The sequence below is a fragment of the Hippopotamus amphibius genome, chromosome 12, assembly GCF_030028045.1.
Source record: "Hippopotamus amphibius kiboko isolate mHipAmp2 chromosome 12, mHipAmp2.hap2, whole genome shotgun sequence".
In the NCBI taxonomy this organism is placed as follows: domain Eukaryota; kingdom Metazoa; phylum Chordata; class Mammalia; order Artiodactyla; family Hippopotamidae; genus Hippopotamus; species Hippopotamus amphibius.
Window position 1 is genome coordinate 10,514,573 of NC_080197.1, and position 121,896 is coordinate 10,636,468.

At 47.7% G+C, this 121,896-nt stretch overlaps 3 protein-coding genes across 7 annotated transcripts in view; 2 read left to right on the forward strand and 1 right to left on the reverse strand.

Annotated features, from left to right (window-relative positions):
- DPM1 (dolichyl-phosphate mannosyltransferase subunit 1, catalytic) overlaps positions 1-6,031 on the forward strand; it is a 19,168-nt gene extending 13,137 nt beyond the window's left edge. Inside the window, exons 7-9 of the mRNA XM_057701594.1 lie at positions 1,223-1,291; positions 4,664-4,778; positions 5,664-6,031. Coding sequence (XP_057557577.1) covers positions 1,223-1,291; positions 4,664-4,778; positions 5,664-5,768 — 289 coding nt within the window. The 3' untranslated portion in view covers positions 5,769-6,031. The remainder of the gene's footprint in view (positions 1-1,222; positions 1,292-4,663; positions 4,779-5,663) is intronic.
- Positions 6,032-9,352: 3,321 nt separating this feature from the next.
- On the forward strand, positions 9,353-40,269 carry ADNP (activity dependent neuroprotector homeobox). 3 transcript variants are annotated; one of them, XM_057701926.1, is made up of 6 exons: positions 10,003-10,097; positions 12,138-12,311; positions 13,662-13,733; positions 32,223-32,335; positions 34,095-34,187; positions 36,091-40,269. In XM_057701926.1, exons 4-6 carry the CDS (start codon positions 32,228-32,230, stop codon positions 39,196-39,198), a joined length of 3,309 nt encoding a protein of 1,102 aa, XP_057557909.1. In that variant the 5' UTR covers positions 10,003-10,097; positions 12,138-12,311; positions 13,662-13,733; positions 32,223-32,227; the 3' UTR covers positions 39,199-40,269. The 3 variants fall into 3 exon arrangements, with proteins under 3 accessions (XP_057557908.1, XP_057557909.1, XP_057557907.1); XM_057701924.1 differs by lacking the exon at positions 13,662-13,733; XM_057701925.1 differs by lacking the exons at positions 12,138-12,311; positions 13,662-13,733 and having other exon boundaries at positions 9,353-10,097.
- Positions 40,270-49,654: 9,385 nt separating this feature from the next.
- On the reverse strand, positions 49,655-112,644 carry BCAS4 (breast carcinoma amplified sequence 4). Of its 3 annotated transcripts, none has more exons than XM_057703009.1 (5): positions 112,465-112,644; positions 95,748-95,819; positions 85,434-85,535; positions 78,882-79,016; positions 49,655-50,479 (listed from the first exon to the last, which is right to left on the reverse strand). In XM_057703009.1, the coding sequence occupies exons 1-5, from the start codon at positions 112,642-112,644 to the stop codon at positions 50,360-50,362; spliced, it is 609 nt and encodes a 202-aa protein (XP_057558992.1). In that variant the 3' UTR covers positions 49,655-50,359. The 3 variants fall into 3 exon arrangements, with proteins under 3 accessions (XP_057558992.1, XP_057558991.1, XP_057558993.1); XM_057703008.1 differs by having other exon boundaries at positions 49,655-50,482; XM_057703010.1 differs by lacking the exon at positions 78,882-79,016 and having other exon boundaries at positions 49,655-50,482.
- Between the last annotated feature and the right edge of the window lie 9,252 nt (positions 112,645-121,896).

A 121,896-nucleotide genomic window follows, 5' to 3' on the forward strand; every position in this document is an offset into this window, starting at 1 on the left:
ACATGCCGTGGTACGGTCAAAAAAAAGAAAAGAAGCATTCCTAAGGAGTGCTTTGATGATTACCCTGGCTTTGGAGAGAAGCTCTTTTCTCCAGGCTGCTTACCCTGCTGTACCCACCCCCCCCCCCCCAAAAAAAAACTTTTTCTGAATTTGAGCACTCTAAAATAATCTGAGCACACTAAAATATAGCTGCAATACCTAAATTATTTTTTCCAAGTGTATTTCACATCTTTTTGAAATGTTAATAATAGCTATTAGTCAGTAATAGCTTATAATTGATTGATACTTAATTGTGTTTGAAGCACAGACCCTAAAGTCATTGTTATGGACTGAATGTTCCCACTAAAATTCATGTGTTAAAGTTTCTTACCCCCCCGGAGTGTTGGTATCTGGAAGTGGAGTTTGGGGTAGGTAATTAGGTTTAGATGAAGTCTGAGTGTGGGGCACTCTTGGTGGGATTAGTGCCCTTTTAAACCAAGAAAGCTTGGCCTTTCTCCCCCTCCCCCACGCTCAGCCCTTCTGCCCTTCCGCCCCTCTCCATGTGAGCACATAGCAAGAAGGCACAATGTCTAGGCTACAAACAGGATCCTTACCAGGAACCTTGGTCTTGTACTTTTTAGCCTCCAGAACTGTGGAATTGAATATCAATTGTTTAAGCCACTCAGTCTATGGTATTTTGTTACAGAAGCCCAAGCAGACTATAAGACAGTCTCAGAATGGAACCTTTGGTCAATTTCCAGAGATTACCAAAAACCAAAATCCTCTCCCACCTGCACACCTTAAAAAAAAAGGCGTTTTAATGCAAACTGACCTATTACACGGTTGGAAACTGCCATCCTTGGTGATTTGAATCTGAAAAAGAAACTCCAAATCCCTGATAGATCACTTTTGCTGTCTTGACAGATGTTTGTAATTCTAAGTCATGACTGTTGGCAAATATGTGAGTCGAGTTAAAAATCTATTACCATTCTTACCTAGAGTTTGGAAGAATGATTGTTTTATAGGTCACCTCTAAATGTCACATTCAAAGAATAAAAATCCCTCTTTTCAGAAAAATGAGAACTATCAGATTTCCTTTCACTGACAAATAATTTCTCTTTGTTCCATAGAATTAACATTTTTGTGGAATAGTGTTGCATTTATGAAATTAGCATTTTTAGCACTCTGCACTTGGATGTATTTCTTTTTATAAATTTTATATAGAAAATCTTCTTCTTGACAGCCGTGGGGCCAATTTTATAACTCAGATTTTGCTGAGACCGGGAGCATCTGATTTAACAGGAAGTTTCAGGTACAGTAAAAACTTCTCTGTTTTCTACTATTTACAATTTCTTGCCTAAATTTCTCGCCTTATAATGACTTATTTTAAAGAAATACTTTTCATTTCTACCCCATTTTTGTTTTGGAACACCAAAAAAGGCAGACTGAAGTTGCTTAGAATCTGCTAATAAAGCCTAAGCATATTCTTAAGGGAAAACATTGTACTTTGTAAAGAGCATGGAAGACAGGTTAGTGTGCTTGTTAACATTAGTGTCACTGCTCAGCCCCTGCGGGGCCGAAGGTGACCACTGACTGACTGCTCGTTCAGAATGTTGCTGTCACTGATGATGTGCTTCAGAAACAGTACCTCTTGCAGTAATTTTCTGCAGTTCATAGCATTGTCCACAGAAAAGTTTAAAATATTTAATTTTTTGTGGAGCTTTTTCATTTATCTTGTTCTTCATATGTTTTTCATTTTAAAAAATTCTTGTTTAAATGGAGCAAAGCCTCCTGCTGGGTCCCTGAGGATTTTTTATTTTTGTTTGTTTGGGGCGGGGGTGGGGGGGGTTAATTTTAGACTTGCTACAGTAGATGAATTGTTTTGTATGACCATGCCAAATGACTGCCAGATTTTTTTTCTCTGAAACTATAAAGTGTTCATCTACTTTAAGGCCCAGACCCCATGCATTACTTAATACTTTATATTACTTGGTATTTGCTTCTATCCATTACTTAATGTTGATTCTCCCATCCTTCATTAGAACACACAAATTAGGAGCTGGTCATTGAAGGTAACTAGTACCTCTAGTGCAGCTACAAGTCTGTAGGATAGCAGTTCAGAGAAAATAAGACAGAGTCAAAGGTGAAGGGAGGAGCCATCACAAATCAGAGGTCAGATAATGAAAATGAAACCTCTCTAGAATTAAAATGTAAATTATTTTGAAAGCACAATATGGTGTATAAAAGATAGGGACCCATAAATAAATCCCTTCGGTTCCGCACTTCAAGGCAAATAAATAATGTGTTATAAAGATCTGTCATTTCCATGAAGCAACAATGCAAAGAATAGTGGCACGCAGAATCTCTGCAGAGGCAGTGGCCAGTGTGGACCTCACAGGCCACAGGTGTGATGATTTTGAATGAAGACCCAGGGTAGCTCCATGGGTTGTGGAGATAAGGGGTTTTGTTTTGGGGCCTAGTTACCCCAGTTACTTCATCACAGCGCCCCTTCACCTTTTGAAAGCTCTGCGTCCTATCCGTATTTGTAGGGGCAAGGACACGTGTGTGGTGAGCAAGGGGGTTCGATTTAGATTCAGTGCCTGCTGTGTGTCAAGCACTGAACAAGAGTCAGAGTCCCTGTCGTCATGGATTTACACATTCTAATGACATGAGACTTACAACCACATGAAGTATATGCAGCATCACGTGGGGATTGTGCTGTGGAGAAACGCACCTCAGGAGAGTAAATAACGGGGTGGGGGTGCTTCGATGCCTCCAGAAGCTCGTGGGGATTAGAGGAGAGAGTGAGGATGAAGGCGGGCCTGGAGCTCTGATTTCCTGGAGTAAGAACAGTGATTGGGTGTATTCTGTGCAGATGACAGAGCAGCCACACACAAAAGTGAACCTCTTGACGTAACGATTTTTTAAATAGTTAAAGCTCATCGTCTTTTCATAAGAGCAGTGACTTATTAAACATGCGTTAAAGTTCAACTTCTCATTAAAGTTCGTTAATTGTCATTAGATCCCTAGATTGAGGAGGCATGTGCCTTTTACAGAACAAGAGGAATCCCCAGAAAACTAGTTTCTGATATAAAGTCATTTGATAGCAGAGACCACTTGGATCCTAATTATCCTGTTTATTGGCTCATACAGCTTCATGTATATAATTTTAGATCATTAGCCATAGTTTTTAAAACTGGTGGAGAAAAAAAAAGATTGTAATTTTTTTTTTTAAGATATTGTGTGGAGGAGATATGAGGGTGGTAGTGAGGAGACTAAATCTTACAAAGTGACTTATGGGAATAAAGTGACTCTTAAGGGAAAGAGTTCATAGCCTAATCCTAGTTTTAAAGGTCCTGCTGAAACATTATCCCATCGTAATCATAGTCTTTCCTAATCCCAGCCCTCCCTCCCCTACTTAACATCATTTGACATAATATCTTTAGTTTCTGCTGCGAAAATCCCAAAACATGAAAAGGCGCCTGAAACACAGTAGGTTGTTCAATAAATGTTGCTGAATGAATATTACTACCATCAGAATCTCCTTGCTTCATATTTATTGCAAACTTACTCTTTTGAGTTCTTATGGAGACTGTGTGGGTAAAGGAGTGCATACACTAATCTCCCTCAGGTTCCTCTAAGGACTGCTTTCTGTCATATTGTATCCACCTAAAAACTTGAAAAGGGGAAAGTTGGGATAACTTTAGAGGAAGCCTGAGAAAAAATTTTGAGTTCTGGATATAAAACCCTCTAGCATTATGGACCCAGGTGGCCTTAAGCTGCCAAGAGAGCAAAGTTACTGCCTCTTCTAGCTTTCTCAAAAACAAAAAAAGCAAGAAAAAAAAAGAGACAGAAATTGCTGCCTTTCTACTCAGTGAGGCTCAGGGGTTTTTTGTTTTGTAACCTCAGTGACTCTGAAAACAGGAAACTCCTGAAGAACGTGATTGAGTTCACCCATAGGACTTCCCAGCTCCTGTGTTTCTTTGTAAATCTGATGAGCTTTACCTTTGGCCTGCAGTCCATCTAAAGTTAGGATGTGCATTCCCCCAGTAGAAATGTCTGTGACCTCAGTTGCTGATAGCTGATTCCCACCGGGATTGCCTCAATCCTGTGATCCATACTTCCTGTCTTAACTTAGCCTAACCACGCTCATCCGAGAGGGACTTAGTTGATCCCAGGAATTTGTTTAGATCTCAGGAAATAGAAACTTCATAGACATTTATGAGTAAATACCACTTAACTACTTCTTTCTTGCTATCTAGTTTATATTGTTGCTTCATCATCTATCAACTTTGTTATTCCAGTATTTGAAACAGTTTCTCCTCTTTGAACTTTGGAAAGTAAATTTTAAGAAAATTTTAAAAACTGCAAACAATGGGTGGTTCTGCCCCACATGATTCAATTTACATACCTTTACAATTTCTGATAGTGATAGGAAGATAATTCTTTAAAAGATACTAAGAATTCATTTTCAAAATTGTTGTGAATTATTTACCAGATAATTTTATGGCCTTTCCAGTTCAGGACAAATGTATCATAGACGTCAACTGTGAGAGTTTTTCTGTATACAAATGTCCGGTGAAAATTTAAGGTTTATAAAGACCAGTGAACTCTTTGAAAGGTCAGGATACAACTAGGCATGTGTATTTATCCAGGTGTTCATATACATTTTAATTTCTCATAGGTTATACCGAAAAGACGTTTTACAGAAATTAATAGAAAAATGTGTTTCTAAAGGCTACGTCTTCCAGATGGAGATGATTGTTCGAGCAAGACAGCTGAATTATACTCTTGGCGAGGTATGGTAAATAGTGTGTTATATTCCTCATAAAGAAAGAATGAGGTTTAGACTTTTTATAATAAAAAGGTTAGCTTTCATAAACTAGTAAATAAATGTGGAAGGCTTCCAGGTGTCCATGCAAAAGGGTGAAAATTCACATTCCTTTAAAATTAATATATTTGACTTAACCAAGATTTAAAGCATAACAAAGGCAGCATTCCCTTTTAAATAAATGAAAGTTACTGGTATCATCTTCATCCTTGCCCTTTGTTCTGACCACTCAGCATTGTGGGATGAGCCTGTCTGTCACTTCTCACTTTGTCTCGGCTATCAGCCACCCTACCTAAAAATGCGTGGTGAATCCCTTTTGCCTATTGCCTGTGAGTAAATGGGGGTTTGTAATATTTACAGCCAGCTAGGAAGCTCTTAGGGAAGACTCTCCTCCTTTAACACTAATACTCTTACTCAGAGCAAGAAAAATAGCTAACTAGAATGCTACTATCTTGTGGAAGTTACAAGATTTTTAACTTAGTGCCAAAACAGTGACAGCTAAATTTGATGGACTACTGAAAAAAATTAGGTGAAAGGCCATTTTACTTCTGGAGTATAATTTTTCTGTGAAGTATGAATAAATCAACTTAATATTCAGGATCAATGCTTTTCAAAACAGTTATACATTTGGCTCATATGACCTGTTTTTAGATAATAAAATGCATGTTTAATTTTGAAGACTTGGAGGTGCACACAGTTACTGTAAGAATCCCATAATTATAACTTACCTTGAAGGACTTGCTATCAGAGGACTAATCTTGTTTTGTTTGTATTGTATGAGTAATTGTATGCCTGCTATGCTTCCTTTCTAATAATTTTTGAAGACTCACATAACATATATTTCTTTAACTAGGTTCCAATATCATTTGTGGATCGCGTTTATGGTGAATCCAAGTTGGGAGGAAATGAAATAGTCTCTTTCTTGAAAGGATTATTGACTCTTTTTGCTACTACATAAAAGAAAGTTACTCATTTATACTTAATCATGTTCATTTCAATTTAAATATAAAAAAAGCCTGGTTGCTGATTTTTATAAAATGTACTCTTAGAGCATAAATCATAAGGTAAGGTCAATTTCATGCAAATCTTTTTTCCAGAGAAACTCCATTTTATATGTCAAATTAAACTAGAAAAATGAGCACTGTTCACAATTTTCATTTACATTTTGCTGTACTAAAGTAAAACCTATAAATAAATGTATATGTAATTTTTGCATAAAAATATTGCTGCTTTCATTAGAGTATGCGAATGCAGGATTTCTTACATGGGGAAGACTTTGAAATATTTATAAAAACTGGATTCATAGCTCTGGATTCATACCTAATACATGTCAGAAGTAAGAGTGCTAATTATATTCATGAAATATATATATGGCTGTTTCTGTATGAACCGAAAAAGAAATACACACCTCTGCCCTTTCTTTAAAAGTGTATCCCAATTTTTTAAACCAGATAATACATTTAGAGTTTGGTTTTTTGTAGCTGTTGACTTGATAAAGCTTTTCACCTGTCAAAGCAAGTCTGTTTAAAATATATATTGTGATTTGGAAACAACTTAACAGCAAGTTGATTGCATAGCTGTTTTTTTTCTCTTCTGGGCAGTAACTTCTTTCAGTAAGGAAAAATATTGATGACATTAAGGCATAAATTTAGCTGCTGTAGTTTGGTGGTGGTGGTGGTGGTTTTTTTTTGCAGTACTGTGCATCTTGTGGGATCCTAGTTCCCTGACTAGGGGGTCGAACCTGGGCCCCCAGCAGTGAAAGCACTGAGTCCTAACCACTGGACTGCCAGGGAATTCCCAGCTGTAGTAATTTTTAAACAACTATGCTTTTTTCCTCAAAATATGTTTTCATGTTATTTCAGGACCCTTAAAGCATACATCTTTAGTAATATGACTAAACCACTTATAGCTCTTCTGTTGAGATGACTGTTCTGCCGGTTAAAATGTTGTTCAGTGAAGCCAGCACAATATTCTATTTCTCCACCTTAAGTAGGTATTGCAAAAAAAGATTAACTTCCAGCTATAGCAAAGCTTTTAGATCAGGGTCCCCACTGGTCTGAGGCCTGTTAGGAATGGGGCTGCACAGCAGGTGAGCAAAGCTTCATCTTCCACTGCCACCCCCCATCGCTCCAATTACCACCCGAACCATCCATCCCCACCCCCAGCCCAGTCCATGGAAAGATTGTCTTCCACGAAACTGGTCCCTAGTGCCAAAAATGTTGGGGACTGCTGTTTTAGATCATGCAATATCTTTTAAATTTTTGAGTAAGACATAATTTGAGCAGGTAAGCTTAACATCAAGTTGACTTTGCAAGTAAAAGGAAGAGGCGTCTCTAAATCATTTAATAAGCATATTTAGTGAAGAGTATTCCTACTATTACATTTTTCCTGGCTTAATTTGGCTGCTAAAGAAATTTAAAGTCTGATTTTTCCATTTGTATTTCTAACAGTTCCTGCCAGAAATGTACACCAGAGTATAAAACCTTTGGTGTCGTTTTGAACATTACTTATTCTCATAGTTGAATCCATAGGACACATTCCAATACGGGCCTCTACTGTTGTTTCCCTTTTATGCAGAGCTGAACAGGTGGCCCACCATGGACCCACCCCCTTCCTTGGGGAAGTGACTTCTCTCATCAGTAATAACTAGAAAATTTATCACCACTGATGTAAAATAATTTTTTTTTGAGTATTTAGATTCTTTTTCATCTAAAGTCAAAGTTAAATTTTTACTGTCAACTATGTGGAGCAGAGATTAAATAACCACCTCAGAGAACCCACTACAAAGTACTGCCTTCTCAGACCTCACTAGAGTAGGTACCTTTTGCCTTTTCTAGTCTTTTGATTCTCATTCCCACAATCATTACAACACTATCACTATTGGAATTCACAGCAAAGTATTTGAGCAGTGAAAACTTTCACCATTTGGAAGTTATTTAGAAAAGAATCTGGACTATTTAGATGCATTTTTGTAGTAAATCTGGTGACTTAAACACTAAAATCTTTTTAAACACTTACATGTGAATCCAGCATCCCTTTTTACTTTGCAAATGGGGCCAAGGATGAAATCCAGATGTTCTCCCTTTGTATTGGTATTATCTCTGTATGAAATCTAAGTATATCTAAGGAAAACTAAACTTAAAATTATTTTGCTTATTTCATATTAGTTCTTGCCTGTCTCCTGCAATATGTAATTAGATTCTTCATCTTTGTTTCTCTAAATTGAATGTCTTGGGTCCCCTCCTCCTTTTTTACAACTTTTTCTAGCTAATATTTTTCTTTGAAATACTGATTTGGCTTTTTAAAGATATATTTTATCACAGTTTCAGAAATTAATGGAATACTCTGCTGGATGAAGCAGCTTGTTAAACCAGCTAACTGAAGCCTTAGACATTGAGCTATATGTAACCACAACTTGTACTGTTTTCAGTTAAGTCAGATTCTTCTGGGATTTACGTATGATTTGAAACTATTTTAACTTGAAATTTAGAGAAACAACAAAAGATAAGTATGATGTACAGGAGCACATCCTAACAGGTTTGGTTAATCCTTCACAATTGACATTTATTACTTTTAAGTGTGTTTAGCCAATGGTAGACACTCATATGTGCTCGACTATAAAAGGTGGGTTCAAGAATGTTGAGAAGGTAATGTGTCGGTTGGGGTTGACCTACATTTACAAAGGTCAGCGTTGTGTCCTATGCTGTCCAAATTGTGGCAGCACTAAAAGTAACTGTCTCTGGGACTATAGCCTGTATGGTTTTTAAGGATCTTCTGGAGGCCCCCTGGCAACATCATTTCTCATCCCTGGGCTTCACTAGTCCAGTCGCCTCAAAACGCTAGGTATCCCACTTGTTTTCTTCAGGCCAAAGAGAAGAGTCCATCACCGATTTCGAAGAATGTCCAGTCCCAGAGCAACAGCCAGCCTTCTGTAAAACGCAGGCCTGTCCACTGAATAGCCCACCCCACCCGCAAGGGGTCAAGCATTCATGGGCTTGGGTCTCATCTCAAGTAGGTGTGTGAAGCACGAGGCCCTCACACCTCATTTAAGCGCAGGAGGTGTCGGGCATGACTGGCCAGGTGTCCCTGCCCTTCCTGCTGCTGCCCAGCCCCTGAGAGCGCGGGCTTCCCAGCACGTGGAGCCGCGGGGCTGCCCGCACGCCCCCTCCCTCCAGATGTAGTCCTGGCCCAGCTGGGCCCGCGCAGGGATCCCCAGCACGGCCACCTGACTGAGTGCAGGGTGTGCTGCGGCCCGCTGCTTGTGCCTCCGCCGCCGGCGCTGTGGCCAGAGGAAGGCGCCCGCCGTGCACACGGGCCATGGAAGCGCACTGCGGCCATTATCCGCGGCGCCTCCTAGTGGGTCAATGGCAAATCCTCTTGCTTCTCGCGAGAGCTCCCCCTCATTGGGGATTATATAATTTCCCTCAGGCAGGGATGGGGGTGCTGGTGACATCCTCGCTCAGAGAAAGTTAGGTGCAATCACAAGTGGGAGTAAGAGTCGTCTGTGGGGGACATGGCGGGGAAGGGGTACTGTCCCCCACTGCCCCCCCCCCCAGTTAGCTGGACAATGAGTCCTCTTATGCTAATGAGATACTTGCGTCACTTCCGCTCTTTCTCGGCCGCCATTTTGGCTAGGGCAGTTTCGGGGACTCGCTGTGAGGCGCTTGTATTGTCTGCCGAGGGGAGACGCGGGATCAGCCCCCTCCCCCGCCCGTTGCTGCCGCCGCCTCCGCCGGCCCGGTCTCCCCTCCGCCGCCCGCCGGGATCCATGAACTGAACTCCCGCCCACCCCCCCCGGCCGCCGCCATCTTGTGCCCCCTCCCCCTCCCGCGGGTAGCGCTAAGGGGGATTTTGGCGTCTCCTCAGACACAGCTCCCTCTCTCGGTCCCCGCTGCTGAGGAGCGAGAGGAGCGCGGCCGCCGCCGCCCGCCTGCCCGCGCCGGTGAAGCCGCCTCTCCCACACCCTCCGTCTCCTCCCTCCGCCCCTCCTTTGTCTGCACCGCTCGACGACGCTGCCGCCGCCGCCCGCGCGGGGACTGGAGGGAGCCGCTCGCGCCGCCGCCGCCGCCCGCCGCTCTGCTGCGCCCGCCGCGCCCCCCGGCAGCAGCCGCGGTCGCGGCGCGAGCCGGAGCCCGCCGAGGCCGCCGAGCCGGAGCGCGACGAGGCCCCGGGCGCGCCCTCGCCGCCGCCAGCGCCGTGCCGCCGCCATCCGCCCGCCGCCGCCGCCGCCGCCGCCGCCCGGCCCCCGAGCACGCCGGCCCCGCGCGCGCCTCGAGGCCGAGTCAAGGTAAGCCCGGCGGCCGCCGCGCGCGGACGCACGGCCGGCCCTGCCCCCGACCCTCGGCCCGCGCGGCTCCCGCCGGCCCACCCCACGGGCGCATTGTTGTCGAGGCCGCCAGCCCTCCGGCCGCACACGCTCCTTTGCGTACTCCGGTGCTGACGGAGCGCCCGCCTCGGCGCGGACCGCTATCCCGGCTCCGCTCCGGGGTCCGGGCGCCTCTTCCTGCAGCCCGACCCCCCTTCCCCGCCCTGTGAGCCCGCGGAGGCCAGCGGCCGCCCCGGCTGCCGGAGCTTTTGCCGCTAGTGGCATCTCCCTCCACCCCGCCCCCAGCAAGATCGAGCTTCTCCCATCCCTGCAACTAATCCCTTCCTCCCGCCCCCCGCCCCAAACAAGCCCCCCACGCACACCCCCAATCCCTGGGAAGAACCTTCTGCCAGGTCTACCCACCTTTAGCTGGGAAGGGGGGGAAGATTGGGGGGCGGGGAGCATGCATGGCACGGAGTGAAAGTCTTTGCCTCCCCTGTGCAATCCTTCCTCCCCAACAAGCCAGCTCCCCTCCTATCCTGACCACGGATTCCTCCACCACCCCCTTTTCTGAATCGCAGCTGCCTGGTCAGCATGACCTCTTGCGAGCATTCTGAGCCCCAACTTTGCAGTAAGATGGTAAAAAATGGAAATCCAGAAAGCTGCGAAAGATTTTTTTTTTTTTTTTTTAGTGCAATGAATGGGGAGTAGTTCTTTGAGCACCCTTTTATTCACCTCTTCTTTCCTTTGGGCTGCCTGCCTGCCTTCCCCTCCCCCCAAACCTGGATGCCTGTCTGCTGGAAAAGGCGCGATTGCTTCTCTTCCTCTTCTGCCCAAGACCAGGCGCTAAGGTCTAATATTCTTTACAGCCACACACATACCCACACTAAGTCTTCTTGATATTCTTGCATTCCTCAATTCCTCTGGACAGTTCTTGCCATAACCCCATTTCTCAGACAAAGGCTTAGGAGGGGAAAAGAACCGAACTGTTTCCTGTGTTTGCTGTTTTAATGCTGTCCATCCCCACACACTCAATCCCTTTCCCTGATGCTTCTTGTGCTAGTGTCTTGAACCTTCAAAATAAAAACAAACAAAAATCTCCTGGGTAGCTTGATACAGTTTCTTTATAAATCTGCATTGTTGCTTCTGGTTTATGGCCATGAAGAAAATACCAGCCCCCACCCAAAATGCACCGCAGCCAAGTCGGCTAAAGGCTATGAATGTTGAAGTCAGTAGGGGGCGCATTCCCTGCACTGGGTAAGGCTGCAGAGGGGGGAAGGGCCCCAGAGCTAGAACAGGATGTGCTTCACAGCGCCTTCTACAGACCATGGGAAAATGGACCCAGCAAGACACACTCGCACACTCTTAGTTGGTGAGCTGACAGCAACATGGTGAAGGATCAAGTGAGTCAAGAGCAGTGATTTTATTTCTTTTAAAGAGTCCACCTTGCATTTTAGAAGTTCTCTCTTTTTACTTTTTCAAAACTGTTGACCCTTAGACAATCCACATTTCTTCTTGACGAATCATCTTGGCACATCCTTGGTACACAGATTTCCCCTTCTCTGGAATTCTTACACCTTAAGCTTTGAATGTGTCACCATATCTTTCCAAGGTCAGATGGTGAAGGGAAAAGTTTAAAACCTGAGAGGAACAGGTTTGGAGTTATTGCTGATTACATTCCTTCTTCATGGCCCCAACCTTTTCAACTCTCTGAGAGTTAAAAATCCTTGAGGGATGTGAGATTCTAGTGGGGTAGTAATTTTCATAAGCATGTGGATGGGTGTCATGGTTTGCAAAGCCTTGTTGGTAGACATCAAGCCCATGGTTGAGTTGTTCATTGTCAAACTCAACAGAGTTGATTGTAAAATTTTCTTTCTTTCCACCTTTGGACTTGCGGTTGCCATTCATTATCTCAGTAGCCAACTGCCTTTGCAAAAGTGTTGACACCAGTCTTCTGTGAGCACCCACCTTCTTAGGGTGTGTTGATTTCTATAGATTTTACTCCTCTTGTTATTTCCATAGGTGTGAGATGCACAATGCGAAACCTAGGCCCCAGCTTTTGCACCATGATGCGCAGGGTTGTACTTTTTGTACTGAACTGATAGGTGGCCTAGTGGTTATGCCCTGTACTACCATTTTGAGGATCTGGACTCCGTTCCTGCCTTGCTCTTTGGACCACATTGTCAATTCACACCGGTGGGTATATTCATTTTGGAGGGTGGGAACTGCCGCAACAGGGAAGCCAGAGACTTTTTCCTCCTTGGTCACCACCAAAGCCAACACTTCCAAAATTTCAGCCTAGCCACATTCCTCAAGGAACCGGTTAGAGCTGGTTGGTTAGAGCTGGTTGCAGATTTGGGTTCTGAACAGAGAAATAACTTGTGACTTAAGAGAAAACTTTAAAGTTGCTAATATTGTTTTAATCATTTGCATTCTGCACTCTTGTGTATAAAGTATAAGTATTCAATTACTGTTATTTTGATGACCCAGTCTCAAGAGTTGCTAAGCTTTTAGAAATTTTAAAGATTCTCTGATCAGAACAGGCCTTTCCATGAACATGTACTTGCTACCAAAGATTGAGACAGTGGTTGTTGATACTCAAGGGTACTTTTAAGACTTTGTTGCAAGTATTTTATAAGGATACACCAAGATAAATTTATGGGAAAATAATGGGTGTATTCTTTGATACATAGTTAACCAGTTGGTGCTTAAGGGAGAATTTGCATTGGACATTTGCTACCAAGTAACATTTTGGTGAGTGAAAAGGAGGCAGTTTGGTTCAGGTATTCCATTAGAGACTTGACTAATAGTTTTTACGATTTGCTTAGTAATTAGAAGAATCAGATATATAATCTAAATGGTAATGTTTGTAATTTTTAAATACTATTTAGTATTTATTACGTAGATATAATTTTGACCTGAATTTGTGTTTGATATAGAGTTATATGACTTTTTAAATGAGTATTTGAATACAGTTTCTTTAAGGGTATGTTGGAAGTGAAGTTTGTGAAAGTGATTTTGTTTGATTAAGCAAATTATACATAAGATATTATGTTAACTGATGTCCTTAGCGATAATAGCCATTTTCCCCCTACAGGAAAACTGCTGTGGGCTCTTAAAAAGCATATATTCTGCAATTTCAAAGGTTTCCTGATTTTGGCCCCCCCCCCCCCCCCCCCCCAAAAAGTGAAATAATTGGGCTTGAAAACTAGAATTTAGGTAAGCTGTGAGGGTTCGTTAAAAAGCCTCAATTAACTAGAGGGTGGGGAATGGGTATCCTATTTAATTGAACTTTAAGTAGAAATCCCTTCTTTGTCTTGGCCCTTGTTGAAAACTTCCTAACACTGCCTTATTAGAGGCTGCTGTACTTTGAACTAACTGAATCTTTGCTTTTTGGCTCTTATAGTCTCTGTATAGGAAATAGAGGAGATTGGGCTTTGAATCTCTAAAGACCCTTGGTCCTGCTTATTCTGAAAGTCTTTGATTTTTAAACATATCCATTGTGAATTTGTTTTGCTTAAATTTCTCTTTTTTTCCTTAAACCAGAGTGCAGGAAAAGTTCTAATACTATTTATATTAAAAATAAAACGTCACCATGTTGAACAGACTAAGTGTCAAGTAAGTTCTTGATTATTGTTATTTTGATGACCCAATCTCAAGAGTTGCTAAGCTTCTAAAAACCTTGAACATTCTCTGATCAGAACAAACCTTTCCATGAACATATACTTTATCCCAAATAATCAGTAGGTTTTTATCAAGTAAAAATGGCTTTTTTTATTAGTAACATACATGCATATACTTATTTATATTTGATTGCTAAAAGAATAATTGTTTTAGGTACATTATATATTGAAGTATAACTACTTGTAAATTTTGGAAAATATTAAGAATAACTTTTAGTGTTATAAAATTTTAAATATTTAACAATCTGGTGGTTAATATATTTAAGATGATGTGCACATTCTGTGACTGCACATTTTATTGTTAAAATTACAGCTTAATAAGGAAGATAGAGCTATTCTGTTATAAAGGAGCAAGTAGGGATCCCTACTTGGGTAGAGAAAAAATAAAAGAAAAACTTAAGAATTGAAGTAGCATTTTTTTTTTCTGAGAACCATGCATAGGTAACAAATTGCCTAATTTGTAGTAGACCTTGGCAGATTGATTTTATTAATGGATGGGTGGATATATACATAAAATACAGTTCATTTTTTTAGTGTTGAAATGACATATTAAATACAAATAAAAAGTCCAAATATTGGACATAATGTTTGGAAACAGTGCATTTAAGTGCAGGGAAAAAAATCAGAATTAAATGTTGGGTTTTGGTTTTTTGTTTTTTTTAATCATGTGAAAGTACAAAAGTGTTTTTGAAATTGTTATAAAATTAGAAGCTAATTTGTAGTTTACATCAAGGTGTCCAATACTGTTATGTAATAAGCTACTTGTTCAACCTAGACTTTCAAAGAACTTTCACTTTTAAAGATTGTCATAAAGTCTGTTATGTCTTCCAGAAGGTAAAATATTTTCCACAAGAGTGTAACTTTCATTTACTTGCCCAAGAGGCATAAACATTAAGAAAAATGTTGCTCGCCTATGAAAATAATTTAATTAGATTCACAGAGCTTGACGTGTTGTTATTAGCATCACGTAAACTTACAAAGTTTTTCCTTCCCTAGTTTTGTAAGAACTTGTGGTATTAAGTCTGGAGCAAATGCCATATTTTGCTGATGTGCATCACTGTTAGTTATACATTTTGTGTTGTTAGTTTGGAAACTTGGCATTTGAAACTGGTGTGAACCAAAGCCCCACGCTAATTAACTGAATTGATATTTTGAATGTAGAGGCTGTTTCTTGTTTACATGTTGGCACTTTCCACCTTGATCATTGAAACACTTTATAAGAGCAGCCACCCATGTTTTGCTCAGCATGAGTGGCCGCAGTTCCATGTGGCTGCATTTTTTTTTATTCTTTTCCTGATCCTGTTCATTAGAAAGTGGGAGGAAGGATGATTACACTCCCTCAGTCTCTTACTGTCTTAGTACCCTTTATACCTTTTTTTGGTCATGACCTACCTTTGATGTTATGCCAGTTTAGGGGTCAGCTTAAATGAGAATCCATACTCTGTTTCACTGAGAAGAGAAGGCTCTCTACATATTATCAGGCCTCTCAAATTGGGATATGTGTATCAACTTGATTTTATGGGGATATGTGTGTGTATATATATAGGAAGTCACAGATAAAATGTGAGCCAACTATGTAAAGTGAGTTTTGATTTGGGGTGCATATTTTGTTCTCATAAGTGTAAAATGCAAAATCCTTTTTACTAATTCAGTTCTTGATTCTCTCATCTCCATGTATGTGTTCCTGTCCTTTGCCTTTAGGACTTTGAGATGCACTCAGAAACCTCTTTGGTTTTATTGATTCCTAGCTTAGTTCCAAGACATCAGCGAGAGAAATCCTGATATCTCAAAGATTTTAGCAGTGTTCCAAAAATAAAGGTTTGGAAATTAAGAGAAGAGCATAAAAAACTTTGAATAGAACTACCAGGGGAAGACTGCCCTGAACATATGCCGCAGTTTAAGATTGAATTATAGTTCAAAAGCATGCACATAATGTAAGAGACTCCTGCATTGACCATCCCTTAGAATTAAAAATAAGTCCCTCCACATTCTAATTCTGTCTCCAGTAAGGGTATAGATTTGTAATTGAGTCACTTAGCTTTGGGTTGTTTGTATTTATGTCACTTTTCATGTGACTTGGTTGATGTCTTGAAGAAGGATGATCTGTAAGTGTAAAGACCCCCTTGCCGGCCTTTGTGGTATTATAAAATAATAATATTGGTGTCGTTTTCTAAGCACTTTATAAACCATTCTCAGTCCTCTCAGGACTGATTTCACAAGTAGGGAAATCAAGGCAGTACTACATGCAGTGATGAAGTGAACCATGGAATATGTCTGGGCTGGTTCCCAGGTCTATTTGGAACACAGGCTTTTATAGCGCCCCTGTGAGCTCTTTGGCTAATGAAGGCCCAAATGAGTGCTTCATAACTTCATAGTGATGTTTTGTGCTTGGATGTCAGCTAACAGCCAGGGATCCCAGGCGGGCTCTGCAGTTAAAGCAGCTAGCTACACTAGCTTCTTTACTGGTGGGAATTGTGCTGGTGGTAGTTGAAGTAGCAGCTGTGTAAGGTTTGAAGTTACCTGTATAAGGATCTTAAAAGAAAGTGTGTTTATGCTCCATTGCTTTTCCTAGTGTTTTGGTTTAGGGCAGTCTTGTTCCTTCTCTCCTCTGAGCAGTTATTTTTGCTTAGACAGATAATTGCTGGCTTTTGCCCTTCTGCCTTTTCTTTTTCTGAACTGTCTATGCTCCATTTAAGAGCTTGTGAAAACCTGTACTTCTCTTGAAAATCTGTAAGGCTTTCCTTTTCTGGTGGGAGCTGGCAACATTTGAGGACCTGTAGGAGTGGTCTCTTGAAACCTGATAAATCTGAAGAAACTTCTATCTAGTGGAAATGTGGAATTTATTAAAAGTTAAAATTGGTATTGTACATTTAAGTCAACAATTAGAATTCTTGCCCTTGTGAAAGGGATGAACTGAGACTGGGTGTGTCCTAATGCAGGGAGTGCTTAGAATCCTGGTTTGAGATCAGAAAAATATAAATAAAACTTCTGCAGAAAGTATGAGAATTGAGCCATCAAGTGGCAAAATCTGCTCTAAGAATAATGCTTTTGCTTAAGCCTTGACTAGGAGATAGCTTAGAAAAATGTGAGAAGGTGATTCAAATAAATTACATATTTTGTTATTCAAGAATAGTGAGAAAAATATATTTCCCATTACTATGGGAAGATTATTTTGAGTAGTTTCGATACAGCATGGAAAACTTATTAAGGGGTTGAAAATAACCTACTTTTTATTTTAGGCCATTTAGATGTGAAGACCAGTAGCATGTTTCTGGAATGATCATATGGAATATCTCGATGTCCTCTTAGGCTTGCTTGTTAATTAATTGATTTCCCTTTTTCACGCTTCTCTTAAGCCAGGCTGTTTGCCTGTATTGACACCAAGCAGCTCAAACCTGTGGCGTTTTATTCTTACGTAGGCAGAGTGGTTTTGGCATCACCCTCCACAGTATGTCTTGCTGGGATGCCTATTTAAAATGGAGTAAATTGGGATAATGCTTCCCATCTCATATTCTCCCTGAAGCTAGATTGGGATGTTAGAGACGTTCTCAATCATTTTTTCTTTTTTAAGCAGTGAGGCATCTTTTCCCCTTGCAAGTAAAATTTTATGTAAACTCTAGTATATAAAATTGGTAAAGGGTCAGCTTTCGTGTTGTCACTCAGACGTCATCTTCCCCTCCATCTGTATGTATCCCTTATAGTCTTTCAGCACACTCTGAGAAGTATACCCTGAAGACCATTGGTTCCATTGGTGTTCTAGAAATTCTGGTGGTCACAGTCAGGGTTCTTGCCTGAAATCTAAATACACAGAAGTAACGGGATAAGCAGCAACCATAATAACAGTTTCTAGTTGTGGGCACTAGTTTTTCAGTCTGAAAGCCTTCTTAAAAGAGGAGTAACCCCAAATTTTATATAAATATATATATATTTAATAAGCAAACTCTAGATCACACCTTTATATTTCCAAGTTACCTAGGTATATTTTGGGTACTTGCAAGTGTTCTGTTGCATAACCACTGTAAGAGCCACAGAGCTTGTAAAGGTAATATACTAACTCTAACATGAATGGCTCACACAAATGTAAAGTATTATATAAAAACACTATTATGTGTAAGTATAAATGCACATTATAATGTGTACAGGAGTAGATGTATGGCAACCACATCTGATTCTCAGGAATAATGATAGTCTGTGCTTTTTAAAAGATTATATCCTGGTATGAATTCATAATTTTCACAGTGATTCTTCCAGTATCTGGTCTGGTTTAAGGTAATGATAATAACTGATTTAAGTGTTAATTGGCATCATCTTATCTAATCCTTCTGACATTTGAACAGTGGAATGGTGTTATAGTGGTTATACCTTAGGAAACAGACCTCCAGAGGTTAAGTAACATTTTTAGAATCACAGCAAGTGTCAGAGCAAGGATTTAAACACAGATCTGTCCAGCTCTGTAGCTGCATTCTTTATCACTGCATTGTACCATCTTTCTTTTCTAGCAGGGGAAAGCTTTACTGTACTACGTCACTCTACTTATTACAGAAATTTAAAATTATGAGGGAAAAAATTTTTACATGTGGCTGATAGGTAAGGTAAATTTTTGTCCATGAAACCAGTGTAGTTTTACTGAAAAACACAAATTTTGATGTTGGCTATAGGCTTTATACTTGAACTTTTTTCCCCCATCCTTTTGCTGTCACTTCAGTATCTTGTTATCCCTAAAGCTCTGGCTGTTTTGCAGACCTTTCAGATTGAGTAGGTAGGTTTAGAATGGGTGTAAGCTCCCTCAGGTGATTCTGACAGTAGGTAGGTCTGGTATCCACTCTTCTACTTCATCTACTTCCTCCAGACCTTTTTTAAATGGGACCTGCCAAACACAACCAGTTTAATTCTCTCAAAGAGAATTGTATCCCTTCTCTACTTCGGTACCTGCAGCATCTGCTCAGTGCCTACCAGACATGGCAGCAGGCTCTAGCTTCATACTCAAGGCCTCCATCCTATCCCCACTACTTTTCCCACCTTGTCATTCATTACTGCTCACAAGCTTGACATAGCAGCCATTCTGACACTCGACATTACTTCCTAAAACTCCTTGCTTTTCCACTTCTGGAACTGTGCCAGCAATTTTTATTTTATTTTTTTTGCATTGAGTGCAGATTCTCCACCTAACATAGTGGCCTCAGGTCAACAGCTACTCCTACCCTCTCCTGACCACCCCTGCTGAGAATGAACTGTCTCTGTTGCAAAGCCTCAGAGCATTTAGTTTGTGACACATCTGACACATTGCCTCTTTTCCTATATATATTTATGGGATGTAATCTCTATAAGCCCTTTGTAGGCAGGGACTGTTCATTCATTCTGCACTTACTGAGTGTCTGCTATGTGCCAGCCACTGATGAACATGTTAGAGATACAGTAGGGGGAAAAGCAGCCAGGGTCCTTTTAATGGACATTTTTTGCCTTGAATAGTGAGATGGCATCTTTGTCCTCCCATATATTTTAAGGGTTCTATTTAGCTTATCAGTTGAGATCAGGAAAATTAATCTCTGCTGAAAAGTGATTCATAGTAATTCTAATTTAAAGACATAAATATCTCTTTACCAGTTGTATGAATTATACTTTCAGGTGTGTTTCTATATTTTACTAAATCTCCTGAGATCACCTGTGACAAGCGTTTAAAATAAATTAAAACTTAAGTCACAGTGTGATTGTAATTTTGGAGATTGATAATGTGGTGAGCCAGGCTGTTTATTTCCCATTAGATTCTTGGTTTGGTATTAATGAGCCAACTGTCATGAAAAAAACTTGCTTAAAAATGCTAAAATTAAATTTTTCATCTCTCTGTTACCTTTGAAAAGGCTTTCTGTTTTATTTTTCGTAGGACCTCTCCTCTTTTACAGTTCTATCCTGCAACTGTTTGAAAGAAACTTAAGGTGATTTGAAAATTTAATACATGGAAATTCTGTGAAAATCATTTCTGTACTACTGCTTCATGGTCTACAATCATTTCAGTTTTGCAAAATGAAAAAATAATTGAACTTCTCATTAAAGTAACCCTAGCTGGATTAAACTGTTAAGGCCTTTGAGTGAACTTGGGCCTTTGACATTGACAGAAGTGATATATTCCTCTGTTCCTGGCCTCTTGGAGCAGATTTGCCAGGGAAGTGAAATGTCTACTAAGATTTTCTTTAAGTACTTAACAGTTTGGGGGCCACTGATATATTACCATAGAGTCACTCGTTTAATATTGTCCAGAATGGCTTGGAAATTTGTAAAGGCCAAAGTTCTCCTGTTGCATCCTGGACTTGCTGTAGAGGATCTGTCCTGTTCAAAGGAATCTTAAACAGTCTTAACAGATGCTTAATATTCATAGTTTTGGCTAAGAGTCCCATCAGTGATAAATGTCTCTGATTTTGAACCCAGACTGCCCTGCTGATAAAATTACAAGCAGTCTTATCTGGTTGCATATTCACTACTCTTGTTTTACATTTTTCTAGTAGCCACTTTTTTTTTTTTACTTTATTTTTAATTGTGGTAAAATATACATAACAAAATTTATTGTATTAATCAACCACTTCTAAGTATACAGTTCTGTGACATTAAATGCACTTAACGTTGTTGTGCAGCAGTTACCACTATCCATCTCCAGAACTTTTTTCATCTTGCAAAATGGAAACTCTATCCCCATTAAACAGTAAATCCCCATTCTCTCCTCCCCACCAGCCCTTGGCAACCACTCTTCTACTTTCTATCTCCATGAATTTCATTACTCTTAGTATCTCATATGCGTGGAATCATGTAATATTTGTCTTTTTGTGATTGGCTTATTTTGCTTAGCATAATATCTTTGAGGTTTATCCATGTTTCCAGTAGCTACTTTTTTAAAAAATAAAAAGTGAAATTAATTTTAATAATTTTTAATCCAATATATCGAAAGTATTGTCATTACAACATATAGTCTATTTTTGGAAGGGTATTTATGAGATATTTTGCATTTTTTTCATACTAAGTCTTGGAAATCCCAAATATATTTTATGCTTAAAAGCATATCTCAAATGGGCAAAGATCTATAAATGGCCCAAAAGTTCATGAAAAGATAGGTGCTCAACATCACTAATTATTAGGGAAATGCAAACTAAAACTACAATGAAAATATATCTCACACCCGTTAAGATGGTTACTGTCAAAAACAAAAAAAAAAGAAAAAAACAGGTGTTGGTAAGGATGTGAAGAAATTGGAACACTGCACTGTTGGGAGCATAAATGGTAGAACCAGAGAATTACCATGTGACCCAGCAACAGTGTCTCGAAGAGATACTTGTACACCCATGTTCATAGAAGTATTGTTCAGTTCACAGTAGCTGAAAGGTGGAATAAGTGTCCGTCAACAGGTCAATGGATAAATGTGATGTATGCATACCATGGAATATTATTCAGCCTTAAAAGGAAGGAAAATTTGACACAATGCTACAACTGGATAAACCCTGAAGGCATTATGCTAAGTAAAATAGTCACAAAAGAACAGATTCTCTGATTCCACATTTGTGAAGTACTTAGAGTAGTCAAAATCATAGAGGCAAAACAGAAGGGTGGTTGCCAGGTGCAGATGGGAGGGGAGAAATGGGGAGTTACTGTTTGGTGGAGATAGAGTTTCAGCGTTGTAAGGTGAAAAGAGTTGTGGAGGTGGATAGTCGTGACGGTAGCAAAATAAAGGTTCAAAGCACCTGCGTTCGGTTCAGACTAGCCACAGTTTAAGGGCCTAATAGCCGTTGTGGCTAGTATCTGCTGTATTGGAAAGCATAGTTCTTAAAAATTAATTTATAAAATTTTCAAACAACATTGACTTTCTTGCTGCGTGAGTAAATGCTGAGATACATCGATTCCTTTTTTTGTTGAAGGAAAAGTGTGTGTGCATAAAATCTGGAAGGGTGCGCACACCCCGGAATCTGCCGTTGCGTCTTGTCTCTGGGTAGAATTGTTGATGTTCTTCGTCCTGTCTGCACTTTTGTGATCCTGTACTAGGCCTAGTTGCCTTTTTTTTTTTTAACAGCTTAAGATATCTTTCATATACCATACAGTTCACCCATTTAAAATGTATAATTCCGTGTTTTCTAGTATATTCAGAGTTGTGCAGCTGTCACAATTAATTTGAGTGTTTTCGTCACTCCACAAAGAAACCAGTGCCCATTAGCAGTCACCTTCTATTCCCCCACCATCTCCTCCAGCCCTAGGCAACCCTAACGTCTGTCTGAGATTTGCCTGTTCTACATATTTCATGTAAATGGAATCATACAATAAGTGGCCTTTTGTGACTTTTTTCACTAGGCATAATATTTTCAGGGTTCATCATATTGGAGCATATATCAATATTTCACTCCTTTTTTAATGGCTGAGGCATATCCCATTTTATTGATGTACCACATTTTACTTAACCATTTATCAGTTGATGGAGATTTGGGTTGATTTTCCTTCTTGAATATTATGAATACTGCTGAGAACGCTGAGAACATATGTGTACAGGTTTTTGTGTGGGCATATGTTTTCATTTCTCAATTGCTTTTGTAACAAGAATGAATGGAATTTGGCAGGGGAAAGGAGACTAAGAGGTAGTTGAGAGCAGACTAGTCTCTGACTTACCTCTGCCCTTTAGGAAAAGAAAAAGATCACCAAAGCCTCTGCTTTTTCCAAGCAGTTTTCAGAAGAGCATGCTTTGAGTATTGATAATGGATAACTGGTCCATTATCAATAGGAGAGACACAGGATACATCTGGTTTTTGAAAAGCTGTTTTATTTAAGGATTCCAAAATTGTGGTTTTCATTTTGCAAGATATTACAGGGACGTCCAGTGGTTAAGACTCTGCACTGGCACTGCAGGGGCATGGGTTCAAATCCCTGCTCAGGAAACTAAGATCCCACATGCCATGAGGTGCAGCCAACATTTTTTTTAATATTTTAAATTAAAAAAAATATATTACCATTACAGTTTGGACAGAAATCTGTCAGATGTGACCATCAAGTGACTCTTGGCATCCACACTGATGTTAAAGGTGCTTCAGGGCAAGTGGTCTCAGAGCTGAGTTCATGTTTCACTTCTTTGGATGTGATGGGACCATCTGGCCTGAGATACATGTATGTGTATTCTTAATCTCCATGTCTCCACTTGAGCTGGTGTGGCTCAGTTATTTATGGTTATTTCAGTCTTGGGTATTAAAGTTGTGGCACTTCCAGAGGTGTGTATATAACATGCTGTTGTTTACTTTTAATTAATGTCAGAGATCAGAGCTTCATCTGCATGGGTAATGGGAAGAACACTGCATTCTAGATCTGGAGATCACCTTGAGACCCAGCTCTGTCATTGACGCACTCATCACCTTTAAGCCAGTTGCTTCACCTCAGTTGCTAATCTGTAAAATGAGAAGAGTTTAGATTAGGCAAAACCCCAGGTTCTCTTCAGTGATTCAAAGTGCTGCTTTTTTATAACTCATTTTGATTGGAATATGAATTGCAATCTCTTGTCTTTCCTAAGGCCTGTACTTTGTTCTTTTTCTTTTTGGAATCAGAATGTTCGTGTCCCTTCAATTGAGAAGATACTTAAAGATTGTTGTTACTTCTCTTCTAACCAGACATGGATTCAGAATAGAATATCTTTTTCTTATCAGCTAAACCAGCTAATACTGAAAAAGGCAGCACATAGGCAAAACAAAAACAAAAAAATTGATTGTAGTCATATGTGTAAAGTGGCTGCCACCAACACAAATATACCTTTTAGGAGCATTAATTTTAAAAATATCCGGAATTAGAGAAGTGTTGTCCCACTTGACCTGATTATGTCACATCTGGAGTAACAGTTTTTTCAGGGCACCAGAGATTGACCAGTTGGAGATTGGCTTCCGCGATAACAGAAGGAATGGTGAAAAGAACTGAGCGTGGTTAACTTGGAGAAGGGGAAGCCTTGAGAGGGAAGGAGGAAGTTGTCTTAAAAACTTGAAAGGCTGTTAGATGGCTAAGTAATTAGACGTCTGTAGCTGGACTGAGAGTTGTGGGCAGATTTCAGAGCACTGTCAGGAATAAGCTTGTAAACAGAGCTGTCCAGTGTGGGACAAGCTGCCTGGTGGGGTTTGTGCTTCCCTCACACAAAATAATCGGGCGAAGAGTCCCTTAGAGCAGGGTTGTTTGTGGAAGGGATTCACACATTGTTTATAGAAAGTGGCCAAAAGTATTCTTATGATAAAACATGTTTGTACAGGATGCTGTATTTAGGTAAACACACTCATTTTGCCTTGCGTAAATACAGTCTACCTACCAAAGATATAGTTATGAAAACTTAATTATAAGGAATTTAATAATTGATTTGGCTTAAAACTTGAAGAAAATCTTTTTTTCCTGAAAGTTTTGTGTTTGACATTTTACTCAATTAATTGGGTTTCTTTATTAGCATACTGAAAATAGTAAAAAATTAGTGCAATTAATAGTTAAGAACAGAAGAAAAATTAGTTCTGTTTCCTGCCTGCTTCTTGTCTTTATTGACAGTGTTCTAATATGATTATCCTAAGCAACATAATTGATGTTCATTATTTAAATTTAGCTTTTGGTGCAAGTGTGTCTTCATTAGCAAAGTAGTTTCTCTTTCTTATCCTCCTGGGCTTTCCAAATACTCCCTTTTTTAGCCTCAACACTACTGAACATTTTCTGGTGAGATGGAAGAGAGGGAAGTCTTTTCTTACCTCTGTCATGCTGCAAAGTTTTATCTGCTAGTCCAGAAGAGCATTCTGCCCCTGGATAGTCAGCCAATTACTTGTTTTTGTGGTATTTGGGATTGAGGAAGAGGGGAAAAGGAGACTGAGTTGCCTTTATGTGAAGAGCCTGTGGCATCTGGAAGGTCTTTTACCCAGGCTTATAGGAAATTGAAAGATAAGCTGCTTCTGTTCAGGACTGTGTTTTAGAAAAAGATTGAGTAGGGTGATTGCTTCCAGACTGAATGCAGGCTCTAGGCTCTCGATGTGCTCACTCATTGGAGGGTTGTTCTAGAAAGGCTTTACAAGGTTCATTTTTTTCAAATACAGATATTACATAAACCTTTTTACATCTGGTTTAATTTAAATGTAGGGCTAGTGACATCCTAAAAAGCAAATAAGGTGTCTGTGTTCACCTGTTTGGATCCCACAATAGTCAGTTGGTTATAAAAAGAAAGTGTTTTACAATGACCACACTTTCACTCACTGAGTGATATTGACAGGTATTAAATATGTCACTGAGGGGGTGGCAGGAGGAAAAAAGTACAGAAACATGGGAATGATGTTTTCTTTCTGCCTAAATAGTTTTTAACTTAATGGGTCCAACATGTTTCCACAGAGACATCACAAATTTTTTTTTTTAAAGCCATCATGGGTAGCAGTGAAGTAACTGATGCTTTGATTCTCTTTGTGAGAATCTTCTTAAAATGCCTACACCTCTTAGAAAATAGCATAACTTAATATTTTTAGTTATATCAGTAGTTTAAAGAAATTTCAAATATCTGACTCTTAAACCCCAGTGTGGGTTATACAAATACTTGGACCAGCATTAAGTGGAATGTAGTTTTAAGTATTTAGGATCTGAATTTCTCTCTCTCTTTCTTTCTAATATTTATTTATTTATGAGTCTTCGTTGCTGTGCCCTGGCTTTCTGTAGTTGTGGTGAGCAGGGGTTACTCTTCATTGCGGTGCTCAGGCTTCTCATTGCAATGGCTTCTCTTGTTGCAGAGCACAGGCTCTAGGCATGCAGGCTCAGTAGTTGTGCACGGGCTTAGTTGCTCCTCAGCATGTAGGATCTTCCCAGACCTGTGTCCCCTGCATTGGCAGGCGGATTCTTAAGCACTGCACCACCAGGGAAGCCCCTAGGATCTGAGTTTCTTACGTATTAATTTGGGTTGATGATGTACCAAAAAAGAAATTGTTGATATTGTAGTGTTTTGAATGTCTTCCTAATTTTTTATTAACTTAGAAAATATCACTGCCTTTTTTCTTCACTAGTAATGACATCATTTCCAGCCTTTGATTCTCCCCCACCCCCTACCAAAAAGGCATTTTCAGAGTGGCTGTATTTTTCGTTACAGTTTTAATATAGAAATGTTTAAAAAAACAACAGTATAAACTATGTTCTAATCCTTAGGCTTACTGTGGGCTTCCTATAACCATATTCTGATCAGACTGTAATTTTATTTAGGGGAGATTTTCAGTAAACTGTTGGAATTCTGCTATAGCCATCAAACTTCATGCTTTGGTTGACTCTCCACTTGGTCCAAAATTCTACATTTCAGTAGTCTGCCAGCTTGGCATAAATTTGCATTGTGAGCTTAGTTGAGACAAGTAACTATTTCAAGGAGCTACTTGGAAATAGAGAACTTTTCCTTCTTCCTCTTTCCATCAACCTGAGCCCCTCCCTCCAGTTTTTATCTTTTTTATATTTCAACTAAGATTTCTTTAAAAACAAGAATTTCACACCTTTAAGGTCAGGTGGAGTGGTGGAACCACTGGTTTAGTCTAAGTAACTTGTGCTTTGGTTTTACCAGGAAAAAAAGTACCTATCCTGGTCTGGCTTTCAGTACAATGTTAGAAACTTTTTTCTATGAAAATTCTAGATTTGCATTCACAATATAACTGATGCAGTAGTTGTCATTCTGGTATATGTTCAAATTTCAGTTCCCAAATACTAGAAAGTAGCAGAGTTAATGCTTGCAGGTGATGGAAACTAGGACAGACACACTATCATATTTACTTCTGTATTTTCTGGCATGGTAAATTAGCACCATATTTTGTTTTGTTTTGTTTTGTTTTTTTGCCTCACTGAGCGGCATGTATGTGGGATCTTAGTTCCCCGACCAGGGATTGAACCCCCGATGCCCCCCTGCATTGGAAGCACAGAGTGTTAACCACTGGACTGCCAGGGAAGTCCCAGCACCATGTGTTCTTATTAGAAACTTGAAACATATAAGAATGCACTTAAAACTATGAAGAATTTGTATACTGGAAAATGCCATGCTAGAGCCATACTTGCAGTCATTTAAAATACAGTCTGTAGAAGTTTGATTTGGAGACTTTTTTCACCTGGCTTGATTATCTGTGCCTAGTCAGAGGTTTAAGATTGTTTTGTTTTAATTAATTTTTTTGCTGCACTGAGTCTTCCTTGCTTCACATGGGCTTTCTCCAGCTGCGGCCAGCAGGGGCTACCCTTCGTTTCAGTGCCTGGGCTTCTCCTGTTGCGGAGCACAGGCTTTAGGCGCACGGGCTTCAATAGTTGTGGCACTCAGGCTCAGTAGTTGTGGCGCACGGCCTTCATTGCTCTGCAGTATGTGGGCTCTTCCCAGACCAGGGCTTGAACCCGTGTCCCCTGCATTGGCAGGCAGATTCTTAACCACTGCGTCACCAGGGGAGTCCAAGATTGGGTTTTATGGGGGGGGGGGGGGATTGTTGTTGTTTTTACTTTCTTATGGTACAGTTACAAATGCTTTTCTTCTACCCCTAAAAACAGGGACTAAATGATGCCATCCTTGATATGGTGACTTTGCAGAGGGACTGCGACACACAGACAAGCTCCTTTGACTATTGCTATATTAGGTCCTGCAAATCTTGCCTTCAGCCTGCTAAACTAGCACTGTCATCTATTGGGTTCCCCTCCATCTTCCTGACCCAGATGAGCCTGAGTACAGCACCTGACTAGATTCAAGCCTTTTGGCAGAGCTTTTGTTTCGTAAATGATTATGATTATGCTTCTCAGTTAATGACCTCTTTGCCTAAATAAAGTTCACAGTCATTGACATATCAATCATCCTTGTACAGTCCTCTATAGTTTCAGCCTATAGATATTTCCTCATGAGATTGGTTCTCGCTGCCTTTATTTTCCCTCTTTGTACATGGTATAAAGGAGTATTTTTTTGCTTTTTATATTTGGTGAGAAAAGAGGTACATGTATTTGATCAGTCTTATGTATAGGTATAATTTATATGATTTTAAGTCATCATGGCTACAAATCTCAGATTTTCATTTCGGCCATCTGATGCTTGCTTTCTGAGTGGGAATTTGGCCAGGATTATGAGTAAAACTTTAATATTTTGGCCCTGATCAGTAGCTGTGGGTATAATTTTGCAGAGATTGATAAGGAATGTGGCTGAATTATTAAACAGTGAATTTAAATACTTCTCAATAATTGACGATTTAAGTCTAGTTCATCAGGTAGCATATGCTTAACCAAAAGTTACTTAACTTCAGTTAGTAAAACACTTGCAAATGTTAACTCCACTGTTAATGGGTTTGAGCTTTCCCCCAGATCTTTTAGAATTTACAGTGTTTCATTCTTTCCATACAGTGTTTTTGTTTTTGATTAAGGAAACTAGGGCCCAATGCCTCCTTCAGTATATCTTCCTGACAAATTTCCTATTCTTCCTACTAGTTCCAATTCACAATTATTTTGCATAAAATTCCCCATCTTCCCTCTTTCTTATTCACTGCCTCTTCTGTGTCTCAGTGGGTCTACCAAAACTTTTGGTTGCAAGTAACATGAGCCAAAACTTAAGAAAAAATGATCGTGTATTCTTGTTTATAAAAAGTTTGGGGAAAGGATGGTTCAAGGGGGCTATCTTTCAGGCACAGCTGGATTGAGGACCTTAAGCAGTATCAAGAGAAGTATTTCCCTTTCTGTGCTTTTCTCATTCTCACTCTCAGCCCTGTTTGGGGTACATGTCCAAGTCTGTACTAATCATTGTCTACAAGAGATAGAACACTAATTGGTTAACTTGTGTCATACACACTCTGCTCTAATGGAGGAAGGGCCTCTTAACTGACAGCACATCCACTGCGGCAGGAGTGGTTCCAAAGGGAAGTTGGGCAGGGAGAAGCAAGCATCTTCTTGACTCCAGTGACCCAGTGCCTGCTGTATACCCTAGAAGCGATGGACTGTTGAAGGGGAAGAACTGTGTCCTGGTCAGCTTTCTATTTCTAGCACATTAATGGGCAGAGTGCTCCAAAAATGATTGATGAACAGATGAACAATGGTTTTGTTTGTTCAGTTGGATATTTTTCCCTTTTTTGTGCCATGAGCTGAGAAGTTTATGATTTGGCTGAAGGGAGCTCTCCTTGGTATTGGGAAAATGGTGCTGACCTGGTGAAAGTGGCCATTCTGATAGCCAAGGAGGCTCAAGAGAAAGGTTTAGCCACTGGGGACAAATCTGGAAAGAAAGCCCATCCCTCTGCATTCCTTTCAATGCCTGTCTCTAGACAATTTTTGACGTTATTGTAAGGCATCTTCCTCCCTCAGTAATGATTATGTTTGTTTTCAGCTCTTTATATTGAAAAGTGAGGAACACTCCTTAATCTCAGGCAATCAACTTCCTATTTACTCTGTCCTTACCCTTCAATTAAGAACAGAGTAAATACGAAGGTGTGGGCCCCTGGTCCAGATTTCAAACTCAGCGACTTCGAAGGGGCAAGGAAGAGGCCAGTGTCTTGTAATCATTTTTTAAACAAGTATCAAATAGATAACATCAGTGAACACTGAAGGCAGCTGTTGGTTTGAAGTTGTTTCTTAACAGCAAGTGGTGGGCTGAAAGAAGAACAACATAGGGCCCTTGAGTTCTTTTTCTTATCACTCATAATGATTCTAACATTAACTGATAAGAGTTTGTTGGAGACTTTCAAGGAATCTTTGGCTTGTTAACAGGCATAGAAAAGCTCAGGTATACATAGGAAATGGGGAATGGGAGTAGGAGGGGGCCTTCTTTGTTTAGTATATTCCTATACTCTATACCAGCTTTATATACTGAGAAAAGTGCTTTACTTAATAAGCAAAAAAATCAGAATAATCTTTAAATGCTTTTGCGGATGCTAACACATGTGAATGTGTTATTCTAGCTCCAGATGGACAAAATCTTGGAAATGGCCTCCGTGGAGGGTATCTCCATCCGGGGAAAGGGGCAGGTGATGGAATTCCCAAGATCATTAGAAATGTCAGAAATCTGCTTATGAAGACAGTTAAGACAATTATAATCTTAACTCAGAATATTCTGTATCTTTCAATGCACTGCACACACCTGGGAGATCTTAGTTCCCCAACCAGGGATTAAACCCTCACCCCCTGCAGTGGAAGCACAATTCTTAACTATTGACTGGACTGCCGGGAAAGTCCCGCTGTAACTTGGGTTCCTCTTATCTAATTATAGAACAAATAACCATTTTTTGTAGCATTTTCCAATAAGCAGTGTCAGTATTTATAAACCTGTTTAATTCAACTCAAGTAAACTCAAGATTTATTCTATGGCTGAAATATCCTTTTATAAATAAGTTTTTTTAACTAAGCTCCCTTATGAGCATATTCTTTCTTTTTCAGAACTGTGGGTAAATAAATTGGGTACAATGAAGCAGTGAGGTGCTTCACTTGGAGGTCTTAAAACAGCTTTGTTAGCTGTGGGTGGGCACTTAGAACACCTGGTATTTTCCACAGGAAACTGGGTTTTCCTTTATCCTGAGCTGCAGTTTGACTCCCTAGGATGTTTTGTATGTAGAATGGTGGCGACATTTCCAAATCTTTGTGTGTTTGTTTTCTTGAGATGTTGAGCTGCTCATCCAGGAGGCAGGGAAAACCAGAAAGGGCTGCCTTTGAGGCACGTCTCTGCTCTGAAGTGAAACAGGATTAACAGGAGAAGTTCCAAAAGAACTGGATTTTGGCCCAGGGAGAGTTTGTGAAATGAATGGAGAAACAAGATGTCTCTTCTCAGAATTGGGTGTTTATGGACATTCATGTTGATGCCTGGTCTCTTCAGAATTAGCCTATAATTCTTCCTATGTTTCTGAAACATTTTTCTTACATTTCTGAAACATTTTCCTATCAGGTCGTTCTCTCTAAATGACCTAGTTTGTGGGAACCTAGTTTTTTTCTTTTTAATCAATTTATTAAGCAACTGATTTTTTTTTTTAGCCATCAAAAAGATGGTCCAGAACAATTTAGCAATAAAATTTCCACAAGGAATAATGGATTTGGCCTTGAATGCACATAATTTGTATCAGAACTGACTTCTAAATCTGTTAACTAAATAGTATGCAGATTGTTAGATGGCAGGAAGTGCAGAGGGCACCATAGCCATGCTTCTTTCATAACTAGGAGTTCCATCCTGGGGATGTGTCTTTCAGTGAACTGCAATCCTCTTTTGGCCTCAAGTATACTAAGTTCTGGTAACATATCCAGATTTAGAATTTCTAGAAGTTGCTGGGGGGTTTAGGTAGGCTTCATTTTTGGGGGTTTTTTTGTTTGTTTTTTTCCCCTCCATTTTTCATAGTTAGTATTGATTTTTGGATTAGAATAATAAGTGAGGTAATATGATATCTTATTACATTTGGATTAGTTGACTTTATGATTGTGGTTTACAGATGGTAGTGGTATCATAGAGTGACAGCCTTTATTAATTAGAAAACCAGATTTGCATGTATTGAATACTAAATTTTAAATCCTGATGCATTGGCTTTTGTTTCTGCCTGTTTCTGATTTTTAGAACTACTTTATGTCCTGCAAAATTTATTTGGGTTATTAAGCCAATGATAAGTTTTTACACTATTTTGTAGGAAACATTTATGGTCACATTGGAAGCCATACAAATTCTCAGCTGCCCAAGTTTTATTAATTTTATTTTCTTAACCTCTGTTTTTAAGGAACTTGGGAAAGTGGATCTAAATTTCTACTTTAATGTATTGGGTCATTTAAATAATTTTTCAATTCCCTCATACACACATAAGCTTTTCATTTTTCAAAAGGATCCCCTAAAATCTATCACAGTTATTTGCTCTGACGCTGAGTGTCCAGCTTTCCCCATCTCAGCATTCATTCCATGGTATGAGTTGAGTGCCTTCGTCCACGTGTATTGATGGCTGGGGGGCAGGTTACACAGCCATTCTTGTCTTTAGTTTGGGTAGTGTGCAGAAACCTAAGGATACCATAGCAACATGCAGGATAGTTCCCAGACAACAAAAACTTATTTTCCCTGGCACTCAATTATATGGTAATGATGCTGAAATGGTGAACATTTTTCTGTTTTCAGAGGTTCAGCATCACAAGAAGAAAAGCACTCACACTTGATTTTAAAGTAATTGGTTGGTATATAGACCTAATTCTCAACTTTGTATAAGTCCATTACCAAACTAGTTTTTTAAAAGTCTAATCAGAATTGTGCCACACTAGATTCATGTTATCTATAACATAAAATGTCCTGATAAAAATAGAAAAGATCAGAGAGTACTTATTTTGCCTGCCTGCTTTAAGTATTCAGAACATACTGGATAAGGATATCTGCTTACCTTTTTTGTCAGACTGGGTCAGGGTTTGTGATCCTACCATCAGTGGAATTAGTAATTATTACAAGTTGTACATGTTTTGACTTGACTTAAATTTTTTTTTCCAATAGAAACTATGTTCCAACTTCCTGTCAACAATCTTGGCAGTTTAAGAAAAGCCCGGAAAACTGTGAAAAAAATACTTAGTGACATTGGGTTGGAATACTGTAAAGAACACATAGAAGTAAGTAGCATGTCATTTTTCAATTTTACATGACTCAGCTTCTGATCCATTATTTTGTGTCAGTGGCCAGGATCGTTAATTCTTAAGTGTGATTCTGAATTTTAACTGCAGCATTAGCTTTGCCAGAGCTTTCTCAATTAGCCTAACTTGTTCCCTTCTCCCTGAAATGGGCTTTTTCATCTTTGCATCCTGAAGCAAAAGCAGTTACCACTGAGAAAGTAGCACATCAGTCATTTTTTACTAGGTGCTTTAAAATGGTCTCTAAATTCAGATACTTAAAACAATCCCTGGGGGATGTAGGAATTCTTATCTCCCATTTACAGATGAAGAACCAGTAAAGAAGTAGGTCCACCTCACAACTGAGCATGTGGCAGGGTCTGTCTGTTGGACTCCATAGCCTGTTCTCATTCTGATGTGCCTGAGTGTTCTGGCTGACCTTCTGACTGTCGAGGCATGGTGGTTTGGGTGCTTGTTGTCTCTTTCCTTGGGATTTGAGCATTTGTTGGCCCTTTTGACCCATCGTAGGTTATTATCTTCCCCGGTAACAGTTTGGACTTTGCAAGCTGTTTTTCTAGCCTTTTTATTCTACGAGCTTTATTAACAGCCCTGTGGGATAGCCAGTGCAGTGGTCTCCTCTTCTAGATCTCATTACTCCAGGTCTTTGTGGTTAGTTGATCAGCAACCTCTGATTGGAAAGAAATGTTAAAGCTTTTTTCCCCACTAGCCTTTTAAGTTCCAGCTGGCCAGGGACCATAACTACCTTGTCCATCTCTGTATCCTCAGCACCTAGCACAGTGCTGGGCACATAACAGGCTCTCAGCAAATGTTTGGATGGAATTGAAAGTAAAAAAGCAATTTCCTTCATGCAGCAGGTTTTCTTTTCCTGGTTCCTTCTAATCCTACTCTAGAGGTATATCATGAAGACTGAAGCTTCTCAGAAGTGGGTTTCTCTAGTTGTGTTGTCCCTGGTGTGGAAGTTCACTCCAGTCCCTCAAGTTCAGGTAGATCTGCCTGATGGAACAGTCCATTTACTTCCCATGCAGTGGGGTGATCTTCACAGTAATAAAAAATGCAAATGTTAAAGGTACCTTTTCTGTCCTGCATTTGATTTGTTCCTGCCATTACCATACCTACGACATACTCTGGAATATATGTGTACTTGATTTTCCACACTAAACTGTGAACCTTTTAGGAATAAGAGGAGTTTTACCATAAAACTTTTTGTGTTCCTATCTCAGAGTGGGGGGAATCAAATTTTTACACAAGAGTGTAAATTTAACATAATACTACTTGCTTTCTTTGAATAGCTTTCCTCTTTTGGGGGTTTAGAAATCCTGAGTTTTCGTTCCAGTCCACCCCAATCCCCCATAAAAGATTTTTCTTGCACAGAACGAGCATATCACATCTGTAGTACTATAAGTGAACGTTGCTCTTGCCCTCCATTATTCTAATATTACGACTGAGAATTACAGTACTTATACGAAGGGTGCTTTGATATTAATATGTGGCTGAATTTTTTACTTAGAACTTCCAGTGGTTTCTTTGGACCAGTAGGAGGATGTTTAGTTGATATAAAATATTCAAAGTAACATCCACATGGCCTTTTGTATTTCCTAAGAACCTTATCGCTCCTAGTTTAGTTCTTGGTGGTGTAGACTTTCCTGTGCATCTCCCCAACCCTAGTTAGAGATCGGATTTGTATGTAAAGTTGAGCTAGACTTGATACTATGTTTTTGAAACTTCTTTCACTGTTTTCTAGGACTTTAAACAGTTTGAGCCTAATGACTTTTATTTGAAAAACACTACATGGGAGGATGTAGGACTATGGGACCCTTCACTTACAAAAAATCAGGTAAGTGGCACAGGAGACTTCTCCAAAAGGCAGCATCCTCCCTCTTCAGTTCTAGATCTTTCATAGTGTTGCATTGTTTGTAGGCAACAGCCTAATGTGGGAAGTGTTAAAATTGATTGTTTCCTATTTTCCTAAAAGGTAGGGAAAACTAGGAAGAACCTTTGGTGTTTTTTGTCACCATATTGAAACTTCAAGTGTAAGAAGAATAGGAAAGTTTGTTACTTAACAGTTGTGAAGCCCACTGCATACCAGCATTCCCCTTTCCTCCCCTAACCCCCATCAAAAATATTTTGTTTCTTCTAATTCTAAAATGTTCCCTCCAGCATTCTGTTCATTTAGAGTATTCATCATTTTTGTGTATTACAATCCTTGTTTTTTCTAGAGAGGGGAAGACAGGACTCTTTCTTCCATTCAAGTTTTCTTACACATCTGTGTTGTCACCCACCCTCTATGGGTAGCCTAAGCCAGCATGTGGGGGGTGGGATAGGTGGCTCTGTAGGATGGCAGAGTGGTGCAGCTTAATTTTTACAAATTAGAATTTAAAGCAGTATTAGGTAAACAAAGGTGCCAGCAATGCCAGCAAGTATCAACAGGCGACGATAATAACAGAAATAGAAGGAGTTACAGGCCATGCTTTTTTCCACAGGGAGAAGTGATTGTCAATTCAAACCGTACCATTATTTATTTCAGTAGTGATTGTAATTCTGGATTATTGATCTGTTCATCGATTGGAACATACTTGGCAGGGAGTCAGTACTTTTAAAATCCACCTCAGAAATTTGATAATATAGTCATCTGGTTCTTTCTTAGTAATACCCCAGGAAAAGGATATTAACCATCAGTCTTAAAATAGGAAAGCTTTCCAATGGAACACATCACTTAGTTAATTCAGTTTTACAAATGCTAAAGAAGGGTTGAGCTTTAAGGAAAAGCAGAGTATTTCATTTTGGTCCAAACCAGTATCTGAAACAAGGTAGGTTTCTAGGGGAAAAAAGATCACCTCTCAGCAAACTTGTTTCACCTATCTTCAAAGGACCAACTACACAGATGTTAATGAGCATAGTTCTGTAAGTTGCTCTTTGATACCAGTATATTCTCTAATGCTTTACTCTGTTGGCTTTTTAATTCCTCGCATTCTTCACAGTCTGTAGGAAACTTGTATTTAATTTCTTAATTTGCATCAAAGCAGCTGTCACTTCAGTACTTCTTTTGAAGCTGCTCTTGCTTGAGAAGAAGGAATAGCATGACTTGTAGAAGAAAGCCAGCTTTTCAAATCAGTAGTGTTTTGATCTCAGTGAAACCTGAATATACACTCTGCTTCAATCAGAGGGGAAAGATGTTTGAGATTTTTGAAGATGTGCCCTTTTTTCTATGAAAATTTTTCCGTAATGGGGAGGATCAACCATGTGTCTGTACATCATACTGCCTAATTGCACTAGAACATTATGGGCCCTGAGTTTTACTATATAGTGAATCTGAAGCCTTCAGCAACTTACCAATTCACAGAGTAATTGTAATGATTCCACCTAGCTTATCCTTGTCCTTTCTAACTATAAAATGTTTATCTTGAAGCCATTTGTCTTTGGTTTCTCTAAAACCAATGAGCAAATGTGACTCTGGTCTTTTCTAAAAACACTGAGGAAGAACTTTGGAGTTTTTATTTACACTGCAATACCAAAACAAGTGTTTAGTTTAAAACAGCTTTCTCATTTGAGTTAATATTTTATACATTTACTTTGCCTTTTGCAAAAGGAAAAAATTATACTCAAATCAATGTGTTACACAGTTTCAGTTTTAAAAATAGCATTGTATCTCTTAAAGACTGTCTGGGGGAAAAAGATCTAAAACCTATTACTGCTTATCTGAAGTGACATTCTGATTCCAGTTTTTGTCTTTTCTTTAGGACTATCGGACAAAACCTTTCTGCTGCAGCGCTTGCCCATTTTCATCAAAATTTTTCTCTGCCTACAAAAGTCATTTCCGGAATGTCCATAGTGAAGACTTTGAAAATAGGATTCTCCTTAATTGCCCCTACTGTACCTTCAATGCAGACAAAAAGACTTTGGAAACACACATTAAAATATTTCATGCTCCAAACGCCAGCGCTCCAAGTAGCAGCCTCAGCACTTTCAAAGATAAAAGCAAAAGTGATGGCCTTAAACCTAAGCAGGCTGACAGTGTAGAGCAAGCTGTTTATTACTGTAAGAAGTGCACTTACCGAGATCCTCTTTATGAAATAGTTAGGAAGCACATTTACAGGGAACATTTTCAGCATGTGGCAGCACCTTACATAGCAAAGGCAGGAGAAAAATCACTCAATGGTGCAGTCCCCTTAGGCGCAAATGCCCGGGAAGAAAGTAGTATTCACTGCAAGCGATGCCTTTTCATGCCAAAGTCCTATGAAGCTTTGGTACAACATGTCATTGAAGACCACGAACGCATAGGCTATCAGGTCACTGCCATGATTGGACACACAAATGTGGTGGTTCCCCGATCCAAACCCTTGATGCTAATTGCTCCCAAACCTCAAGAGAAGAAGGGTATGGGCCTCCAATCAAGAATTGGTTCCCTCGCTTCTGGAAACGTCCGGTCTTTGCCATCACAGCAGATGGTGAATCGACTCTCAATACCAAAGCCTAACTTAAATTCTACAGGGGTCAACATGATGTCCAATGTTCACCTACAGCAGAACAACTATGGAGTCAAATCTGTAGGCCAGGGCTATGGCGTTGGTCAGTCAATGAGACTGGGTCTAGGTGGCAATGCACCAGTTTCCATCCCTCAGCAGTCTCAGTCTGTGAAGCAGTTACTTCCAAGTGGAAATGGAAGATCTTACGGACTTGGGTCAGAACAGAGGACCCAGGCACCGGCAAGATACTCGCTGCAGTCTCCAAATGCTTCGTCTCTCTCAACGGGCCAGTTAAAGTCTCCTTCCCTCTCCCAGTCACAGGCATCCAGAGTATTAGGTCAGTCCAGTTCCAAACCTACTGCAGCTGCCACTGGCCCTCCCCCACCCAATACTTCCTCAACTCAGAAGTGGAAAATATGTACGATCTGTAATGAGCTTTTTCCTGAAAATGTCTATAGTGTGCACTTCGAAAAAGAACATAAAGCTGAGAAAGTCCCAGCAGTAGCCAACTACATTATGAAAATACACAATTTTACTAGCAAATGCCTCTACTGTAATCGCTATTTGCCCACAGACACTCTGCTCAACCATATGTTAATTCATGGTCTGTCTTGTCCATATTGCCGTTCAACGTTCAATGATGTGGAAAAGATGGCGGCACACATGCGGATGGTTCACATTGACGAAGAGATGGGACCTAAAACAGATTCTACTCTGAGTTTTGATTTGACATTGCAGCAGGGTAGTCACACTAACATCCATCTCCTTGTAACCACGTACAACCTGAGGGATGCCCCTGCTGAATCTGTTGCTTACCATGCCCAAAATAACCCTCCAGTCCCTCCAAAGCCACAGCCAAAAGTTCAGGAGAAGGCAGATATCCCTGTTAAAAGTTCACCTCAAGCTGCAGTGCCCTATAAAAAAGATGTTGGAAAAACCCTTTGCCCTCTTTGTTTTTCAATCCTGAAAGGACCCATATCTGATGCACTTGCACATCACTTACGAGAGAGGCACCAAGTTATTCAGACGGTTCACCCAGTGGAGAAAAAGCTCACCTACAAATGCATCCACTGCCTTGGTGTGTATACCAGCAACATGACCGCCTCGACCATCACTCTGCATCTGGTTCACTGCAGGGGTGTTGGAAAGACCCAGAACGGCCAAGATAAGACAAATGCACCCTCTCGGCTTAACCAGTCACCAGGCCTGGCACCTGTGAAGCGCACTTACGAGCAAATGGAATTTCCCTTGCTGAAAAAGCGAAAGTTAGATGATGATAGCGATTCGCCCAGCTTCTTTGAAGAGAAGCCTGAGGAGCCTGTTGTATTAGCTTTAGACCCCAAGGGTCATGAAGATGATTCCTATGAGGCCAGGAAAAGCTTCCTAACAAAATATTTCAACAAACAACCCTATCCCACCAGGAGAGAAATTGAAAAGCTGGCGGCCAGTTTATGGTTGTGGAAGAGTGACATTGCTTCCCATTTTAGTAACAAGAGGAAGAAGTGTGTCCGAGACTGTGAAAAGTACAAGCCTGGTGTGTTACTGGGCTTCAACATGAAAGAATTAAACAAAGTTAAGCATGAGATGGATTTTGATGCCGAGTGGCTGTTTGAAAATCATGATGAGAAGGATTCTAGAGTCAACGCTAGTAAAACTGCCGACAAAAAGCTCAACCTTGGGAAGGAAGATGACAGTTCCTCAGACAGTTTTGAAAATTTAGAAGACGAATCCAATGGAAGTGATAGCCCTTTTGACCCTGTTTTTGAAGTTGAGCCTAAAATCCCTAATGATAACCCAGAGGAACACATACAGAAGGTAATTTCTGAGGATGCTTTAGAATCTGAGAAGCTAGACCAAAAAGAGGAGGATGGTTCAAAATATGAAACTATTCATTTGACTGAGGAACCAACCAAACTAATGCATGATGCCTCTGATAGTGAGGTGGAACAGGATGATGTTGTTGAGTGGAAAGATGGTGCTTCTCCGTCTGAGAGCGGCCCTGGTTCCCAACAGGTGTCAGACTTTGAGGACAACACATGTGAGATGAAAACAGGAACCTGGTCCGATGAGTCTTCCCAGAGTGAAGATGCAAGGAGCAGTAAGCCAGCTGCCCAAAAAAAGGCTACCATGCAAGGTGAGAGAGAGCAGTTGAAATGGAAGAATAGTTCCTATGGAAAAGTTGAAGGGTTTTGGTCCAAGGACCAGTCACAGTGGAAGAATGCAACTGAAAATGATGAGCGCTTATCCAACCCACAGATTGAGTGGCAGAATAGCACAATTGACAGTGAGGATGGGGAGCAATTTGACAACATGACTGATGGCGTAGCTGAGCCGATGCATGGCAGCTTGACCGGAGTTAAACTGAGCAGCCAGCAGGCTTAAGGGCCAGGTTCTCTGGCACTGGCGACAAATGCTGCAGCCTGGAACTCTGTTCTCCTTTCAGTATGACTGCAAAGCTATATTCTAACTGGTACTGCCTTTTGAGTGCTGGGTCATCAGGCTGTGGGGACATGTGGCCACTCCGATCCCAGTGGTTATTTCTAAGTCTATAACACACGATTGGCTGATCTTGCTTTAGAACGTGCTGTGACAGACACGGTAACTAAATGTGAAAAACCAATAAGCTGGTGGCTCATGAACGCACACGAGAAAAAGCAGAGGTTTATTTTATCTGCCTTCTCAACATTTTTCCCTCTGTGAAATGTGTGGTTGGATGTCCTTGAGAAGCATTCTCCTGATTCAGATGGTAGTGTAGGGCCAACATACAAGCTACCAGTCCAATGTGTATAGTAGACTTTGGGGAAATCAATTTTTTTTTCATGTATTCATTCTGAATAGTTGAAATGTATATTTGTACAGTCTTTTAGACCTATTCAAGTGATGCTTATGATATTGTTATTGTGTACCCATCATAGATTTGTTTCTTTTTTTTAGTGTTGCCCTTGCTGTGTTAATAAGCGCTGTATCTAGTTGACCTAGCAAAATCCTGAAACTACGCTAGTGTGGACCTCGGGACAGACTTAGTTTTTGCACATAACCTTGTACAATCTCGCAACAGAGGCCAGCCACATAAGATATATATCTGGACTCTCTTGTATTATAGAATTTTTCTTGTTCTGAATATCCTTGACATTACAGCTGACAAAAAACTGGTATTTCAGATGTTTTCTGAAATCTTTTAAGCTAAAATCACATGCAAGAATTGACTTTGCAGCTACTAATTTTGACACCTTTTAGATCTGTATGAAAGTGTGTTGTGTTGAAGCAGCAAATCAATGAGTGCTGCCTTTTGGATATTTAGTTTTATCTTTAGTTCAACACCACCCTGGTGTATTCATTTATACCATCTAATATATGACACACTGTTGTAGTATGTATAATTTTGTGATCTTTATTTCCCTTTGTATTCATTTTAAGCATCTAAATAAATTGCTGTATTGTGCTTAATGTAAATATTTGCTTTATTACACGTTATAGTCCTGTGTGTCCGTCACGTGTTATGCTGGTTGATGCCATGGCTCTTTCTTCAGAGATGGAGGCACAGCCACTGAGGAGACGTGGAAGACCAAGGTTTGCCATTGGCGTAAAGAATGCTTTCTCTCAAGGCACCTGTTGCAAATTCTTTGGTTTGGTTTGGTTCTTGTCTTTTTCCTTTTTAACTGCTAAAATAAACATCCTTGAGTTTTTTCAGTTCCCGTTTGGTTAAGGAGCAGAGCCTGCTTATATATGTAAATGTCTCTATGATAAAAGGATGTAAACATAAGATAGCATCAGTTTGCAAGCAGAATCTTAATGCCCTGGTGTTCTTTTGTCTAAATGAAGTAAATGTTAGTTTTCACTTTATAATGGGAACAATTGTACTAAACAGGCAACTACTCCCTGCTTTTGTTATAACTCTCGACCATCTTGCTATTAAGAAAAAGGCTTTGGAGATCACACATTTGGAGGGCTGTTGGGATGCAAGGAGCTGGTATGGTGTGTTGACTATGCATAGGTCCCCAAGAGCAACCCCGTACTACAGAACAGAAAGTTACAAGGAGGCAGAATTAGGCCAGTGTTTTTGGCAGTTATAATGGGGTGGATGCTGCAGTCCATGCAGAGGCTGGTAAGTCACCTCTCAGGGACACGGGCCTGAAGAGCTTTCATGTGGCTGGTTTCCATGATTGCTAAGACCCTTCCCAGAAGGCTCATCTTGTAAATGCTTTTGTTCCCCAGGAATAAGTGTTTGACCAACCTTCCCCTAGAATGTAAAGTTGTGCCTCTCAAAAACAATACAGGAGAAAGCACAAGAATGGACTAGAACCTTTAGGGTGTTTGGGGTTGGCATGGAGCTATTTTATATTTTAAACCCGTTACACAGATTATAAATTCTGTGGATAGCAGCTAACATTTAGGACAGGATGTCCGCAAATTAAGATGCTACAGATTACCAGATCAGAAAAACCGGCATTGAGAAGGTCTTTCTCTTGAGGATAGTAATGCCAGTTGCATTCAAGCCACCTCACATTTGTTTTGAAATTGCTCTGCCTAATTAACAGGTAGGAAGAATTTAGCCTGGGCTTGAGTCCTACTTGGAGTACTAGTGAGACTTGTGCAAAATAGTGGGGCAGGGTGGGGGTGGGGGCATTCCAGGTTGGACGTTTGAACAAAGATCAGTATACTTCCTTGCTAAGGTGGTGTGAGTGGGCCTTGTTGGCATACAGAAAAGAGTTTAGCCACCTAAGAACTGGAAATGAAGATTTCCAAGTAGAAATGTTGCAGAAACCCTGAAAGTATCTCAATAAAAGCCATTTTAAAAAAGAATGTTGTTGCTACTGTTTGCTTTTGGAATAATCTGGAAATAAAAACTGGCGCTCTGCCATCTAATTAGATAAGGTGTGTAACTGTAGACTGAATAATCCTGTAGATTCTCTTTTGGGTGAGGAAAAACAAAATTGCTGAGAACTTTCTGCCCTTCAAATTTCCTGTGGCCATGAGTTCCAGACTCAGACTGAGTAGCACTATGGTTTCTCTCCCTTTTCAGCACATTGAAGTATTTTCTTGTCCCATCTTTGGTTCCCTGTCATTGAGCAGTACAGCATCTTCAGCAAATGGCCCTTTTGTCCCCTCTTAAATTCCAAGTAGAAAGGATCTGCCCCCTTTCTCCCCTGTGGCTGTTTGTTTAGTCCAAATGCCTACCCACTTGTAAAGACACACGCTACTTCAGAAGGGGACAAAATAAGTGCCAGATTTGAAAATGATCTATCAAAGACCTGGGGAATGCCTCACCTGAAACACCTCTAGAAGCCATTCAACTTGCTTTTGCCAAGTGAGTGCTGCTATATGGAGAGGTGGTTCCCTACTTTGTGGACTACCAGCACCTAAACCTTGAGGTGGGGCTCCCAGACCATCTAGGTGATTCTATGCCACTTGAGCACCACTTAGCTTGAGTGATGGAAAAATGTACTGTTTTTACCAACGAGATTAGGTAGAGCATACTGAATCTGGATTCCACAGAGCAGCAGGTCAGCCTTCTTCCCCTCCCTTAGGCAATGATCTTTTCAACCCATTGTGAGCCTTACTTCTAACCCACCCTGTAGCTCACTGGCCTGGCACCAGTTGCAGGCATGTTTCACCAAAGTGTAGAAACATTTCAGACTCCTAAACCCCTAGAGCAGAGGCTCCTCTCATCATTCTGAAATGCATTCCAACATACCAGTTATTAATTGGCCACCATGACGTGGTCTAGAAAAAGATTCAACCGAGATACACAGGCAAGTTAGAAAATAAAAAGGTGTTTTCTACCAACTACTACTAGAAGGTTGGCTCAAAAATGGATGCAAACTTGCCTCAAAGGAGGATCACCATTTGGTAATTATTTGCATCCTGCTACTTCCCATCAATTTACTCCACTTTAAATAATTAACATTCACTATAACTTGAATCCTAGTGGAATTAGAACTTAGTGGAGTTGTGTTTAAAAATTTGCATACAAGGCAAAAACTGCGTATGTCCTGAAAATCTCAAGTCATGATTTCAAAGTGCTCCAGCTAAGAGGACACAGGAGGGAAGGCCCCTAGTCATTTCCAAGACATGCTCTGCGCTACATAAATGAGTTGTTATGGTGTGGGTTTTTTTCAGTGTAAGTACAATGCTTGTGCTTCTGTGATGCAAACCAACCCCCACCCCCACACCAGCAGTACGCCTTAGAAAAGTGTAAGTCCATTTAAACCTAAACTGGTTTTTGCAATAAAAATCTTGCTGTACATTTATTAATGTCTTATTACCAAGTGAAGCAAAAATGGATATATCCTAATAAGCAAATTGTTCACCTTCTGGAGACTGATAAAGCTAGAGGCTAGAAATGAAAGGGCTTTTCCAATGCACTTGAAGTTAAGTGCCCTACTGGCTGCCATCTAGACTGGAGCAGAATATGACAGCTGTGTACCTGATGCAGCCATCTGGGAATCTAAAAATTAAAAGTAAAGACCCTGCCTTGTGAACCGCTGGCGGGAAAATCGCTGCGCGACTCGCCGGTGGCCGCATCTGCTGGCACAGCTCTTCCGGGCTTCCCCAGGCAGAGGACTCAGAGAGAGGCTTCAACACAGAGTCCTCCAAGGAGGGGAACTCCAGACCAGGGGGGAGATTGATTACACCTTTCCTAGGAGTTCGACACTTCATAAAAATGTCTGGAGCTCACAAAACATCCTGAGTACATATTTACTCAACAATTACTTACCAAACATCACGGAAGCATTCCTGGGACTAGTAGGGCACTAGATCCTCAAAACAGTCGTGACCCAATTTCCTAACACCTCCCCCCACCCCACCCCGAAAAAGAAGTCCTGTAAAGGGAGTATTAGTACTAGGTTTCAGGTTTCAAGACATGAAGTTTCAGAAAAGCCAACTTGTCCCAAGATTCCAGGGGGCAGAGGGGAGATGCTGACTTGGACCCAGGGTATCTGAGTCCATAACCCTAGAATACCCAGCCACACCATCCAGCCTTGATCTTTGCTGAAGACTACCCTCTTAAGAAAGGCTTTCCCTGCTATGAATGCAAAGACATGTGAGCCCCGGTTTCTAAACCAACACATCATACTTTCCCTGGCATAGCGTTTCCCAAACTACACTCGTTCACACTGCCATCTTCGTCATTTTTGCCACATCTGCCTAACAGCTGCTTTATATACTTAGTATATTTCAACTCCCCTTCTTAAAAGGGAAAACTGTATCTCTACAAAAAGGACAACGGCATAATTTGCCATTAATGAAGGTGTCCCTAAAAATACATACAAAACGTTAGACTAAAAATGTGCCACCTGTCTCTGCTTGCTGAGGACTGTGAGCCTGAGACTTGCTCTGTTTTTAAAAAAGAAAATCAGAGGGGTCCAGGGCACACTAGCACCAAGATGAGACTTTTTCTTCGGCCCAGACGAGACTGGAAGGAGTTAATGTTTCTCCATGGGCTCGTGTTACCTGATGTATGCCTGGTGGCACCAAACCATCTGTGAGGAGATGGCTCTGGTTCAGAGTGCTTCCCAGGGAAGTCTCTGCCCATCAGTGATTACCCAACTCTTCTTACCTGTCTTTAGACTGCTTTTTATGAAATAGGACTCTCATTGGCAGTAACGGGAACCCCAACTCGGATTGGGCTTAATAAAGGGAACACACAGGTAACAGCTGTGGCTGAGGAGGGCAGGCTGCTTAGTGATGTCAGCAGGGTGTCAGGTCCTCCGTGCTTCCATCCTGCCACCCACACGGTCACCTTCCTCCTAAGCAGGCACCATGGTGTTTATATTGCTTCCCATTCACCTGCCCTGAGAGAGGGTTTCCCCTCCCTCACTACTGAGCGAGAGTCCTGAACTTGGAGCCAATTGGACCATTCTGGAACCAGTTTCTGCAACTTGTAGGCTTAGACCAGAGCTACCTCGGTGAGTCACTGTGAGCTAGGATTACCTGATGGGCTTAGATTAGGCAGTACCCATCTCAGGAGCTGGGGTGGACTCAATTCAACCCAAACCAGAAACCAACTCAAACCCAATTCTACCCACTGCATTCAGGAGGGTGTGAGACAGATATTGAGGCCTCCACATTCTTCAAAGGAAACCTCTTGAAAAATCTCTTAACTGCTATTCTTCAAAAGCATGCATTCCCAGACCCATCCGCATCTTGAAATCACTTGGGGATTTTTAACACCTGTAGAGACGCTGAGGCCCCTCCCCCAGAGAGTCTGACGCAATTGGGCTGGGCTGCGGCCCAGCTGACTCCAATGAGCAGGTAAACCTGAGAACCCCTTCTAAAGACACAAGTGCACTAGGCTACAGCATGAGCCGTCCCCTGATTCATGTATTTCCTACAAGTGGTCTCCTGTTCAAGACCATATATTCTATTTCTCTCCATTCGACAAACACACTCATGCCGGACAGCCTAACAAACCCCACCTCTACACCCAGAGATGCAACTTGTGTGTAGAAAGCAATATTACGTGTGAAAGCTAATGCCCTGATGTCTCCGCTTGTCCCCAGGAGCAATGAGGAGACAGCGGGCCTACATGGGTCCCCCGTACTCCTGGCGGGGTCACCGCAGCAACCACTCCCAGCCCCATCACCGACAGAAGAAAAGCACAAACCTCGCTGTCCGGGGCACTCCTCCAGGCCTCCTCCCTCTCCTGCCCCTCGGGCGTGGCTTCCCCAGAAGAGCCTTGCTGATGAAATGCTGAATGTTACCTTTATAAGGGAGCTGCTCCCTGGAAGACCCAATGAGAAAGTCCTTCCGGTTGAGGGGTCGACCTCCAGCAGTCAGGCTTGGCTGGCCTGGTTCTTTGAGGGAATCATGTGATTATCCTGACCAAGTACACCTGCCCACTGCAGTCTCTGTACCCCCCTCCTCAAACTCAGCATCCCGGGCAACCAGCAAAGCGCACTGGGCAGAAGTCCCAGTAAAGAAGGCAGAAGCAAGCCTCAGGCCACTGCCCCTCCTCAGCTTCTTGCAAGCCTAAAATGCATCCCCATGGTGCTTTGATAAGAATTTTGATGCTTTTAAATCTACAGCTAGCACACTGGCCTCACAGAGGGAATTCTGTGACAGCTGCTCGGAGTCAGAATTGCTTTGAATTCTTTCAAACCCAAAGATGGTTGTGCTTTTGACCATAAGGCAAACCAGGATTTTACTTTAAGATGGGAAGGAAATGACTTGATGCCTCCAGGTGCCTAGGTCAACAGGTCATCTCAAGACAATTGGTAATCCTGGAAACAGACCCCCCTTTGGGGGTGTCTGCCTAGCTTCTAACCTCTTCTCTGAGAACTCCCCTTTCCACCCCAAGAAGGAGAGCTTTTATCATGAATGAGGTTGGATTTTGTCAAGTGCTTTTTTCTTCCTCTATTGGGTTTTTTTACTTTTATTAATCCAAGTGTGTTGCATTGATTGATTTCAAGGTGTTAAACCAACCTTGCATTCCTAGGAGAGAGCCCGCTTGGTCATGGTGTGTAAGCCTTTTTACATGCTTCTGGATTCAGTCTGCTAATATTTTGTTGAGGACTTCTGCAAATGCAAATACCTGTGGGGCCAGGCATGTAAAGACATCAGTGAGATAATTTAGATACAAGAGAAACCTGGAGAGCACGGCCCTTCTAAAGGGACTCAGCTTTAGCTCACTGTCTTGCAAGAATATGAACCCAGTATTGCCATATTTTAGTTTTTGAAGAGAAGCTGGAAATCCAGTTCTTAATGTGAACTGTCCTGATTTTTAATTGCTGGCAACTGATCTTACTTGAATTTTTTGAATAGGGAAACACCAAAATATCAAAAGGTATAAAATAAAATGAAAAGTCCACTTCTCACCCCAAACAGAAATTCACCATTCTCAAATATCTGTTTATCCTCACAGAGAACTTTAATGCTTTTCTTTCTTACACAGATGGTAGCATATCATGTACCTTTTCCTCCACTTTGGCTTTGATGATACCTCCATACCACATCATAAAGAACTCCTAATCCATTTTTACATCTTCATAGGATTCCATCCATCCATGCATGTATGTACTGTAACTGAACCAATCTCTAATTGATGGATGCAGGTTTCTTCCAATCTTTTACTAGTTCAATGCACAGTGAATAAAATTTTGCATTTATCATTTCCCTTGTGTGCGTATTTTGGGAGGCTAAATCCCTAGGGGTGGAATTGGGCCCTAGGAGTCGAAGTGTATACACATTTCTAATTTTGCTAGGTACTGCCCATGGACCACCATGAGAATCGTGTCCCAACACCAATGTATGAGAATGCATGTTTCTTCAAAATTTTACCAAGTGTCATCAAAAACATTTTATTTTTGCTAGCATGATAAGTGAAAACTGAGTAATTTCAGTATTCTTTCATACTTACAGATTGAGGTTGAATATCTTTTCATATCTTTAAAACACCTTTTTGAATTTTCTGTGAAATACCTATTCATATCTTTTCTCACTTTTCTGCAGGTTTTTCCTCTTATTTGTAGGAGATGTTTATATGTTAGGGAGATAATCCCTTTGTAATACAAGCTGCAAATATATTTTCCCAGTTTATCATTTGTCTTTTTGGTCACTTGTCTTTTGAATTTGTTTAGGATTTTGTTGTTTTGTTTGGGGATTTTTTCTTTTTTGGTTGAATTTTTCTGTTTGTTTTTGCCATGCAGAGGATTTAAAACTTTTAAATATAATCAATTTTTTCTATCTTTTATGGCGTCTGGATTTTTTATGATTGTCCAATGTTCCTGCCTCCTTATTCTATAAATTCATTTTACACATTTAACTCCTCCTTAATCCATTTGGAATTTTGGAACCGTTCCTGGTGTACAGAGTGAGGTATGGAACTCAATTTTTTCCAGATGGTTACCCAGTTGTCTCAACATGAAAACAATTTTAAAACAGTTCAGGGCAAACCACACAGTTCTGCCAACCTGTGGGCCACCGTCTTGAAAGCTCTTGCTTTGAACAGACATGAAGTTCACATCCACGGAAAAAGTGGGAATGATCGACCAAAGGGCCTCGCTCTTACGAAGACTTGCAATAGCCTATGTACGGGCGCCCCTGTCCAAAAACAGCCACCAATGAAAGAAAAAGAAAAAGATCACCCTTTCCTAGGCTGCAAACTGACCCTTGCCATGGGCTTAGGGTTTGACCCTCTCCAGCCAGCATCAAGGCTTTCGTTGACTTGCTAGGACACACATCCAACACTTGCTCTAAAGGGGACACCCATCAGGTCACCTGGCACCAGGACAGATCACCAGCAGCTCAGAGGACTGAGGTCAGGAATTCCTGGCAGACTCTGTGTGCTGGCTTTCCCTCCCCCTAAGTGCCTCCAAGTGTCCCTAAAAGTTCATTGTTTGGCACTGCAACTCCAGGAAACTTGGAAAGGCCAATTCTAGCTCATTAGTCACCTTTTCCCCATAGATGTTGTCATGCAACCTCACCCCTCCTTGCTGCCTTGGGGGGGGGTGTCCCCAAAAGAGTCCCAGGACAGCAAAACCAGAGAGTGCGAGTTGGACTCTGGCAGCTCTCACTCTCCTGTGACTCTCTCTTAATCTGAAACGTAAGGCAGTTCCTAATCCCCTCACTGCTGAGGCTCTTGGATGCCATGAGCCAACTGAGAAACACAGGACAGTCTGCCCTTCCCCCATCCAGCCTGGTCCCCATCACCAGATCCTGACACAAGTCATCTCATTTCCTTCTCATTACACCCCAACAGGCAGGTGCCATTATTCTCTGTATCTTACTGTGGAGGAGGCTGGGCTCAGAGAGGGTAAGCAACTAGCCCATGGTCACACAGCTGAGATGTGCAGGAGATGGTGGTGCCACCCAGGCAGGCTGACCTCAGAGCCTGTAAGCTCTTAGCCACGGTCCTGTAGGGCTCTCTTTTAGGACACTTCAGTTACTGTGGTTTAATCACGTGACATTCCTATTCACCTCTCCAGGGCCCTTGGTTCAGCCTCTGGAAGAAGAAAGAAGCCTGGGCATCTCTAGCTATCAACATACACCCAGTTTTCCAAAAATTGATGTCCTCACCACATGTCTGAAAAAGGAACTTTCCATCAAATCTCCGCGCTCCCTGAGCAGACTGGGGCACGGGGAGGATCTAAGCTTCCTTCATTAAAAACAGTCCCAATCAGTACAACACAGTGATGACAGTGAACGGTCAGCAGCCCCAGGGACGCCGCCCACAGGCTCAGTGTGGGCTGGGGGCAGGCACGAAGTCTAGTGCACACACGCCACTCCGCCTCCAGTTCCAAGGTACAGAAGCTGGCGACACCGGCACCGTCTGCGCTGTGAGATGTCAGGGTGGTGTCAGCTCAGGTGGGGTGGGCACTGGCTGCAAAGGAACACGAGGGGGCTTCTGGGTGCTGGCGATGCTTGTGTCTAGATTAGAGGGAGGGTTAAGCAGATGTGTTCAGCCTGTGAAAATTCAGTGACCCCGTACACTTAGGTGCGCCTTTCCGTCTGCAAATTATACTTCGATAATTTAAAATAACATCTTGACATGCTTAAAAAATATGTTTACAACAATTATCTCCACAGAAAAACGCTGGCTGTACTTGAAACAAAGGGTTCACGTCTATCCTCTAGTTCAAAAAATTGTCCTAAAATTGGCAAGACTAGACTTTTTTCTTTGCTTTGCTACCACTATCTCGCCTGATTCATGATGTCAGATTTCCTTGAAATTCGAATGCTGGTCTGCAGTACAGGGGGGCGTGTGCGCGCGCGCGCGCGTGTGTGTGTGTGTGTGTGTGTGTGTGTGTGTGTGCGCGCGCGCGCGCGCGTGTGTGTGTGTGTGTGTGTGTGTGTGTGTGTGTGTTTTCATTCGTTCTTTCTTGGCTCTGGGAGGGATTCCAGAAAATAGAAATATCCATCACCAAAGTGAGGAATCCGGTGTTTCAGGACAATAGCAGGAAATTCATCTGCATGAGAAGAAACAAAAGCAAACACACCTTGGAAGACCCCAGGAAACCCTACTGATCTCTGAGTTCTGCTGGGATGCGAAGGCCAGCGCTGCACCCTCCCTCAGGTCGGGGGCTTTATAATAAGCAGATTCTGAGGATGAGGCTTGACCAGGTGGCAGGAGCACCATCAAGGATACATTTCCACCCAGGTGACCTCTTGACACCTTTATTGAGACGGTTCACAGGGCCAGTGGGCACTGGGGTTCAGACAGACCAGCCAACACAGATGGACCTGGAGCCAAACACCCTGGTGGCACCGCGCGAGCCCCCCACGATTCCTGTGCAAAGCCCTTCAGAGGGAAAGGGAAATCCGAGACCCCACAGCCCATCACCCAGGGTGACCACCTTGTCCATAATACCAGGCAGGCCAAACACTGGTGGAGAAGGCCTTCTCCAGCTTATCGCTGAAGCACTGCCCACCTGTGGGTTCCAAATGCTTCTCCAAACCCCATGGGCCCAAGTGAAGCAAGGAGGAAAATTCAGAAAAGGAATCCACGACAATAAAAAACAAACAAAAACAAACAACAAAAAAACCAATCTGCTCTGCACACAGATGTCACTTCCTGACGTCCCTGACGGCAGGACCGCAGGGCTCACAGACGCCGTTGGCCGCTGGGGGCTCGGGGCGTTGCCTCCCCGGCGTCCACAGGAAAATAGTCCTCAGTTCTGTACAATGCGGGCAGCTCAAACGTCGGGGCCGCCGGAGTCCACAACTTCTGGAACGACAGAAACCCAGGCACCCCATCAGCCACGTGAAGCCACCTGCTCTGAGACCCAAGAACTCCAGTTGCAGGAGTTCATCCTGCAGGGAGAGTGGTCCAAGTGACCAAAGATTCCATGATTCTTTGGTGACACTGCCCGTGACCGCCAAAGTCAGCCCATCTGACACCTGACGGGGCATCCTCCACAGCGTTAGAGAGAACCCGGCTCTGAGGGAAGATGACTGAGAAAGCCAGGTGTACCTCATGCCACCGAGTGCCAGGAAGGGGCACGAACACCTGCAGCGGCTCCAGCCCAGACAGGGCCGCTGGGAGAGCTGGGGTCGGGCTGATGCTTCTTTGAATGTGCCCACCTGTGCTGCCTGAAGCCTGGGCCATCTGCATGTGTTGCATAATTTTTTAATTGAACCATTTTAGGAAGTGCTTACTTATTTCTGGTGTGCATTTTCGTTGCAGGGAGGTTGGAGAAGGGAGATTTTGCATCAAGCAACCCTCCCCAAGTTCTAGTAACCCTGTAGGTGACACAGGCATCTTGAGGTCAAGCCAGTTTTACAGAGGACCGCCTCAAACAGTGCTTCTCAAACATGGCTGCACGGGGAACCACCCCCGGGGGGAGTGGTTATGGAATGCTTATGCCAAGGCCCCGCCCCCAAGTCTGTGTGGTCTGGGTGAGGCCTGGCATCAGGGTATTTATTTCAAAGCTCTCAGGTGAGTCTCACGTAGAGCCAGGGCCGATTCCAACGACTGTGACCTGCTCGGAGGAGGGAGGTCTGCAAGGCTCCCGGATGGACCACAGGAAGATGGGTGGGAATGTGGGGCTCCACAGGGAGGAGGCTTCTCCACCTGGGGTCCTTCTCACCACCCTTCCTGCCCTCCCCGCTGTAACCCCCTCTACAGTTTGATCTACAGGCCACCGCTGCCCCCTCGGCCCAGACCTAGCTCTGCCCCAGCCTTCTGCTGCGGCACAGGTGCCAGCGCACGGGTGTGGGGCTCTAGCTCGTGGTTAATAACAGCTCGCCCAAAGCCCAGCCTGTCCACCAGCCCTGCACTGGGCTGGGTGCGTACTTACCTACCCCCATCCTTGTTCCCCACAGCAACATTGTGACCACCCTCCCCACTGTGGGTCGGGGGGCAGGGGAAGCCCAAGCTCCAGGAGGTGCCTGACCCATCTCCCACATCTCCAAGCGTCTGTCCCCTCGACCACTACCTTACTGAGTGCCCGTACTCAGCCAGGTCCTGTTCTGCACCCTGAAGTCACAGCTGCGAACAAGACACAGCCCCAGAAGCCCCAGGGCTTGCTGTCTATCTGGAGACAAAAGAACCAATGGAAAAACACCACCAACGCGTGATGAGGGCTATGGGCGGAGGCACCAAGGCCCCCAGAAGATGCCCATCTCATCCCGGACGGGTCAGGAGGTATCCAGAGACTAAGTGCCTACGACCCCAACCACCTGACTGGAGGGGCTGTGTGGAGGGGCAGCGGGAGGGGCAGTGGTCCAGGCTGCGGAAGCCCTGTGCACAGTCCTGGGTGGTGTACTGGGCCGCAAGCACCGAAGCAGCTCAATCTGGAGTCGGGCCGAGTCCGTGTGTGGACAGGGATGAAGCTGTAACCAGGACCAGATGATGTGGACTCCTGGAGGTTGTGCAAGAACTTTATCCTAAGAGACCAGGGAGAGGGAGAGAGGGAGAGGAAGAGAGTGTGTGTGTGTGTGCATAAAATAAGTATTTAAGAAAGAGCAGAGACTAGACTGTAGGTGAAAGAGGGGAGCAGAGTGGAAGCTGATGCAGGTAGGCGTCCCTTAAAGGTGAGAGCGGCTGGATTTGGGGTGAGAATGAACTTGCCCTGCCCCGCCCCCAAGCCCTCTCTCTGCTGCAGGATTTCAGATAAAGTAGAACGCAATCGGGTGTGCAGGAACCGCGTACCTCCCTGAGTCACCACCCCCATCTGGAAAGCAGGATGAGCGAGTCACCTTGGCCAAGGGTCTGCCACACAAAAGGGCACAGGGAACATTTAACCCGTCAAGCCCGGGGCAGCACTCCTGGCTCAGCCCACTTAGGGGACACTTGGGACTCACCTGCCCCCCAGCACCTTCCCAGGGCTGCCACCCACCTCTGCAGACTGGATTCGAGTCCTCTGATAGCACCGCGACCAAAACACAACTGGGAAATGGCCCCAAGATGCATCTCACAGCCTGAGGGATGCGGTTTACGGATAAGCCATCATTTTAGAATATCTCACCCCGTTCCTCCTGAGAACTGGCCGCGGTAGTATCTAGAAAATGCAACATTCAAGTAATGACAGTTCAAAGACGAGCTCCCTTGTCCTGACACATGACTTGGGAGCCAAAGTGCACTTGGTGATCCTGAAAAGACAGGTTCCTTCCTCTCCTGATCTCAGGACCCAGGCAAGGCCTCATGGGCCCCATGGGTGAGTGGCCAGGTGGGGCCAGAGCCAGTGTTCCTCTCCTGGAGATCCTGGGCCTCTTGACTCCCTGTTCTTTTTGAAATGGTGCTACCAACAGGGATGGGGCTTCTGCCTCCTCCCTCAAGAAGACAGGCTTCCAAAAAAAAAGGAGAAAAACAATATAAAGGAACCAAGGAGGAGTAATCCTGAGAGACTCCTAGCAGCTTTAGATATCTTTAGTTCCAGCAAGATCTAACGCAAGAAGTGGTGGCATCTTCGCTGGTGATGGAGGGGAAACGTCCTCCCTGCATTTAGAAAGCAAGGAGAAGGGGGACTTGCAGAGGTGAGCCTTCCGTCGTCGCCCAGCCAGGCAGCACCGTGGATGATTAGAGAGTGGCTGTGTGTGCTCACAAAAGGAAGGCGCTCACCAGGACCCCAGGGGCTCAGGAGAACCAACCATTCCAAACAAGCTTGCTTCCCTTTTCAAAGGGGCCCCCAACCTGGAAGATAGCGAGAAAGGCCACGGAGGCTGGTGCAGCTCCACGTTGGCCCTGGACCAAGCCCCTGACAACATCTTGGAGCAGGTGGAAAATTTGTGGGAAAGTGACTCACAGCTCGTTGGAGATCTGGGCCTGCAGTCAGCCAGGAAGGGGTGGCCTGGGCTGAGCAAGGGGGCTCCGAATGTGGCCGCATCAGCCCCAAATGCTGCTCTCGGAAAGCGCGTGGGCATGTGAGAGGCATAGGATGCTATTTCAGCCTGTCCAGCCTCTACTTCCCATTCTGGTATCAGCATCTTTTTTTTTTTTATTGGCTGATTTGGGTCTTCGTTGCTGCACGTGGGCTTTCTCTGGTTGCGGGGCTACTCTTCATTGTGGTGTTCAGGCTTCTCGTTGCAGTGGCTTCTCTTGTTGCAGAGCACAGATTCTAGGTGTGCAGCCTTCAGTAGCTGCAAGCATGCGGGCTCACTCATTGTGGCACGTGGGCCCTAGGGTACACGGGCTTCAGTAGTTGTAGTGTGCAGGCTCTAGAGCGCAGGCTCAGTAGTTGTGGCGCATGGGCTTGGTTGCTCTGCTGCGGCATGTGAGATCCTCCCGGACCAGGGATCAAACCTGTGTCCCCTGCATCGGCAGGCAGACTCTTAACCACTGCACCACCAGGGAAGTCCTGTATCAGCATTTTGATTGTCTTGCGGGATCACTGGTGCCAGCTCCCCATTGGTGCTGCTCTCTCCACCCCCACAGCTGAAGGAGGAGTGACAGGAGGCCTGACCCACCTGGGCCATGATTGGTCCAGAGGTGAGCAGGTGACCCAAGCCCATCCAATGAGAAAGTCTTGGGACTCTGGCTATTGGGACAGGGATGCTTCCTGCCCCCATCGCCCCTTCCCAGGTTCCTGTGAGGATGGGCCGTGAGACTGACAGTCACTTCTGCCACCACACTGGGAGGCCTGCCAGAATATGAAGCCAACACAGGGAAGCAGAGTTGGGAGAAGAAGTGACAGAGTCCTGACAATATGTGAGCACCTGAATTCAATTTTGCCCGAGGTTCGTGTTACCTTGGGACTTTTCCTGTTCATGGGATTCTCTTCTTTGCTTAAGCCAGTTGACCTGCACTGTTGTCACTTGCAACCAAGCATCCTGCCTAAAGCAAATAATAAATCCACAGTCCTGCAGGCGAGCGCCTGGAAACCACGGCGGAATTAGCAGGTGAGGGCTGGTGTGTGAGGCTGAAAACAGCCCCAGGTGCTGTCAGGGTGAGCAGGACCACACCCCGGAGGCCAGGCCCCAGCCACAGGCACCCCAGGATGCCAAGGAAACCCAGCCCTTCCACGTCCATTTTCTCTTGGATTCTGAGGACTACCTGCACCAGGAGGGGTGGTCCCCGTCTCAGAGGAGACAGGACCCAGGAAACCATGGAGCTGGGGTCCACTCAGGCCTCCCTAGCTCCATGTCCAGCCTCTGCCCATCACCCCACTGGGCTCCTGCCTTGAACCCAAATCCTGGAGAATCTCAGAGGGGACTTCAGAGAGCTCCCCCTCCCACCCCTCGCCTGCAGCTGGTACTAAGATTCTTCTCCAGGGGCGGCCAGGTAAGCAAGGAGGACTGTCCAGCTCCCTGGCACTTGCTCCCCCACCCCCGCCTGCAGCCAGGAAGGTTCCACCAGCCCGGGACGGGATAGCAGGCACGGAAACCTGACACCACAGGTCCAGGGCTCTGCCACCCTCCCTCCCAGTCCCCCACCCCCCACCAGCCGGAGCTCCCAGCTGGAGGAGGGCCTCTGGAGCTGGGGCGCTGGGCCTGGCCTGCTCTCCCGGGTCTGCACAGCCTCCCACGTCTTCTTCACTTCTACCCCGGACCCCCGAGCTCCCAAACCTGCAGCCCACACACCAGACGGGTGTGTGTGCTTGGTGGGCTGCATGACTTTTAAGAGCTGGAATTAATTGCAAACGTAAAAAATCAGGAGATTTTGCAGGAAAACCAGACCGCCAGCTAGCTTCTTGTGGAAAATCAGGTGATCTGGAAGCTCCCGGTGGTTGGGCTGAGGAGCTGCAGGTGATCCCCTGTGCACCCCAGGCCCCACGTGGCCTCGTCACCTTTCTGGAACCCGCTGCTTCCAGCGGGCAGGTGCCTTGGGGTCGGCCCCCCTGGGCAGTCTGCAGCTCCTTTCCTGACAAAGCTCCCAAGAGGCCACTGCAGCACGTGGCAAGGGGAAGCCTCGGGCCAGCCTAGGTTCAGGGCCTCTCCTCTGAAGCCCCCCAGTCAGATCACTGTCTGCTGAAGCCACGCCCACCCCCCTTGGGGCCTGTGCCATCCGCCCACTCCTGTTCCCAGAAATCCCCCACGGTCCCTGGTGTGTCCTGGCCCACCTCGTATCTCCCTCTGGGAAGTGCCAGCTGCATACTCCTAATCGTGGACTGCTTTCTGTTCAGGCCGGGGTCAGTACACTTGTTCTGCAAAAGGCCAGACAGTAAATATTTGCAAGCCCCATGGTCTCTGTCACAGCTACTCAGTTCTGCCCTCCCAGCACCAAAGCAGCCATAGACAACGTGTAAAGAAACGGCATGGCTGCGCGCCAATAAAACTTTACTTACAAAGATGAGGGCAGGCCAGATTTGTTTTTTCAGTTTGCCCCTGAATTAAACCTGTCTTCCTAAATAGAACAGGAATAACAAACCCATCCCTGTTATCTCACATGCAAGCAGGCACTAAATGATAGGTCACCAGACAGGCTGCAGGATTCAGGCCCAGGCCCACCTTGCTGACTGTCCCCAGGCTGGAGTGTTATTTGATCAGCTGCTCTTGGGTCATCACTGCAATGCCAGCCTGTATGGCTCACTAAGCCTCCTCCACCTCAAAAGAAAGGCCACACCACCGTCCCACGCGTGGGCCGGGTTCTGAGGTTCTGAAGTGTGGGTCAACCTCTGAGAGGCTGAGGCGTCAGGCTGACCACAGGTGGAAGCTCAGGTAGCCAGAGACTCACCCTCATCCCCCAGGTTACCAGGCATGTCTAGTCCCAGGGAACTTGGGAGAGGCCCATCCTACCGGGAAAACAACAGTACCACCTTCTGTGGCCCAGGTTACACACATTATCTCTAACCCTCACAGCACTCCTTCAAGGTAGAGATTTCTCATCCTCTTAAGCCTCACTCTCCTTTCTGTAAAATAAGGATAATACCATTGACTTCACTGAGTCTGGCCTGAAGCACAGCAGTGATGTTGGAGGTGCTGCAGCCACCTTGGGACCATGAGGACAAAAGCCACAGGCTAAGGATGACAGCGCAGTAGCCAGGAGAATCAACTAGCCACTTAGGACTTCTTGTCATATGAGGGAAAACACAAACCTTATTTGGTTAAACCACTTTAGCCAGGTTTCTGTTATGCAGCCGAACACAGCCTGATGGACACATGCTGTTACTCTCATTACCACTCCAGTTAACAGTGAGTTGCCCAAGGTCATGGAGGTAGAAAATGGGTAGAGCCAGGACTCCAAAAGGTAAAATGAAATTTCAAATAATTGACCTAGGCATTGCCCCCTCCATGAACACCATTCTTGAGTGGGAGGCTGAGCATGGTGACTTGGTTTTATAGAGTAAGGAAAGGGAGGGAAAGTAGCTGCCCGGTGGAGACACCTGGTAAACACTGCCTCGGCCAGATGGTCAAGGTCAACATCATCAGTGCTATGTCATGCTGACAGCATGTCCCCTGGATCTGATGTGATGAGAGGGGCATTTCACCTCTGTGGTCTTCCTCTCCCAAACCCATAACCCCAATTTAACCATGAGAAAAACATCAGATCAGCTCTAATTGAGGGATAGTGTACAAAATACCTAACCAATAATCCTCAAAACTGTGAAGGTCATCAAAAACAAGAAGAGTCTCAGAAGCTGTCATAAACCAGAGGTGGTTAAGGAGACGTGACTGAATATAATACGGAACCAAAAAGGACATTATGGAAAACCCGGCAAAATGTGAATAAACTGTGGAGGGGACTTAATAGCGGTGTATCAAGGTGGGTCCTTTAGCTGTGACAATGTACCACAGTAAAACAAGATGCTAACAATATGGGAAACTGGATGAGGGGTATATGGGAACTCTCTGTATTTGCACAGCAACTTGTCTCTAATTCTAAAATAAAACACTGTATTGGGTGGGGGGGGGGGGGCCGGGAAGCAGGCAGAGAAGAAACATTTCTGTCCATCAGCACAGAGCAAGCCCCCAGCCTCTCTCACTCCAACCACAGTGACCAGGTAGTGAGCACTTTCTGAGAGCCCAGCCCATGGTGGGCCCTGCAGGCTCACGGCCCATGCATGCCCACAGGCACTGAGAGAGGCAGGTGTCCCTACTTCCATTTTCCAGAAGGGGAAACGGAGGCTTAGAGAGACACTTGCCCAAGATCACCCAACTGGGAGCTGGCAGAGCTGAATTTGAACCAGGACACAGGTGGCCCTCGGGCTGAGTGGGGCTGGAGGCTGAGCTCTCGCCCAAGACCTGGGATGTCCCTCTAGCATCTGCTTTCCAACCTCGGGATCCTCAGGAGTGCCCCTCTTAGCCTATTCAGAGATGGCAAATGGGCGGCCTTTGGCCCGTGCGTGACTGGGTGGGCTTAGGCAAATTTAAAAATGAGTTACCTGCCAACATGGAAGAACCAGGATGGTTCAAATCAACATCACATTCCTGTTTCTCTCGAACACTGTACCGGCCGCACTGGGCCCGTACTCCTGTGGGGCGTGCTGAGCTGGTCCCTCCAGGCAGGGCACGTGCTGTCCGGTTCGCCACTGTCCCCGCCTGGCCTGACTCACTTGTCTGCAGGACCTGCCGAGCCCCGTGGGCATCTGAGCTGGCAGTGGCTGCAGGCTCACGTCCCTGTGGGGCCGCCGAGGAGCTGGAAGGGCCTCCTGGGCCGACTGCTGAGACCAGCGGCTGCTGTTCTTTACCCCTGGTCCCCTCCAGGGCGCGCCGGGCCCGTTTTGTGGAGGAGAAAGCCTGCTTGGAGGGGACAGCGTAGGTCACATGCCCAGGGTCACACAGCTGCTCAGGTCAAGGCGGGGCATCAAGTGGGCTCTTCTGAGCCCCTGACACCAGCCCCCACCCCCGCCAGGCCGCACACCCTTCACCCCTGGTCCCCGCCTCCCTCCTCAGTTCCCCTTCCCGGCTTTCTGTGCCTCAGGCCACGCCTGCCTGTCCTGCCTGCAATGTCTGTGTCTGCTCCAGGGCCCCCAGACTTCCAGAACGCTCTGACCGCTGTGAGCAGAGCCCCTCCCATTTCTCTTAAGCAGCTCCTGTGTGTCCAATCCTGCCCGTTGGGTTGGGCTGGCCGGCCTCACGGTGGCTGCACGGGAGCAGCTCCCCCCTCGCCACTCCGAGCCCTGCTGCCTGGCCCAGCCCCCAGCCCCGCCTCTGCCAGCCCCGTAACCACAGCCTCGGGTGGCGGCGGGAGGCTGCTGCGGCCCTGGCGACAGGAACAGCGCTGGGGGCTCCCAGACGGGGCAGCCCCTGCCCAGGAGGACCGAGCAGCAGGGACAAGCTGGTGCAATCTTGCTAGAGGCAATGCTGACCCTGGCAGCAGCTCTAGACAGCTTCCAGATGCCCGAGGGTTTGTTTTTAGCTGGAGGAAAAGCGTTAACACTGAAACTAGCAGAGGAGGAGCCCCCAGAAGCTCTGCCAAGATACTGGCTACTAAACCCACACTCATATGGGGTCTGGGAGGAAAGATGGGATGCCAGGCAGGTGGAGTCACGGCATGGCCCCCTCCAGAACTAGGTCTCTCTGGGGGCCCCCGCTCCTGACCCAGAGTCTGATCTCTCCAACCTTGGCCCCTCTGCCCACCGGGCCCTCTGCCATCCGGGCACCAGCTCTGGGAGGAGGGAGGTGTCTGACCTGGGCTTTGCTTCTCACCACATGGCCACTGAGTGTAACTGTCTAATTACCATGCACTTATATATATATATATTTTTAATTGAGCATCTGCTACATTCCAGAGACTCAGACCTGCAGATCACAAAGGCTCATTACAGACGAGGAAACTGAGGCTTTTGGGAATTCCCTGGTGGCCCAGGTTAGGACTCAGTGCTTTCACTGCTGAGAGCACGGGTTCAATTCCTGGTCAGTGAATGAAGAGTCCCGCAAGCCACGCGTGGCCAAAACAAACAAATGAACAAACAAACAAACACCTGAGGCTTTCAGGGGTCAAGTGACTCACTGTGGGCCCACTCACTAACCGGAACCGCTATCAACCCAGGTTGCCCAAACCAGAAACCTGGCGGCTGACTCCCCCCACCCCACATCCAGTCCATCCTCAATCCGCTCTGCTAATTCCTCCCCAATCCCTCTCCCCATCACCACTGCCACCCCGTCTCCCAGCCTCTGCTCTTGCCCTCAACTCATTCTCCACATGGCAGCCTGAGAGTCTGTCTTAAAAAACAAGTCTGATCCTCCAGTTAGTCCCTCACTGTAGTTAGAATAACTCCAGCTCCTCAACATGGTCTTCAGGCCCTGCCACTGTGGTCCCCGACAAGCAGTCCTCCGGTGTGTCCTGCTTGGCTTCCACTGGGCTGAATTTACTAGTACTATCGTCTGTTGGGTTGCTGGTCTGCTCATGTTTTTGAGTGGAATGCCATTTCTCTTAAAAAAAAAAAAGGATCTCAAGCTTCCCTTAAAAAAACCCCAAAGCTCTGACCACTGGGCAGTGATGGGCAACTGGCCCCCCCTTTCCAGGAGATGAGTGCTCTCAACTGCGTGGTCCCCAGGCCACGTCGCTCATTTCTGCCAGCTGCCTGCCCCCTTGGAACTGGGGGTTTTTGACCCCAGATCCACATGACCCTGCCTGACTCTCTAAACTCAGTCTGTCGCCTCCCATCACTCACAACCCTCCAGCCTGGGGCCTTCTTTCTGCTCCCAGACCTTACCAGGGTCTGCCTGACGGGGGACCTTTGTACCTGCTGCCCCTCCTCGAGGCCTTTCCACAAGGTCATCTTCTGCTGGTTCCTTCCTCCCTTTGGACCCTCCTAAGGGACCCCCAGTTTCATCTGTGTCACCTTCTCTCCTTCAAGGCAGCACTGTGGAGCATACCCCATTTACCTCTTTCCTTGGTTACCACCCATCTCTCCACCAGGCCGAGCTCCATCAGGATAGGGACCAAGCCAGTCTTATAGGGCCACAGCCGCAGTGCCAGCTAAAGCCTGGTGCACAGGAGACACTCGGGCAACGAGAAATGAATGAATCTGCTCCCCACCCCAGGTGGAGCAGGAAGGGCCCGGGGGCCGGCCTTTCACCAAGTCAGGGCCCTGTAGCCTGAGACCAACAATGACAATCACGTCTCCAGACAAGGACGCCTGGTCAGACCCATTCTGGAGTCTCTGGGTGGCTCAAGGCTGGCGACCCTACCCTGACCAGGTCTGTGACCCACTTTGGATATGCGAGGTCATGTTAAAAATAAAGCACACAGGGACTTCCTAGGTGGCGCAGTGGTTAAGAATCCTCCTGCAATGCAGGGGACACAGGTTCAGTCTCTGCCCTAGGAAGATGCCACAAGCCACGGAACAACTAAGCCCGTGAGCCACAACTATCGAGCCCATGTGCTCCAACTACTGAAGCCTGTGCGCCTAGAGCCTATGCTCCACAACAAGAGAAGCCACCACAATGAGGAGCCCGTGCACCACAATGAAGAATAGCCCCTGCTCGCCACAACTAGAGAAAGCCCGTGTGCAGCGAGGAAGACCCAATGCAGCCAATAAATAAATAAATAAATGTATTTAAAAAAAAAAGCACACATAGGGACTTCCCTGGTGGCCCAGTGGGTAAGATTCTGCATTCCCAATGCAGGGGGCCCGGGTTCGATCCCTGGTCAGAGAGCTAAGATCCCACATGCCATGTGGCATGGGCAAAGTACATAAATAAAAATAAATAAATAAATAAAGTACACAGTGAAAACAACGCACTGCCCTGGAGGGGAGCCAGGAAGAGAAAACAGATGAGAAAGAAAAATCTGGTAAAATCCAGAGTCTGGGGTTCAGTGAATAGCATGGACCAATGTGGGGGTCTTGGTTTTGACAGCTCTCCGAGGCGATGTGAGATGACAGGAAATGGGGAGACAGAGTAAGGGGTGCACGGAAGCTCTCCATAGTACTGTCTTTACAAGTTTTCTGCAAATCTAAAATTATTCGAAATAAAAAGGTCACTTAAAAATAAATAAATAAAGCGCACCCCCGGCAGCATCTGAGGCGCTGAAGGGAACAACAAAGACAACGAGCTATGAAATAACAATAATACTAATGTCACTAACACTGATAATAATAGTAATCACGGCAGCTAAACCTTACATTATCTCAATCACTGCTCATGACAACCCTGCGCAGAGAGGATAGGGCTGTGAATCCCATTTTACAGGTGTGGAGACTAAGACTAAGCGCAAGATCCACTCAAAGCATGACACCTGCAAGTGATGGGCAGGGTTGGCCTCACAGCTTGGTCTGATGATGCTCTGCTGTCATCGTCTTGAAATCCTTAGTAAGTTTTTGTTTGTTTGTTTTAATACATTTATTTATTTATTGGCTGTGTTGAGTCTTCGTTGGCTGCACCCGGGCTTTCTCTAGTTGCGGCCAGCGGGGGCTACTCTTCTTTGCAGTGCGTGGGCTTCTCATTGCCATGGCTTCTCTTGTGGCGGAGCACAGGCTCTGGGCGCGTGGGCTTCAGTAGTTGTGGCACGTGGGCTCATTAGTTGTGACTCACAGACTCTAAAGCACAGGCTCAATAGTTGTGGTGCCTGGGCTTCGTTGCTCTGCGGCATATGGGATCTTCCTGGAGCAGGGCTCAAACCCGTGCTCCCTGCATCGGCAGGCGAGTTCTTAACCACTGCATCACCAGGGAAGCTCCCTTAGTAAATTTTGACAAAGGGGCCCCGGATTTTCATTTTGCACTGCATCTACCAATTCTATAGCCAGTCATGGTGACAGAGAAGGATTCCAAACTGGGAACTGTGTTCTCCATCCTCAGAAAGGTCACTCACGGTCAGTTCTGTGCACAGCGCGCAGCCAGTGCTCCTGGCTAAGAAAACATCACGGGGCAAAGGGAGGCCGCAGGAGCAATGGTAGAGTCTGGGGCGGACACCAGGGGGTGGATTTGACTGGAGCTGGGACTGTCCTACTCTTGGCACAGAGCAGGGAAAGGAAGATCCTTTTCCAGGCTAGGGCATCAAACTGCTGCCCACACCCAGCGGCAGGCTCAGCCGAGTGGCCCCCCTCTCGAACGGAGATCCTCCGCGTCCGCGTCCGCGCGCCCACACCGACAGCTAGCCAGGGCCCAGCAGCGGGCGGCTGTGACGCCAGAGCCGCACACCCCTCACTCTGACGCTGACTGTCAATACAAGCCTTGGGGATTCGTTGGCTGACCTTGAAGGTGGTTGACTCCACAAAAGAATGCTGGAAATAGTACCAATTAGCTCTGGGGAGCAGAAAGCAAACACAGACACAATCGACCATTCTGTCGGGATCCCTCCCGTGGGCAGCGGTTCTCCGTTAAATAAACAAGCCACCAGGGCAAAAGCAGAGGCGTCCACCAGGACCAGCAGGTGTTAAGAAGTCACCCACGGGCCCACCTCACTCCTGCTCAGAAAGACTCTTCACCCAGAACCACAGGAACCTGCTTTCGAAGCAAAGCCAGACTGTCACCTGGGCCCCTTCTCCCCGACTCCAGGCACCTGGGTGGCCTCATGAGCCTCTTCCCAATCCACTCCTTTCTCAGAAACCAGTGCCCTCAGAGCTCCAGTCTGGTCTCAGTCCCAGCCCGTCCTTTGCCACCGGGTGGCCTGTGAGCCTCGGAAGACCACCGTCACTGCACTGATCCCATCCTCAAGGCCCCAGAGGCCCGGGCACTGATCTCACGAAGCCCCTTCAGAGGAACTCACCTCATGTGCTGTCCTGGTCAGATGAGGATATTTTATGCATTGGGCCCCCTGAGCATGAAAAGGGATGGTTTCCAAAGTCTGGGAAATAACATTTGAGAGCGAGAGGAAGGAAAAGTGGGAGAGACAGAGAGAGCTTGGTGGAAACAGAGGTGAAGATCATTAGAGCCAGGAGAGGGAGACACAGACAAGGGTAGGTGGAGACACAAACAAACAAACAAAGGAGAGAAAAATATAAAAGAGAGAAGCAAAGCAAGAGAGAGAGAGAGATGTGGAAACTAGATAAGGGAGGATTCAGAAAGAGAGAAAATAGATGGGAAGGAGGAGGAAAAAGATGGAGGAAAGAGGGGAAAATGAGGAGATAAGAGAGAAACGGAGAGGGAAGCACTGAGCAGCCCTGACAGAAGAGTGAGGCGGCCAGAGGAGGCGGTGGCAGGGGTGGGGAAGGAGCATGGGCTGGGGACCGGGAGGCAGGGAGCATCCTGTGATGGGAGCTGCGGTATCGGTCCATGGTCTCAGGGCCTCTCCAGTCCTAAACCTGATCCGTGTGCCTGGCAGGGACACAAAAAGCTCCCCACCCTCACCCCACCTTAAACCCCATCCCTTTGTCGAAGAAATAATAACATTCTGAAAGGAAAAAGGCCGTCTCAGAAGACAGGTCAGTCTCTGTTGCATGATCTCCATCTGGCCTGAGGGGCAACACGTTGCTCGTCTCTCATCTTACTCGGGACTCCTGGAGACCTCTGGTCTATACCCTCCTCCCCAGGGTGGAGCTCTTGGCCTCATCGGGGTCCCCGCCTTCCCTGGCTGCAAAGCAAGAAAAGAGGAAGAGAGATCCTGAGCGGCTCCCAACCCCCTACACCCAGCCTCCAGCCCTGCATCAGCCCGATGGCGTCCCCCCCCCCACCCCCCCGCCACTCCCTGCAGGGACCTCTTCCTTTTCGTCCATGGCTACATCCCCTCTGCCTAGAACAGTACCCGGTACACAGTAGATGCTTAATCAATAAGTGCCTCCCTGGGTGACCCCATTCAGCCTCAGGGCTTAGACCTTGGGCTCCATGCTGGACACCTCCAGCCCTGAACCCCACCCTCCCATCCTGGCTCCACCTGCAGATGCCTCCAGATGGACTCGATTCACACGGCAACGTGGATGAATCTCTAGGGAATTACGCTGAGTGAGAAAAGCCGATCCCAAAAGGTTGCTCACTGTATGATTCCATTTATAGAACATGTTTGAAATAGCAAAATTTTAGAAATGGAGGACAGGTTTGTGGCTGCCAGGCGTTGGAGGGAGGGGGCACTGGGGGAGGAAAGGTGAAGGTGGTCATAAAAGGACATGAGAATCCCTGCAGAGTTGGGACTGTTTAGAGCCTTGACTGTGGTGGAGGAGACAGGAACTGAAATAAAATAAAACTGTACAGAACGGATACTATTGCACAGAACTTAAAATGCACACAAGTGAGTCCAGGTAAAACGGGAGATCCCAGTACCAGCAACGCGCTGTATCAAGGTCGATATCCGGGTTGTGATGTGGTACCACAGGTTTGCAAAATGTTACCACCGGGGAAAACTGGGCAAAGAGTACAAGGGCACTCTCTCCGGATTACTTCTTATAACTGCATGTGAATCTATAATTGTCTCAAAAAGAATTTCAAGTAAACACACACACAGGACTTCCCTGGTGGCGCAGTGATTAAGAATCTGCCTGCCAGTGCAGGGGACACGGGTTTGATCCCTGGTCCAGGAAGATCCCACATGCCGCGGAGCAACTAAGCCTGTGCACCACAACTACTGAGCCTGTGCTCTAGAGCCCTCGAGCCACAACTACTGAGCCCACGTGCTGTAACTACTGAAGCCCGCGCGCCTAGAGCCCATGCTCCGCAACAAGGGAAGCCACTGCAATGAGAAGCCCGAGCACCGCAACAAAGAGTAGCCTCCACTCGCCCCAAATAGAGAAAGCCCACGTGCAGCAACGAAGATGCAACACAGCTATAAATAAATAGATAAATAACAACACACACACACATTTCTCCAGCCCCACCCTTGCCCCAAGTCCAGGCCACCAACATTTCCCTCTGGACCATCCCAGCAGCTCCAACCTCCCAACCTCCCTCCTTGCACTCCCAGCATCTTCCTCTACATCTCGAAATCCTCCAGGGCCAGGTCCTTGTGCAGGCCCCACGACCTGCTCCATCCATTCCCTCCAGCTCCAACATGCTGCCCGCCAGGCCTCACCACTCCCCTTCCTGCCCAAGACACCTGTACACTCTCCTCCCCACCTCCTCCAGGGAGCCAGCCACCTCATCGTGCTCCATGTCACCTTCTCAGTTCCCTGACCACCTCCTGCCCCCAGACCCACCTCTCCCTGCCCTCCCTCACCTTCCTCTCCCCCCTGGGGCACTTCATATGTTATACTAGACTCTGGGCTGCTGGAGGGCGGGAACGTTCTCTGTCCTCCCTGGGTTCCGAGGATCTGAAACAGCACCTGGCCCCTATAGGTGGCGGGGGATAAGTATTTGTTGAATGAATGAATGAATGAAAAGAGGGGTGGTGGGTGGAGAGTTGGCATCAAAGGAGTTAAGGCTGGCCCAGGGGCTGGGGAAGGAAGGGGTAAAGGGCTAGGGTTGTGCACGTGGCAGTTGCTGGAGTAGCCAAGAAGGGCTTAAGGGGAACGCAGGGGGAGGAAGAGGCCAGTGTGCGCACAGTACAGAGGGCGATGGGCGGTGCTATCCTCCAAGCACAAGAGCTCTAGGTCTCCAGGAGCAAAAGCCCAGGGTACCAAGGGAGAGCAGCCAGGGCACACGCTCCAGGCCGGGCCATGCTTCCCACCCCACCCCCACCCCGTGTGCTCTCAAGAGAATCAGAAACAGGCGCTGGGGTAGAGGCTGAGCTCACTTTCTCGGGCCTCCTGGGGGCCCAGGGGCCAAGCTGTGGAGGCTTCCCACTGTCTGCCCACTCCCTCTGAAGTGGCCCAAGCTGCTTGTAGGAATGAGGGTGGGAGTAGAGGCAGGGGTCACAGAGGACCTCAGATTTGCACTCTTCACATCCCCTCCAAAGCCCTACGTGGAGCCGCCAATGCTGAGAGCAGGGTCCCTTTCTCCAGCACAATAAATGATGTCCCATTTCCAAATTCCTCAGATGGCAGTGGTCTCTCTGTCTGGCTGTGTGACCTTGACCAAGTTACTGAACGTCTCTGTACCTCATTTTTCTCATCTGGAAACAGGGCTAATAATAGTTTCTACCTCATAGGGTGTTTTGCCCAAATAACCCTAAAGTGCTTAGAAAACAGTAAGTGCTCAGTGAATGCTGACTAATTTCATTATTATTACGGCCCCCTGAATTCTTTTAAACAATATCATTAGCTTGTGAAGAGCCCACGTGTGCAATTTTATAACACTGTGTTTTTAGTAGTAAATGCATTCAGTTTCAAATCATGAACGTTTAAACTAAGTCACAGTTGTGGAAGCCAGTTCCGGTACTGCTTCGATTTTTAATTCCCAAGGACCTTCAAAAATCATCCAGAACAGCCCTCAGTCCCTACGAGGCGTAGCTCAGCATCAGTCAGGCGGCCAGGCTCACAGTAGATGCTCAATAGCACCTGCTGGCCAGATGGTGACAGATTACAGGGGCCACACCGGGCACAAATACGCTGGCAACCCGCCCTGACAGCAACCCCCTCGCCTGTGGCCTCCCATTTCTCTCCCAGCAATGAGTGCTGTCACCTGAGCCCCACCTGCCCACACCCCTCCCCCACACACAGTCCTGGGGGCACGGCCTGTGGCCTCTGGAGCCAGGTCCAGGCCAGCAAAGAGCTGCTGGACACGAGAGGGGAGCAGGCAGCACTGGGGCCACAGTGCTGAGCTCCCCAGCCCAGGTCACCACGGGCACCTCCCAAGCGGTGCTCAGTGATGTGCATCCCAGACACAGGCACCTCGCTGCTCTGGCTTCTCACTCCTTGTAAAAGCCAGGATTCGCCCCACTCCAACTGGATTTCCCAGGTTAATTATTAGGACTCTCCAAGTAATGGGAACTTTGGCCTTGACATTACATCTGGCAATGTGACAAGGTGTGATGGTATCAGTCGGAACAGGCACCTGGATGAATTTACTGCTTAATGAGACAGGGTTTATTTTCCCGGCAGAAAGCTGACCATGAATGGAGCCAAGTTCAAGAACGTCCCAGGCTCCTTAGGTAATAAAAGGATCAGACTTTCTCCAGATGCCCCAACCCCAGCTACAGGCATCACACAGGTTTCTGCACTAAGGAGGGACCCACCTCCCTCCGTTCATCCTGTCACCTGGAGCCTGCCATCGCTGACAGGAGCTGCTGGTCCTCTGCCCGGCCCTGCCTTGCTCAGGAATGCCGTGCGACCTGGTGCCAAGCGAGTAGGTCTTGGTGCCAGCATCAGGCCACCATGTCCACTCCCACAGTCCTTTCCTGGCCTCTCTTCTCTCCCTTTTATTTTTTATTTATTTATTTATTTTTGGCCATGCCATGCGGCACGCAAGATCCAGTTCCCCATGCAGGGATCAAACCTACGCCCTCTGCAGTGGACGTGCACAGTCTTAACCACTGGACTGCTGGGTAAGTCCCACTCTTCTCCCCTTTTCTGTCGTGCACAGGAGTCAGAAGTATGCAGCCCCCCTCATAATTATGTGCTGTAACGCCTGCCTCTGAGTTGACTTTCTGGGGCGACCATGGGCTTGGGCAGGGACCCGTCCCATCACTTCTGCATCCTTCAGTGCCCAGCTCACAGACATTACTACTAACGGCTCCCACACCCCGAGTCTACTGCACACGAAGCATATCCTTGAGGGCACCCTCCAAACTGTGGGCCTGCTTATGTCCAACGAGGACACCAGGGTTCCGAGAGGGGCAGTGAGTGTCCCCGGGGCCACCAGCCCGCGGACACAGTCCAGACTCCGACCTGGCCTGCCCTTCCACTCCCCACAGGGAGGTGGCCCCCTCGGGCCCACAGCCTTTCTCTTTCCATCTGAGGAGGGCGGGGGTCCCAGTGAGAGCCCTGAGGGGAGCTGGAGAGACGCAGGGCTGGGGAGGGGCTGGGGGCAGGGGCACAGTGAGGGCTTGTGATTGTGACACAAGGAGAGACACAGGCAGAGAGACACGGAGACGGAAGCCCAGAGGCACAGGGAGAGGGGCGGAGACTGGCAGGGGAACGCGTCAAAGACGGGACCAGAGGAGACGCAGGGCGACGGGGCTGAGATCTCCATGGGGCAGGAACCACAGGCTGGGACCCTCCACAGGGTGTCAAACCCGTGGCAGGAAGCAGAAGAGGTGGGGCTTGGAGGGGACCCTGGGGTGCCTGTCCCCTCAAGACCCAGCAGCACCTGGGATGTCCTTGGGCTGGGCCCCTGCTGAGGAAACCCGCCCCTAAGCCTCCGCCTCGGGCAGAGTGGCCATGGTCCTGGTGGGAGCAGCGGGGGAGGCTGCCCCAGGGGGCACAGTGGCTCAGGGAGAGTGAACGGTCTAAATGCAACCCCCACTGGCGGGATCTGCGGTGACTCTGCACAGCACGCGGGGGTGGGATTATCAGCCCCTCCAAAGGGCACCTTCTACCAAACAAACTGCAGCGGCCATAGGCATCGCGCGCCAGCCGTGTGCGCACCGGGTTCCAGGGGCAGTGCCGAGGGATGCTGGGGATGTGGTTGAGCCAGACAGCTGGGGGGCATCTCAGCCGCCCTTCTTCCCTCCTCCCGCTGACTCTGGGCAAGCGATTCCGCCTCTCCCTGCCTCAGTTGCTCTTCTGCAAAATGGGGCCAGTGATGGCAGCCGAAGCAGAATAATGAGTGCCAAGGTCAGCCCCAGGCCCTCAGCGCGGCGACTGCTGGGTAGACATCCCCCGTATACCTGCTCCTCTTCCTGTGATCCACAAGCCTCAGCACCCGCACCAGGGCCCGCGGCAGGGCAGGTGCATGACAGAAGCTGGCCCAAGAGAGAGGGAATCATGCACGCCCAAACCCTCAGCCTGATCCGCTGGGAGACCCGCCTCCAGGCCACGGAGCTAGCAAGCAACACCGCCGAGGTACAAACCCAGGGCTGTTCAGCTTCAGGATCCATGCTTTCATGTATTTTTTAATGTTTTATTCTGGAAATTTCCCACAGTTATAGGACCTGAGCAAAAGCCAAGAGGGGGTTCTGATGGTCCCGTGTGCTGTTGCCTAGTTTTGACAATGGTCGTTCATCGGGGCCAGTGATGGCTAACCTGGGGCCACCTGGCCCCCAGGGGACGTTTGGTGATTTCTGGACATCTTTTTGGTTGCTGCAACCAGGAGGATGGTGCTACCGGCATCTAGTGGACAGACACCAGGGATGCTGCCAAAGATCCTAGAATGCACAGGACAGACCTCAGCCCAGAGAATGGTTGGCCCCAAATGTCAACCGTGCTGAGGTTGTGACACGGCTTTGAGGCCATGCTCTCAACCAAGGCCTCTCCAAGTGCTGCAGGAGTTTGGTCTACACACTGTGAGAAAGGGGAGGGGCCTACACCATGATATGGGGACCTAGGAGGGCAGAATCTTTCTAAGAAGGGTGACCTTGAGGGTGATGCTCTGGTTAGAAAAGTGAGGATTGGGAGCTGCATTTGTCGACACTTCAGTTAAGACCGAGGAAATTTCAAATCCTCAGAAAATGCAGATGCCTGATGGAGGGTATTTGGAGAGGAGAGAGCCCCACCAGCCGCCTCTGCTGGCACGGCCTCCGGGGAGCACCCCTTTGACGAAGAGAGCCCGTGGCCAGCCCTGTGCCCTTGCAGCCCACACATCTGCCTGCTCAGCACAGCGGGCAGTTCTCCAGGCCAATCCCCGCTGCTGGGATATCAGCCCCCTCTCTCCCTCCTTCGGGAAAGAGGCATTGAACCCACCATACACTGTGGTAGACACCAGTTTACCGCAGATCGCTGCCAAGACAGGCCCCCTAAGGAGATCTCTTTGAGCCTCTCAGATAAGTATTCAAAATCGATTGATTTCACATAAAAACCTGCATTCCCAACCTCACTTCTTTAAGAAAGGGCAAGGTCAGGCCACTCTGAGCCTTGTTCCCGGCTGGAGGTGAGGGCACCTGCCTATTCGTTGGCCACAGTCCCCACCCAGCCCCCTGGCCTCACTCAGGGCCCTTCCTGATCCCAGGGGTCAAAGTTCGACCCCTGGGACATGAAGAATATGGGGCTCTGAAATCAAATGGGGCCAATGCCTGGCTCAGTTAAAATGTTCTAACTTCTCTGAGCCTCAGCTTCTTCATCTGTAAAGTGGGAATGGTAACCGTGCCTATATAACAGGTGGGCGTGAAGATGAACCAAACTAGGGCAGGTAAAGTGCTGGCTTGTGTCAACCCAAGGAAGAGCCCAGAAAACTGGCTGCTGGCACCAACATCGTCATAAGTACTATTAGTGAGTCAAAGATAAGACAGTCCTTACCCTTGAGAAACTCTTAGTCTTGGGGAACAAGTGAAAACACAGATTACTCCCTAAGGTGCTGGGCCAACAGGGGAATGAACAGGGGATTGGGGGGCTCAGAGGAATGTTGCCTGGGGGAACTCAGGTGGCTTTCCAGAGGTGGTAACATTCAACTTAGCCTTGAATGATGAATAAATATTCCCAGGCAGGGAGCAGGAAGGGTATTCTAGGCAGGGGACCAGCATGTGCAAAGGCCATAGACAGTGTCCACCAGATCCGGGGATGGCAGGACGGGACTTGAGGATGCTCACAGGGGGTGCCCCTGACAGTGGCGGTGCTTGGAGATGTTGCATTGTGTCCCGCCAACCACGGAGAAGTTGGGATGCTCCCACACAGGCCTCAACAGTGCCCCCCAAAAGAAAAACTCCTCCTTGTGGAAAGGAACTTCCTCCCCGCTCAAAATCTTAACAAAAATGCAACACTTAAAAAAATCTGATTCCCAAACCAGCCTGCCAGGGGCCCTCTGTCCCTCCCCTGCACGCAGGCCACCAAATACCTGGAGTCAAACAAATCTGTTAACGTGTGAGTGCTCAGTAACCCCCTGAGAGCCAGGCTGGTGGGGGATTGGCAGGGGGGCTGGGGACCCAGCACCACTCGGCCTCCATCGTGGCGCTAATATTTGCCATCTGCTCATGTTGCATTTTTACCGCAAGGGATGACGGGGGCAGAAGGAGAAGGAGAGGCCGCTACGGGGCCGGGGAGAAGGCGCCACGGAATCTCCTCTGCCTCCTTTGTGTTGCCTCTTGCTGGGCCTCCACCACCGAGATAAAGCCCCAGCCAGGCTGTGCCTCCTTCCTGGAGACACCCCTCCAGGGGGACTGGGGAGAGGGAGAGGGAGAGGGAGGGGGAGGCGGCCCAGCCAGGCAAAGCCCCCCTCCCTGCCTGGGCTGGGCTTGGCGGGGAGCGGAGGGGAGGGGAGGGGAGAGGAGGGAGCTGCGGGGAGGCGGGCACGCAGGGTGGAGGGGACGAGGCGCCGAGCCTGGCACTGACGACTCCTACAGGCCGAGCCTGGGGAGGGCAGCTCCGCCCACAGCCTCCGTTACCTCCAGGAAAGCCCAGGAGGTGGCCCCGAGCCGCTGGGGAGAGAGGCCGGCATGGACATTCATCCCAGGTCTCCACTGCCTGGAGACCACCTCCAGAGAAATCCGGGGGGGCAGGCAGCTTCCAGGGGCCCTGGATGCCTTCAGAGTATCCACTGATTAATATTTATTGAACACCTACTACGTGCTCAACCTGGGTAGGAAACTCAGATGCCCACAGGCAGGTAATGACAATGGGTGACCTGGGCCAGCTGGTGGCTCAGCAGGGGTGCTGCTCAGGATCCCAGACCTCTGCTTTTTCAAAAGAAGCTAGAGGTGTACATTCTTCTGTGAAATTTGCTTTTCTTAAATGCTGGCAACTAATTCATATTAAACATAGACATATACCCAGCTGGCCAAAGAACATATGCTGCTGTGGCAGACTGGGCCCAAGGATCTCGAGTTTGCAACCTCTGTCATCAAGGCTGTGGTTCCTGCACTCAGGAAGATCACAGAGGGAAGGGAGAGACACTGAACAAGATCAAACCTGGATCAAATCCTGGCTCTCTTGCCCATGCTGTGTGACCCTGGGCAAGTGAACAACCCTCTCTGAGCCTCAGGTCCCTTTCTTAAATGATATCATTTACCTCTAGGGTTGTTACGGGACATCGAGACAAGGCACAGAACATCCTTCATGAAGGTACTGAATACAGCTACCGTAGTTGGAACAATGTAGGTGCACAATAAAACCACTGGCCATTAGAACTACAATCTGTCATACATAGTGAAGTAAGTCAGAAAGAGAAAGACAAATATTGTATGCTAATTCACATATACGGAATCTAAAAATGGTACTGATGAACTCAGTGACAAGAATAAGGATGCAGATACAGAGAATGGACTGGAGAACTCGAGGTATGGGAGGGGGCGGGGGGTGAAGGGGAAACTGAGACGAAGCGAGAGAGTAGCACAGACATATATATACTACCAACTGTAAAATAGTCAGTGGGAAGTTGTTGTATAACAAAGGGAGTCCAACTCGAGGATGGAAGATGCCTTAGAGGACTGGGGCAGGGAGGGTGGGGGGGACTCGAGGGGGGGCGTCAAGGAAGGGAGGGAATATGGGGATATGTGTATAAAAACAGTTGATTGAACCTGGTGTAACCCCAAAAAAAATAAAAAATAAAAAAACAAAACAAAACAAAACAAAAAAAACAGATGATTGAACCTGGTGTACCCCCCCCAAAAAAAAAAAAAAAAAAAAAAAAAAACCACTGGCCATTCGTCCCGCTGCTCCAGAATGCTGAGCACTCCTGCTGGGCCTGGTGCAAAGCAAAGGAAGACGCCACGCGCTTTCCACTCTTCCCTGGTCCCAAATGCCTCTGCAGGGGTGGGGCCTGTGGGATACAGGCCATCAGCCTAAGATCCAGAGCTGGGGAGTGTGCTGGGTGTGACTCGGGCACAACAGATTTTTTCCCCCAAATGTTTAACATTTAGAAAAATTAGTTGGTGACTTTTAGACATTAGAAGATTCATATAAAACTCCACATGCCCAGCTTTCTCCCCAGAATAGAAAAATCTAGCCATCCTTGACCCCATTTCTGCAAGGCTGCTTCTGGAAATCTCTACCCCTATAGATAAGCCAGGGGCTCTACAATTTGCCACAGTCCCCACCACGCCCTGCTGTGTCACACCTGGCAGACGCACTCATTTATGTTACCAGATCGCCCTGTGGGCATGCGTGGGGGGAAACAGGTGGCCTGGCAGGCCCAAGTCCAGGCCAGGCCACAGTCCACCCCGGCGGCCGGCTCTGTGCAGTGTCAGGACTTGGCCCCAAGTGGTTCTGCTATTAGCCAAAGAGCCTTCCTTGGAAAGCACCATACTGCTATCCATCGGAAAATTAATCAAAATGACACCTCGTGAACAAGATGTTTTGGCTCAGCAGAAAACAAACAGTGGTTTACAACAAATTAGCGAGGCTGTTCTGTGCCTCTGGGCGCAGGCGCCGCGTGGAGGGCCTGGCGTGGTCAGAACACCCAGCCTCTCAGCCGCAACCAGGCCTGGACCAGGGGACACGGTGACACCTGACACAGTCTCCATGCCCCTCCACGGCCTGCGGCCCAAACGGCTCCAGCTCCCTCTCACTTTCGCTTCCACATACGCCTGAAACCATCTCCAGATGTGAGGGCCCTCTGTCTGCAGGCACGGGGCTGCCTCCTCAGGCAGGGCCTCTGGGACCCAGACATGCACCAGGAGACCTGGGCGCCCCACCCAGAGCCCCTTTTCCCTCTTTCAATCGGACAAAGGCCCAGAGACCCGGGAAGGCAAGGATTTGGGTGAACTCAAGGCACAGCATGAGATGTGTCCAGGCTCAGGAAACGCACTCCTAACAGCTGAACTCGGAGGCTTGGAGGGCACCCACACACCCTGCTCGGCTCTCATGGTCAAGTCTAAACAAGACATCCCTGACCCCGAATGCCAGCCTTAGCTCAGGGTACAGAATGAGCCCTGGAAATTCCCCAAGCAAAGCAAATTTAGCAAGTCCCTCCCCTGCTACAGACCCTCCCATAGCTCCCCAGTGCCCTTAGAATAGTGTTCAGTCCTTCTGTGTGGCCTGAGACCCCTGCCCACCCAATCTGGCCTTGACCTCGGCTGCTCCCACACTCTCCCGGCTCAGTCCCCACGCTGGGCTCCTGCTGTTCCTCAGGCACCAAGCTCAGTCCCACACCAGGCCTCCGCGCCTGCACCCCCGCTGCTGGAAACACCCTTTCTCTTGACCTCAGGCTGTTCTCACTCACTATCTGGGTCTCAGTTAACGCGGCCCCTCCCTGGAGGCCATCCTGGCTCCCTCAGAGCAAGCCAGGGCCCACTTTAGAGATGACTAGCTACTTAATTTTCTTAGGATTTGGTCATTGCCTCTCTTCTCCCACTGGATACATGCTTCCTAAAGTAAGAGATCACAGCTCTCTCCCAAGGCAATAAGGGGTAGAGTTAAGAATGTGGGTTCATATCCTGATGCCCAGCTGTGTGGCCTTGGCTAAGTTACTAAACCTCTCTGTGCCTCAGTTCCCTCACCTGTAAAATAGGGATTAAGAAAAGCACCTCCCTTGTGGGGTACTGAGGGTTGAGAATAGCGCCTGGCACTGCAGAGCTGGCTCTGTCACCACCACCACAATACCTGCTCACCACTAAGGGATTAGGCAGTCTGTCTTGAAACGTTATTTAAAGGCAAAGCTGGCTTTTCAGACCCACCAATGCTCAGAACCCTCCGTCTGAGAGTTCTGGAGTCTTTTTCTTCTTTTTCTTCCCACTGCTGTCGTGGAGGAGGCCCTTTTCATCTCGCATCAAATCGAAACCAGTTTTCTAGCAAGCAAAGTCTTTCTTGATCAAGCCCATGTCAGCTGACAGTTAAGCTTTCTGAGGCCTGCAGAGGCTAAGAGACTAACCCACAGTCACACAGCTAAAAAAAATGCCACAGCGAAAGAGAGGTACAATTCTGAGTTAAAATCTTGGAACATTGTAAGAATCAACGTAAAAGTACAATTGAAAACTTTTATGCAGTGCAGCATGGAAATGTGGAGCTTCATACCATGAAAATACGTATGTTAGCATTAAAATTGAAGCATGGAAGCGTGTACATTTTTATGTCTGGGCGGAGAGGGCCCAGGGCACCAGGCCAGCCCTCACCCCAGTTTGGGCACTGACTGCACGCTTCTCCGGTAGCTCAAGTCAGAGGCCAAAGGCCTGGCCTTCAGAGGCAGCTCGTGACAAGGAGGTACACTCAGGCTGGCATCCCGGGCTGGCCCAGGCCTCGGCCAGCGCCAAGTCACACGGGCAGAGGTGGGTCTGGGCCTCTGGTGCTGGGTGGAGTTGGGGACGGGGGGCTGCTTCCTGGCCCCACTTCTGGTATGTTGGGAGACCCTGGCCCAGGTGCCCCGCGCCCTCCCTGGGCCTCCCCACTACAGGTGCAAAGTGAGGAAGAGGAGAGAGGGAGGAAGGAGGCCAGGAGGGCAGGTGGGTCTGGCAGAGTTAGAAAAAACACAGACGCGTTCTCTCCACTGCTCCCCCCTCCCACGCCCCCCCAGCCCAGGAACTCCTGTTCCAGCTGATGGAAGAGCAGGAAGGATGAAAAACACACCCCCAAAGGCCCCTGCCCAGGTCCAGGGGTGAGGGCCTCCTCCTTGGGTCCCATGAGAGAGTCCTCACAGATCCCCCGGCTCTGGGAGGGCCTGGGGGCAGTAATGAGTGGCCTGTTTACTTTGGGGGGATGGGCTTCCACAGGAATGGGGACAGGACCCCTCGGCCCAAGAGCCCCTGCCCCAGGCCAGCTCCCGGAGACACAGGAGGGTGGGTGGGGGCAAGAAGATGGAATCCCGGCTTGTGCAGGGGGCTTCTCACTGCCGGGGGTGCCTGGTGTGGACTCTGAGAGTGAGGGCAGAGGTCAGTGACACGTCCACCTTGGGAGGACACTGAAGGGAACTGACTGGAGACAGTGCAGAATCCTGGCTGGGTGGCTTCCTCCAGATGGAAGAAAAGGAGACCCACCTGGGTGTGCTTCGAGGACCCCACCCTCCAAGACTGCAGCTCTGGTGGTCAGAACCAGGCCCAGAAAGACCCAGCAGGGCCAAGCAGTGCAGAGTGCCAGCTCCAGGCCCAGGCCTCACAGGTGCAAATACCAGCTCCACCATGTTCTGGGGGGGGCAAGCAATTCGACCCTTTGGTGCCTCAGTTTCCCCATCTGTAAAATAGGGATGATGACTAGACCTACCTCACAGGGTGGGATGTGAGGTGCCTGCTGGGTCAGGGCCCCCATACAAGCCGTGACAACCATTATTCTAGAAGGGTCCCTCCAGTTTGCACCCCTGAAACCCTCGGGTCTGCACACGCGTGTGCACACACTTGCCTGCTCCACACAAAGCCCTCCCGGGGCCAAGATCAACACGCCGGGTTGCTGAATGACTCACCACCCCTGGCTGGGAGGCGTTTCCTGGAACAAGTCACCACAGGTAAGGCTGAGGGGCCCCGAGTCTGGTAGAGAGGAGAGGGTGCAGGTCCCGGCGTGCCTGGCCACACCCCGATGGGATCCTGCAACAGGAGTGGGCAGGGGACCCCATTTCACAGCCCCACGGACCTGAGTCCAACCCCAGCACTGACCTTGGATGCACGACTCTCCCCCTCCAAGCCTTGGCCTCTGCCGCTAAATGAGGACACTAGAGCCAACCACAAAGGGACAATTGTGCAGGTTATAGAAAAAGACTGTAAAGTGCAGAGACCAAGGACCCAGCAGGCCCCACTGTTAGGATACCTGCTGCAGACAAGGTCCTCTGTCCTTCCTCCCCCACAGTGCTTCTAAGCCATCAGCGGGCAGAGCACTGTGTGATTGGGGGCTCCTGGTCACCCTGGAATAGTCATCATAACTCAAGGAACCAAGGAGGCAGCTCCTGACTTCACTGGAAGGCAGGAGAGACTGCATTTGGCTGGAGAGGGGGCAATCCCAGAGGGCTTCTCAGAGGAGGTGGCATTAACTTGGGTCTAAAGGATCAATAGGAGTTCTGAGATCACGAGATCTGTGAGGCCACTGTCTAGCTGCTACTGGCCTTGGGCAAGTCCCTCACCTGGAGGCAGGCACGTAAGCAACATATGCCTCAGGTGTAAGACAAGATGGAGCAGTGGGGTCCTGGCAGGGACTGAAGAGTGATGCCTAGGCAGGCACCCTGAGTCAAACAGAATGAGTTCACACGGGGCCAGAGTGGCAAGACTGCAACTACTTTCGCTTCCTCATCTGTCAAATGGGGGTAACGTTCATCCCCAGCGCACCCAATGGCTGGGAAACGTAAATGAATCAACGCACAAGAAATGCCCCAGCAGTGCCTGGAACGGTGTAAACGCTCAATATATGAGCCTTGGTGACAACACTAAGTGGGAATAGGGAAGGCAGGGGACAGGCAGGAGGGACAGAGAGAACAGAAGAGCAGAGGGGGGCCCACAGGCAGGGCCCAAGGAAGAGTGAGAGACCCCGCTGCGGGGCAGGACAGAGCAGCTGGCTGAGCAAGACTCCTTTCCTGGGAAGGGCAAGACCCCGGAGACAGGCCAACCAGGGCTCCAGTCTGGCCATCACTGGAGGCGATGTGGCTTTGGACAAGTCCCTTCACCACCCTGAGCCTCGATCTTCTCGTCTGTAAAATGGGGTGATGATAAAAGTACCTTCTTCCAAAGACTGGCGTGAGAACTAGATGCCACATGCAACAGCACATAAAGCGCTGAGAGCAGACCTGGCATAAAATTATCAAATCCAGCGTAGGGCGGGAATTCTCAACCTCAGCACTACTGACACCTAGGGCTAGATAATTCTCGGGTGTGGGGGGCTGTCCTGTACACTCTCGGGTGTTTAAAAGCATCCCTGATTTCTATCCATTTGCCTCCAGTTGTGACAATCGCAGCATCTCTGGACACTGCCCAATGTTCCCTGGACTAGGGGATCAGTAACCTGGAAAGACAGAGGTGTTTTAAACACAGAAGTCTCTGCAAGGCAGGATCAGTCTGGCCTCAGTTTTTCCATCAGTAAAAGGGACACAATGATCCTTTCTTATAGGGAGGATCCCAGGGAAGCAGCCATATGGGAGGGAGAGGCCTTCGCAAGTCGCAGGCTGGCTGTTCCCTCCCACCATCCCCTCCTTTCTGGTCTGCTCAGGGCTGACTGGTGCCTCGGGAAGGGGGACTCTGCCTGAATTCTAGAAGTCACCCTGAGCACGTCCTTAGGTGTAGAAGGATGTGACAGGAGGGCTGGGTCTGTTTCTATTTACCATGGTAACCCCGATGGACCCCAGTGCTTGGCAAACAGCAGGCACTTACTAAATGGTGGATGAGGAGGTGGGCAGTCACTGCACCAAAGGGCGTGGCCCAGGGTAAGCAGGGGTGCACAAGGGAGGGCCTGTGACTCCCCAGCCACCTGGCCAGCCCCCGCCTTCCCCTCCCCCCCACCCCGGCCAGCCAGACACCCGTTTCCTGTCTGCAGAAGCCAGACGTGCCCTTTGAACTCCTGTTTCCTGAGCCCCTCTCCCCGCTCCAGGGTCTGGGAGGGGGTAGGGAGGTGGGGGATACTCACGTTCCCGAAGGTGGGGAGCCCCGAAGACCCCAGCCACTTCCGCAGGGTCTGAGAGAGAGCCCCGTGGTCCCGCTCCGCCTGAAGCACGTGGGCTTCCAGGAAGGAGACGTGGTGCCCAACCATCTTGACAAAGGCCTGGCGGGAGAGGGGAGAGCGGTGATACCACATCTGCTCAGACCAGGCCATGTTCCTGGCCGCCTCCCTCTCACCCGGCCCCATGGCTCCCAGAGAGTTCAGGCAGCGCCTGCCCAGCTGGGGGCACCTTCTGAAACCCTGACAGTAACAGTGATACCTCTCCTTGTGGCGGGGGGTGGGGGGAGGCCTGGCCTGGCCGAGCCCTCACTCGTGTCCTCTCACCTTCACCCTCTAGTGAGCCTCTATTTAGACTCTCTTTTACAGAGGAGGGAAACCGATGCTCAGAGAGGTTGGACCACCTCCCCAAAGTCACACAGCCAGGAAGTGGCATGCAGGGGACTCAGGCTGCACAGCCTTATGAAAAATGGATTTTTTCAGTCATCGCTCACTTTCATATTTGATGGGTATCAGGGGAGTCAAGCTCAGATGGTGCCAAGGGGCAGGCAGGTGACAAGTGGGTGAGGTAGGCTGAGCGGGGACTGGATGAACTGGAGGCCCAGGTCCCGGCCCCCACGGGTCCCTCAGCTCTGGGTCTCTAGTGCAGGACCTCCAATTTCAAAAGAGAAGAGAGAATGCTGGGGTCAGACTCTCTGGACTAGAACCCAGGTTCTACCACTTACTAGCTGTGTGCCTTTCGGTGAGTTACTTCATTTCTACCATCCTCAATTTTCTTATCTATAAAATGGGAATAACAACAATATCAACCTTGCTCAGCAGTTAGGTGTTTAGGGCATATCAAGAGCTCAATTAATGTCAGATAACATCATTTAAAAATAAAAAAAGAGGACATTCAGATTTTACAAAACGTGTCTAGTCTTTAACGTTAGCAATAAGTCCACAATTTTAACAGGTACAGTGCAGGCCCGGTGACACTCGTTTGTGACTTCTGGTGTGCCTGTGTGTTGTGTGCATGTGTGTCTGCATGTGTACCTGTGTTTGCATGTTCTGCGCATGTGTCTGTGTGTGGTATGTGTACGTGTGCATGTGTCTGCCTGTGTGTGTGCACTGCATGTACACCTGGGAAAGCCGCCAAAGGTGGCGACTCCAGCGCCATCTCAGACAAGCCCCTTCTGCGGGTCTCTCTTGTCCTAATAGTAAAACACAAGAGATTTTCTTGCATTGGATCAGAGGCCGGAGACCCTCTCAGTGCTGGGCCCCATGAGAAAGCCTCCCTTCACTGGATGGAAAGCCCCGCTCCTCCCATCCAGCAAGGCCCACCACCACCCAGCCCTGCCCTCTCTCCATGTCCCACACACAAGCCGCACAGGCCGCCCTTTGGTTCTTTGAAAATTCCAGGCCTCACTTTCCACAGGGCCTTTGCACCAGCTCTCTCCATGCCAGCGGCACCTCTCTGTTCTCGAAGGAGGAAGCCTGCTTGGCTCTCAGGCCCTGGATCCGCTGTCTGCTCACCCCCCACCCACCCACACACACAGAGGCCTTCCCCGACCACCGAATCTAACACGCCCCACCTCACTGCAGAGCCACCCCGTTTCCCATCTTCTCAGCCCCCCTCTCCCTCTGAACCTCCTGTCGGCTTGTTCACGGTCCACCTCCCTCTAGAATGTGAGTTCTGGAAGAGCAGGTGCTGAGTCAGTGTTGTTCACAAGGCCAAGACCAGGGCCTGGTCCGCGGGAAGGGGCTCGGCTGGATGGTGGAGGCACGCACGGCTGCAGGCATGAGCGAATGAATGAAAGCACACACGAGTGCGTGCACGTGTGAGCGGATGCACGCAGACACACATGAGTCCATGCACACACAGGACTGAACACATGTGCGCAGGGATGAATGAAAGCATCCTTAGCAAAGAGACACTGGATGAACCCAATATGGTGGCACTGTTGTGCCGCCGCCATCCTGTGCTTCTGGCAGGGGCAGAGCTGAACAGCTCTGAATAAGCCACATCGCGCGCGTGCGTGTGTGTGTGTGTGTGTGTGTGTGTGTGTGTACGCGCGCGCATGTGTGTGTGTTGGGGGGCGGCTGGAAGACAAGGAGCCACGGGCCTGGCAGCTTCCCCTAGTCTTGCTGGGCCCACACATCTGGTTGTACGACACAGAAGAAAGTCCTGCAGTCCCTCCTCCAGCGGATTCCAATTTTACGCTCCCTGCGTTAATACCGATGTGGTGGGAGCGTGAGGGACGCTGAGGAATGCGTGCTAGGGAGCTGGGAACCGCCTCCAAGATGCCTGCCAGGGAGGGTAGCCTGGCCAGGCCTCAGCCAGGGAGAGGCCAAAACCTGGCCGGGAAAGCTGATCCGGGGAAACAGGGAAGACATGGACACGCATCCACACAGAGAGGGGAGGAGAGGGGACAGAAGGGGGGCGACCGCTAATCGGGACGCCCTTGGGACTACAGGTGACTTATATATACTCTTCTCTACAGTGAAAATGAACCACTTTTATTAACAGAAGCAAGGGAAGGAAGGAGGCGGAAGGCAGGGAGGGAGGGAAGGAAGGAAGGAGAGTAGGAAAGGAGGGATGAGAGAGAAAGGAAAGTCACATTGTTTTAAAATATATTTGTGAGCCCTGATGTATCTGAATCCTTGTGGCAAAGGCCCCCAGCTTCAGAGCAGGGCCTGGTCCAAAAAGGGTGCCAACACCCAGCACTGAGGAAGGGTCATGAGCACAGACTTTTGCAATCCCAGCTCTACCACTTCCTAGCTGTGTGACCTTGGGCAAATGACTTCACCTCTCTGTGCCTCAGCCACTGTCTCTATGAAATAGGACGAATAATGGGACCTTCTTCCTGGGGCTGCTATGAGAGGTAAGCAAGTTCTTTCAACTAAAGCACTTAGAGTCCCTGGCTCATAGCAGGTGCTCAGTAAATGTTAGTTTTTTCTGGCCTGAGAGGTCATCCCCATGGTTCCCAAGCCTCCCCACAGTGGGTCACACTCATCTTGGGTTCCCTGGAACCCCCACTCAGCTGGGCCAAGTGATGAGCAGGCTTCGTGGATTCGGGCTCTCAGCCTGTGGGAAACGGCCACCACCACAGTGATAGCTTGTCCTCAGCGAGCACCTACAAGATGCCAGGTGCTGGCATAACACCCTCACAACGACATATTTGCAATTTGCAGAGGACGAAACTGATGCTGAGAGGGTGAGTGAGTTACCCAAGGGGCAGATCTGAGGCCCAGGCTGTCCGGCTCTGGAATCCATTGGCCTCAGAACAACATTAGGTTCTGTTTGGGTCCTAAGTTTTATTGTTCTCATGTCACACACAGCTTAGTGGGATATACGTCTTCTCCCATTTGCCTTGAAATCCATGACCCTCTTGGACTAATTTAGTTTTTCCTCTTTTTAACTGAGATCCAGTTGCAGAGAAATATCCTTCTACTCAAAGGAAAGCAGCAGCCCGGCAGGTTGACAAGAGGCAAATGCTATTTAGCCTCGATGCTGGGGAGACTCTAGGGCAGAGTGGGGACTGTGGCAGCCGAGAGAGTCACACCCCACTGAAGGAGATAGTCGCTTCTCAGCTCCAGCTGTTCCCAGAAAGTAAGGGAGGTGGCTTGGGGTTGGTCTTCTAATCACTGACTGCCCAGTACAGTCCTGGATCCTGTTGGCATCTAAGTTTACAATCTCCATCAAAAGCTTACAATAACTGCTGGTGGGAGAGTAGGATGGTGTCAACACTTTGGAAAATAGTTTGGCAGTTGCTAAGAAGAGTTACCACATGACCCAGCAATTCCAGTCCTAGGTGTTTACCCAAGAGAAATGAAAATGTACATCCACACAAAACCCGGACATGAATGTCCCCAGAAGCATTATTCACAATAGCCCCTACGTGGAATCACCCCAAGGACGGATACACAGAATGTGGTACAGCCATCCCTCCAATGGAACACTACTCATCCACGAAAAGGAATGAAATTCTGACACATGCTACAACCTGAAAGAACCTTGAAAGCATTATGCAAAGTAAAAGAAGCCACACACTGCAGGCCACATATGACATGAAGGGTCCAGATGAGGCAAATCCATAGACTCGGGGTAGACTAGTGGTTGCCAGGGGCTGGGCTGGGGCACGACGGCTAACCACTGAACTCTCCTGCTTCTTCAGTGGTTTCCTGTTCCTCAGGGAAAAGGCCAAAATGCTGACCTTGGAGGGGACGGCCTAGGCAACGGGCTTCCTGCTGCCCGACTTCCCCAGCCCTGCTTGGGTCATGACGCCCCTCATCCCTGTAATCTGGCCGTCCCAGGATCATGCCGGCATCCCCATCTCCTTCCTGCTCCAGAGCCCAGATCCCACCCACCTCTGAGCCTCTGCCCGAGCTGTGCCCCGTCCACCCCCCCCCCACCCAGCACAGCCCCTGCCACTCACCCTCCAGGGGCCAGAAGGTTCCACTCTTCGGCCGCTACTTCCCTCCAGAGCACTCACCTCCCTCCCAGTCACCCTTGGTGAATGTGGTCAGCAGAATCATGGGCCCCAAAATGTCCCCTCCTCATTGCCAGAACCTGTGACGATATCACCTTCCGTGGCCGAAGGGACTCGGCAGGTGTGAATAGGGATGCTGAGCCTGGGAGACTGGATTATCCAGGAAACCGCGGGGGTCCTTATAAGATGGAAGCGAGGGTGCCCCGGGGGACAGAGTCTGGAAGATGCTACACTGTGGGCTCTGAATGTGGAGGAAGGTGCCATGAGCTGAGTGATGCGGGCGGCCCCCAGAGGCTGGAAAAGGCAAGAACGTGAGTTCTCCCCCCAGAGCCTCCAGAGGAACCAGCCCTGCTGACTCCTGCTGACACATTTTAGATTTCTGACCTCAAGAGCTGTAAGATGCTAAGTTCACGTTGTTTTAAGCCAGTATGTTTTCCTTTTTTTTTTCTTTTTTGGCTGTGTTGGGTCTTCGTTGTTGCACTGGGCTTTCTCTAGTTGTGGCGAGTGGGGGCTATTCTTTGTTGTGGTGCATGGGCTTCTCAGTGCAGTGGCTTCTCTTGTTGCGGAGCACAGGCTCTAGGCGTGCGGGCTTCAGTAATTACAGCATTCAGGCTCAGTAGTTGTGGCATGTGGGCCCTAGAGTGCATGGACTTCAGTAGTTGCGGTGCGTGGGCTCAGGGCACGCAGGCTTCAGTAGTTGTGGCACACAGGCTTAGTTGCTCCATGGCATGTGGGATCTTCTAGGACCAGGGATTGAACCCATGTCCTCTGCATTGGCAGGTGGATTCTAACCATTGCACCTCCAGGGAAGTCCAGCCTTTATGTTTGTGATAACTTGTTAGAGCAACCCCAGGAAATGCTACAGTCATGCCTTGCTGCTGCTTCTCCTGGCTGGAACACGGCCTTGGACTCTGTCTTTCTCACTATGAAAGCCCCCAGTGGTGCATAGTAGGCCCTCAATAAATGCTAGTGGGCTGAATGCTAAGGAGAATATTGGGCTTGAGAGTTGGAGTCAAGTAAGGCAAGAACCAGGGCTACAAATCTTCACATTTTCTTTCCTCTTTCAAATATGTGGAATAAAATGCAAATGAATCAGCTATTCCAAGGGCAAAGTTTTAATTATATTCCTGCCTCATTCTCTGCTGACAAGAATGTTAATTCTCTGCTAACTCCAGGGCCCACTGCCGGGCTCCTTTCCTCCACAGCTCAGAGTGGTGCACATCCCCTCGGTCCAGGCGACAGCTATTAAATCGCAGGTTCCTCCAGCCTCTCCTGGTCCTTCACTGTGCAAGGAGCCAGGAGCCCAAGCCAAGGGCCCCAGTTTGAGTAAGAGCTTAGGCTCCAGAGGATGTGAACTGAAGTCCCAGCTTTACAGAATTAGCTGTGTGACCCCAGGGAAGTGGCTTACCCTCTCAGATCTCGTGGTCCTCCTCTGGGAAATGGGATGGTGAGGGTACCGACGCTGCAGTGCAGCCAAGAGGAACAGAGATACCATGCACCTTAGCCTGGTGCCCACACAGGTAAAAGGCAGGTGAAATAAGGCAGCAGTGAGGCAATAGGGCATGGTGGGGATTGTGGTGAAATGCAGAGCACATGCGTCATTTGAGGGGCAGCTGCCACCAGCGCTACCAGAATACAGCCTAGGGGATGGAAATGTTCTATTTCTCAGTTTGGGTCACCTTCACATGGGAGTGTAAAAATTCACTGAACTGTACACTTACTATGCATGCACTTTATGTATTTATACCTTAAAAAATAAACAGAATAAAGAAAGGTGGGTCTAGGGTTATGAAAGCTTCTGAATTTCCAAAAGCAGCAGAAAATTCAGATTTTCATATAAAGCACCCTGAATTTTAAATGAGATCCTTTATATACATTCATATTTGTCATGTTTTAAAATACTGTGTTGGCCCCTTTTTGGCCACCACCCCCCTGCACTGGGTCTAAGGTCTGACACTATCAAGGCCAGATCAGTATTTTGGAAGAGAGGATGAAAGAGCCAGAACAAGTCCGTGATGCTCACAAAGAAAGCTCATTATCCTGGACTCACCTCCAGCTGGTCCACTTTGGTGTAGATGCCACGCATTTCCATCACCTTGGCCTTAAGGAGGGGGATGTTTTCCTCCAAGATCTGTGAAGTGTCGCTCCTGATCTGCAGGGAACAAGATAGCTCATCAGGCCCTCTGCCCTGGCTCCATGTGCGCCCACCTGCCCTGGGGCCGGCCAGGCTCTGCAGGGATCTCACCAATGTCTGAGACACCAAGTGTCATCCTGCCCCAGGGACAGGCCCAGGAACAATCCAGAGTTCCAGGTGGGGACCAACCTCAATGCCTCTTGGGACCCAGACTCAACCAGTATCACTTACCGAACTGCAAATTAATTATCCCCACCCCCCAAACTCCCAACACCACCAGCTCCAAACTAAATATCTTTATTTTTAAAACCAATGAGCTGGTTTTCCAAAACCAAATGTAAAGAATCAAAATCTCTTCTCTAAACTGAAGTCAAGGTAAGTCGAGTTTCTGTAACACTGGAACTAAGAATATCAATGAGAAGAGTTAATAATAACCATTAACATCAATGATGTTAATGAAAACCACAAATCTCATTGTCACGGTGCTTCCTACACGCAGCCACTGCGCTAAGCATTTCCTGCGCATTACGCACCTGGTTAATTTTAAGTTTCTTCTGCTTGGAAGGACCCCAAAAGCGACTGTGAACTTTGTGAAGCTACATCTTTCCCTTGATCACTGAGATCGGACACTTAAGCCCCCATTTTCCTTCAGAGACAAAAGGACCAAGCCTAACCCTTAAGAGTGTGTGTGTGTGTGTGTGTGTGTGTGTGTGTGTGTGTGTGTGTGTGTGTGTGTGACAGAGAGACAGAGATTCTATTTCCACATTACCATGTCCTGACACACAGAGAGGCAGCATCCAGATCCCCTGGAGGAAGCCTGTCTAATGCTGATTTCCAGGCCTCTCCGAGGCTGGTCTAGCTTGTGTGGGGTCAGCTGGCAATCTGTTTTCAGCCAAGCTCCAAGGCTATGTTGGAGTGGGCATCCGGGCACAGTCAGAGAAACACAAGTGGGCACAATAGGACTCAGACTGGAGTTTGAATTTAGCTCTACCCAGCATGAGCTGTGTGGCCTTGGGCAAGTCACTGCACCTCTCTGAGCCCACCTTTGCTTGTCTGGACAGGGAAGCAGTCACGATGGTCCTTGCTTCCTTGGAATGTGGTGAGGACAGAACATTCAGCACAGTGTTTGGCATGGCGTGTGCAGGCAGCTTCTGATACGGTCCTCAATGAGCCCCACCTCCTGGAGTTCAAGCCCTTGTGTGATCCCCTCTCCGAGACTGTTGCCTGGACCTAGAGATTGGCTTCTAATGAAGAGGAGTCAGTCAACGTGAGATGTGGCCCTCCTGAGACTAGAAGACTGTCATACTGTCTTGTTGGTGGTCTCTCCTGCTGCCTGGTTCATGCATGCTCCCCGCAGCCCCTCTACTTTCTCACTTGCCCTCTCCCACCAGCTGTGATGAAGCAAGTTGCTGTAATGGAGAAGCCCACCTCCAGCCAACAGCCAGTGAGGAACTGAGACACTCAGTCCAATGACCATGAGGAACTGGATCCTGCTCAGAACCACCGAATTTGCCTGGACATGGTTCTGCCCCTGTAGAGCCCTGAAATGACAACCGTCCTGGCCAACACCTCAATAGCAGCCTGTGAGAGACCCTGAGTCACAGGGCCCAGCTAGGCTGCACCAGCGTCCTGACCCACAGATACTAGCACATAATAAACATCATTGCTTACATCGCTAAGTATGGGGGTAATTTGTTATGCAGCAATAGCTAACTAATACAAGGTGACAACTCAGTATAAAATTTTAATTTTAAAAATGTTTTTGAAAACTGTACCCATTTCCCCTCTTCTTTCTGCCTAAGAATATGAGACTTGTGGTTCTCCTGCCATTCGGCTCCCATCACTTTTCAGGATGACACCTCCCCCCTTGCCCTGGGTTTCCCAGAAGCCACTCCATCGCTTGCATGTCTAAAACCAACCTCTTCTCTCCTGGCTCCTCTCCTCTGGTCAAGGCAGTGCCATCTCCCTGGGCACCTGGCTCCAAGCCCACTGTCCTGAGATACACTCCTTCCCCATGCCCTGACCCCATGGGGCAGAAGAGCAGCTCTGAGAGGGTGGCATCTGGCATCAGGCTGCCTGGCCTCAGTCTCTGCCCTGACCTCTCTGTGCCTCAGTTTCCTCATCTGTAAAATGGGGATCAGACTAGTGCTTCTCTCAGAAGAATGCTTTGGGGATTAAACAACATCACCCATGTCTGCACGTGGCCCACATATGCGGCTCATTTGGCCCCCAAAGTGTTTTCGTTTTTAAATTTGACTTAGTTTCCAACTTTAAAATTCAAGTAGGGCTCTGAGGAGAAATGGCTGATTCTAGGGTTGGGGCAGGGAAAATATAAAAGCCTGAAGCATCTTGTAGTGTCAGAAAGTAAGAAGATGTTAAAAATAAATAAATAAATAAATGAATAAATAAATAAATAAAGGATGGGGCACATCAAAGGAACACAAGAGTCAACCTGAAAGAGCCAAGTGGCCCAAAGTGGGACAATTTGAACAAAATAATGTAACATAGGAATATAACCCCAAGTGTAAAATAAATACACACGAGTGTGATAGGAACAGGAATTGAATGGGCTGTGGAAATGGGGAAATGGTGATGTTACCGTGGAGCCAGGCCACCAGCCCAGTGACGGCGTGTGGGTGTCACGTGCCCCTGATGTGATGTGCTGTGCTGTGATGAGAAGGAACCTCGGCTCTGGGATTCTCTCCAGAAACTCACAACTTTGTCTAATCACAAGAAAAACATCAGACAAACCCAAATTGAGGGACCTTCTACAAAATACCAAATACCCCTCACAACTGCCAGTCAGGAAAAGTCAGGAAAGAAAGGAATTGTCACAGACTGGAGTGGCCTCAGGACACCCAACAACCTAAGGTATGTGGTGTCTTTGATGGGATCCTGGAACAGAAAGAGGATGTCAACAGGAAGCCGGGGAATCAGATGCAAGTGTGGAACTTAGTGAGTAGCCATGGACCTCTGTTGATTCCTTGGTTTTGACAAAGGTACGGAGGTGAGGTTAACAGTGGGGGTAACTGGATGAGGGGTGTCTGGGAACTCTCTGCACCTCTGCAATTTTTCTGTAAATCTAAAACTATTCCAAGATAAAATACATAGATACGGCTTTAAAATATTCAAGTGACTAAGTGTGGATTTATAACTTCTCTCGAAAGTCAGTAGCTCTAGAGCCCGCAAGCCACAAGTGTTGAGCCCACGTGCCACAACTACTGAAGCCCGCCCGCCTAGAGCCCGTGCTCCGTAACAAGAGAAGCCACCACAATGAGAAGCCTGTGCACCGCAACTAAGAGTAGCCCCTGCTGGCCGCAACTAGAGAGAGCCTGCATGCAGCAACAAAGACCCAACACAGCCAATAAATAAATAAATGAATAAATATATATTTTTTAAATGGAAAAAAAAAATTCAGCAGCTTAGGCAACACTGGGCCTACCTCTCCCCAGGCCCCGCAGGCTGGGCTAAGCAGCAGCTGCTTCCTCCCGCTGGGATGTGAGCACCCAGTCTTCACAGTCACCACCCGTCCGTAGCGCCCCACTCCGGCCCCCTCACTCCCGTCCTTATGCCGCCTGGCTCCTACAGCACCTGCCTTTGTTAGCTGGGGTAAGGAAAAGTGCTCAACATCCTCCCTTGTTTCCCCACAGGCCAAATTTCTAGAGAGAAGCCCATCCCTCAACAAGGCTACACTCGGGAGAAATTGCGGTGATGAAATGAAGAACAGAAATTCATGGCAAAGCCAGAGCACTGGGGATCAAATGCAGATCTTCTCTTTCTGTTAACTTTTTTTTTTGGCTGTGTTTGGGCCTTCGTTGCGGCAGGTGGGCCTTCTCTAGTTGTGGCGAGCAGGGGCTACTCTTTGTTGTGGTGTGCCAGCTTCTCATTGCGATGGCTTCTCTTGTTGCAGAGCACAGGCTCTAGGTAGGCAGGCTTCAGTAGTTGTGGCTCACAGTCTCAGTAGTTGTGGCGCATGGGCTTAGTTGCTCCATGGCATGTGGGATCTTCCCGGACGAGGGATCAAACCTATGTCCCCTGCATTGGCAGGCAGATTCTCAACCACTGCGCCACTAGGGAAGTCCCTCTTTCTGTTAATTTCTAAAGAGGGGAGGGACTTCCCTGGTGGCACAGTGATTGGGAGTCCGCCTGTCAATGCAGGGGACATGGGTTTGAGCCCTGGTCCAGGAAGATCCCACATGCCGTGGAGCAACTAAGCCTGTGCACCACAACTACTGAGCCTGCGCTCTAGAGCCCGTGAGCCACAACTATTGAATCCATGTGGTGCAACTACTGAAGGCTGGGGGCCTAGAGTCTATGCTCTGCAGCAAGAGAAGCCACGGCAATGAGAAGCCCGCGCACCACATGGAAGAGTAGCCCCCACTCTCCACCACTAGAGAAAGCCCATGTGCAGCAACGAAGACCCAACTCAGCCAATAAATAAATAAATAAATTTATTTAAAAAAAATAAAGAGGAGAGAACAAGTGAGGATCAGGAGGGACTGGTCTTAGCAACCCACAGGGGTGAGGGGAGCGTGGCAGAGAGGAGATTCACGGAACACTCCCCGCCTTCCTCCAGATCCGCAGGCACTCGAGGTCAGTGGGTCTGTGGACCCAGTGGGAAGGTCCCTCTCTGCAGAGGCTTCTCCACTGGTTGAGACTGAGGGCAGAGGGAACTCTCTACTCCTGCCCAGAAGGCAGCCTGCAGGTCATCGGGGGCGTGGGGGGGGGGGTGGCGGGGGGGAGAAGGTAGTCCCTGGGGTCTGAATCACCCCCAGACCTTCCTCTTGGCTCCCTTAAGAGCTGGGAACCGAAGGTAAAAATCAGGGTATTTAATGAGAGCCGGGTGAGGAGAGGCAGGATACCAACACCTGGGAGCGTTCGTCACGGGCTGGGAACAGACCCTGTGGTACAGGGACTGTTTTCTCTTCAGCCTTGTTTTATAGGTGATGAAACTGAGAAAAACGAAATGAGCTGGGCAAGGTCACAAAGCTACAAAGTGGGAGATGGAGGATTCTAGTCCAGGTGGGTCTGAGGCCACCTGCTAATACCAGAGGTCTGCAGACGTGTTCTGTCAGGCCCACGCAGAGCCAGCCTCATCAAGCCTAAAACCCCAAAAGTATTACAACCAAGCTAGGTGCCAAGATCTAAAATTAAGGATATTTCCCTTAGAAACCCAGATTTCTGGCTTCTTGTGAAAAGTCAGAAGACCTGGCCACACTGGGCCTATGTTCCATGTGGCAACAATCGGTTGGAGCTGGGTGACAACAGCCCCCTTTGGTTAACCGTAGTCCCCACCACTCCCAAGAGTCTCCCCAGCATGGCGTATGTGGCCACCCCGTGCACTGTTCAGCTTACAGGGGAGTGGAAGGAAAGGGACACATTTCTTTTCTCACACCCAACCCACTTCACATCATCACATCACAGGCATGTGAGCCTGTGCTTGTGCCCACTGCTCAGAAGAAGAAAGATATCAGGGAAGAATCAGTGCTTTTTGAGCCTCTGCGGGGATGAACCTCCTGCCCAGAGACCCTTCCCCAGCCAGTCCTCCCCGCTCCCCGGAGCTGGTCTCCGGAGCCCAGAAGTCTGGGCAGTGGATGCAGGGGGGTTATCACAGAGCACACACGGCCGTCCAGGGTGATGCAAAGCCCAGAAGAAGAGCCAAATGCACTTGACCTAAGAACACACACCAATGCCAAATGCAACTGCTGGGCCGAGGCCAACAGGAAATTTTCTCCATTTATGTGAGTGATGGGAGAGTCCGCTCCCTGCCAGAAGGTGGGCCCGAGGCCACTGGAGTTTCCGAGGGCCCAGACAAGCTGCCCAAACCCCCGAGGGCACTGAGCTGGAAGGCCTCACAAGTCCAGTTTCGGTGGATAAACTTATCGATGTTGTGACCCTCTGGTGCTTGGATATTGATATTGACGACCTCAGCAGCTGCTATTTATGGGTCACTTAATACATAGCAGGTACCGTGCTAAGCGATTCTTTTTAACTGAGTGTAAATGACACACAGTAAAGAGCCCAGGCCTTAGCGGACAGCTCAATGAACTGGTATGTGTGTTCACATCTGTGGAACCACCACCCAGACCAAAGCACGGAACACCCCTTACCCCATAAGGCTCCCTCTGGCCTCCTCCCAGTCATGACCCCCCTCCCAGAGCTAACCTCAAGCTGACTTCCATCACATGGACTGGTTCTGCCCATGCTTGAACTTCATACATGGAGCTCCACACAGGAAGTACGCGTGTGTCTGGCCTCTTTCCCTCTACAGCACGTTTGTGAGAATCACCCGTGTTGCTGTGCATGGCAGGTCATTCTTTTCCACTGCTGTGCCTTCCAGCATATGAATAAGCAACAATTTACCTACCCCTTTCTACCACTGATGGACACTGGGGTTGTTTTCAGTTCGGGGCACGATGAACAAAGCTGCTGTGAACATTTGTGTGAGTGTCTCTGTGGATGCTTGTTTTCATTTCTCTTGGGCAATTATCTAGGATTAGAATTGCTGGGGTTCAGGGTAAGTATATGTTTGACTTTGCAAGAAACTGCCATGTTTTCCACTTGGCTGTCCCTTTGTGTATTTCCACCAGCCAATGAAGGAGAGTTTCAGTTGCTCCACATCCTCATCCACACTTGCTAATGTCTGTCATTTTCACTTTGGCCATTCTAGTGGACGTAAAGGGCACTCATCCCTGCCTCATTTATTCCTCGTGATAACTCTTTGGAGATGGGTACCATTTGCAGTGGATGAAAGATGGTCACAAAATCTGTGCATTCCTTCCAGGAAGAAGTGGAGTCTATGTCCTTTCCCCTTCGATCTTAGTGGGCTATGTGGCTGCTTTGACCAATAAGATACCACAGAAGTGACACTGTGTCAATTGGCATAATGCCTCCAGAGACTTCTACTTCCCATCTGTTGGAACACTTGCTCTGGGAGGCCAGACTGCCATGCTATGAGGAAGCCCAAGCTGGCCACGAGGAGAGGCTGCATGGAGGAGAGTGATGCCAACTGGTCCCCAGCCCTCCAGCCCTCCCAGCCCAGACATCAGACAAGTGAGGGAAGCAGCCACCCTGGACGTCCCCATCCCAGTAAGTGCCACGTGGCTTGGATGAGCCACACCCTCTGGGCCCTGTTCTGGCCCACATAATAAATTGGTGATTGTTTCACACCACTAAGTTTTGGGGTAGTTTGATGCTGCAATAGATAATCAGAATCATTATCTCCATTTTACAGAGGAGAAAATAAAGGTACAGAGAGGTGACATGTTATGCCCATGGCCCCACACTGGGAAGAGTCAGAGCTTGACGTGATGGCAAGAGGCATTATATCTAAGATCAGAACAGGTCACAAATGCTGGTCATGTAGAATGATCTGGAACAGACTGGCAAAGGACTTAGTACATCACACTGGAAGCTGGACTCTCATTTCCAATAGCCTGATTTTATCAGAAATAAAGCATTTCTCTCTGGACCGTGCACCAGGAAGCCCAGCCTCCTGGGACCTCTAACTTCATCAGTGTTTCCAAAGACCAAAGCAGGGCCCCAGGAACAGTGGTCCATGGTGTGATATCACTTCCTCCCAAAGGTTCCCATTCATCCCTAGCTTGGATCTCAAGCCAGGGCCAACAGCTGTCCAGCTCTCGGTGCTATAGAGCCCACAACACCTGGGTACAGACATACTAGATAAGCTGGGCAACAGCTGCTGGGACCAAGAGGATTTCTATAATCTAGATGACATCAGCACAGAGCCTCACTGTAGGAACTGCAAACTCAACGCCTCCATGGGCCACAAAAGCATCATACAAGGCACATTCTATTATCAACATAGACATGGTCATTCGCACATAAACACACTGAAACAGTCTTCACTTTCAAGGAATTGCACTCTCTTCCATTTCTTAAAACACCGGACTCTCTCGATCTGGTTGATATTTGCCTGCTTTTAGTAGGGCCTGAAGTACAGAGAAATGTTCTCTACCATAAAACAAATCTGGACAGCACAGCATGGGTGCACCTGGCAGGTGGCCGAGGGGTCGGGGAGGCTCCCGTGGGGAGCAGCAGGGACACACGTGCTCTCCACAGGGGGCGGCCACCGTGCAGCTGCAGCTGATGCTGGCCGGGTGAGGACAAGCACCCAAGGGGCGGAGGGCAGGGGGTGGGTGGCAGGGGGGTTGCAGGTTGGCAACAGATCGATGCTTTTCCAAGAGAAACTGGAAATCCAGATTTTTTTGCATGACATTCTATAAATGTTAGCAGCTCATTCCCTTTTTTTTTTTCACCAGAAACATCATCCAACATGTCTGCAGGCAGGATAGGGCCCATGGGTCACCTTGCGACTTCAGTATTAAAATTTTTGCACAGATGCATCTCAAGGCATTGAGTTGGGCAAGGACCTTCTTGATGCTGCATGCAACCTTGAGCCTCCTGGCAGCACAAACGCAGACTTTCCACCATGGGAAGCCTTGAGGTTTTTAAGGCAAGGAAAGCCTGGGCCCCTCTCTGTCTGTCCAGGCTGACTTCTGCCCAAAGCTCTCATTGTGGGTAGATGGTGGGTATCCCTTCACGGGAGGAGGAGGGGCTGAGATTTGAGAACAAAAAAGTCCCAGGACCGCCCATCCCCACCATCTTCCCAATCCGCCCCCTGTGTGGGCCAGCACTCTCCCACTGTGCCCAGCATGTCACCCCCACAGCCCAGCCCCTCTGCCTGGATGCCGCCCACTCCACGCCCTCCAACTCCTGCAACTGAATTCTTCCTGTCCCTCTTTCAACCCCTAAATTAATCACCACCTGTTCTGCAAAGGCTTCCCGATTTCCCAGGCAGAATTTAACAACTCTACACTTTTTTTTTTTTTTTGAAAGCAAACTGAGTCTTGGGATTATGTGCCCAGTTCCTTCTAGAACCTCTTTCCCTTTTCAAGACCTCTACAGCCTCCCTTTGCACCTGGAACACACCTCCCGGCCAGCGCTTTGACCCTGGAGGACAGCGGCTGGTACACGGAATGGTCTCCCCAGCAGTCGGGGGGGTCGGGGGACAGGGGGATAGAGACAGATCTGTCTCTCTTTGCATCCTCAGGCTCACCAAGGGACTGGTCACAGAAGGTGCCCAAAGTTTGTTGACGAAGAAAGGACTATTCAGGCTGTTCAAAGTCAGTCTCATTACCCAGCTCCCACCTGGACCCACATCTGAACTAAAAAAATTGGCTCTCAAGAGAAAAACACACATAGGTCCTTGTGGGAACGTTTGCGTCTTGTCCACTGCAGTGTCCCAGGAGCTGGCACAGGGAGGCATTCAGATGCCTGTTGAATTATGGGGATAAAGTCATACCCATCATGGTGGATTGCTCTGAGGTGAAATGGGAAGATACGTGAAGAACGCTCTGTACGGTGTCCGGCACAAAGAAGATGCTCCACAGACGTCACTCCCTGGGGCTCTCACAAGCGTCCCTCCTGACACCTGGTACACATCTCCCTGGCTGGGCCCAGTGGGGCTTCCTGTGCTCCAGGGAGAGGCAGGCCTGGTCCCAATATGGAGCTCTACCCTTTGGGCCTCCAGGCAGAAGCCATAAACCCTAGCTGCCGGTGTGCCTTTAATAAGCTTGGCAACTTCCAGAACATTCTATCAGTGCTCCTCAGGGCCCCACACCTGTCTGGCAACGATCCTGGAGACACAAGGAGGTGTGGAGACCTTGTCTTCCAGACCTAGGGAACCATCCTCCATGTTCCAACCCACCCAGCCAGGAGGATCCGCTCCCGCAAAGCAGGGCAGCAGCAACTGGGGAGCGAGCGAAGGACTCAGGAGGGCCCCTGATGCCCAAGCCCGCCACGGGCCAGGGCCCGGCCAGGAGGCTCCTCCTAGGCCTCCCAGGCCCGAAGCCACTTCCTGGCTGCCTCCACGTTTGCCTGGCGAACTGCGCAGAGCGAGGAAAGTTAAATATAGTCTTAACCATCCCCGCCGCACGGCTCCCCGCATCGGGGCCGAGAGCGCCACCTGGTGGCACAGCCCCGCCTCCTCGGAGGAATAAAGGCATCTCCGGGGAAGGGCGTTATCAAGATGGCCGACTCAGGGAGCCTGGGGTGGAGAGAGGCAGAGGGCGTGAGCTTCCCCCACGGCCAGCCACTGCCCCCGCCTCCTGCTCGCGAAGCCACCACCAAGATGCTCCCCAGGGAAGCCCAGGAGGGCCCTGAAGCCTGGCCTGGGCCTCCACCCACGCCTCCCAGGCAGGCACTCACCATGTCGGCCAGGCTGCAAAACTCTTCCAGCCTGAGGAGCAAGCCCTCGATGGTCTCCTCCACCTCCTTTGCCTGAAAAGAGACAATATCCCGGAGATTAGCAAGTGGTTTCCAGGGAGACAACCGCCCTTCATTTTCTTTTCTTTCTTTCTTTTTTTTTTTAAAGCAAACTAAATCTTAGGATTATCTGCCCAGTTCCCTCCAGACCTACTTTCCCTTTTCAAAACCTCTCTAGCCTCATTTGAAGTCGAGGTGTGCTGGTGGTAATCTTGATGCCGTGGACACCTTTGTTTAACCTCTCTGGTTAAAGCCACCGTGGACCATCCACTCTATGAAGTTCTCAAAAGAGGCAAGATAAATAAATACTAACAGGAGATAACAAAGTGACCCTTATCACCTCTATTGTTCACATGAGGAAACTGAGGCTCAGAGAGGTCAAGGAACCTGCTCAGGGTCACACAGCTAACAAGCATTGGGGCCCTGTTCTCACCTAAGTTTGAGTCCTGGCCTCAAAGCCTGCTCTTATCAATGCTGAGAAATGCCTCTTGAGAAACACCACGGAGAGAAAAAGTGAACTGCAGGAGAGGCAGAATATAAAACTATCCTTGTGCCAACACCAAGAAATGCACATGCTTCAAGAGAAAGGCCTGGGATGATATTACCAAATGCTAATAATTAGGGGATTTACTTATACTGAAAAAGTATTTGTTGTTTACCTGAAATTCATATTTGACTGGGGTTCCTGTAGTTTATCTGGAAACCCTATTGATAGTGCTTACTTAGCCGTGGGGAGTAGGGACTGGTGAATGTGCTCTGATGCGGGAGCCCTGAATGTCTTATGTCATCTGAAGGGTCCAAACCTCAAACGTTATCAAGTCCCAGGCAGTAAGGTAAATGAATGCAAAGCAGGCCACTGGTGCTTGGGGTGATCTGAAAAGCACTTGCCCAGTTTTAGAGCAGTCAGCCACTAGCAGCCACCAGGAAACACAAGGCCAGGGTTGCCAGAACCTTCCATTTTCAAGAGAAGCCAGAAATTCTAACTTTATGGGAAATGTCCCAATTTTTAAATAGTGGCACAAATTAAAAAAAAAAAATTTTTTTTTTTAATGCTCTATGGGCCAAACAAAACAGAACGTGAAGAGTCTGCCTCCTTTAATCACTTGTGTAAAAATTAGTTTGAACCCTTTTTCCCCTCAAGCATGTACCTTTTTCATGACTTAAAAATACCTGTATCTTTTTTTTTTCTAATTACCAGGCATCTAGGAAGAAAGTTTGGCTGGAACATGAACCACTCTCTCTGGCTTACCAGGCCAAATCATTCTCCTCCAGGGAGGTGTCCCCAGGCATTTCTGGGCAGGCCTGGCACCTGCCCCCCTCACCTGAAGGCTGCCCTCACCGCCCACTTGTCCCCGGAGAAATGTTTATACAGTGCAGGAGCCTGCCGCCTGCAGCCTGGGCCGTCGCTACCACAACCAAATAAACGGCTGCACAAAAAAACATCTTTCCGGCTAGAGTATAAATAGTACAGAGCTGCAATTTTAAACTCTGGAACCTTCATCTCACAGCTGGGACTATTTCTGTGCCTGACTGGGGGAGGCTTGACAGGGGAAGGGGACCACAGTGGAGGGAGGACTGGAAACACACAGGAAGTCCCCCTCCCACCTCCCAAAAAGTAAAAGCGTGGTTAAAAACAAAACAAAACAAAATGTCCTTAATGCACTAAGGGAGAAAGAAGGAGCCACAGGCCACTGAGATGGGAGGGAGGAGGTTGGTGGTTCCTTCTGATCCACAGGAAAGCAAGAGAGATGGGAGAGGGCACAGATGCCCTGTGCTCTGTGATGGAGCACAGGGTAGACAATCTACACCCCAGTCCCAACACCTCTGGGGAGACAAAACCGGCTAGAGGGGCACAAAGGACCATGCCCCAGCTGGCTGGGCAGCCTCCTTCCCGAGATACATGTGCAGCTCTTGGCTCGTCGGAAGAGCCTCTTGACCTCTCCTAACACGTTCAGAAAGGAAGTTAGTCCTGAGTTCGAACCCCGTCTTCTCTTTTGCCAGCTGTGTGACCTTAACCCAGTGGCTTAACTTGGGCATCTGGGTTGGCTCACCTGCAACAGGAAGTGCCACACCCATTTGGCAGGGTCGTTAGGTTAACCTCACACAATAGATGTGGCTCAGTCCCTCAACAGGGCGCAGGCACACAGCAGGCACACGTAGACGGGTGCTTCGTGGCGTGCTGTCACTACATGACAAAGGCTAAGCGCTGCGTATGGGTTATCTCATTTGATTCTCACAAGAACTCTCTACTGTAGGTGCCATAATTTCCCCCTTTCTATGGACTGAGAAACAGAGGACCAGAGAGCTTTGGTCACTTGCTCAAGGTCACACAGCTAATAAATACTGAAGCCAAAATTTCACCTCTCTGACTTCAGAAGTTTGTAACCACCAAGGTGCTCTCTGGGGAGGGGAGAAGTGTGCCCACTTTTCTGCTGCCTGGCAACTACGGTCACCCCACCACCTCTTCCCTGTACCTAGGGTGGTGGCCCAAAGCAGCAAGGAGGGAAGAAAGCACCTGCCGACTGCCTGGTCAGTTAAGGGAAGGACAAGTCCCAAGACATTCCCAACCATCAGGAAGGATCAGCCACCCCACTGGGCCCACAAATCATTCACAGGACAATTTTCTCTCAAGATAATTCCCAAAGTGGCCTCAGAAATACGAGTCCTGCAGGCTGCAGCCCACACGCCTTTTTAACCAGTGCATAAGCAAAATGAGTGCCCTCACCACACTGCAGCTCCGTGGGCAGAAACTGTCCCACTCCGAGGGGAGGGAAGCAAATGGCTTGCTTTACGTGACATTCGGGGCATGGCCGGTGGGCATGGCAGGTGGGCATTTTTCAACACACGTGAATCATGGCATTCACAGCCTTCTTCCACATCCCCTGCTTTCTCCCACAGTGCCAATCCAGGCTTCCCAGCTGGGCGTGTCAAAAACCAAAAAGGGGCTGGTCCTGTCCACCAGCAACTGGCACAAGAAAACACAAAATGATCCTCCACCATCCGTGGTCTTCTCCAACTCAACCAATGGAAACTCCATCATCCAGGTGCTCAGGCCAAACACCTGGGAGCATCGTTGACTCATTTTCCCACCCCCCAGCCCCCCACCCCATCCAACCTCTATGAAAACCCTCTCGGTTCTGCCTTCAAAATATATCCAACCACTTCTCTCCACCACTCCGGTGCAAGGCACTGCCCTCCCTCGCTGGGACCATTGCAGTAGCCTGTTACTCACGGGTCCCCTGCTTCCTCTTTTGCTCCCCTTCAATCTACTCCTCAGAGATTCTGTTAAAACCAAAGCCCTCCTCAGCTCAAAATCTTCCACTGTACCTTGTCACAGCCACTAGGATGGCTATGATCACAAAAATGGCAAGCGACCAATATTGTTGAGGATTTAGAGTAACTGGAACCGTCATCCACTGCTGGTGGGAATGTGAAATGGTGCAGCTGCTTTGGAAACCAGCCTCAAAAGGTCAAACATAGAGTTACCCTATGACCCAGCAGTGTATCCAAAAGAACTGAAAACAGAGGCTCTTACCAAAAACACTCGTACATTATTCATAATAACCAACAAGTGGAAATAATTCAATGTCCATCAACTGATGAATGGACAAATGAAATGTGGCGTGTACCTGTGATGGAATATTATATGACCATAAAAAAGAATGAAGTCCTAATAATACATGCTACACCATGGATAATCCTTGAAAACATATGCTAAGTGAAAGAAGTCACATATTACATGATTCCTTTTATGTGAAATGTCCAGAAGAGGCAAATCCACAGAGACAGAAAGTGTATTAGCAGTTGTCTCCCCCATGGAATGGGGGGAGGGGAGTAGGGAATAACTACTGATGGTTATGCGATTTCTTTTTTGGGTGATGGAAATGTTCTGGAATTAGGTTGTGGTGATGTCTGCACAACATAGTGAATATACTAAAAACCACTGAACTGTATACTTTAAAATGGTAAATTGTATATTATATGAATTATATCTTAATTTAAAAAAACGTCCTTCCCCATCTTCCACCTCAATCAGTAAACGCCGACTGGAGGCCTCTCCAGCCCTACACCATCGCACCCTCCACCACCTCTCTGACCTCATCACCTCCTGCTCACGCCCCACCAACCACACCAACCATGTCCTCACCCCGGGGCCTTTGCACCTACGGTTCCCTTCACTGGTAAAGCCCATCTCATACTTCCTTCCAGCCTTTGCTCATATGATTCTCCTTAGTGAGGCCTTCCCTGACCCTGTAGCTTCCCTACCACGCCCCATTCTGCCCCAATTTATTTCTCTCTTTAGCCTTTACCACCATCTAACTTACTATATATTTTACTTGTTTCCTGTCATCTCCCGCCAACAGAATGAAAGCTCCTGATGAACAGGGGTTTTCATTTCTTTTATTCACTTTTGTGTTCCCAGGGTCTAGAATAATGCCTGGCACGCAGTAGGTACCTGTGCTTCCTAAGATGGCCTTCCAACTCTCTCCCATCCCACATGTCCTTTTGCAGTATGACCTTGCCACTCTGCCCACGAAGAGACACAGGACCATTTCTTTCCACCCCTGAGTCTAGCCTGTGACTTGCTTTGACCAATAAACTGTGGTGGAAGCAACGCTCTGTGACTTCCAGGTCTAGAGACCTTGCAGCTTTGTATTCACCCTCTTGGAAGACAACAGCAGGCAATTATGGGGGAGATGCCACAGGGCAAAAGAGATCCGGGAGGACGAGAGGAGAGGCCGTGCAGGAGAACCGAGGGGCCGCAACTGCCAGCACCAACTGCGCAACACATGAGTGAGGCCACATTGGACTTTCGGTGGCTGCCAGCCCTCAGCTGAACACAGCCCCGTGAGGCAGCCCCACCAACACCCCAGGAGCAGAACTGCTCAGAGGAGCCCCACCAACCTGCAAAATCATGCACTATAAAATGGGGATCGTAGGACCTCCCTGGTTGCCTAGTGGTTAGGAATCCACCTGCCACAGGTCTGATCCCTGGTCGGTGAAGATCCCACATGCCACAGAGCAACTAAGCCCGTGTGCCACAACTACTGAGGCCACACTCTAGAGCCCTCAAGCCACAACTAGTGAGCCTGCGTGCTGCAGCTACTGAAGCCCACACGCCTAGAGCCTGGGCTCCGCAACAAGAGAAGCCACCGCACTGAGAAGCCCGTGCACTGCAACTACGAGTAGCCCCCGCTTGCCACAGCTAGAGAAAAAGCCCGCGCACAGCAACGACGACCCAACACAGCCAAAAATAAAAAATAAAATAAAATAAAAATTAAAAAAAAAATGTCCCCACCCAAAGGGACCTTGTGCATGATGTGGGGTGGGGAAACTAGACAATGAACATAATAAATGTGTAACAACATAGAGTTTTAAAAAAAACGGGGGTCATTTTTAACCGCTAAGGTTGGGGGTGGTTTGTTACCTGGCAATTGGTAACCAATACAGTGCTCAATGAATATTTTTTGCAAGAAAGGAAGGGGGGAGGGAGGAAGGAGAAAAGAAAAAGGCCAAGGGAAGGAGAAAGAAAAATGTTCTCTTAGAAGAGCTACAGCCTGAATATAGCAGCCAGGGTGGCGCCTTAATCCCACTTTTGCATTCATGCTGTGTGGTCTTAACTATACCTCTGACCGTCTCTGTGCCTTGGTTTCTCCATTTCAAAGCTGGGGCGGGGGCCAGGGATTCTCAGACTCTCTCTGTTTTGAGATGGAAGCTGAGGAGGGCCAAGTAAGTTCTTTCTCTAGGTTACTCCTGGCGAGATGCTCCACACACATAGGAGATGCGGTCCTGTTTGAGACCACACTATCTGAGACCTGCTGGAGACCGACTAGGGTCTCCAAACTCAAAAAGACACAGAAGCCAAGCAGGAAATGAATACAAGAGAAATGGGCCACACTTAAGAATGTTTTCTTCACATTGCTTATTTCAGTTACCCACTTTTGACAGAGATATTTTACTTTTCTCTGAGAAACACAGAAGCCCAGCAGGATAATAAATGGCAGCTTGGGACTTCCTTGGTGGTGCAGCGGTTAGGAATCTGCCTGCCAATGCAGGGGACACAGGTTCGATCCCTGGTCCAGGAAGATCCCACATGCCGCGGAGCAACTAAGCCCATGCGCCACAACTACTAAGCCTGCGCTCTAGAGCCCACGCTCCGTAGCAAGAGACGCCATCGCAGTGAGAAGCCCCCGCTCGCCACAACTAGGGAAAGCCCATGCGCAGCAATGAAGACCCAACACAGCCAATCAATCAATAAATAAATTTATAATACATAAATAAATAAATAAATAAATGGCAGCCAACCCCCAGGCAGGGAGACAAGAGAGAGGAGTGGGGACTGTGGTAAACGGGAGGCCCCTTGCCCCATCTAAAGAGGACACCTGCCGCGTGGTTGCAGCAGGTCATTCCAGGTGGGAATGCACCCAACTGGTTTTATTCAAGACAAATGGTCTTGATCCAGATAGTTATGCAAACTCTCCCAATTTGAAAATGTTCAAAACTAACCTAAAAAATTAATAAAATATTATAACGGCCAAACAAATCTGACTGAAGGCTGAATGTGGCCTTAACACCTCCGGCCTATCGGTGTCTTTAAAACACAAACATGTATGAAATGTCCAGAACAGGCAAACCTTTAGAGACAGAAAGTAGATAAGGGGTGGAGTGAGAGCTAAGGGGGACAGGGTTTCTTTTGCAGGTGATGAAAGTGTTCTAAAACTGACTGTGGTTGGTGGCCGTGCAACTCTGTGAGGGAACCAAAAGCCATGAAATTGTACACTTTAAACAGATGGATCGTATGTTATGTGAATTATATCACAATAACGCTGTTTACAGATATACACACACATTCTCTCTCTCTCTCTCTCTCTCTCTCTCTCTCTCTCTCATCCTTCTAGAAACCACAAGGTCCATGCAGCCCAGGCACAAGGCCACCGAAGACCTGTACTATTTATTTATTTATTTATTTATTTATTTATTTATTTATTTAATTGGCTGTGTTGGGTCTTCGTTGCTGCACATGGGCTTTCTCTAGTTGCGGCGAGCGGGGGCTACTCTTCGTTGTGGTGTGCAGGCTCCTCATTGCTGTGGCCTCTCTTGTTGCAGAGCACAGGCTCTAGGCGTGTGGGCTTCAGTAGTTGCGGCACATGGGCTCAGTAGTTGTGGCTCACGGGCTCTAGAGCACAGGCTCAACAGTTATGACACACGGGCTTTGTTGCTCTGTGGCATGTGGGATCTTCCTGGGGCAGGGATCAAACCCATGTACCCTGCATTGGCAGGCAGCTTCTTACCCACTGCGCCACCTAGGAAGTCCAAGACCTGTACTTTTTGTTGCAACATTTTTAAAGAAGCCAAACATTTGGATTTTTATGTGAAAACTCCCACTTTTTGAAAGTTGGCATCTACTTAGCATTTTAAAAATCAGATCACCGTGCCAGCCAGAGGACACCCACATGCAGCCAGATCAAGTTCAGGGTTGGGGGTGGCTCTTGCTTGATACCTGGTGCTGCAGCCTGACCCTGCCCCTGCTTCCTCCAGCCAGGCTGGACCAGGGTCCATCAGTACAAGATGGGGCAGGGGGTGTGTGTGTGGGGGGGGTGTGTGTGGAAATGAAGCAGGCCTAAGGACTGTGAGGCCTGCCCACACCCAGGGCATGTAATTAGGAAAGTCACCTCTTCTCCAAAAGTGCTCCTGGCGGCCGGTTCAGACAGTGAAAGTCAAGGTCTCCTGGATATCGGTGTTTGTCCTTCCACCAGCCTGGCGGGAGGCAGCAGAGGCAGCCTCACCTCTGTGCACAGGATGAAAGGGCTGGACTGAAGGCAGAAAGACCCCAGGGGCTGGGGCAAGCCAAGAATGAAAGGCTGGAAAGAGCAAATGAAGGGATTCTCCAAACAGCCTTGGGCTGGAATTGCAAACGGAGAAGGACCTGGCCTTTAGAGGATAACCCAGGAGACACAGGAACTCCTTCCTCCCAGGCCCCCGAAGCAGTGCAAATAAGAGTTCCCAACCCCCAGAGGGACCCCTGACCTTGAGATCTGAATGTCTAGAAGGGCTGACTACTCTATTTTAAGAAGGTTAATTTGGCGGCAGCAACCAAAAATTTAAATGCATGTATCCTTGGGCCCAGTAATTCCCCCACTAGGTATTTATCCTCCAGACATATTTGCACAAACACAGAATGATGTACGTACAGAGATACTCATTGCAAGAGACTTCGTGAGAGCAAAAGAATCCACGTAACCTAAATGTCCATCAATAGAGGAATGGTTACCTAAATTATAATTCAGACAGACAATGAGATTCTGTTTAGCATCTAAAAATAACTTGGGGGGAGGTGGGGGGGTGGCGGCAGGGGACACAGGCATGGCCCGCAGCGGCCTCCGCAGAGCAGCAGGAGCTGAGGACCTGGGCAGGATGGGGCCTGACTCAGCACTCTGTGGCCACCAGGACCTTTGGACTTTGTAACACGTGCGTGCATTTTTTATTTCTAAAATAAAACGTATTTTAAAAGCAAAACCAACTCCAGTTCACTTAAAAGAACCCGCAGGCCAAATTTCTACCACACTTGCACCAAGGAATAAAGTCAGATCCCAAGCGAGCTTAAGAGAACCTGGGGCTCATGGGGACCGCACATGCAGCAACTATGTTTTGCAAACCAAAAAATGGAGTCTGTGGTTGGCCTCACGCACACAGAGACTGAAAGTTAACACTGGACTTTCAGGCCTGCACGAGGTCGTGCGAGTGAAAGAAAATTTGTGATCTTCTGCACAAGCGAACGGCTGAAATCACCCTCTTACAAACACTGTATAGAATTATCAGCGTGTGTCACGCCCACCCTCCCACCTGTTCTGAGAGCCCTGAAGGCAGCCGGGCCTCTCCTGCACTCTTGCTTCCCAGCGCCTGGCCTGGGGTCCACAGCTGCTACCTGCTCCATAAACACCTACAGAATGAGTACATGAATAATCGCAGCTAATGTGCCAGATCGCTTACTATGGGCCAGGCCCTGAGCCAGGTGTTGCCCATGGATCATCTCATCCAATCCTGCAGCTGGAGAAGAAAAGGCAGAGAGAAGCACAAGCGCAGGGCTGAGATCTGAGCCCAGGCTGTACACCTCCAGAGCTGGTCCTGCCACACTCAGCCTGGCCAGGAGCAGGGGATTGGGGGAGGGGCACACATCTGTAAAGGAGGTTTCTTCAGTTGTTACACGAGGAGTCCAGGAGCCAGTGCTGCAGACACAGCAGCTGGTAGGACTGACAGGTTTTCTGCCTTCCCAGGGCAGCTGGGAGCCGGCATTCCCAGGCAAGGGGCAGGGCCCACTCGCACTGACAGGAGCTGTGAGCCCCTCACCAAGCTGGGCATGAGAATCTCTGGAGGGGTGCTTACAAGCCCAGAGCCCCAGGCTTGGGGTGCCTCCCGGGTGCCCCCAACAGTCAGCAGCCACAGTGACTGTCCAACAGACTACTCAGTCTTGGTCACTCCTCCAGGCTTACAACCCTGCTGGAGCGCTTTCAGCATCCCAATGCCCGGATGGCACCCATAGCAATGAAACCAGAGAGTCTGGGGGTGGGAGCCAGGCATCAGTGTTTTTTGTTGCTGTTGAAGATTCCAGATGACACTGATGTTCGGCGAAGGTTGGGGACCATGCCCTACAGCAGTGCTCTCACCTTGGCTAGGCTCTACTCATCCCACCCCATCAATCTTTGTTTTTTTAAAAATTTATTTATTGCCTGTGTTGAGTGTTTGTTGCTGCGTGCAGGTTTTCTCTAGTTGTGGCGAGCAGGGGCCACTCTTCGTTGCAGTGTGCAGGCTTCTCATTGCAGTGGCTTCTCTTGTTACAGAGCATGGGCTCTAGGCACACGGGCTTCAGCAGTTGTGGCTCGTGGGCTCTAGAGCACAGGCTCAGTAGTTGTGGCACACAGGCTTAGTTGCTCTGCGGCATGTGGGATCTTCCCAGACCAGGGCTCGAATTCGTGTCCCCTGCATTGGCAGGTGGATTCTTAACCACTGCGCCACCAGAGAAGTCCCCATTAATCTTAAAGAGATTGATTTAACTCAATCTCCTACTTACAGATGCATGAAATAGGTGTTTTCTGCCTTTAAAGTGTTTATTTACGCTGCACACACCTCTGTGCATCTTGCTTTTTCTCCCCTGGCTCTGGAAAGGCGCATTCAGAGCTGACTCACATTGCAGCCGCAAGCCATCTACTGTGCAGAAGCATTGCTATGTGACCAGCCCGGGCTAGTGAGCACCAGGGTCACTTCCCATCTTTGGGAACCTGTTTCAAAGCTTCTCGGTTGGTTCTGAGAGTCAGCCAGCTTGGGAACTTTTAGCCAAGGTTCCTAGGTGACCCCCCCACCCTTCCAGAAGCCCAGATGTCCTTTGATAAGAGATTGTTCAGAACCAGGGATGAGTCCTTCCACAGCTGCATAGTTCTCTGCAGGGAGAAACATAGGAACTTTCTTCTGAGAAACGCTGCCCCTCTCTGGGCACCCACCTTGACCTTGGCTCTCATGCCCCCAAGGGTTCTGATTCAGGGAGCCTGGCCAGCTCTGTCCACGTCCATATGGACATATGCATCCGCGGTCCCCTTGTTGCCACACCAGCCCTTCCAACACGTTCCAGCACTGCAGCCCAAAGTCTACAAATCTGATCCTGTCTTTCCCCTGCTCACAGCTTCTATCCATGACACCCTAAAATCGAATCCAGACTCCTCCCCTTGACCCCAGGCCCGGGTCTGGCCCTGTCTCTTCTCCCCTTGATCACTGAGGTCCACCTGCTCAGGAACCTCTTGGGGACTCATCTTTCCCTGCCTCCAGCTGCACACGTGATGCCATATCTTTGCCTGGTAGTTCCTTCCAATCCTCCCTGTGTGTCTCTATCACAGCCCATCGGGTGTCTCCCTTGTGACACTTGTCACCATTAGTTCCTGTTGGGTCACTCCTAGATGGCTCATCTCCCTGACTGCAATGCCAGTCCTTGAGGGCAGGCACTGCAGGTGCCTCTCCCCAGTGCCCGGCACACAGCAGGTCTGCCATCAAGTTCCGAGGAATAAATTCATACAGAACTACATCTTGAGACACAGTAGACTGTGCCCCGGAACCCACCTATAGACTTAAAATCTGAACATCACAAGAATAACACACGTGCCGGGGTTCCCATAGACACTTGGTGTTTGCATGTTGGACACAAGAAAATTTTCTTTGCCTCCACAATGAAACAGTCTCTTCTACATTTTTTCTTGAAACTCAAGGGCATTTTTGGCTAATTTATGTTTTCCTATTTCAGTCCAGACACATGGTTTGGAGATACAGTTCCCTTTCCTCTTATAACTACAGAAAATTCAAAGGTTCACGCACAAGGGTACATGGTAACTGATACCAACTTCAGTATGAGGGAGATAATAAGGAGGAGTGGGGACTGTGGTAAACAGGGGACCACAACTAGGAAACAGGGACTTAGGATTACCAGACTGTCCATTATTTTAAATAAACAGAAACTCAGATTTTTTTCATGAAAATTCTCCACTTAAAAACCCCTATGTGGGGCTTCCTAGGTAGTGCAGTGGTTCAGAATCCGCCTGCCAATGCAGGGGACACAGTTTCGAGCCCTGGTCCAGGAAGATCCCACAGGCCACGGAGCAACTAAGCCCATGCACTACAACTACTAAGCCTGTGCTCTAGAGCCCGTGTGCCACAACTACTGAGCCCACATGCTGCAACTACTGAAGCCCGTGCGCCTAGAGCCTGTGTGACTAGAGCCCATGGTCCACAAAAAGAGAAACCACTGCAATGAGAAGCTCGCGCACCACAACAAAGAGTAGCCCCTGCTCGCCACAACTAGAGAAAGCCTGCGCGCAGCAATGAAGATCCAACACAGCCAAAAAGTAAATAAATAAAAATAAAAAATAAAGTAAAATAAAAACCCCTATGTGAATTGAACCCCTCACATCAGGATTCAATGGATTCAGCCTCTGGGCCACTTGGCAACCCCTGACCTAATCCAGGTGTGGTTAACAGGTGCTTTCCCCCATCACCCTCTGCCCACTCAAGCAAAGTCTGGAGGTGTGAGAAAGTGCTGGTTCCCTTTATTTCCTTCTATGTTGGCCATTAACCCCACCTGTGGGCCAAACCGGTCCTGCGTTCCAGCCCAGGGACCGCATGCAATTCTCAGAGTCTGGTCAGGAATTCACCCTCGGGTGGGTATCAGGACTCAGCCATTTGAGAGGGCCCTGAGCTCCCCTCCTTCCTAAATCATCCAAGAGGCGAACATCTCTCTCTCTCCCCCTGCCATCTTGAAGCAGCTTCCGGAGACCCCGCCTGAAACCTCCCCCAAAAGAGGAAGTTCAAACGAGAAAAAGAGAGAAAGTAAAACACAAAAAGCTGGTTGGACAGAAAATCCCAAAGGCACTAGAAATAGTAAAACGCTCAACCTGCCAACTCTTCTCAGCATGCTGCCCTTCACTGGCTCCTGGATCTGGGGAGACAGTGCAAAGTCCCAGCACGGTTTCTGGCCCCCTCACTAGCGCCACCTCCCACTGCTCCCCCTTCTACCTGCTGCTCTTCCATCCTGATGACCACCCTGCTTCATCCCACCCCAGGTCCTTTGCAAGTTCTGGTTCCTCTGCTTGGGATGGTTTCCTCCTTCCTCTCAGCCTAGCCAGCTCCTATTTATGCTTCAGAGCTCAGCCTAAAATGATGTTGCCTCAGGAAAGCCCTCCCTGAACACTCCCGAAGTGGGGTCCCTCTGCTACTCATCCTCCTGGATCTCTGGTACTTCCTCTTCCCTGCACGTTCCTCAGGGGTTACCACTCAGGTCTCAGCTTTCTTGGAGAGGCCTTCCTTCCCCACCCCATGTCTGCCAGACACACAGACACCCTCTAGCACATCACCTATGCCATGGCATTATTCACAACTTAGAGGTTTTGTGTGTTACGTGTTGATTGTCTGACAGTAGGACAATGAGAGCAGGGGCCCTTGTGTGTTTCACTCCCGCACATAGCAGGGGTTCGAGGTGTGAGGCCCACCTCCCTAGGAACCCCAGGACATCCCTAGGACTGGAGCCGGCCCACCTCCCTAGGAACCCCAGGACACCCCTAGGACTGGAGCCGGCCCACCTCCCTAGGAACCCCAGGACACCCCTAGGACTGGAGCCGGCCCACCTCCCTAGGAACCCCAGGACACCTCCCTAGGAACCCCAGGACACCCCTAGGACTGGAGCCGGCCCACCTCCCTAGGAACCCCAGGACACCCCTAGGACTGGAGCCGGCCCACCTCCCTAGGAACCCCAGGACACCCCTAGGACTGGAGCCGGCCCACCTCCCTAGGAACCCCAGGACACCTCCCTAGGAACCCCAGGACACCCCTAGGACTGGAGCCGGCTGGTCTGAGACTCCTACTGCTCCATTTAAAAGCCCAAAGTGGCCCTGGGACAGGGGCTGGTGCAGGAGGCACCGGCTGCCCACTCGTGTTGCCAAACCAGACTTCCCCTTTCCAGCTCCTTTGCCCATCTGCAAATAACCCCAGCGCAGCGAACTGCTAATGAATTAAGCTTTAAGTAGAGGCTGCAAGTGACTCTGCTCTGGCAGTTTTTGCTTCTTTTGGTAAATAAACTTCAGCAAGAGCTCCAAGTGGCTTTATTGCTGCATGGAGCTACAGGGAGTTCGGCTCTTCATTACGGTCCTTACAAATGAGCGTGAGCCAGCCTGCGCCTGAGTTAAAGAGAGCCCCGAGTGAGCAAATGAAGTTAATACATGCGGCTTCTCCTGAAGGCTGTCCCTAATCGAGACAAAATGAGGCAGAGGTTGAGCCGCTGGGCACAATGACATCTTGCTGCTGAGAGCAAGGGGGAGAAAGAACACGAAAGACACTCAGGTTACTCAAATCCTTAAGCAGGTACCCAACCTAAATGCCCATCCCTGGGGGCATGGTTCAGACATTACAGGATATTTATAGGCTGTCGCTTATTCGGCAAGGGCCTCCGTTTTCACAGTTATGAAGTCGACATAACAACATCCTAGCCACTGGGTCACTGCCAGGATGTGAAGACGTAATCCATGAACAGAATGCAGCAGGCTGCTGGCACACAGTATGTGCTCAGAAAATAGGAGGAATTATTATGTAATGGTGGGACATAAGAAAGCCAAGGAACGATGAAGACCTACACTCTCCAATACGGAAGCCGCTAGACTCTTATGACGATTAAGTGCTTAAAATGTGGCTGGTCCACACTGAGATGTGCTGTAAGTTCAATATTCCAAGCCTGATTTTGAAAACTTAGTTCAAAGAAAAGAATGTAAAACTCTCATTAAACTTTTTACATTGATGACATGTTGAAAGGATATTTGGGATACACTTATTTTAAATACATTGAAACTTGTACACCTTAATCTTATAGCGTTGTATGTCAATTAGACCTCAATAAAAATGGAAAAAATTAAATATACTGAAAATAATTCCCTCTGTTTCTTTTTCCTCTTTTATATAGCTCCTAGAACATTTTAAATTACATGGATGGGGACTTTCCTGGTGGTGCAGTGGTTAAGAGTCCGCTTGCCAATGCAAGGGACATGGGTTTGAGCCCTGGCCTGGGAAAATCTCACATGCTGGGGAGCAACTAAGCCCAGGTGCCACAAGCACTGAGCCCACACGATGCAACTACTGAAGCCCGCGAGCTTAGAGCCCGTGCTCTGCATGAAGAGAAGCCACCACAAAGAGAAGCCTGCGCACTGCAATCCTCACTGCAACTAGGGAAAGCCTGTGCGCAGCAACAAAGACTCAAAGCAGCCAATAAATAAATGTATTAAATAAATAAATTACATGGATGGTGAGGCTTCCTTAGTGGTGCAGTGTTTAAGAATCCACCTGCCAATGCAGGGGACACGGGTTCGAGCCCTGGTCCAGGAAAATCCCACATGCCGGGGAGCAACTAAGCCCATGTGCCACAGCTACTGAAGCCCATGTTCCACAGTTACTGAAGCCCACGTGCCCTAGAGCCCGTGCTCTGCAACAAGAGAAGCCAAGGCAATGAGAAGCCGGCACCCCACAGTGAAGAGCAGCCCCCACTAGCCACAATTAGAGAAAAGCCCACGCGCAGCAACAGGCCTAAACACAGCCAAAAGTAAAAAAATAAAATAAAAATTAAAAACTTAAAAAAAGAAACTAAGAGTTAAATCTATTAAAAAAATAAAATAAAATAACATGGACAGGGGACTTTCCTGGTGGTCCAGTGGTTAAGACTCTGAGCTTCCAATGCAGGGGGCACAGGTTCGATCCCTGGTTGGGGAATTAAGACCCGGCATGCCACACAGTGCAGCCAAAAATAAATAAATAAGTAAAATTGCATGGATGGCTCACATCTTTGGCTCAAATTATAAATTATATTTTGATTGGCCAGATCCTATAGATACATTCTGACACAGAGATATGGCCATACTATGTTTTAACTTGAGATATAATTCATATACCATAAAATTTACTCTTTTAAAGTGTATGATTCTGTGGTTTTCAGCGGAGTCACAGTTTTGCAACCATCAACACTAATACCAGAACACTTTCATCACCCTGAAAAGATGCCTCACACCTTACTATTAAGTCACTCTCCATTTGTCCATGCTATTTTGAATAAAGAAAAGCAAGTTACAGAATATTATTCTAATATCAAGAGAGGTTTTTTGGTAAAAACTAATTACGTATAATTATTAGTATATATGCATACCTACATTTGTAAATGGATTTTTAATATGTTTAAAATAATGCACACCAAACTCTGAAAGATCTCTGGGAACTAGAATTGAAGTGAGAGAGAAAAAGGAGAGGGTGGTTACCCTTTGTTGTTGTTGTTGTTGTTTTTACATTAAAAAAATAATTTTATCAAAACCAAATTTCAATCACAGTTACGTATGATCTTCCGTTATTACCCTTTGTCTTAAATACTTCTGTACTGCTTCTGAGATTTAAGAGGATGAGTTGACTTTCTGGCCCTAAATAACTCCTGGTGAACTTGGGTAAATAACTTTTTCATGCAACTGTCAACAGACTGGCTTCAGCTGGAAGATAAAGAGTCTAGTTTGAGATTTACTTTTTATTCTGTGCCTTTAACATAGAAAGTACAGCCAGAGATGAGGTATCTTCCCTCCTAGCAACAGAAGCGGACCGAGGCCGGGTGCATCCTCTCACAGACGCAGGCTGCCCGCCTGCTCCCGGCATCTGCCATCAGCTCTGAGCAGAGCAGGCCGGCCGAGCGCCCGGGCAAGGGCAGGACCTGGGGTTAGCCTCCCCCGGGGCCCTGGCTGGCAAAAGGCGGCAGCTCCGAGCGCGCCTCAGTCTGGCGTCTCGGAGGATGCTGGGGGTCTCAGGTGGGGATGGGAAGCGAGTCTGGGCCCCCGAGAGCCGTGTCGGCTGGAGCAGGGAGCGGGCGCGACCTAACGCGCATCTCTGGGCGACGCTAAGCAGCCACCACTCCGCAAAGAAGGGGCCCCTCGGACCCTCAGTGCGGGTCCGGAGCCCCAGCGTCAAGTACGAGAGGATGCTGCGGGGAAGCCGAGGGTCCGGGTCCAGTGCGTTGGGGGACCCCATCCGTCCACTCCTCCACTGGGGCGCGCGGGCCCTGATCCCCCCAACCCCGAGACCCGCCTCCCCCACTTCCAACCCCGTCCCCTACCTCGGCCCCGGGCTCGGGGGTGAGGAAGAGCGCGAGCTCCCGCGCCCCGGTGCGCACGGGCTCCGGCCGATCGGCGTCCACGAGCAGCATCAGGAGCGCTGCAGGGTCCAGCTGGCGCAGGCTGCCCGGGAACCCGACGCCGCGTCCCGGCCTCGGAGCCCCGCCCCCGACTCGCTGCATGCCCCGCGGACCGCCTGGCGGAGGCGGGGCAGGTGCGCACCCAGTGACCGCGGCCCACGCCTCTCGGAGCGCCCGGCCGAGTGGGCAGCGCCACCCAGTGGAGCGCGGTGCTCACTGCGCCCGGCCCCCGCACCACCTGGTAAACCAGAGAGTCTCAAACTCACTTTCAGATTGCGATCACCTGGGACTCCTAAAGGAGTCCAGGCCACACACAATCTCTGAGGTTGGAACCTGGGCATCAGTATTTTTTGATGCTCGCCAGGTGATTCTAACATACAGCCGAGTTTGAGAACCATGGACCACCCTTTTTCATTGGAATCCGGTGCAGCAGCGGTTCCTAGCTCCTTACAGCACTTTAGAATGCCCCGTGGAGTTTCTAAAAGCCCTGAAGCGAGGCCTCACCCCAGGTGGATTCAGCCAAAATCTCTGGGGGTGGGGCTTGGGCATCAGCAGTTTGTAAAGCTCCCCAGGGTGGTTCCAGCGTGCATTCAGGATGGAGAACAGCTATTTTAGAGGATGCTTTCATTTAAAGGCCACCCCCTCCCCCCTCTCCCCCGCCCACAAGGCCTCTCCTAGGGCAGCATCTTGATTGCGCCAGGCGGACAGTCCTAAAAATTAGGGAAGTGGGAAGTCGGGTGTAGCGATTCTCTTCTTCCCAGGGGCAGCTTTTAAAGTAAGCTCCCAGGGAATTCTTAAGCACACTAAATTTGACACCCTCCCCCCCCCCACACACACACCCCTACACCGCTAGGAGGCTAGTCTAGACCTCTTAGAGGCTGAACAGGGGGCGTCCAAAGCAATGCTAATGCGAAGAGCTCTAAAAATGGTAGAGGTATAGAGAGGTCTAGCGGTCTAATTTTTCCTATGATTTCTTTTAAAATGTTAAATTCGTTTTAAAACATCGGGCACGGCTTAGGGCTGCAAATAAATATACAGGACTCCCCTGACCCCGGTCCTGTTAAATCTGAATTTATATTTTATCTGACAACCTTAGGTAGGGGGCGTGAGCATACGCTTCCCCTGCCTTTTGGGTAATCCATCACTGCACACTGCCGCAGCTGCTCATTTCTCGACATCGCCGTCCAAAAACTTTCAAGCCTTCAGGCCAGAGTAATTTTCTGGAAATTTCTTGGCAAAGATTTGGGCCTCAGGTGCTAAGGAAAAGGATTTAATAGGAACTCACTGAATCCGCACTTGGCCATCCTGATGCGTCTGATGCTCAGGGCCCTTCCGCATCACACAAGCACCCAGAAACCCAGCTCTGACCTTCACTCCTGTCGGCTGGCTGGGGCCCTCCCTCGGAAAAGCCCAGAACCGGCCTCAGATGACCCAAACAGTCCAGGGCACAGCAAATTTCCCCTGGTGGATAAATCTCAAAAACATAATGCTAAGAAAAGAAGAAAAACAAAAGGCAAGTTTCAGAAGGCTCTGTAGGGCACGCTGCCATTAACAAAGTTTTTAAAACTTGCGAAACCGCGCTATATATTGTTTATGGATACAGACATATGGCGTAAAAGTATAAAGCCGTGCACGGGAGTGTACACCACATTCGGGAAACTGGTTGGGGAGTGGAAATTGAGGGATCCCAGAGGGGTTTCAATTATATTTGTAAAAACTTCTTCTGCTTAAGTTTGTGACAGTATTTAAACTTTTCAAATGCCCAATATGACTCATTGGGAAAAAACCAAAAACCAAAAAAACCCCCGGGATATTAGCTAAAAGTGCTGCTTCCACACCCGCTTTCCCTGGAGATGGGGTGTCTGGGGAAGAGACCTTCGCTCTTCACCAGCCTCTCGGCGATTCATACCCTGGGCCAAGTTGGCCGGCCAACAGTCCTTCTATTTCTAGTCTTTTTTGAAGGTAATGGTGCCTTAGAATCGTTTTGCTTAAAATACAGATGCCCGGAACCCCACCCTAAGTTTCAGAATCGGAGTCTCTGGGGCGAAGGCGAGCTGGGCAGGGGCAGCTTTTAAAGCTCTGCCGTTGACTGTGCTGCAGGCAGCACTCCGCAGGCTGAGCAAGCCCCCCTCCGGGCTGTGCCGGCGGGCTGCAGCCGGGGACCCCGTGGGAGGCCGAATGAGTGATTTTAAACCAAGACGTCTGAATTTAAAAAAAAAAAAAAAAAAAAAATCTCCTGGGCCTCTCAGAGGCGCTTGGGGTGACCCTGGGGCGGGCGGCCAGCCCGAGGCCTGGAATGCAGCCCGCCCGGGCCGCACCCTGCCCAAACCAGTTTGAACCAGCTGCGGGGATGGAGCCGTGGCGCGTCCCCACGAGCTCCCTCTGGCGCCCAAGCCGGGCTCCGAGCGGCTGCTGCGGCCTCCTGGCCAGGCGTCCTCCGCGGGGCCAGGCAGCCGGCCCCCTCCCAGCCGGGCGCGGGGGCGCCCGTGGCCGCCAGGCCCCGAAGGCCCCCGGGCGCCGTCGTGTAGCCCCCGGCTGGGCCCCGAGGCCTCACAGCCTTCCACCCCTCCAACCCGTCAGGCTTCACCTCCGGCTACAAAATGGTTGCCGGCCTGTGTCTTTTCAAGGTCACCTCTGCCAGTTCAGGCCTTACACAGGTTCTAGATTAGCATGGTTCCCAAGCTCCGCTGGGCACTGGAAGCTTCCAGAAAGTACTGACGCCCAGACGGCTCCCCAGAGATTGGGATTTAATTGGTCGGGGGCGTGGCCTTGGTTGGGCGGTTGAAAGGATCCCCCAGGTGATTTTAATCTGTTCAGTACAATCTGCTTAACTCCATGGGCCCCGTGATCCTGCAGCAACCGTTTCCAGGGTCCCTTGGTCTCAATGAGAATATGTCTTGAAAGCTTACTAGGTGCCAGACTCTGTCCTAAACTCTCCACATAGATGCCCTCTTTGAATCTCCACCACCCCCTGTGAGGCAGGGAAGCTCGGCTAATGCCCATTTTAGAGAGGAGGAAACTGAGACACGGAGAGGTTGTCACTTGCCAGGGATTATAGTTAGTGGAAGAACCCAGGTCCTTCCCTGCCACTCACGCTACCCTGCTTCCTACAGGATAACCCTTCCTTTGGTTCTGTTGCTGCCTCCCCAGCCAAGCCTGGCCTATTGGGAGAGCTGGTGACCGCCCTGCCCCCGTGCCAGCTCCTCCCCCGCTTCATTGCCCTCCCAAAGCACCATCTAGCCATCCCTCTTGCTGCTTTCAATTCCCCAGTGCCCACCAAGTGAAATTCAAACACCTCCCCTCAGCCCTCCCTTGTCAATCTTTCATTGCTTTTCTCTTTGAACCCTATGATGCAAATGGGAGCTAGCAAAGCAGAGCTGGGACCCACGTGAGGCCAGAGACACTTGGGGTACAAACTGTTAAGCGGGTTTCCCGTCAAAATCGGCCCCAGGGAGCCAGGGTCTCCTTTCCATGTGCTCCCTGGGCATCTTGCCCGAGTCCTGGCCGTGCCATGGAGCCTGCCACTATAGACCAAATATTTGTGGTTCCCCCAAACTCATACACTGACAATCCTAAGGCCAAGGTGATGGTCTCAGGAGGTGGGGCCTTTGGGAGGTCATGAATGGGAGCCCTTATGAATGGGATTAGTGCCCTTATAGAAGTCACCCAAGAAGACCGGGCTGGGATGTCTAGTCCACAGGAAGACCTGTACCCCCATCACCTTGCCATGATTAACTCGAAGACATAGAAGCTTTGGAGGAAAAAATAAAATAAAATGAATATATATAAAAGAAAAATAAAGAGACCTCAAGAGAGCTCCCCTGCTCTTTCCACCATGTGAGGACACATTGAGAAGTCAGCAGCCTGCAGCCTGGAAGCAGGCCTTCACCAGAACTTGACCCTCCTGGCACCCTGATCTTGGGCTTACAACCCTCTGATCTGTGAGAAATAAATGTCTGCTGTTCATAAGGCACGCAGGTTACGGTAGCCCAAACTAAGACACTGCAGGTGTATTAGATTTGAACATCATGCTTAAATACCTGTATCTTTCAACATGGTGGTGTTTTACAGTTCATGCAGACATTCAACTGTGGCTTCTCTCGACAAGCAAGATCAGGAAACTGTCAGCCTGCACTGTGGCACAGCAATTAACAAGCTGCCCCAGTGTGCATGGTCTTCCCCACGTGCCCCAGTCTCTCTCTGACCTCTTGGTCCGTGAAAGTGTCTGGGTTCTGCCTCCGGGGTCCCGCGAATATGCCCCACGTCTTCCAGGCTCCACATTGACACCCAGCATTTCTGTCTGGGAGGCCCCATCTGCCCTGGGCCGACCACCCTCCCTGCCCTCCACCCAGGCTTCAAGGTCTCTCTTCCATGGCCTTTTTCTGACCCCCAAACAGATGTGCCCTTTAAGTTTACCTTCTAATACCTTCCACCTTCTGCCAAGTTGTAAGGCCACCACCAGACAGAAAGCTCCTGAAGGACAGAGCACACGTCTCGGGCCTTTTTGGTGGGGGAGTGCTGTAGAGGCTCAGCGGGTGCCTTTGCACCTAGAAGTCAGTCCTCAATAAACATGTTTATTTAAAATTTGAAGTCATTCTCCTGCTTAGTGTCTCTGTTTCCCCACCAGCAAAATGATTTAGAACATAACCCCTCTTGATAGAAGCATAGTGAAAACTCGGGTTTTAAAAGCATTTTCCTATCACAGTTTTGAAATGATCTCTTTATGGTAATAGGAGACAGCACATCCCATTCTTTCCTTGTAAAAGAAAGCTTCTAATTCTCCTCAGGAATTTGATCCGTTTTTCTCTGCTCCTTTTCTTTCCACAACAGAGCTACACAAAGGGTCTCCTAGCTTTGGAGGCAAGAGGCCAAGGGTCACAGTTCAAAGTGCTCCCTACATGTCGACATTAGGCTTTCCAGCTAGAGCTGCTCTGGTCCTGGCATGTGAGAGGAGAATCACAGGTTTAGAGGAAAGAGGCATTTTTTCCCTCCAGCTACTGAAATGTGGGTCCCAGGCTATTTGCCCTGCCTCCGTCTAAACAGACACTGGGGGACTTCCCTGGTGGTCCAGTGGTAAAGGCTTCACCTTCCAATGCAGGGGGTGCAGGTTCCATCCCTGGTCAGGGAGCTAAGATCTCACATGCCTTGGGGCCAAAAAAACCAAAACCAAAACACAAAACAGATGCAATATTGTAACAAACTCTATAAAGACTTTAAAAATGGTCCACATCAAAAAATCTTAAAAAAAAAAAAAAAAAAAAAAGGTGAAGAGGCAGGACTTCAGTGACCCAGGCGTGAGCTTAGCACCTTCTGTAAATTCTCATGCAGGCTTGGGCTGCCCTGGTGTTACACCCCTAATGGGAAACCCTTGGGGCCAGATGTGTTTCAGAATCAGAACTCCTGGGTTTGGAAACGCTAATACCAAGTACATGGGACACCTGAGGTGACAACTCCAGGGCAAGCAGGGGCAGCACCCTGTTATTGAACTTCTTATTTCTCAGCAGAATGTGTGAATATTCACCTTACATGAGCTAATTAAGGGTCTAAATAAAACTCGTGCCAGTTCGGCTCAGGTCAACGCATTTTGCCGGTCAATGCATGACTGCTGGCCCAATAGGGAAAAAAGCAATTGGTTTCCAGTTTCCTGGATTTCAGAATTACAAAAAAAGGAGTTATGGGCTTGTTTTTCTGTCTCGCAGTTGGGGAAACTGAGGCTCAGGAAACTGTGGCCCAGGCCCACATGTATAATTGAGTGGAGTTGGGTTTCAAGCCCATGGCTCTTTCTATTACATCACATTGAGATGGATCAGAAGATGTCAGAAGATGTTAGAAAATAGTTAAATGCCCTGGTAAAACAGTATTTGTTAAACTATTTGGAACGTTGGAATATATTTGTTTTCTTGCTGCAGGAACTTGTATCTCTGTTCACTAGGATTCAAAGACCCTTTGCTGTCCTTGGAGTACATGGTACAGCATTGTGTACACAGTAGGTGCTCCATAAATGAGATCCTGCTCAATGTGAAACCTGCAGGCATATCAGCAGCAAACAACAAGCTGAGGAGGGCCTCTGGTTCTAACAATGGCCAAAAGCAAATACAATGAAATTTAGCAGGAAAAAAAAAAGCATTTACTTTTTTGAGGATTATTGAGGATGTGGGAAACACTGTCTTCAGCAGTTCAAATGACAAACACAGAGAATTTTAAAACTGATATCGCGTTTAAGACAGTGAAATAACACAACAGCTAAGAAAGCAAATGAGAATGAGGATGCTTTAACTAAACAATACAGAATGCAGCACAAAGGACTAGAAGTGGAATATCTTTTAGCCCCCGGAGGGTCCTTGCCGGGTACAGAGTATAGCTTTGGGAGGCAGCAATGCACAGTCACAAACTGCACAGGCTCTAGAGTCAAACTGTCTGGGTTCCATCCACCTAAAAGCTGTGTGACCTTGGTGGAGTTACTTAACTTCTCTGTGCCTGAGTTTCCTCCTCAGTAAAATGGCGTGATACAACTCCACAGCATTGCTGAAAAATTTCAATGAGACAATCTATGTAAACTGCTTTAAACACTTGCTGGCATTGAGTAAGTGCCCAATAAATCCTACATGATAAGTGGAATATTGACAAACTAGAGTATTTTCAAGGGAGGACAAAGAAGATGGCCAGATAGGTAGTATAGCTGATGGCGGCAAGGTTTTGGTCACCAAGAATGCATTCAGTAAGTGTCTGTTTATGACTGACTTTATGTTCATGTGATATTCATGTGAGTTTATGACTGACTTTATCTTCATGTGATGTGCATGTGACTTTATGACATATGATGACAGCTGGAAGGAGCTGGAGCTCTTTTGCCTGGAGAAAGCTTGGATTATCTAAAGGAAGACCTTGAGGAAGGGGGTCAATGGATTCTATGGGGCTGTTGAGAAAAGAATGACAAGTGAGCCAGGGACACGAAAATCCAGAAAAACCCCACCTGCCTAGCTGGGCAGGCTGTTTTGTTGCAAAACTCCAGGACGCCACTCACATGAGGACAGGAACTGCACCCTCTTGTTCAATGCTGTGACCCCACTGTCTGCCACAAAGTCCACATGGCACAGTTGATATATTTTGAATGAATGAGGTTTGTGAATCATTTTTTAACAGCTTTATTGAGCTACAATTCACATACCATACAGTCCCCCTACTGAAAGTATACGGTCAATAGTATAGACTCAAGTATAGTCACAGGGCTGTGCAGCCACCACCACAGTCCATTTTATTTTTTTAAATTTTTTTAACACAATTTTTCTTTTTCTTTTTTTTTAATTAATTAATTTGTTAATTTATTTATTGGCCATGTTGGGTCTTTGTTGTTGCACACAGGCTTTCTCTAGTTGCAGAGAGTGGGGGCTACTCTTCATTGCAGTGCACAGGCTCCTCATTGTGGTGGCTTCTCTTGTTATGGGCTCTAGGCGTGTGAGCTTCAGTAGTTGCAGCACATGGGCTCAATAGTTGTGGTTCATGGGCTCTAGAGCACAGGCTCAATAGTTGTGGCTCACGGGCTTAGTTGCTCCATGGCATGTGGGATCTTCCTGGACCAGGGATGGAACCCGTGTCCCCTGCATTGGCAGGTGGATTCTTAACCACTGCGCCACCTAGGAAGCTCCACACAGTCCATTTTAGAACATTTTCATCACTCAAAAAAGAAACCCTACACTCCTTAGAGGTCACTACCCAATCCTCCCACCTCCTCCCACTCCCACCCCTAGGCAAGCACTAATCTAATATTCTGGACATTTCGTATAAATGCAACCGTGAATTATGTGATCTTTTGTGTCTGAGCGCTCTCTCATTTAGCATGATGTCTCCAAGGCCCATCCATTTGGTGGCACATAGCAGCGCTTTACTCCTTTTTTGTGGCCCCCAAATATTCCATTATATGAATGTACCACAGTCTGTTTACTCATTCCCAAGTTAATAAACACAAATATATCAGAAGTAAAAAATGAATAATTACTTAACCTCAGAGGGTAAAAGCATGTCTTATTTTGACACAAAATTCAGAAGCCATAAAAGAAAATTTCAACTATAGAAAAACGAAAAGTTTCTGCATGGCAAACACTATTCTAAGCATATTCCAAAATAATATAAGAAATGTTCTATATCCTGATCGTGGGGTTACACGGATATGTTATATTTGTCAAAATTCATTGACTTGTACATTCAAAGTACATTGTATTGGAATAAATTATACCTCAATAAAGTGCATTGTTAGGAAAAATAAAATGACAAGATGGGAAAACATATTTGCCAACACATAGTCAAGGTATAATCTTCATCTATGAAGGACTTCTGGAAATTGAGAAGAAAAACATCAAATGAGCAAAGTATATGAAAAGATAGTTGGAAGAAAAGTTAATTCAAGTAGATCATGACCATGTGAAAAGATGTTTGACCTCCCTCATCATAAGATACATTCGTCAACCATCAGATAGGCAAAAATTTACAGGGTTGGCAAGGTCACGGGCAATCCCTTTGTCAGCTGGATTATATAAACTGACACACCCCCAGGGGGACAAACCAGCAGATGCTATCACAGTTACAAATGCATATGCTTTTTGCTCAGTGATTCTTCTTCTAGGTATTTACCTTACAGCTGTACTTCGGCATATGCAAAATGACTTATGAATACAATTATTCATTGCCACATAACTGCAATGGCAAAAGAATTGATACAAATTAAAGGTCCACCAATAGGGGATTGTTTAATATATTAAATTGGTTGCATATTATGGAGCGGCAAAAGTGAATGGGGATTAAGTGCAACGTGGTATCCTGGACTAGATTCTAGAACAGAAAGAAGACATTAGTGGAAAACTGGTGAAATCCAAATAATAAAGTCTCAAGTTCAGTCAATAGGACCTCCCTGGTGGCGCAGTGGTCAAGAGTCCACGTGCCAATGCAGGGCACACGGGTTCGAACCCCGATCCGGGAAGATCCCACACGCAGCAGAGCAACCAAGCCCGTGTGCCACAACTACTGAAGCCTGTGTGCCTAGAGCCTGTGCTCCACAACAAGAGAAGCCACTGAAATGAGAAGCCCTCGCACTGCAACGAAGAGTAGCCCCTGCTCACCACAACTAGAGAAAGGCCGTGTGCAGCAACAAAGACCCAGCACAGCCAATAAATAAATAAATAAATAAATAATTTGTTAAAAAAATTCCAGAATTAAAAGTTTGTATTTAGAAAAAGGAATGGATCTAGTGATATGGAAAGATTACCAAGATAAATTAAATGAGGAAAGCAAAGGGTAGACTATTACTATTTTTATATAAGAAGAGAAGACATAATATATTTTCATACTGTCTGATTTACA

Bases quoted from the DNA above. Each gene is read 5' to 3' on its own strand.
- BCAS4 (XM_057703008.1), bottom strand. From the start codon at position 112,644: ATGCAGCGAGTCGGGGGCGGGGCTCCGAGGCCGGGACGCGGCGTCGGG. The intron at 85,536-95,747 runs GTGAGTGCCTGC...TGTTCCCTGCAG, and splicing joins TTTGCAGCCTGGCCGACATG to ATCAGGAGCGACACTTCACA. The intron at 79,017-85,433 runs GTGAGTCCAGGA...CTCTCCCGCCAG, and splicing joins CCAAAGTGGACCAGCTGGAG to GCCTTTGTCAAGATGGTTGG.
- ADNP (XM_057701925.1), top strand. From the start codon at position 32,228: ATGTTCCAACTTCCTGTCAACAATCTTGGCAGTTTAAGAAAAGCCCGG. The intron at 32,336-34,094 runs GTAAGTAGCATG...ACTGTTTTCTAG, and splicing joins ACTGTAAAGAACACATAGAA to GACTTTAAACAGTTTGAGCC. The intron at 34,188-36,090 runs GTAAGTGGCACA...TCTTTTCTTTAG, and splicing joins CTTCACTTACAAAAAATCAG to GACTATCGGACAAAACCTTT.